The sequence below is a fragment of the Triticum urartu genome, chromosome 6 (assembly GCF_003073215.2).
Source record: "Triticum urartu cultivar G1812 chromosome 6, Tu2.1, whole genome shotgun sequence".
In the NCBI taxonomy this organism is placed as follows: domain Eukaryota; kingdom Viridiplantae; phylum Streptophyta; class Magnoliopsida; order Poales; family Poaceae; genus Triticum; species Triticum urartu.
In genome coordinates, this window is record NC_053027.1 from 246,848,425 (window position 1) to 246,992,603 (window position 144,179).

A 144,179-nucleotide genomic window follows, 5' to 3' on the forward strand; every position below is an offset into this window, starting at 1 on the left:
AGCCGGCGAGAGTGATGTTATTTCCCTTGGTTGGGATTTGTTACAATATTTCACTCTAAATTAAACGAATGGCAAGCCATTTGCCTTGTTTCATAGAAAATATGACAGTCACAGTCGAGTTGAAAAGGGCAAGAACATCTAACTCCAGCTTACAAACTATACAAAAGCACGAGGGTTAATTGTTCATTAGGTTTAGAAAAAACCCAGGTTGAAAAGGGCAACAACATCGAACTCCATCACTGTTTTCGGCAGTCACAGTCAAATGGATCGGTCAGGTCCATAAAATGAACATCCTGGGTCATAAAATTTAGTGGATTATGACCACAATATGTTGTAAATAGAAGCCCAGCACGTTCAGAAGCTCTTTTGCCCACCTGAAACTCCTTCTTTTGCTCTTCGACATACCCATCCGTCAACCATCCTGCTGATAAACTTAAGCCTGATGGACAATAGTAACCTCGCATTCAGCAGGAAGAATGTGACAAATCTAGTGTTTGCATGGTTGGCTACATATCGTTCTAGCGTTATTGTCTTCAATCGAATGTCATGAGAAGTGAGAAAATCCCGGTGCTTATGAACCCACCGATTGGTTATAAATTTCTTACCCCGTCCTGTTGCCTAAATTGACATGAAGATTGAAAATAGTTAAGGTCTAAAAAAAGAGTGTGGAAAGAGCAACCGCTAAACGGTTAATTCTAGTACACTATATGTGGCCTTCCAATGTGCGTGAAATTATCACCTTTATATACAACTTCTCTAGACATGGAAAGCATTGCAGCAAGCCAATAATCTTGTTTAGATCAAAATTATTCATTTGGATATATAAGATCTTGATAGAATCCAGCACCATTGATAGGCTATCCGTGGAGAAACTCTTCAATGAGCATAGAACATAACATTAGTACAAAATGTGTACTCCGAGATGATATATAACTTATGCGCGGAAATTTAAAATGCAGCTTGTGGTTACAATTGTAGATGACAATATGAAGTACCTGAAGAACTGTGGAGCCAAACACCATCTTGAAATGAGCACAAAGATCATGTATTACACCCAAGGTCTCCAGTTTAGGCGCAGAGAGGACAGTTATTTGCGATGGTGAATAACTAGAATCAAGGATCAACCTTTGAAGTGAAGGGGCATCTTGGATGATGAGCTGCCTTCCATCAAAAGAAATTCCAATTCTTACAAGGTTAGGCAACTTTATTTGGAGACAACCGGTTCTAATTGTGAAAACAAGCACCAAGCACTCCAGGGTAGGGCAACTAGAGTGGATGATGTGCAATGAGGCCTCTGATATACGAACCCGCACAAGTGAAAGTTTCTTGAGAAATGGGAGTCGAAGGTTTAGTACCAAATTGTCTGGTAGGTAGCACAGCACAAAGGTGGCCGCGTGGAGAGAGGAGGAAAACCGCGAGATGGACATTGGTGCTGAGGGCACAGGTAGATGGTGTTCGGTATCTGGTAGGTGATTTCCAGGGGAATAATAGAACTCAAGAAGTTGTAGTTCTATGAATTCAGGGGATTTCAGCCAGGCGTCCACCATGCAGGGGCATGGTATGCTTGCTCAGGTAGCATGACGGGATGCAGAGGCTTTAAACGGAGCCCTGGTGGTAGGATATGATGGCTCTGGGGATTTCAAAATCATTGAAGACAGATAGCTGACGACAGTCGAGATTAAGGGGCACGGAGCACCATAGAGGGCGGCACCGAATTGAGAGGACTTGGGTGCGACAGCAATCCTTGGTGGGGAGAAGCGAGATGATCTCCCCAAGGACGGTGTCCGGGAGATTGCTGATGCGGTCCACCCGAGATTCTACGGGTTCTTGGGATCAGGTGGGGGTGGGGTCGCTGCTTCTCCCTGCGTTGCCGGGTGCGGGATCTACAACAGGCGTCGCCGCTGGCGGGAGCCTCATCTTCTTGGCGCTGGGGTCAGCCGACTCCATTTTCCTCGAGGGCGTCGCGTCGCGCTCACGGATTTGAGAATATTAACGAATCACGAGCCTAGTTGTAGTGCGAGTGAAGAAGAAGGGGAGCTAGGCTTTTTTGTAGTAGTGAGGACGAAGTGGAGCTGGGTTTTTCTTTAGGAGTGAGGTGAGGAATTTGGGGGTACGAGTGGAGCGAGCTGACGTGAGGTGGGTGGGAGTGAGGAGGAAGAAGAGCACCCAGGTTTTTTTGGGGGGCGGTGTGCTGGGTGTGGGTAGCGCCTCTCATTAAGTAAATATATGGGCTTTTGAATTGATTTTATTATTTACTAGGGTGGATGGGCTGTTTTGTCCTGGGCCCAGAGAAACAATTACTACTAGTATAGTGGAGACACTCTATAGCTACCAGAAAAACAATTACTACTAGTATAGTGGAGACACTCTATAGCTACCAGAAAAACAATTACTACTAGTACAGTGGATACACTACCGCTTCTGGCTCCTCCTAGGTCATCGAAACTTCTCCCTCTACTGAATGTCGTTTTACTTTTGTTCACCGACATGCAGGCCATGCCACGCGCGGGCCAAATGCCATCCACAAAATTAGAAGGCAGTATGCAGGCAGAGAGTCACCCCGGTCGTAGTGCGGCATAACGAGCCGTCATATCACAAAACCCCACCTCCCCACAGTCTAAGTTTGACAGACGAAGCAACCATCATTTCACTCTTCGCTGAAACCTGTTCTCCCTCACCGTCTTTAAGAAAACCAACACTCGCATCTACCACTGTTCTTCTCTCCCAATGAAGGGAAGGTAAGTGGATCCGTGATGTTGGTATATTTTTGTTCAGAGAAAAAAAATAACTTTTGCAAAGCAGTAACCGATCCTCACTCTCTTTTTTTGTTTCATTGTCATTGCGATTGTGTTTTCCTTTCAGTGGTCTCCTAGTATTCGTCAGTTTCATGATGGACCAAGGAGAACCAGGCAAAGATCTGCCGATATTGGAGCCGATGCGGGAGGCTGATCCCCACGAGACAGAAAGCTCCAAGAAGATGGAGGCAGCCACCGAGTCGACCCCAGATACGCTCACGGCCACTACTGAGATGGTCAACGCCCTGTTTGAGATTACAGCCCTCGTGGCATTGTAGGAGAAGTTTTCCCCCTTCGAGGAGGTGCCCCCCCCCGCTGAGCTGCCCAAGGTGATTTTCTTCTTTGCCGATCTCGATTGTGGTTTTTCATCTAAGTATGTGGTGATGAATAATGCAAAATTTTATTAGCCTCGATGCCATGCTATACATAGAGGTTTAAATAACTTGTGTTTCTTATACTGGAAAGTAATTCAAAATTTGTTTCTGTTTCAATTAGAGCCCTGATGCAGACAAGGATTGTGTGGTTGTACATGTCACTTTCTATGAGGCAGATGACCTGAATATACGCACTGGGAAAAGGGAGTTCTTAGGCTGTTGGATCCTGGAAGTGATTTGCTCTTATACCGATGTCGAGTTGTATTACAACCTCACTGTTGTCAGGCGTGTTGTCCAGGGTGTACTGAAACACAAGAAGTTCAAAGCTACTCCTTCATTTGTGAGGCATACTGTTCTTGTCAAGCTTACACAGGAAGATGATGTGGCATACCTCCACAAACAAGTTTATGAGTGGTAAGGCCACAAGGTTATCTTCATGAAGGTTCACATGATTGAGCTACTACCGAACGTCCTCGATGATGTTCATGGCAAGGTCTGTCTTGTTCCAGCCCAAATTAGACCGAGGCATGAAATAGTTACCCTAGCTAATGTTTAATACTAGTTTGGATTGTGTCTACTTATCCGAACCTTGCCTATTATTGAGCCCTCTAGGGCTAGTACTCTGTTTGAATCCGTCTATGGGAACTGCTGGTACTTTTGTGTGCCCGTGAATCATGTGAGAACCATCGTAATTGTTGCCGAAACAGATGCATCCTCACTAGTTTTTTCATGAATATGGCATGGTAAGACATAAGTTGTCACGGTTTATCATACAAGCAGTGTGTGTTTGATGAAATAGAGTACTCATTCGAGAAATGTGTGCCGACGTATACATAAGTACTTGTAAACACTGTTGGTGCTACCCCACTTGTAAGTAGTTGTGCAAAACACGATACATTGGATCAGCTTGCTTCAACACTAGGCTATTGTCCAGCTAACAATCAATAATGTGCTGTCTGACATATAAGCAACTATGTATCTTCTTAAAGTGGTTCATGCAGTTAACTAAGGCCACAATGTAAATTCCAAACGTTCACACGCTAGTCTAGTGTTCATGTGGAACACTCACATTAAACTCGGCTTCATAAAAAACTTGAAAAGCATAAGTTAAGCAATTTCATACATCTCAATGATTCATAGAACATAACAAACATATATTAGTTCACAGCAAAAGACAAAATTGTGAGAAGGTTTACAAATCAGGAAAAATCAAGCAAGGCTTCTCTGAGCAAAGGGACTCCCTGGGAAGGCTTAAATTTCCTAGAGTTCACCCTGGTTTTTCCTGGAGTTCACTCTGAAATGTTGAACTGAACCCTGTAGTGTACTGACTAGCTGAAAGTCTTGTGCATTTCACAAATTTAAGCATTGCTATTTGCAGAAATAAGCATACAACTATGCCTCGTGTCCGGGCACCTGTCCCAAAAACCTCCGTGCAGCCGTGCCAGCTAGTCCTCAATCCATGGATGAACTGGTAGAAAGTGCATTCCGGACTAGGATGCAGTTGTTTTTGCTCGTCCCTGCACTGCAATCAGGAAGGAAAACGTACGAATCAACTTCTTTTAGATTGCGTTAGAGGACGACAGCTAGGAATAGCCATCTCATTTTGTACGAATCAGCTAGTTAGAACCAATGTAGGAATACCTGGAACACTGGTGGTTAGAGGACGACAGCTAGGAATAGCCATCTCATTTTTGTGTAGTTGTACTAAAACTGAGGTGTGTACTTCTGATTGCGCAGATAGAAACGATATGGAGACAGACATCCCTGTTAGCGCAAATACGAAATACGGTTATTTAAACAGTGATAGATATTTGAAGTGGCGTCTGATTAACAGCAGGATCTATTGTGTTATAATTGGCTGTAGACTGACAATATGAAAGTGCCCTTAAGTAAGTAGCATCACATCACATCAACACTACCACTAAATTAACATGCAGAACAATAGCATTAATATTACTGTCATGAGAGTAGCACATGGTCAGTAAATGTGCAATCAAATTTGTGCAGTTCCACTGGGATGAAGCAATGTTAGTGGTGTGAGATTTAAGTGTAACTGCAAAAACACAATTCATGGGAGATAAAACACGACGGAAGCACTTCATAAAATGGTGGTGGCATTGCTTCAATTTATCAAGGGCACTAGACCTTTACTTACAGTGACATTAGGTGGCACTGCTTAATGCTTCATGTGATTTTACATTAATGGTAGCGATATGGGTGCAGGGACAGCAGGGGCATAAAGTGGTGAGGCAGATGTGGTTCCCAAGAGCGGCAAATACTCAGGCAGCATGTCTGCATTTGTCCCATTTTTTATCTCCTCGGCGACTTTTTCCTATGTGAGCACAGGAAATCTACACCTGCTCATTCTCATTTGTGTTGTCCTCGAAGACCCCTCACTTTCTTTACTTTTTCAACCAAGAGACAGGTCCACTTCACCCCACCCTTCACCATCCATCATGCTTTCTTCGCCTTTTCAACCAATAGACTAGTTGGGTAGCCAGTATCTACTACTTTCCCCTGTTTCCTCTTAGAACCAAGTCCTAGATTCATGCTACAACTTTCCCACATCCTTCCCTGTTTGAACCAACTCTTAGATTTGAATGTATGAACTAGCTTTACCTCTAATAATCGTAAAAGTCTAGGTGTCTTTGGAACAGCCGACGGAAGTAGAAAAAGATCCACACGCAGCCACGTGGGGGGCTGGGGGCAGTAGAGCAAGGCAGGTTTCGAAGGAATATATACCTGAGGGTCGTCGGCATGTGGCAAAGACGGTGTCGGGAGGCCGCATCTTGGCCACAATACCGCAGGGAGGAAGAAGGGGTCGGAGGCCCTCCCGAGCTGGCGCTCTCTCGGAGAGAACGGCACGGCCGCAGATCAGGACGCGCGGGCAGCCGTTGGTCTCCTCCCTCGCCGCTGACGATAGCATGAACGATGCACCTACACCCCTACCTCGGTCGAGGTGGTCTGGCCGGATTTGTGACCAGTCGTGAGCAGAGAGAGTGTGGCCACCTATGTCTTGCTTAGAGCTGGAGAGCATGAGAGAGTGAAAGAGAGGAACCCTAGTAAAGCACGCGCTAAGGCTCCTGCTTATATATATAGTGGAGTGATTTTGTTGTACCAGCTTCAGAAAAATGCGCTCCTACGTGTACCCGTGAGTGGGTGTGAGAGAACTAGTGCGTGCGTGCACCGCTTCTCTTCATGAGAGTACAATATACTATGCCCAAAGAACATTCGCCACAAGAGTAATAGTATAAGTGTGTGACATGTGAGCTAAAATAAAAGGTGCGCGACGTCTTTTGTTTTTTAGAAGTTCTGTGGGTAGGGTGTGAAGAGCACATATGTGTGTGACGTCTACCTGCAGATAGACGGTGGGTGCGAGAGGACTCGGGAGAGTCGTAACTCGTGAGGGTGCGTGTGTGCGTGAGAGAGAGGGGCATGTATCAATGCAATGCATGTGTCCGTAAATCATTATCCGACAAACGTTCGCCGCAAGCCGTTTCCTGACGAACGTCGTAAGAACCATTAGATCGGCATCCGACAGTGTCAGTTTTGCCATGTCATTTAAGAGAGCAGCCACTCCTCCTACACACAATTCTTCCACATGAGTGTTAGCAACTGTTGTATGCTCCTCCCTCCGTTCCAAAATGCAGTGCATATAGCTTTATTGAAAATTCGAACCTCGCAAACTTTTACCAAGTTTTCGTGTACCAAAATGCACATATAGAATACCCAGTATATATCATTTCATTCATCTTCGAGAGGTAACTATAAAGATGGGGGAGGAATCTACAAAGAAAGACCGTCATATCACCTACAACAATTTCAACCATCTTTTGGTGTGGAGGATTATCATAGTAACTCTATATGATATGATTTTTATAGGATTTTTTTCCTTTAGAGCCACTTGGTTCAAAGGAATAGATTCATATACTCCACATTTCAAAGGAAATAAACATGATATCATTTTTATAGCTTTAGAGCCACTTGGTTCATATGAACGGATTCCTATACTCCCATAATTTCAAAGGAAAATAAACATTAGTGTATATTCAATAGAAAAGTTCCTATGATGTGAACCAAATGACATCTCTTTTCTAATCCCTCATAGGAATTGAGATACATGTCATCTCTAGATTCAATAGAAAAGTTCCTATGATGTGAACCAAATGACATCTCTTTTCCAATCCCTACTCATAGGAATTGAGATACATGTCATCTCTTTCCCCACAACTTCCATGTATACATCTTCTATTCCTAAATAGCTAGTACAACCCACTAGTAGATTTTTTCCTAGACATGCAACTATGGCACAAGAACACATCATGCATGCAAGTCATAAATCACATTGTTTTTTCTACTCTATGCATGCAAGCACCACATCATCAATTTGTGCATGTTACTCATAAGTTATTTCTTGCATGAAATTTTGCATTCACAATGTATGTGCTGGTCACGTGCACACATATGTAGTTCACATTCACATTTTTGTTAGAAGTGTCATTCTTTAACTGCAATTCTTTTTTTCTCTTTGTACTCCGTCAAGGTGTGTAAGTCATCTTCCAACAAGCAAATAATCCCAAAACACTTTGGCATGGTACATTAACTCCCTCCTCGTTTCTTGTTTCGTGACATATCAACCAATAAGAGATGTGGGCCATGCATGCTTTCCCAAAACACAAGCACTTCTCCTTTGTTCTAGAATCTTCTGTATCATAATTGCCCAAACTTTTTTTCTAAATGAATTGCTATTATTTGTTTTTTACTTTATGCTTTACAATGCACAATCCCATGAATCTTAACCTTTTTATAAAACTAATTGATTTTAAATGAGATTAACTATAAGAACTAAACAAACATCTACATCATGCATATATGACTCAAAGCTTTACATGCTATAGTGTGTATTTATTCATAATTTGGTTCCCAAATATCATGCGTTCAATGCATGTGTACCTTACTAGTTTTGAGTAGAGTAGCAAATTTCACGCGGTCGCGGGTATAACAAAATGCAGGGCACACGCATCATTGCCTTTCGGTCGAACCTACGTCCAGAATTTTTTGTACGTATATCTCCACTGGTCCCCTAACCCAAAATGCTGCCTCGTTCCCGTAAAACCAAGCGACCCACACATATTAAGGCGTCGACTCGAACTCAATCCCTCTCCCGTTCACTACGACGTGGCCCCGCATGCCGTAGTACTCCTACAAACCCTATCGCCGCACACATCATAGGTTTTCTTCAAGAGGACGAGGGAGAAGCAGATTTGTAGTGGAGGCGCTTTAAAAAATGGATTTGTAGTGGAGCCCCCTACCCTAGGGTGCCCTAGGTAGCTGTCGCACGCATCATTGGTTTTCTCTTTTCTTTATGCTCTTGCGCCCTAGAGTGAAATGATGGTTGCTTCGTCTGTCCAGCTTAATGCGAGAAAGGTGGGGCTTTGTGATTTGACCCCTCTACTACTACCTACATAGTGGAGCTTTATGTAGTAGTAAAACAGAAAAACTATTTTTATACAAGCCCTATAAACCGGAAAGGAGGGAGTGGTAAGTAGTATACTACCTCCATAGTGGGTACGTACTCTGTAAAATCAGATTTTCCCAAAACTAAGTCACTCAACCTTTATTGCTTGTTTCCCTTCCTGCCTCGTTGCCTCAAACAGATTATGCCAAACTCCCATGCCTGCCGCGCGGGAAAAGACCCACCCTCACCCTTTTATAGTTCGGGTTTGTATCGATGGATTGCGTGAAGCAGCAAAAACCAAGCCGTGTCTTTTACTCCTCCATCGATGCTCGCTTTCATGAATTATGTACTTCCTCTCGCCGACATGTGGGACATATAGCAACCGGGTTGATGTGTCATGCACCAAATAATAGTGCAGAACAGCAGGGGGGACGCACCCGAGTCGTACCGCCCCAGTAGTAGTAATGAGCAATGAGACGTCAGACCACAATGTCGCACCTTCCCACATGGACGAAGCAACCATTATTTCACACTTCGTTTCGCCATCTTCTCCTTCAAGAAAACCACATAGTATTGCTTCCGCCATTGTTCTGCCTCAAGAGGGACACGCGCATCGCCTTGGTAGATCATGACACGTGGGACCGCATGACAGGCCATGCTCCCCCACCCATCGCTCAGTAAAATCACCTCATTTTTACTACTTCCTCCTTATCGGTTTACAGGGCATGCATGTCGTTCTAGGTTGAGAATTTAACTAGCTATATATGTGATGAACAATATATGTTTAGAAACTACATCCGCTTAAGAATCGAATGATATACTTTCTGTGACATAGTAACTCATATTTAGTTAGTCAAATGGATGACCGAGAACTACATGCACGCCCTATAAACTGAGACGGAGAGGGTAGTACAATACATATCTTTTTAGATCAACATAGTTGGGATTCACCAAGGAGCAAAACCAAGTGGTAGGATGCTCCTGTCGTGTTGGCGTAGCAACTCAAGCAGGGTCAGTCTGCACAAGAAATGGTGTCACACTTAACAGGACCCCTTTGGCCAACATGTGGCTCGTCCACCGTCTTGTTCCACGTGCGATGCACCAAATTACAGTTCGGAGCAGTGATTGGACTTGGAGGCTCCCCGGTCGTAGCGCTGCAGTAGTCCTATGTTCCACTCTATTGGCTACGATACTAAAGGGAGAACTACTACGATTGTGCTTCCGGTTCACCTGTTAAGCACCTGAGTAGAGAAAGCCGAAAACTGGCTGTCATGATGCGGCGAGAGCTGGTCAACCACTCGATGACTTATCGGAATCTTTCACGATTCCCTCCGTGTCACATGAAGGACCTCTTTCCGGTCAAATATGTAAACACATCGTATGAATAAGCCCCATACATACCAGGTGCTTGCTCTAACTTCGTAGTGTGATATGTGGTTGCATGTTGCATATGGTGTCTAGCTTGTAATGCTTCTAATTAGGGTAAATTGCATCTGCTTAGTTTACACATTATACCTGTGAATATGACATGCCTTCCTATTTTTGGTACACACTACATCTATGTGTTAACCATGTTCTTACATGAAACTACCTCTCTTCTGTATCCTACATCAATCACTTACGATGAGACACCTTTATTCGTTGCATATTGCATATTATTTCTAGCCTGTTGCTATGTATTGCTTCTAATTTTGTCAAATACATTTGTTAGGCCACACTTTAATTTGGTAGAGTGATATTGGTTTCATCTTTCATATGGTTTCTATATTGCATTGCTTCTAACTAGTTCAAACACCTTGTGCTTAGTTTACACTTTATACATCATACATGTCAATATGTCATGCCGTCCTATTTTTCATACATAATCCATCCTCCTATCATGCGGCTGTCTTACATGAAAGTAGCGTTCGTAAGTATATGCATCAATGAGTTTTGAAGAGCAAATTTTATTCCTTTTTCTTTTGGGTTTGACCTGACAAGGCAAAATCAAAAAAGAGGAAGGAAAAGAATAAGGAAGGCGATGATGGTGGTCCTCTGCAGCAACGTAAATGGAGCATCTCTACAGATTCTCCTTGTACAGTTAGTGCATTACAAGTTCCAAGTCTCCGCTCCCCTACTCCACCATCCAAGGTGCTTGCTCTAACTTGGCAGTGTGATATCTGGTTGCATGTTGCATATGGTGTCTAGCTTGTATTGCTCCTAATTAGTGTAAACTGCATCTGCTTAGCTTACACATGATACGTGTGAATATGAAACACTTTCCTGTTTTTCGTACATACTATATCTGTCTATCACACCATGTTCTTGCATGAAACTACTCTTCTTGTGTATCCCGCGTCAGTCACATATGATGGGACACCTTTAAGTTGGCAGTGTGATATTGGTTTGCGTCTTGAATATGATTTCTAGCATGTAGTGCTTCTAGTTTGATGAACGCCACCTATGACGAGACAGTTTTAACTAGTGATATTGATTGCACCTTCCGTATGGTGTCTAGCTTGTGGTGCTTCTAATTTGTTGAGGTGCCTTCTACTTAGTTACTACATCATAGGTGTGAATATGTCAAGCCGTCCAGTTTTTGTACATATTCCATCCTCGTATCATGACTTTGCCTTTCATCAGAGTAGTGTTCGTCGGTATCATGCATGAATGAGTTCTGAAGAGTGAAATTTATTCCTTCTTCTTGTTGGTTTGACCTCACAATGCAAAATCAATAAAGCGTAAGGAAATTGGTAAGGCATTGGATGATGGTGGTCCTTCCGAGCAACTGAAATGGAGGGTCTCTACAGATTCTACTCCGCCATCCTCCCAACAATATTCGCAAGACAAAGCAAGGCTAGATAGTCAACGTAGTTGTGTAGATGATGAGCATATCTCTCCTACTCCACCATCACAGGTGCTTGCTCTAACTTGACACTTTATATGTGGTTGCATGTTTCATATGATGTCTAGCTTGTATTGCTTCTAACTTTGTTGAATTGCATCTGCCTACTTTACACATAATGTCTGTGAATATGACACATGTTCCTGTTTCTAGAACATATGTGTAGATGATGAGCACATCTCCCCTACTCCACCATCACAGGTGCTTGCTATAACTTGGAACTGTTATATGTGGTTGCGTGTTTTGTATGATGTCTAGTTTGTATTGCTTCTGATTTTGTTGAATCGCATCTGCGTAGCTTACAACTTATACATGCAACGATCACTTACCCATAAGACACGTTTAACTTGGGAGTGTGATGTAGGTTGCATCTTGCATTTTCTTCTAGCTTGTACTGCTTCTAATTTCTTGAAATGGCACTTACGACGAGACACTTTTTACTTGATAGAGTGATATTGGTTACATGTTCATATGGTGCCTAGCTTTCATTTCTTCTAATTTTGTTGAAATGCCTTCCGCTTACTATTTTTCATACATATTCCATCCTCCTATCATACATATGAATATGCAATGATGTATTTTTTTTATATATTCCATCCTCCTATCCTACGCTTGCCTTACATCAAAGTAGTGTTCGTCTGTATCATGCATCAACCAGTTATGCAGAGTTAATTTTATTCATCTTCTTTTGGTTTTGACTTCATAAGGCAATATCATAAAATAGGAAGGAAAAGAGTAAGTTAGGGGATGTTGGTGGTCCTCTGGACCGACGCAAACAGAGACTCTCTAGATTTGCCACTACTACTGCTAATGAAGTTGAAGTCTCAAGTCTACATGCTGAGTTCATCTCCCGTACTCCACCATCGCAGGTGCTTGCTCTAAGTTGACAGTGTGATAATTGGTTTCATGTTGCATTGTAGCGACCTGACACGAATGGATCAAGTCTCTGTGCTTAAGTGCCATCCCTGGATCGGTATGCTGACACACACAGTACTCGAGGATTTATAGCAGAGGTAAATCACATGTAAAAGTAACGTAAATACTATTACCTCAATCCATATAGCGGAAGCAACAAGGTTGTGGATTCCCATCAACACCAACGGCAAAGTTGAGTGTAGAAATCGTAACCCTAACGTATCACTTACTCGTCGTAAGAAACCTGCAACATGAGACGTTGCAGCCCGAAAACGGGTCAGTACATTGAATGTATTGGCAAATTCACACCATAGAGAATGATGAACAATGGCTATCACTATATGCATATATGGCTGGTGGAAAAGATCTATGGTTATAAGGTTTTTGTGAAAAGCCAATTTTTCCCTACTTCAAAGGAATACATTTTAATTAACTATCATGGTGGTTGTTGAACATTGAGAATGGTTGACAGCATTCTCAATCCCAATTAAGTAACATCATTAAACCCAAAAATATTCATTTAAAGTAACGTGATGAGATCAACAGGATAATCCAAGAACTAGATACTCAAGATGTCCATAACCGGGGACACGGCTAACCATGATTAGTTTATACACTCTGCAGAGGTTTGCGCACTTTTCCCCACAAGACTCGATCGCCTCCGTTTGGTTTCTCGCACTACAGGGTGTTTGAGAAACGGATGACCGAGACATAGTCTTTCAGAAGCGCTAGCACCTTATGATCGGGTAGACCGTACCACCTACATCCCCTACATCTGCTAGTCTACCACTGTAAGAGTTCGCACAGCTTAATCAACTATGCCAGAGCCCATAATGGCTTGTGGCTGCACACGGAAGTTTCTAGTATGAATAATCTCATGATCCCTTTGGGCCTGGGTGGCGGTCCAAAATAAAAACAGGCAAGTCCTGATAGACATCAGGTGCCTCAATCCACCCAGATGTGTGTTTAAGTTGCCACCTTAGGTAAACCATTAAACTATCAATCTCACATCTGTCATGGATATCACTCACCCAATCCACGTCTACTAGCATAGCATGGCATAATAAGCAAGCGTAGAAGCAACTCCCAAAGGTTTCATAATAATACAGGTAATAGGTACTACCTCATCTACTTCCCATCCCACAATTTAATTAGATCCTAATCATGCAATGTGTGAGGATTGATCTAATGCAATAAAACTAGGTTGTAGAAAAGGGTATGATCAAAGTGTGAACTTGCCTGCAATGTTGATGAAGATGATTCGCACTCAAAACTCTTGATAGTTCTACTCGTCACACTCCGGTCAATCTATCGTAAGCAAGCAATAGTAACCACACATAAGCAATCACTCAAAAGATCAGAAAGAACGAAGAAGACGTTTCGGAAAACATCAAAACCAAGCAAATAACTCTTGCAACATAAAACAGTTTCTAACAGTACCAAAATTATGTGAATTTGGCCTTATTAGAATGTTTAGGTCAAGAGCTTCGATTTGCAAAAAGAATCAACTCAAATGGAGTTACGAATAAAAAGATATGATCAAAAGAAGTTTGAATTCGAATCTGATCTAATTCAAATTTTAAAATTTTCAAAAACATGTTTAAGCTATTTATATGGATAGAAGAGATCGTAATGAAGACGTGGGCGTTGGTTTCGTTGGATTTGGATCAACGAGCAAAAAGTTATAGTGTTTTGAAGATCAGCGGCTATTCTGCAAATAATTTATTCACAAACGGGTCCCTGGCCGAAAACTGAAATAAAAGAAAAGACTAAATAGCGAACGTTCACTGCGGAAGCCTATAAGACGAAAACCGTTCGCTACTGAACCCTAAATAGCGAACTCCCGCTGGATAACCAGCTGATCGGTTTTTTTTAGGAACCGAAATTAAACCGTAGCCTAAATAAAACCGGACCGGGGCGGTTTTACCTGATCAGCGGTTCGGGTAGGAAAACCGAACGGCGACGGTCGACGGCAGCAGCGGCTTCGGCGACGGTTGGCGATGCCGTGGGGCGGCGGCGCTGGCGGCGGAGAAGCGTGGCGAGGCGACGAGGTCGCAGCGGCAGGCAACGGCGGCGCAGGCGGCGGATCCAGGCGCGGCGGAGGCGTGCAGTGCGGGCGACGGCGACGCGGCGCGGCAGGCGGCTGTGGCGGCGGTGGCGCGCGAGATGCGGCAGCGGCGCGGGCAGAGAGGCGGCGGGGCAGGTGCGGGAAGAGATAGAGGGGGTCCGGCCTATTTATTGGAGACGGAGCGCCTTGGGCAAGGGGCAGAGGTGCCCTGCCTCGGCACGGACGCCGAGGTCGATGGCGGCAGTCGTGGCGGCGGCGATCTCCCGCTCGGGTGGAGGGAGGCGGCTAGGCTGGGCCGTGGCCTGGCTGGCTAGCTGGACCGGCCCAGTTGGTGATGGGATTTTTTTTTTAACAATTTCCAAAAAAACATAATCATAAAAACAAAAATAAAAGAAAATTTTATATAGGCATATAATATATCAAAATTTTCAGAAAAAGATTTCCTACAACGTGAACATTTTTCTAGCATTAAATAAAATACACACAAAATCAGATAAATCAAAGAGTGCTACTGGTTTATTAAAATCCAACTAAAATCATTTTTAAAAATTCCAAAATGATTTCAAATTAATTTTCCTCCAATTTTCTAATGTAGGGAATCATGTTACCCTATTTTCCATATATTTTATTTTTGGAGAAAAATAATTTGAATAAAACTCAAATAACTCCAAATTGAAAATAAATACAAAAGAACTTTGAATTTAATTCTTTGAAAAACTCCCAACTCATATTTCATATAATTTGAAGAAGTCATTTTATCTTCTCTCATGAAAATCATTGAGTTGCATAAAGTTCCAGAATCGGAAATATTTTCAAATGAAATTCAAATATTTTCAACACCCCTTGTCATTTAAATAAATGGAAGAAGTCATGTCATCTTCTCTCCGGGGTTTTGTGTTTGAAAAGAATTTGAATTCATGGAGATCGGAAAGCAAATATGAAAGTTTGGGAAAGTCCTTTTATTCCCTCTCATTTAACTTTCAAAGAGTTTCGAATTCACTCACTTTCAGTCAATCAATCAAACAATCAATCAAATCTATCTATTTATTATAACATTCCAAAATTTAGAATTTTGGGATGTTACATGCATATGTTGTCTAGCCTGTATTTCTTCTATTTTTATTAAATTGCACCTGCTGAGTTTATACGTTATACATGTGCATATGACATGCCTTTCTGTGTCTAGAATACACTCCATCTATCAATCATACCATGTTATTACATAAAAGTAATGATGTTGTGTATCCCGCATCAGTCACTCATGTTTGGATGCTTTTAACATGGCAGTTTGATAGTGGTTGCACCTTGCATTGATTTCTATGTTGTACTGCTTCTAATTTTTCAAAATGCCACTTATGACAAGACACTTTTAACTAGGCAGAGTGATATTGGTTGCATCTTTCATATGGTGTCTAGCTTGCATTACTTCTATTTTCTTGAAAATCATTCTGCTTAGTTTACACATCGTAGTTGTGAATATGTCATCCCGTCCTGTTTTTCTTACATATTCCATCCTCATATGGTTGTCTTACATCAAAGTATTGCTTGTATGTATCATGAATCAATGAGTTCTGAAGAGCGATTTTATTCTTTTGTGTTGTGGGTACTGTCGGTGTCAAAACCGGCGGATCTCGGGTAGGGGGTCCCGAACTGTGCGTCTAAGGTCGATGGTAATAGGAGATAGGGGACACAATGTTTTACCCCGGTTTGGGCCCTCTATATGGAGGTAATACCTACGTCCTGCTTGGTTGATCTTGATGAATATGAGTAATACAAGAGCTGATCTACCACGAGATCGTAATGGCTAAATCCTAGAGGTCTAGCTTGTATGGTTATGATAATGTATATCTCCCTCCGGACTAAGTCCTTCGGTTTATATAGACACCGGGAGGATCTAGTGTTACACAAGGTCGGTTACAAAGAAAGGAATCTACATATTTGGTTGCCAAGCTTGCCTTCCACGCCAAGGAGAGTCCCATCCGGACATGGGTGCAGTCTTCGTATATTCACAGCCCACCAGTCCGGCCCATGGTTAATAGGAAGGACGTCCGAGGACCCCTCAGTCCAGGATTCCCTCAGTAGCCCCTGAACCTGGCTTCAATGACAATGTATCCGGCGCGTAGATCTGTCTTCAGCATTGCAAGGTGGGTTCCTTCCTCCGAACTCCAAGATAGTCTTCGGACGTATTTGAACGGTTCCGGACCTATAACACAACACCACACACAACCGTGGAGAGAATATAATATTCCACGAGTCCAATATGATGACAACTTTTATAACGTGACGTCACGCTCGGCCGGTTTTTCGAGCCGTTTCCTGTCTCGCCGTTCCATGTTTCGAGGCGCGGTTGCTATTGGCATGCTTTGTCGAAACAGAGATCGTGTCCCCTTGTTGCGGGATTCTCATTAACACGAGCGTGGGTTACCCAACCGTTCTGTTGGAAAGATCCCTCAGGAATAGGTAGGCTTTCAGGCTCAAGAGGAGGCGTTTAATTCTTGCTGCCTTTATAAAGGAACCCGGGGCCGTCCTTTTTGACGCCAAACTTCTCCTCAGCCTCTCCAACCTCGAGTTCTAGCACCCATGGTTTCAACTTCGTTGCTCCCAGCTTCCCCATTATGTCCAGACCCAGCCCTCAAGGCCGATGGGTGGCTTCCTCTATTACAGTGGAGGACATTGCGATGCTTCGAGCAGGCAGATACCTGACCGCAGAAATCCACCATAGGCTTCCTGCTCAAGGGTAGGTTATCCCGACCCCCAAATCTAGCGAGAGGGTCGTATTCATCTCACACTTCCTTCGAGGGCTAGTGCTCGCTCTTGATTCCTTCGTCTGGGGGCTAATGTTCTATTATGGACTAAATTTTCATGATCTAGCCCCAGAGTCTTTCCTCCATGTCTCAGCATTCATCATTATGTGTGAGGCCTTCCTCCGAATCCCCCCACACTTCGTCTTATGGCTCAAGACCTTCAGTGTGAAACCAAAGGTAGTTGACGGGGAACAAGTGGAGTGCGGCGGTGCTGTAGTTAGCTAGCTCACCAACACTCCTTGGCCAAAAAGGCTCTTTTACCGAAACTTCCAATCAATGGCAGCAAGAGTGGTTTTACGTTATGGAGCCCCGCAACACCAATTGGGTAGCTGCACCCACATTTCGCTCTGGCCCACCATTATAGCTTGCATCATGGGCCAACAAGGGGCTGGATTGGGGATCAGTTGATGAAGTGCGGACTATACAAAGCCGCATCTGAACCCTCCTCGAGAGGGATATTGATCTTGTCAGCGTGATTCAAGTAATGCTGATTCGCCGAATCCTACCATGCCAACGTAGGCCTCTCCGTATGTGGGAGTTCAATCCAGAAGGACCACGAACCCTCCAACACTTCTTCGGCATTACGCACAAAGGGATGTGGAAGTAGTTTTTCGGAAAACAAAAACATTGGCCGGACACTACTGAGGACACAGGCCTCGACTGTAACCGTCCGGATACCCCGGTAAGCACTTGACTTCTGAACACCCTTTTTTAAAGTATGTCGTAATACATTACTGAGCAAACTATCTCCTTCCAGGGCTGGATAAAGAAAGTAGAGCTGATTAGGTGTTCGGCCCCCCTTCCCGAAGGTTCAGTGGATCCTGTATTAACAAGGATGCTAGCCCCGGCACCGTACCAGATGCCTGTGAAGGAGGGCAAGGCAGAGAGGACCAAAGATGGCCCCCATCCCAAAGGTGTGCCAGACAAGATTCCATCGTCCGAAGACAAAAATGATGGGGAAGTCAACATCTCTTCCCCCCATGGGAAGAAAATGGTTGCCTCCGAAGATTGGGAGGAAAAGTCTCCTAAACGAGGCAAGATGCCTTCGTCGGGTGGCTCGGGCTTGGAGGACAACGTCATCGCGCAGTCCCATGACGAGGCTAAGCCTCAGGCCAAATCATAAGTGAACAAGGGTGTTTTAAACACGTCCCGCCCCTTTCTTGTAACATCTAGAATATATGTTTTTTTTGCAGTTCGGCACGCAGTCTTCTTCAACAATCCTCTTCCTCGGGGGATCTTCTCCCGAAGATGATGGAAAGCGAGATGCCTCCACCAATTTCCTCGCCCAACAGAGTGGACGACTTCGAGGTGTCGTCGCGGAGGGTCTCTCGCGATCAACAAGTGGTGCGAGGGATGATGAAGACACAACCCGAAGGTGATACTTCGGTGGCCCAAGGTCCGGGGATCAATAATAAAGGCCCCGAACATTTCGGTCTACAGCCGGATACGAATAAACGGATTCCTTCAAAGGGATGACATACTCCTTCAGCAGCCTCCAGAGACCCAGAGGCGCCAGGTATATTAATGAACATGATGTGACAGGCGTCCATCTCAGAGGAACATCGTACCTTGATGGGAACGGTGGTAGAAAAGGTCCTGACCGCGAAAAGCGGATTGAATGACGCCTTTGTGGGCCTACTAAGAGGCTTCGAGGTTTGTATCGTAATATGTTCGATTGTGTTTTATTCAAGAATACACTTGTGTATAGATAGTAGCCCCTGAGACTCTGACTGGCTTCCCGAGGGACGTGATCAGAGGATCAAAAGATATGCCCAGGAAGTAATATGATTAATTGGAACACAGGCTGTGACCTCCCCGGAAACTATCTGGACTATAGAGATTGTGGATTTGCAACAGAAGATTGATGAGGCAGATACTGATATCGTGTTTATCAACATGCATCTTGACGAGTCGCAAGGTACATGTTCGGAGAAATCCTTACATATACGTTTTTGTAATATAAGCGTGACGCTGAAAGTTGCATACTGGAATATGCTGGGGTTGCAGATGGTGCTGCCACCGTTGAGATTCTTCAAGCGGAGCTAACCCAGGCCAAGGAGCAGGCCCGGTTTAGTAATGCGGCTGCAGAAAAGGCATCGGCCGAGTTAAAGGCCGAACAAGCTGCTCGGCACCAAGACGAGGAGAAAATATCCTCGATGGCGCTCGAACTAAAAAATGCTAACAGCCGCTGTGAATTCCTAGAGCAGGAGAATAAAGCCAAAGCGGCTGAGCTTGACAAGGCCTTGCGAGAGGCGGAAGAAGCGCGGTCCGAATCTAGAGCGACCCATGAGGAGATCCAGCAAGCTGGGGAGATTGCGGCTGGTAAGCCATTTTTATTATAGACTAAGTTCGGTGATCCGAATTATGCTCAGTTTAACCAAGTGTGGAGTTCTCAAGACGTGTTTTTGGACCTGCCGAAGAGTTCATCCGATGAGGCATAGTTTTACCAAGCGTAAGAGGGATATGCAACGGAGAAGCTTTTCTGGTCACAGTTCGACGCATCAAAACACCCTCTGCTGCTGAATGAACAAATGTCCCAATGGGCCGAGCTTCACAGGATGTCCAGCGCTGCCATGAAGAATGTCATACTTCAGATGTGGCCGACTGAGCCGATTCCGAATAGCTATTTCGGCTTGGTGCGGCGGCTTGCTGATGCGGTGCCACGTATCGACGCCGTGAAGCGGTCGGCGTGCATTGAAGGTGCACAGATGGCCTTTGCCCGAGTCAAGACATACTGGGGACCATCACGCACCAGAGCATTACTTTGAGGACGTCTTAGAGGCTGCCGGCTTGATAGAGGGTCAATGTTCTAAAGGCATAATATTCGAGTAAACTCTTTACGAATTGTAAAAGACAATTGTTATAATCAGTCTATATTTTGATTTTTCCTAAAGGCTTTTGTTCCTCTTGTGCGGCCGTTTGTATATGAACTGAAAGTTTTCCAGTCGTCGGCTTCAGCCCCCTCGTAGGAAGTACGGGGGTGTAGGATCGAAAGTATGTCTAGAGGGGGGGTGATTAGACTACTTGACCAAATAAAAACTTAACCTTTTCCCAATTTTAGTTCTTGGCAGATTTTAGCTAATTTAGGACAAGTCAAGCAATCATCACATGATTCAAGCAAGCATGCAAAGAGTATATTGGCAGCGGAAAGTAAAGCATGCAACTTGCAAGAATGTAAAGGGAAGGGTTTGGAGAATTCAAACGCTATTGGAGACACGGATGTTTTTCCCGTGGTTCGGATAGGTGGTGCTATCCTACATCCACGTTGATGGAGACTTCAACCCACGAAGGGTAACAGTTGCATGAGTCCACACAGGGCTCCACCCAAGGGTAACGGTTGCGTGAGTCCACACAGGGCTCCACCCACGAAGGGTCCACGAAGAAGCAAACACCCACAAAGGGTCCACGAAGAAGCAACCTTGTCTATCCCACCATGGCCATCGCCCACACAGGACTTGCCTCACTAGCGGTAGATCTTCACGAAGTAGGCGATCTCCTTGCCCTTACAAACTCCTTGGTTCAACTCCACAATCTTGTCGGAGGCTCCCAAGTGACACCTAGCCAATCTAGGAGACACCACTCTCCAAGAAGTAACAAATGGTGTGTAGGTAATGAACTCCTTGCTCTTGTGCTTCAAATGATAGTCTCCCCAACACTCAACTCTCTCTCATAGGATTTGGATTTGGTTGAAAGAGGATTTGAGTGGAAAGCAACTTGGGAAGGCTAGAGATCAAGATTCATATGGTAGGAATGGAATGTCTTGGTCTCAACACATGAGTAGGTGGTTCTCAGAACATATGAGTTGGAATGGTGTGTGTGTTCTGATGGCTCTCTCATCGAATGAGAAGAAGGTGGAGGGGTATATATAGCCTCCACACAAAATCCAACCATTACACAGTTTTCCAATCTCGGTGGGACCGAATCAATAAGCTCGGTCGGACCGAAAAAGTAAACCTAGTGACCGTTAGTGATTTTCGGTGGGACTGACATGTAACTCTGTAGGACCGATATGGTTAGGGTTTGGGCATAACGTAATCTCGGTGAGACTGATTACACAAACTCGGTGAGACCGAATTTGGTAATTAGCTAACCAGAGAGTTGGTCAGGCAAACTCGGTGAGACCGAGTGGAACTCGGTGAGACCGAAAAGTTACAAAGGGGAAACACTGAGTTTACATTGCAATCTCGGTGGGACTGATTCGCTCTTTCGGTGGGACCGAAAAGTTACGAAAGGGAAACAGAGAGTTTGCAACCCCATCTCAGTGAGACCGAGATCCCTGTCGGTAGGACCGAATTGCTAGGGTTTGGCAGTGGCTAATGACAAGTGAAACTCGGTGGCGCCGGATAGGAAGAATCGGTAGGACCGAGTTTGGCTTAGGGTTTAGGTCATATGTGGATATGGGAAAGTAGTTGAGGGTTTTGGAGCATATCACTAAGCACATGAAGCAAGAGGCTCATTAAGCAACACCTCATCCCTCCTTGATAGTATTGGCTTTTCCTAAAGACTCAATGTGATCTTGGATCACTAAAATATAAAATGAAGAGTCTTGAGCTTTTGAGCTTGAGCCAATCCTTTGTCCTTAGCATTTTGAGGGTTCCACTTTCACATCCATGCCATGCCAATCATTGAGCTTTCCTGAAATAATCATCTTGGAATAGCATTAGCTCAATGAGCTATATGTTGTTATGAATTAGCAAAACCACCTAGGGATAGTTGCACTTTCAATCTCCCCCTTTTTGGTAATTGATGACAACATATAGATCAAAGCTTCGACAAATGATAATAAGCATGAAATATATCGTCGCTTTGAGAATCATGTGATAAGTAAGAGCTCCCCCTAAATTTGTGCATATTTAAACTTTGCTTTGGACTACAAATGCACAAAGAGTTAGAGTCATGGGTTACTCTTCCATGTCACATACATCTTGGTGGAGCGCTCAAAATGATAAGAATGAAATACATGCACTCATCACCAAGAAAAGTGAATGATCACATAAGATAGAGAGGATAATAGCATTAAGCAAACACTAAGTGTAGCTTATGATCAAACACATGATCATCAATGTCTCACAAATAATGACGTAGTATCTCAGGCACTCAAAAGCAAACAAGTTCGAAAAACCACCAAATAAAGCAAGAGAGAAAAGCAACACTCTCTCTCTCGAAGCCTATGATCTATACATCTTCTCCCCCTTTGGCAACAAGTTACCAAAAAGTTCCTAGAACATGCATAGTGCTAAATCGACGCTCAGGCTTGATCTTCAGGTGGTGGTGGAGTCCGGAGCACTCCAAGGACGAAGGCTTCGGTAGATGCTGAAGTAGTCGCTGGAGTTGGAGCTGAAGTAGATGCTGGAGCTAGTGGAACTGAGGCTGTGGCTGCTGCTGAGGTGGTGGCTCTTGTATCAGCAACTGGCACGGTAGACGACCTCGGACCTCTTGGCACTCTGGCAAAGGCATGAGTGGTAGTCCTGCCTCTCCTCTCCTGCATGTCCTCCTGGAGCTGCTCCACTGCAGACTGAACTTCCGTTACCTTGACATCCAAGTCACAGAACTTCTGTTCCATGATTCTCTCTAGGCTCTGCTGATTCTGAGTGAGGTTGGCCAGACTTTGCTCAATCCTCAGCGTGGATGCAATTAAGTAACCAAGCTGCTCTTGTTTAGTCTTCAAGAAATACTCAGATGCCTCCTCTTGAGTTGGCATCTTGGTAGCTTTCTCCTTCCTCGCCTTCTCCTTCTTTGCGTAAGCTTGTGCAGACGATGGCTCGTTCTCAGTCATCACAACTTCATTGTCCTCGAAATCTGGACGGATGGGCAGGTGTTCCTTGTCCAACAGATATATGACCATGCCCATCTTGGAGTTGATGAGCTCCTGAATTTGAGGGGCATATCCGCAGCTCCTCTTCTGATCTGCTGCAGTCCTCTTAATTGTTTCCACTATGAGGCTCATCACCTTGAACTTCTGAGGCACATCAAACACATGTAGCAAGTTGATAGCATGGCCTCTGATCATCTTGTGATCTCCAGACTTGGGTAGTAAGGTGTGCCTTAGTATCCAATTGATCGTAGGCAGTCCTGACAGAAGGTAATGCATAGACCCAAATTTAAAGGTGTCAAGAGCTTCATTGGGAATTTCCTTGTACATATTGGACATGGAGTTATGGTCCATCTTCTTCTTGGCATAGATATCCAAGTCATCATCTTGCTCCTCTGGGGCATTTATGATCTGTGCCCACTCAGCCACTGTAGATTGGTACCTTGTACCCTCAGACATCCATGTGATCCTCCCATCTGGATAAAAGTGTGCCGTGGAGTAGAATTGCATGATCAGTTCCTCGTTCCACTTTGTGACCTTCTGCCCAACAAAGTCAGCTACTCCACAAGCATTAAAGCTGTCATATACTCCTGCGTAGTGCTCCTCCTTCTCCTTGATGTAGGTCCAGTCAACCCATCTCATGTCACAAACAATTGGCTTCTTATCTAGCAAAACAGTCTCATAGAAATCCTGCTGCTCCTTGGTGTGAAACATGTAGTCCACGGCAGTCCTTCTTCTTGAAGCATATGGGTCTGCTTCTCTCCACTTCCTCAGCCCTGAATCTCTCCTGAGCTTCATATCCTCAGCCACAGGATGAGCATCGTTGTGGTCTGGGATCTTGGGCTTTAGCTTTCTCAGGACATTCTCTTCCTCTTCTTCAGCAACAGTCTCAGGCACTAGGCCCTTGTTCTTCTTAGCTGCAGGAATGCTCCTTGTATTTCTCTTAGGCTTTGGCTTGGAGGCAGCTTTGGGGTTAGATGTAGTAGCCCCTGACCTTATGGCATCACCCATCAGCTTGGGTGCCTTGGGTGCTGGTGCAGCTACCTCTTCTTCCTCTTCTTCTTCCATGATGGAAGCTTTGCCAAGCACTCTAGCCACAGTATTCTTCACCCTTTCCTTTCTTTTCTTGCCCTTTGCAGAAACTGGCTCTTGGGGAGTGGGCTTCTCAGTTGAGGCTCTTGCCTTTGACATGGGCTGCCTGCCTGCTGGCCTTTTGATTTTCAGACCTGGCTTAGTGCCTTGAGCTGGCTCAACTCTCTTGGAAGTGGCCTCTTCCTCTGCCACATAGTCCTCATCTTCGGAATCTGAAGTCCTCTTCTTCCTTTGTCTCATGGCAGCCTTTGGCAAATTGCTAGGAGTGCTCCTGCTGCCTTCATCAGATGAACTGGAGGGACTAGTGCCCTCACTCATCACCACTTGCTGCTCTGACATATTTTGGCTATCACTTTGATCAGACATGCTGCAAACTGACTGCTGACCCTGTGAATAGATTATAGATGAGGTAGAAAGGATGAGCATCACAAAATGCAGAGATTTTTGCAAAAGAATGATCCAAAAACTTAGTTTTAGTTTCCCACTGAAATCATCTCGGATCTACCGATTTTCAAACTCGGTGATACCGAAGCAGTTTTGGAACCTAAACTAGTGAACTCGGTAGGACCGAGTCACAGTTCGGTGGCACCGAGACTGCTAGGGTTTCACTAAGTTCAAAAATCGGTCACACCGATAAGTAATTCTCGGTCAGACCGAGTCTCACTTGTGCAATGGCAAGAGCCAAATCGGTGGGACCGAGTTTTTCAACTCGGTGGGTCCGAGATGGTTTCAGCGGAAACCTAAACCTAGAATTTTCGAATCAAACCTAATCTACGGGCGTTTTGACTGGATAGAAGTTTATCAATCGTGGCAAGAATCAATATGATCACAATGTGCTAGGAATCAGATTGAGGAATAGCACAAAGATCAAGTCCATACCCTAGTTCGGCGGGGACTTGCTATGGCGGCAACGGCGGGGCAAAATTTCCGTTGACGGCGACGGAGACCAGTGACTGGAGGCTGCTGGCGGCGAGAAGACGATCCGGAGACCACGAGGGCAGAGCAGGCTATCGCGCGGGCGAAGGGGTTCGGAGAAATTTCCAAAATTTTGCCCGTGACTATATATAGCCTGACCCTGTCGGTGTGACCGAGTGGAACAACTCGGTGGTACCGAGATTCATGACTGCAAGCAGTTACTGAAACTCGGTGTGACCGAAAGGTTCAAATCGGTTGCACCGAGATCAAAAACCTAGATCAACTTAATGATCTCGGTAAGACCGAAAGTGGAGTATCGGTCAGACCGAGAATCATAAAGAGGTTTTGGAAGTTTAAGTCTACGACGAATCGGGGACTCCGAGGGCTCCTCACACAGAGTGGTTCAAATCTGACTTGATCAAATTTTGTGATGCAGCATGAATAGAGTTTGAGACGAGAAAAGCATAGATAGCTAGAGGAGGTTCTTAGGCATTCTTGTCCATCCACTTGGCAAAAGAAGATAAAACCAAACAATCAAAACAACAAGTGGACGTCCTCGAATGAGTAAAATATGCAACCAGCATGCTCACACAATAAGATGGCAAATGAAATATGTGGCAAGGCATGCACAACCAATTCTAGCATCTATCAAGCAATTTGCGATGACTAGGTCACCTATATATGAGTATATTGACTTAGGAGTCAAGTGAGAGCACTTGATCATAGGTCATACTCATCGTTTAAGCTCAAGTGGGGTTACCACTTTTACATAAAGCATTGCTTTGTTCACATCTTTAGAGTTGCTTTCGCTCAAGTCTTAGAGTAAAGCTCCCCCTAGATGTGATATCCCCCCTAAGAGGGATGAACTAACCTTGGGTTTTGTCGATGATGACTTCATGTAGATATTGAAGATGTGGATGCTCAATGTTGATGTAGATCTCTTGGAGCTATCCATTTGAGTGAATTGCACTTTCAATACCTACATGGGTTAGTCCCACAAGGAACAAGCAAGGATATCCATAGACATAGAGTGATGCGCACAAAAGATGATGTCCATGAAAACTTCTTAGGTTACCTTGTCCCTTGTTTTACCAACAAGAGGGTTTGTGACTCCTTGAACTAGTGCAAGATGTGGAAGTTGATTGCACTTGTTCTTGCCAAAATGATAGGAGTGAAGTATGTTGGCGAAGTCACCCTCAAGAACTCTCTAGTTCTTCTTCTTTTGGATCCACATCATCTTGATGGGAATCCATGGAGTTGTAGTCATACTTGATGAAGTGGAACTTGAAGTAGTCTTGGGAATCCACTTGACTAAGGTCTTAGGAGCTTCTTCAAATGCATCAATTTCCTCTTGAAGCTTGTCCTTGCGTTTTTGTTCGTAGTCTTGTGGTGGAAGATCATCTTGAGCTTGTGTCCCCTTGAAAGAAGCATACTTATCTTGTTGAGGGACAAACTTTGTCTTGGGGTATTGATCTTCTTCCCACTCAACTCCATTGGCATTGAACTTTCGTTCAAAACAAACACCTTGATTCTTCCGGTGCATTCCTTGCTTGCGCACAATTTCCTCGAATTGCTTACTCCCGGCAAGGCTTTTGTACACTCCTTTCTCTATAATTCCCTTCAATAAGATATTTTCTTGCTCAAGTGTAACTTGGCTAAGAGAATCATTAGTGGAATCAAGAGAACTACTAGAAGCAACAATATTGGATTTAACATGATCATTGTTACTGCTAGAGGAAGAATCTTTCTTGTTACTAGACTTGACTTGAGGCATGTAAGTAGATAAGAGTAAATGCTTGGCAATGTAAGAAGAACTTTTCTTGCGGAGATCATCATTGATTGCTTTTAAGAACTCATGCTCTTGCTCAAGATTGAGCTTCTCAAAGCATAATTTCTCATGAGCTCTTAAAAGTTCTCGATGCTCTTCGAAGATGGTTTCATGAGCTAACTTAAGAGTTTTTAGTTCTTTAGTTAGGGCCTCAATCTTCTCCTTATCATTGTCATTCGTTTTATCTTGATTAGCATGTTTAATTGACATTTCATCATAGTATTCATCACTAGAGTTGTCACCAAGCAAATCATCACCTAACAAGTCATATTCATCACTATTGAAATCAACATACTCGGGGTGTGTTACCTTAGGACCTTTGGCCATGAAGCATCTTCCAATTCCTTCATTTGGTGAGTCAAATATGTCGTAGGAGTTGGTTGACACAAGTGCTAGACCGGCAACACCTTCATCTTGAGTATCTTCGTAGCCGGAGTAATAACTTCTCTCGGAGTGGCTGTCGGAGTCGGAGCCGGATACCCATTCACCAACATGAGCTTGATGTCTTCATCTTGTGTAGATCCTTGATGATTTTTCCTTCCTTTCCGAATCCTTGCTTCTCCGTGAGTATATTTGTTCATAACGATCATCTCTCCTCCTTCTCTCTCCTGGTGGTGATCCTTTGCTTCTTCTTTTTGGAGAATCTTCTCTTCTCTTGTAGGGAGCCGTACACTCATTGGAATAGTGTCCGGGTCTTCCACAATTGTAGCAGTTTCGCTCTCGACTAGAAGATCTTTTGTCATTGTAGGACCTTGACTTGGAGCTTCTATCTTTGCTTCTACTCTTGTAGAACTTGTTGAAGTTCTTCACCATTAAGCTCAATTCTTCATTGAAGTCTTGTTTCTCACTTGATGATGTAGGGGCTTCACATGAGGCTTTATAGGCACCACTTGATTTGTTGTGAAGTTCCTCTTTATCCTTAAGTGACATCTCATGAGCAACAATTCTTCCAATCACCTCCGTTGGCTTGAGATCTTTGTAATTGGGCATCATTTGGATCAATGTGCACACAATATCATATTTTCCATCCAAGGCTCTTAGAATCTTCTTGATGATGAATTTATCGGTCATCTCTTCACTTCCTAAGCCAGCAATCTCATTTGTGATGAGAGCAAGCCTAGAGTACATTTCAGCGACACCTTCACCATCCTTCATCTTGAACTTGTCAAGTTGGCTTTGAAGCACATCCAACTTGGATTCCTTGACGGAGTCGGTACCTTCGTGCATATCAATCAAAGTGTCCCAAATTTCCTTCGCATTCTCAAGGCGGCTGATTTTGTTGAATTCTTTGGGGCACAATCCGTTGAAGAGAATATCACAAGATTGAGCATTGTATTGCAACATCTTCAACTCATCCGCGGTAGCTTCACGGTTCGGTTCTCTCCCATCAAAGAAGTCACCTTGCAAACCAACACACACAATAGCCCAAATGGCTGGGTTATGTCCAAGAATATGCATTTTCATTTTATGCTTCCAACTAGCAAAATTAGTACCATCAAAGTAAGGACCTCTACGGTGATAATTTCCCTCGCTAGACGCCATACTCTCCTAGGTTGTGAAACCAAGGCTATGACCACCAAAAGCTATGGAGATCAAAGCAAATGGAGACCAAAGCTCTGATACCACTTGTAGGATCGAAAGTATGTCTAGAGGGGGGGTGATTAGACTACTTGACCAAATAAAAACTTAACCTTTTCCCAATTTTAGTTCTTGGCAGATTTTAGCTAATTTAGGACAAGTCAAGCAATCATCACATGATTCAAGCAAGCATGCAAAGAGTATATTGGCAGCGGAAAGTAAAGCATGCAACTTGCAAGAATGTAAAGGGAAGGGTTTGGAGAATTCAAACGCTATTGGAGACACGGATGTTTTTCCTGTGGTTCGGATAGGTGGTGCTATCCTACATCCAACGTTGATGGAGACTTACCCACGAAGGGTAACGGTTGCGAGTCCACACAGGGCTCCACCCAAGGGTAACGGTTGCGCGAGTCCACACAGGGCTCCACCCACGAAGGGTCCAGGAAGAAGCAACCACCCACAAAGGGTCCACGAAGAAGCAACCTTGTCTATCCCACCATGGCCATCGCCCAACAGGACTTGCCTCACTAGCGGTAGATCTTCACGAAGTAGGCGATCTCCTTGCCCTTACAAACTCCTTGGTTCAACTCCACAATCTTGTCGGAGGCTCCCAAGTGACACCTAGCCAATCTAGGAGACACCACTCTCCAAGAAGTAACAAATGGTGTGTAGGTATGAACTCCTTGCTCTTGTGCTTCAAATGATAGTCTCCCCAACACTCAACTCTCTCTCATAGGATTTGGATTTGGTGGAAAGAAGATTTGAGTGGAAAGCAACTTGGGAAGGCTAGAGATCAAGATTCATATGGTAGGAATGGAATGTCTTGGTCTCAACACATGAGTAGGTGGTTCTCTCTCAGAACATATGAGTTGGAATGGTGTGCTGTGTTCTGATGGCTCTCTCATCGAATGAGAAGGAGGTGGAGGGGTATATATAGCCTCCACACAAAATCCAACCGTTACACAGTTTTCCAATCTCGGTGGGACCGAATCAATAAACTCGGTCGGACCGAAAATGTAAACCTAGTGACCGTTAGAGATTTTCGGTGGGACTGACATGCAACTCGGTAGGACCGATATGGTTAGGGTTTGGGCATAACGTAATCTCGGTGAGACCGATTACACAAACTCGGTGAGACCGAATTTGGTAATTAGCTAACCAGAGAGTTGGTCAGGCAAACTCGGTGGGACCGAGTGCTCGGTGAGACCGAAAAGTTACAAAGGGGAAACACTGAATGTTTACATTGCAATCTGTGGGACTGATTCGCTCTTTCGGTGGGACCGAAAAGTTACGAAAGGGAAACAGAGAGTTTGCAATCCCATCTCGGTGAGACCGAGATCCCTATCGGTAGAACCGAATTGCTAGGGTTTGGCAGTTGCTTATGACAAGTGAAATTCGGTGGCGCCGGATAGGAAGAATCGGTAGGACCGAGTTTGGCTTAGGGTTTAGGTCAATATGTGGATTGGGAAAGTAGTTGAGGGTTTTGGAGCATATCACTAAGCACATGAAGCAAGAGGCTCATTAAGCAACACCTCATCCCTCCTTGATAGTATTGGCTTTTCCTAAAGACTCAATGTGATCTTGGATCACTAAAATATAAAATGAAGAGTCTTGAGCTTTTGAGCTTGAGCCAATCCTTTGTCCTTAGCATTTTGAGGGTTCCACTTTCACATCCATGCCATGCCAATAATTGAGCTTTCCTGAAATAATCATCTTGGAATAGCATTAGCTCAATGAGCTATATGTTGTTATGAATTACCAAAACCACCTAGGGATAGTTGCACTTTCAGGGGGTGTTCGAAAAAGCATCTGATCACTCTTGAGCCAACGTCTCGGTCCGTGAAGGAGGTGTCAATGCGGAGAGGTCTACGTTCAATATCTTCATTTAGGCTTGTTGTTTCTTGAGAATCATGTGGAGAGGATGAAACTGCACTCTTTATAAGAGTAGCACGTCTCATACTAACCCACGGGCATGACTGTCTCATCATAAGCGATAGATGCAGGATGCACAAGAACAGTAATTTGATGTACAAACATGGTGTGATTGGCAGATGTAGTATGTACCAAAAACAGGAAGGCGTGTCATATTCACATGTATAATGTGTAAGCTAAGGAGATGCAGTTTAACAAATTAGGAGCAATACAAGCTAGGCACCATATGCAACATGCAACTAGATATCACACTGCCATGTTAGAGCAAGCACCTGGGGTTGTGGAGTAGGGGAGATGAGATTTGGAACTTGCACTGCAGTAGGAGTAGCAGGAGAATCTGCAGAGAGCATCTGCTTCGATTGCTCCAGAGGACCACCATCATTCTGTGCCTTCGTCCTTTTAGATTTTGCCTTGTCAAGTAAACACACAAGAAAAAGGAATGAAATTCGCACTTCCAAATTCGTTGATGCATGATACTGACGAACACAACTTTTATGTATGGCAACCACATTGTAGGAGGATCGAATATGTACGAAAAACGCTAAGCAGAAGGCACTTCAACAAATTGGAGGCAATGCAATCTAGACACCATATGAAAGATCCAACCAAAATCACTCTACCAAGTTAGATGTGTCTCATTATAAGTGGCACTTCAACAAATTAGAGGCAATACATGTTAGAAATGGTATGCAAGATGCAACCAATATTACACTGTCAACTTGAAGGTGTCTTGTCAGAAGTGATTGATGAGGGATAGAGAAGAAAAGTAGTTTGATTAAGAATGTGGTTAATAGAAAGACGTAATGTGTACCAAAAACAGGAACGCGTGTCATATTCACAGGTATAATGTGTTAACTAAGCAGATGCAATTTAACCTAATTAGAAGCATTACAAGGTAGACAACATATGCAACATGCAACCACATATCACACTGCCAAGTAAGAGCAAGCACCTACCATGGTGGTGTGGGAGAATTGCGTTCATCAACTAGAGAGCTATGTTGACTATCTTCATTTAGCCTTGCTGTTTCTTGAGAATCATGTGGGGAGGATGACACTGCACTCTTTAAACGAGTAGTGCGTCTCACAGTAACCCACTGGGGTGACTGTCTCATCATAAGTGATTGATGATTGATACAAAAGAGCATTAGTTTGATCTACGAACATAGTTAATAGAGATATGTAGTATGTATCAAAAACAGGAAGGCATGCCATTATCAAAGGTATAATGTGTGAAGTAAGATGATGCAATTTAACCAAATTGGAAGCAATACAAGCTAGACACCATATGCAACATGCAACCACATTTGACAGCACAAAGTTAAAGGAAGCATCTGGGATGGTTGTGTGTGGCAATTGAGATCATCAACTGCAGAGTTATGTTTACTGTCTCCATCTGCTGGCACTGCACCCTTTAGAGCGCTGAGACGCTTAGTGCTTATCTTCGAATTGCACTGGAGCGACTTCTGTCTTTTCTTTTTTGTATTCATCGACACTGCATTAGAGTCTGAAATACCCATGCATAAAAAAACAATAGTGTGAGTCTTGGTGAAGTGTGTGCACAAGTATTACAGTGTAAAGGTAGCAGATAGCAGGTCGGTGAGAAATAAATGACGGGAGACATATGATAACCCTACAACATGCATGGCACATGAAATTACTAGATTCTAGGATTTTGAAATATGAGCACAGGGATGGCTGGGAAATGCAGATGCTCCTCCAGCACACCACAAGGTGTGGTCCTATGGAAATAAAAGTCGACTGAAAACAAATAGGTCAGTCCTTTTTTTTCTGCACCGTCCAATGTACAAAGAACGGGCAGATCGCCTTTATCTACCTCCAGCCAGTCAGTGTTACGATTTTCCTCAAAACGCCAGCGACCACCGACCCAGTCCCCTACCTCTGCCCTCCCCTCGACCTCACCGCACCGTCATGCTTGGCACCGCCCCCGGCCATCCCTTCAAGCCCCACCGACCTCCAGATCTGGCGTAAGCAGCTCCTGCACCCCACACCCCTATGATAGACACTGATGCGCCACTTCCCCGACGAATAGGCGGACTAGGTGCTCCGCACGCCTAAGAGGGTGTTCTTCTTTTAATTGTGATTCGACTGACCCTGAATTAAAATCCAGGCGGGCTACTGACCTCTAGCAAAGGTGAAATAGTAAATGGGAGGAAACCTTGTGCATTTAGTATCACGAAGAAGATGCAGTACGAAACGCTCAACTAGTTTCTTTTGTGGGATGAATACGGTGTGAGCAGAGACGTAAGATTTGGACGAATAAGTGAAGAGGAGTACCTCTTTCAGCTGGTAGTGTTGTGTCCTCCTTCTATTTTTCCAATGATCTTCTTGTGGTTCGCTGGAAACAAGAAGTTGTGGAGGACGGTGGAGCCTTGGACAAACCCATGGCCAAGTTGTTGAGTGTGGTGCGGTGGCCGTCCATCGGCGGCGGGGAACCAGATCCGAGGCAGCGAATGATGGCGTAGTGGGAACAGCTCCGGTGCAGTGGACGGTTGCGACAGTGGAGTGGTAGCGGTGAGGCGCAGGATGGCGTGGTCGAAGTGGTTCTGGTATGGCGCGGTACGGCGCACGTCACCGTCGGCATCGTGGAGGCAGCTCTGCCTCGGCTTCAGCTGCTAAGTCCTTGAGGGCATTGCGGTTGCGGTTGCGTTGGACGACAACGTCGGGGTACCGGCTCTAGCGTGATGGAGGAGGGCAGCGGTGGATTGGGCGCGATGTGGTGGAGGACGGAGGAGGCTGGGGTTTCGCTGCTGGTGGAGAGGGCGTTTTGGCGCCCATGGAGTATGAATGGGGAAACAGAGGGAGGGGGAACTAAAGGTGAACAATGTTTCGGTTTAGGACGCGCTTGTTTGAAATTTGGGGAAAGTTACAAACTTTGCCTCCATCTAAAGTTTCGGACATATTGCGGGTTCGGGGTAGGATAGTAATCTCAGGTGTCCCAAATGGTGGGCGGGATAGATTTCGACCGAGCGCATGGGTTTTTACGCACCCACGGCGTATGAATGCTTCTCGGAGGTGGTTGAGACTGGTGTCTTGGTGAAGTTATAGTCCTACCCCGGTTTAGACCTTTGGACATCGGGCCGATAGGCTACACGTGCCAGAGTCAGGACAGTAATTTCCTACGACCAAACATTAGTCTCATGTGGTTTCGGGTGACCAGAGGCTTATTTGGCGCTTCGATCAATATTTGGGAGTAGAAGCATTAACATTTTCGGTTCTCTTGAATTGAACTTTCAGGATTTGTCAAACTTCACAAATCTTTACTCTTGAAAATCCTAAAACTACGATAATTTTGGAATGGAGGGGGTACATTTGAATATACATTATACACGAGTATATATTAAAAAATATGCAGCTTACCTTAGTTCATGCATGGTTCCAGGTATAATCTCCTTGGTTGCAAAAAAATAGTTAGACATGCATATGAATATATAGCATGTTCAAATGCACAACAAAGATTGATGCCCCCTTTTACATCTGATTTACAAATGCCATTATCTTGGGTTCAAATAGATGAATGCACTTCCTATGGATTCGAATCTTCGAAACCCCCTTTATGTTGAATTCAACATGTATTCTATTTTGTAGCTAGCAATTTGGAATGTATCCATGTAAGTGACAAATGTATAAAGTGCTTCACACTAACAACATGGAGTGCACTAATTAATGTTTATATATGAATTGCAAAAGCAATGCATTGCTTGTATTTCAAACCACCCTCACTCTATGGATCGATAATATGAAATAAACACATGCACATGTTAGAATTCAATAGAGTATGGGTGTCTGATAAACCGATTTTCATTCATATGCAAATTGCAAAATTCATGATCTCATCCAAAAATAATAATGCTATTTATTTTTAATTTAATGCGTAAAACCACCTTTTACACGTAGATGCACTATGCCTCGGCCCGTTCTCACAAACGTGCTATATATCTCTCTAACGCATAAGTGCACACACTTTATATACATCGGCATTTCTCTTTCACACATGCTCACAATCTCTCCCTGGGTGTTGGGGTGTCTCACGCACACACTCTCTCTGTATCACTCTCTCTCTCTATCTATCTCTCTCTATCTCTGACTACTATGTACCACTCTTTTCACTAATCTCAGTTGGAAAACACTATTTCTCTCACATGCATATATACACACGCACGGTCTCTACTAGCCCTCTATACGCACATATATGTGCCTATGTGTCTCCCGCACGCACATTATTTTTAGGCCTCTCTCGCACACATTGCCCCCCCCCCCACAGACACACCTCTCTCTTAGTAGTTGGCAGATATGATTCCATCAGATCATTTGGTAGGATATCCCTGACTGTTAGGCTTTATGGTAATACGAGGCAAAGTTTTACCCAAGTTCGGACCCTTGCAATTGAGGAAAAAGCCTACTCCTGGTACTGTATATTAGTGATAGGGGTGTGTACAAAGTACACGTGAATACCAGGCATTATGCGTGTGTGTATACTATCAACGAACTAGCCCCCAGGCTTCTATAACATACTCGGGGCCTAGGGTTACAAATCATATATAGTCGTCTTATCACCAGTGGGTATAGAGTCCTCCACGACTCTGGTAGCTTCGTGTTGTACGCCGAGTCCTCCACATGGGTCTTCGTATAATGCGTCTCGGTCCAACCTATGTGGCGCAGGATGGAACCGACCCATGAGTCCTCATGTTGACCCACCACAACTAGAAATGACGTGCCCACCCCAACTAGAAATGATGTGCCCACCACACCACACACGCAATCGGCCACTAAGAAAATAAGCATATACAATAGTACAATGTTATACATGAAAGTTAATTGCATGGTGCATCCAAAAATATTTATTCTGCATTGTGAATTATATTTTCTCCTAAAATATTAGTCACGGGAAAGAGATGAAGGGCATATCTCTCCTTGTCTCCACCCGACACCCCCTCTTTCTACACCACTTTCACGTACGCACACAAACTATCTCTCGTCCCTCTAAAAGTATGTAAGCCCATGACACATTCACGCATGACGCTCACTGTATTTCAAGCGAAATTACTATACGGTCGGTGGACTTCAGAATATGCTCATTACGGTCACCGTATACATTCTCGTGGTGATCATACGGTATCTAGCTCATGATACATCTCCGTATTTTATTGATGACACTGACGAACATTGTATTTGATGCGTGCTCCATATTTTGTTGATGACACCTATGGTCATTGTATTTGAAGCAAAAGCACGATATGGTCACTGGACTTTAGAATAAGCTCATCACGGTCAGCACATACATTTTATGGTGCTAACCAACCTGTGGTTGGATGGTTAGGAGGATAGTGGTTTCTCGAGCCCACCAGGGTTAAAGTCCTGGTGCTCGCATTTATCCTGGGTTAATTTCAGTATTTTTCTGGTGTTGTGCGTTCAGTGGGAGGAGACGTTCCACTCGACTACGAGGCACCTATGGTGACTTCGTAAAATCTCAAGATCATATGCTGGCTCACTCTCTCCAAGGTGCTCATAGGGTTAGGGTCGGCGTGTGTGCGCTTATAGCGGTGAGTGCTTGCATGTATATATGAGCGCTTGTGTCTATACAGTGTTAAAAAAATACATGTCATGATTATGTGGTCACTGGCTCACCCGCACAACTCCGTATTTTGTTGATGACACAATCAATTAACCAGTCAAACGTTCCACGTGGTGCAACTAGTGTTGCACCATCGGGGCGCGTAACCATGGGGCCCACCTATCAGCGCATATATGAAAGAAAGAAATGGTAGTTTTAGTCTGTACTGTGTTAATAAAATACATTTTAGGGTGATCATATGGTCACTGGCTCACCATACAGCCCCGTAATTTGTTGATGACACGATCAATTGACCAGTCAAACAGTCCACATTGAGCAGCGCACATTACCATAGGGCCCACCTGTCAGCGCATATATGAAGGACAGGAATGGTAATGAATTAGTGTCGGTGGGGATTCGAAGTCGTGAGACCTCTGGTTGGCAGTCGCCGGTGGTGGGGGCGCGGTGATTGGCGGGTGGCGTGGGGATCACCGGAGAAAAAGCTGGGGCGGCGGCGGACCGGCAGTGGGGAGTGGTTTCGGGGCGGGTGGGGCGGCGTGGCCGCGGCCGGTGGTGGCTGGCGGCTCAGGGGGTGCAGTTTGAAGATAAACTGCACGCCCTTGATTTCATATCCAACGGCTGTAAAATCTACTGACTAGAGATGAAAAAGTCAGTCGACTGACGTGTAGCCTCACCCCGCACGTACACATGCACGCACGCAACACTCGCGCGAACACACGCACGCATGCAGGCGTGCAACATTGACATGAAGACATAACGAACAAATGCACGCATGCAGGCATGCAACACTGACACGTACACATGCACTCACGTACGCACACATGCATGCAAGACTGAAACGTGCACATGCACGCACGCAACACTCGCACGCTTACATGCACACCGCACACGACGCAAGACACATGCTCAACGTATACGTGCATGCACCCTTTGTTAAGGACATGGATTGTTACGGGTATTAATCAATCTTATCTTTTTTTGCAAGCTTTAATCAATCTTATCTGTGATAAGGAGAACATTGATGTTTGCAGTGTTCTTTATGAATCACACTGTATTGAATGGGCTATCAACGTATATATGAAAAATTTAAAATTCTCTTACATTATATAGTAGGCTTATCTAGATGAAATAGATGACGTCACACTCAATGAACAATCATCGTTTTATGAAATGCCCGCTTATGACCGCCCTGGCCCATGAAAAGTTCCTCTACTGTGTGCTGCTTGCGTTGGGTCACTCACATACCGGCCATGTACCCAAAGAGCCCACACGTCAGTGGAAGAACGGCACGGTGTCGTACGTCAGAGTCGAGGGCGCCACTCGGTGCACGCCCGGTTGAACGCGCCTCCTTGCCGCATTCAAACACCTCCATGAGACCCGTGTGGAAGCCGAGAAACCCACTCTGGACACACATCCATTCATGACTGGGCCGGCATTAAACGCAACGCCGGCCGAGCTCCTCCCGTACGCCATCTATTTAATCTCCTATTTAAACGCGGCCAAACTTCGGCCATGAATCGCACACCTCCGCCACTCCCCTATCTCCTCCTTCACCATTTTGTCTACTCTTACAATGGCTTATGAAGAGTAGTTATCCCGCATCCAAGCCGGTTGGGTGGCCCGCCGAGCCCGCCAGATATGAGCTATGCAGCTCGCTGATCCACCTCCCTCCCCTCGCCCGACAGAGCCAGTTTTTGCCTCAAGCCGGCGCGCGGTTCAGCAACTCGCCGCTCCAGGCTAGCTCGACGAGGAGCAGCGCACGGGCGTCATCGATGCCGTCCACGCCGCCGCCTCATACCGCGCCTCCCGTATCTGCGACTGCTTCTCCCGTTTCTGTGGCCGAGACTCCCATGCCGGCGGCCGCGCCATGCACGCAGAGACAGAAGCCGCATGCGCGGAGAGTGATGAGTCGGTGGACAACGCCTCCGCGTCCGCCGCCATCATTGAGGTGACATAGAACACGGGAGGCCGCCGCCGCTTGGGTCCCATGAAGGCCACTGCGGAGGCGATGTCGGCTTACACAGTAGGTGTCTTGCCGGATCCTTTTGTTGCGAGGACCTTCGTCGACCCCGCATGGGCTCCACAGAAGCGGAAAAGCCCCCGTCCACCATCATCTTGGGCATCAACCAACCATATCAGTTGGGCAGTGGGGAAGCGAGCTGTCCTTTGCGCTGAAGCATATACCTCCGGGGCTCCCGGCAGTCCGGTGATCGTGTTGCCGGACATGAGGAACACAAATGGATCGGCGGGCGACCATTTAGGCCAGGTATTATATACCTGTGCTGTCCAGAACTAGCACCGCTTAGTTGATTTGAATGTAATGAAATCCATCATGTTTGTTTGAAAATCCGGTATTTTATATGAATTCCGTCATTGTTTATGAGAAATATCGCCGTGTTCGCATGAATTTTGTCCTTTTGGTTGAGTTTCTATTAGAATGTGTGCGGCTATGGTTGGATGGTGTAATATGTGGGTCGCCGGTTTGTCTGCGGCCGGCTCGGGTGGCGTGGTGGGACCAAAAAAGCATAGCTCGTGCGAGCTCATCTCCAATGTGCGCGCTGGAGGATGCATGAGCATCCGAGCCATTCCTCGTTCATCGGTGGCAAAGGCACCGCTGGACAAAAGGGTCGCCAATATTTTGGCTACCCCGGGCAAATCCAAACAACCCCTCCCAGCAGATTCAAATCCCTTGTTCGCCGTGAAATTTTGCCATGTGTTGTTTTCATGGACTAGAAATATGCCCGTGCATTGCACGAAACATCAAGATGCATTTTTTTTACAAAACACCTGTTGTGATTGACCCATGCAGGAGTAATCCCATGTGTAAAAACTAATGATATCTCAAGAATTTTATCAGAAAAATGGTATCTCGATAATTTCAACAAAAAATGATATCTTGAGCAAGATGGGAGATTAGGTGAGGAGGAGTGGGGCGTGGTGGTGACTGGTGGTCGGACTAGGCGAAGGCATGGAGATGGACGGCGCATTATGTCTAGGTTTGTATTTCTCTCTCACACACACCCATGTAGGTGGGGGACGTGCATGAAGAGAAGAGGTGCACGCACGGCGCACGTACTCTTGTCTCTTTCCCAACCACACCCGCGCGGGTACATGGTGGAGCTCATTTCTGTATGAAAAGGCAGCCCACGTGGTAATTTAACACGTGTACCGATTGTCCACTTGATGGAGGATCGTCTACCACGGGTGAACAAACAAATTGCGACTTGACGCGTTATGTTAAGAAATAGGCAAATCATGTGGGGCCTACCTTAGAAGCAAGGTTCTATACACTCGAGGTGCTCTATACGTATTACTTTTGATGTGTCCCGTCAACTCGTAGAACGAGGAGAAGCTTGCTTACTACGCCGTCTCCGCCGCCCACGTGCGCGGTGGCTCGCAGGACGAAATTTGGCACGAACTACGAATGTCACTGAGGGAGTCCTGGATTAGGGGGTCTCCGGACAGCCGTACTATATCCTTTGGCCGGACTGTAGGACTATGAAGATAAAAGATTGAAGACTTCGTCTTGTGTCCGGATGGGACTCTACTTGGCATGGAAGGCAAGCTAGGCAATACGGATATGTATATCGACAACAACATACAATCATACCATAGGCTAGCTTCTAGGGTTTAGCCACTCTAATCTCGTGGTAGATCTACTCTTGTACTACCCATATCATCAATATTAATCAACCAGGACATAGGGTTTTACCTCCATCAAGAGGGCCCGAACCTGGGTAAAAACATCGTGTCCCCTGCCTCCTGTTACCATCCGCCTTAGACGCACAGTTCGGGACCCCCTACTTGAGATCCGCCGGTTTTGACACCGACATTGGTGCTTTCATTGAGAGTTGAACTCAAGACCTCCCTCTTACTAAACGGGATGTTGGTGCTTTCATTGAGAGTTCCTCTGTGCCGTCGCCAGAAGGAAGGATGTCTCGTCTCGTCTTTAAAGACGGTACTACTGTTGGGAGAGCTTTGGTTGTCGGCCAAACTCTCCGTCTAGGCGGTTTCATCCTAACCGCCTGTTCGGCCGCCGCGCCGACGATGACTTCTCAGGTCATCGAAAACAGCCTCCACGTCAAATCAGCACTCGCTGAACAGATGGATCCAATGGAGCTCGCCTCCTTAAACGAGCTCTTGGATCGCATCGCCGCCTTGGGAGTCGCTACGGACTATGATCTGATTGGGCTTAAACCCGATCAAAGGGAGATTAACTCTCCACCGGTCATCCATCATATTGCAGTGGTGGAGGAACAATGCAGCGACCTTTCCTCTATCTTGAGGACCAACTATGTCCAGATTCCCGAGCTCTCCGAGCCGGACGCCCGTTCGCGGGAGGACCACATCCAATCCCTGAACTTAGAGTCAGGCAGCGGGCCAGGATTATCGGGTAACACCCCGGAACCAGAACTTCCAAAATTGGAAACTCCTCGGCCCCTGGATCCCAGATCAGGTATGGGTTCGGATTCAATTCCACGCACCCACCCAAACATAAGCGATCTTTCCCACATCAGGCAAGAGCCCTAGGAAACAGTACATCACTATTGGGCCAGATTCCTCCTTGCGATGAACAAGGTTAAGGACTGTCGCGAGGAAGACGCAATCATATTTTTCTGCAATAATTGCACGGACAAGGGAATCCTTAACGCCATAAATCGCCGCGAGATAACATGCTTCGCTGACTTGGCGTCCATAGTACGAAAGTACTGTGTGATGGAAAGTGCCTGGAAAACTGAAACAAACTTTTGGGATAATCCGGCCCTGAATACAAACCTAGTCCAAAATAAAAGGGTGCACTATCACAACACAACCGGGTCAACTACCAAAAAGCAAAAACCCTCTACATGGCACGGAACCGTATTGGAGGGATGGCTCAACGGACCCTGCAAAATTCATAGTACAGCGGATACAATGCCAACGCACAGCCTTAGAGCATGTTGGATACTCCGGCAGGTGGCCAAAAGTGGTGAGGATCTTCTTATCCCAAATACCACAGAGCACCATCCCGTGGATAACAATACGGTGTTAACAGTCTTTGAGACCTTCGCGTCAAATAATAGGCGCAAGCGAACACTCCGCAGCATGGCCGAAATCTGCCACGTAGCAGCAATAAATCCATGGAGTGACACGGCTATTACCTTCAATGCCAGTGACGAACCTAAATTCCGAACAGCCCGAGCACCAGCCGCACTGGTCCTCAGTCCCATCGTGGACGGCTTTCGACTCACCAAAGTACTCATGGACGGCGGCACTGGATTAAACCTCATCTATGAGGAAACTCTTCAAAAGATGGAAATAGACTGGAACCGCATTGAGCAAAGTAGCACAACCTTTAGAGGAATCATCCCTAGTCGGGAAGCATGCTGTGCTGGGAAAATCACACTAGATGTGGTATTCGGCACGCCGAATAATTACAGGTCTGAAGAAATTACATTCCAAGTGCCCTGTTCAGCAGTGGTTATCACGCTCTTTTAGGACGGGATGCGTTCACAATCTTCCAAGCCGTACCCCATTACGGGTACATGAAGCTCAAAATGCCCAGGCCCAACGGAATCATCACCCTCGCCAGCGATCCGGACATAGCACTCCGCGCCGAAAACAAAACAGCCGCACTGGCCCTCGAGGCATTATCCGAAGCCCTCTCGGCCGAGGAATTAACCACGCTACGCTCCACAGTGGACAGGGATGACGTGATACTCGACAAGAGATCCAAGTCCACCTCTTTTAAACCAGCGGATGAAATAGTCAAATTCCAAGTCCACCCAACGGACCCTACAAAAACAGCCTCCATCGGGGCACAGTTAAACCCCGCTGTCGGTGTCAAAATCGGCGGATCTCGGGTAGGGGGTCCTCAACAGTGCGTCTAGGCCGGATGGTAACAGGAGGCAGGGGACACAATGGTTTACCCAGGTTCGGGCCCTCTTGATGGAGGTAAAACCCTACATCCTGCTTGATTAATATTGATGATATGGGTAGTACAAGAGTAGATCTACCACGAGATCAGAGAGGCTAAACCCTAGAAGCTAGCCTATGGTATGATTGTTATTCGTCCTATGGACTAAAACCCTCCGGTTTATATAGACACCGGAGAGGGCTAGGGTTACACAGAGTTGGTTACAATGGGAGGAGATCTACATATCCGTATCGCTAAGCTTGCCTTCCACGCCAAGGAAAGTCCCATCCGGACATGGGACGAAGTCTTCAATCTTGTATCTTCATAGTCCAAGAGTCCGGCCAAAGGTTATAGTCCGGCTATCCGGACACCCCCTAATCCAGGACTCCCTCAGTAGCCCCAGAACCAGGCTTCAATGACGACGAGTCCGGCGCGCAGATTATCTTCGGCATTGCAAGGCGGGTTCCTCCTCCGAATACTTCATAGAAGATTTTGAACACAAGGATAGTGTCCGGCTCTACAAAATAAGTTCCACATACCACCGTAGAGAGAATAATATTTTCGCAAATCTAATTTGCTGACTTGTTTTGGCAGCATGACGTTATGTCATGGCCCAGTGATTATTCGAACCATTTCCTTTAACTAGCCCCGCACATAACTCGAGGCAGTTTTTTGACACGTCTTGTCAAAGCAGAGATCGTGTCCCCTTATTACGGGATTCTCATCAATACGTGCGTGGGTAACCCAACCGCGCCATTGATTATGGCGCTCGGGGGATAAGCGAGTTTTACCAGGCTAGTGGGGACGCTTAGTTTTGTCCGCCCATATAAAGGGATAAGGATTCACCTTTCCATTCATGCCTTCTTCCTCCTTTGCTCATCTGTTTTCGCACACTCGAGCTCTAGCGCCCAAGTCCGCACTTCCCACCTCAACCTTCTCCAACCATGTCTGGAGCGGGAGGCAGGTGGATGGTCTCCTCCGTCACGGAGGGAGACATCAAGAAGCTGAGGAGAGCCGGATACCTGCCCGACGACATCCCGCACCGGCTCCCAGATGAGGGGCAGTTCATCCCCACCCCCGGGCCCCATGAGAGGGTAGTGTTCCTTACCCATTTCCTCTGCGGACTGGGATTCCCTCTCCACCCATTCGTCCGGGGGCTCATGTTCTACTACGGCTTGGATTTCCACGATCTGTCTCCGAATTTCATCCTCAATATCTTGGCGTTTATCGTCGTGTGGGAGGCCTTCCTCCGCATCAAGCCCCACTTCGGCTTATGGTTGAAGACCTTCAATGTCAAGCCGAAGGTTGTGGGCGGCCGCCAGGCGGAGTGCGGAGGCACCATTGTGGGAAAGATGCCCAACGTTACATGGCTCGAGGGCTCCTTTGTGGAAACCATAAAGGGGTGGCAATCGGGGTGGTTCTACATCACCGAGCCGCGTGACCCTGCATGGGCAGCGGCCCCCCGAGTTCCGATCTGGCATCCCCACGCGGCTCACCTCCTGGAAAGAGAAGGGCCTATCCTAGGGTAGTTCGGGAGAGCTGACTGGACTCCGAACATGTGTTCAAAACATGGTGAACAAGAAGCTCAAACTTGTCAACGTGATCCAGGTCATGCTCTACCGCCGGATCCTCCCGTGCCAACAACGGGACTTCAACTTGTGGGAGTTCGACCCGGTGCAGCACCGAACTCTGAACAGGCTCTTCGACACAACTCATGAAGATGCCTGGAGGGTGCTATTCAAAAGTGCCGAGGTCCCCCCTCCCATTACTGAGGATCGGGATTCAGCGCGAAGCGCCAAGCCAGTGCGGTAAGCTGTTTTACCTTTCACACAATACTTATTTTTTATGGATTGACTCCATGTGGGATCTAAAGTCCCGTACCTTTGACAGGACTGGCAGGAGATGGCCGGACAGATCGACTGTCCGGCTCCTTTGCCCGAAGGCCTAGCGGACGCTCTTCTAGCGAAGATGCTGACTCCGGCTCCTTATACGGTGCCGGAGAAGACCAAGAAGGCCAAGGGAACCCGAAAGAGTTCCCGACGCCAGGCGTCATTGGACTCACCGTCCGATGACTCTCCGGCGCACTCCTCTCCCGAAGACGAGGAAGAAGAAGAAGATGCTCCCCCTCCAGCTGGGGGAGATAAGAAAAGGAAGGCCGCCCCAACTGGGGGGGGGGGCGAAGGGTCCAAGAAGGGAAGGACTCTCCTTTCGGACAATTCCACCACCGCCGACGAAGGCGAAGACGAGTGGTTGCCCATGGCCAAGCCCCTGGGGAGATCGTAAGTATTCGGATACCAGAGTAACTCATAGCATTCCTTTGTCGCACTGCTTTTCCTAACATCGAACATAATTATGCAGGCCCCCACGAGCCAGTATCGATGTATCATCGGACGTCTCCCTGGGCTCGTCGGACATGGATAGCGATCCAGTTCCGACCGCCACCTCCCCTCATCCTGCTGATGACGCCGAGGTGCTGTCTCAAGAGGCACCAGGTCGAGGGGAGATAGTCCCGGAGACGCCTCAAGGCGACCGTCCGGACTCCGGGAGCCGAGGGGACGGGGTCCTTGAGAGCTCCGAGTTCGGTCCTCAGCCGAACACCGCGCCGGAACCTCTAGTGGTTCCGGGCTTGGGCAGGCGGCCTCCTTCTAAGAGGGGCAAGACGCCAGTGCCGGTGACCTCTGTCCATCCAGAGGCGCCGGACAATCTGCTGGAAGCGCTTCACAGCGCTTCCATCGACGAGGAGCACCGTACTATTATGAGTGTGGTGGTCCAGAAGGTTCAGTCCGCCAAGAGCGGATTGACTGAAGCATGTGCCAGCCTTCTAACAGGCTTTTAGGTAAGTGTTTTAGAATGTAGTAAAAATATTGCCGCATAGACAGTAGCCCCTGATGCTCTGTTTGGTGTTCACAAAGAAAAGCCGGACAGAGGATCAAATAATATTGCAAGAGTCTAATATAAGTATGTCAATATGCATATGCAGGCTTCGTTGCTAGCGTCTGCCGCACTGACTGCAGAGGTCGCCGAACTGAAGCAGGACCTCGAGGCGTCCAAGAAAGAGCTCGGCCTTCCCAAGAGGCAGCTCGAGGAGAACAAGGGTAAGTAATACCCTGTCTATAGATATGTATATATAAAATAAGACGTGATTGCAAAATGACAGGATCATCGTATATTTGCCAGGAGCCACGACCGAGGTGGCAACCCTCAAGCAAGCGCTAACCATGGCCGAAGATAAAGCGGCCAAGGAGCGCATCGAGTGGGGAAAACAAGAGGCTCGGGTGAGCGAGATGCAGCAAGAGCTCCAGGCTCTCGTGACGAAGAACGATGTGTTGGATCTTGACTCGAAGATGCGAGAGTCTGAGCTTCTCGCGGCCCTCGAGGGCGCAAAAAGTTCCAAGGCCGAAGCCCAAGAGGCCCTCCAGGAGATCGACTCAATGAAGAAGATAACGGCAGGTAAGGCATTCTATATGTAGAGCAAGCATGTAAAAGTAAATTACTGATTACTTACCTGGATTCGGAGCTCTCCAGGAGCATTCGCAGATTTGCCCCGCAGCATGTCGGATGCCGCACAATTTTACCAGGACGAGGAGGGAAGCTCAACGGAGAAGCTGTTCTGGTCTCAGTATAGTGTGACCGAACACCCGATGCCTCTGAGCGACCAGCTAAAGCAGCTGGTCGAGCTGCACAAGGCGGCCGAACATGCCATGAAGGGCCTTATAGTCCGGCCGTGGCCTGGCGACGCCCTTCTGAACAGCTACTTTGGCCTGGTGAGGCGGCTTGTAGATGCCTGCCCACGGCTGGAGGTCGTCAAGCGGTCCGTCTGCATCAAAGGTGCACATCGGGCTTTCGCCCGTGTGAAGGTGGAGTGGGCCAAGCTAGACGCCGTGAAGCTGATCAAGGAAGGGCCGCCGCAGGGCAAGGAGCATCGCACCCCCAAAATTTATTATGAGGGTGTCCTGAAGGGTGCCCGTCTTGTAGCGAACGAATGTTCCAAGGATGTAATATTTGAGTAAACTTGCTCGCGTAATCCTGTATGATCAAAACTTGTTTCATATGCGCTATGCAACGCTTGTGTGAATTTAAAATATTACCTTCTGTTTGGCTGTTTATCCAATCTGAGAGATGGCTAGTCCTCGGCTTCTGCCCCCATGCCACGAGTGCTGGGGTGTTCGGGATAAACCTGAGCACTCTTGTTCCCATGTTTGGGTCCTTCGAGGGAGGTGCTCAGCACAAAGAACAAGGCAACCGGACTAATAATGCTTTATCACTCTCACTTAGCCATAGAATTCTATAATTTTAAATTTCGGTGAAGCCCCGGGTATTCGGAAGGCCAAATTCGGGGCGCGATACACGCCTTTAAGCCGGACAGGGCCGACCCCTCGCCCTAAGCGCCATAAGTCTTTAGGGACTCGAAAACCTCGCCGAACAGCGACCAGTCTCTCGCCTTTTCATGACAGTCAGTTTTAGCTTTCTCTATTGAGGTGCTTAGCTCGGCAGAACCGGGGCATAATCGCAGTAGTTCTCCTAGCGCTACCATAGCCGATAGAGCGGAACGTAAGGTACCAAAACATAGGAGCCGGGCAAACCCAACATTTGACCAAAGACATGATTCGGAGCTGATGCATATAATGTTATAAGTTCGGGGTTCCGCACTTGTGAAAGTGTTTGGACTTTTCACACCATATTGTGGGGTATGTAAGCCCCTGGTGTATTGGCCATACCAAATTGTATGGTTGCAAGGCATCGTTAATGAACACATATATATAACAATAATGCAATAATAGTCGTGATGTTATGCATTGTTTATTCAAAAAGGTGCGATAAAGCAGAATGATACAAATAGTGGGATAAGCAAGAGATGGGACTATTTGACATGTCCCCCTCCAGGGGCGAGCTGCGAGACGGTATGTAAGACAGGTATTTTGCTCGTTATAGAGACCACCTGGGAATTCGACGTAGCTTTCTGCTACCTTGGTTTTTGCATCGTGTGTTCGGCGGTTGTACTGCCGGACAGGCCTTCCGAAGAGTGGAGTCCTGAAAGTAGGAAATAATGAAAAAATCGGGAGCCCCTAGTGCGGTTGAGCCGCATTTTTTGGCGTGCCGTGGTCGTGCCCCTCCCCCTGTGCCCATGGTATTTTCAGAGCGTAGTTATGTACGTGTAGTACTGATTTCGCAGTTTCGCGAGGGCTGGGGTTGGGGCCGTATTGCTACGCTTGCTCGGAACATGCCAGGCGGTCTTGTTGTAGGTTACTCCGGACGCGCTTGACGGTGTCCGGACGTTTAATAGCCGGACTGGAGAATTGCCTTGAGAGGCTGCTTTGTACTTCCGCTGCGAGGGCCGCCGTGTGCTCCTCCGTTCGGAGAGAGCATTCGGTGTTTCCATTAACCGTAATGACTCCTTGAGGGCCTGGCATCTTGAGCTTGAGATATGCATAGTGCGACACCGCATTGAACTTTTCAAATGCGGTTCGTCCGAGCAGTGTGTGATAGCCACTGCGGAACAGGACTATGTCGAAGATTAACTCCTCGCTTCGGAAATTATCCGGGGATCTGAAGACCACTTCAAGTGTAACTGAGCCTGTACAGTTGGCCTCTACATCTGGTATGATGCCTTTAAAGGTTGTTTTTGTGGGTTTAATCCTTCAGGGATCTATGCCCATTTTCCGCACTATATCCTGATAAAGCAGGTTCAGGCTGCTGCCGCCGTCCATAAGGACTCTAGTGAGGTGAAATCCGTCAATGATTGGGTCTAGAACCAATGCGGCGAATCCGCCATGGAGGATGCTAGTCGGGTGGTCCCTTCGATCAAAAGTGATTGGGCAGGAGGACCATGGGTTGAACTTTGGGGCGACTGGCTCCAACGCGTATACGTCCCTGAGTGTATGCTTCCGCTCCCTTTTGGGGATGTGGGTTGCGTATATCATGTTCACCGTCCGCACTTGTGGGGGGAAGCCCTTCTGTCCACTATTGTTCGGCGGCCGGAGCTCTTCGTCCTCGTCGCTGTGCAGCCCCTTGTCTCTGTGTTCGGCATTTAACTTGCCGGCCTGCTTGAACACCCAACAATCCCTGTTGGTGTGATTGGCTGGTTTTTCGGGGGTTCCATGTATCTGGCATGAGCGATCGAGTATACGGTCCAAACTGGACGGGCCCGGAGTGTTCCTCTTAAATGACTTTTTCCGCTGACCGGGCTTAGAGCCTCTGAATCCGGCATTAACTGCCATATCTTCAGCGTTGTCACTGTTAATGCGGCACTTGTGCTTGTTGCGATGCGACCTGCCATTGCTGTCCTTGGTATCCGAATTACCAGGGCTCTTGGTCATGTTATTGCTACAAGCCAGCCAGCTGTTAAGCGAATGCCGTGCTGCTCCCTTGAGCTTTAGTGGGAGGTATTTGATGGCGTGTAAGTCGTCGCCGCGGGCCATGTGGATGTGGAGGAGGAAATCCTCGATCCATACTGCGGGATCTATTGTGTCATTGTATGATTCAATATTTACAGGTTTGAAACCTTCTGGGATTTGATGATCCATTACTTCGTCTGTGAAGCATAAGGGGTGTGCGGCGCCTCTGTATTGGGCTATATCGCGACGCAGCTCGAATGGGTCTTGCCCGCTGTGTTTGGCCCGGCCGGATTTGCTCTTACTATATCCGGCGTGACGTTTATCGTCTCGCAGAGTGGCGTGCCCTCGTGATCCGTAGATCGATCTTGCATGATTTGCTTTGTCCTCCAATATGTCTCGCAGGTCTGGCGTATCTCCCCATGCCTTTTTATTTGAATGGTGTCGGGGTGGAGGCTGAGTTTTTGGCTAGAATGCCTCTCTATCACCGCCACGAGGTGGCCGATCAGCCGTATCATACGCTTCGTCCTCTAGTCGAGGTAGCAACCTGCACTTTGGGTAACTCTTGGAGGGGCGCTCGAGTTTATATTCCTCGGTCGCGAGGACTTCAGTCCATCTGTCAGCTAGCAGATCCTGATCAGCTTGAAGCTGCTGCTGTTTTTTGTTAAGGCTATTTGCCGTGGCTATAAGCCGGCATTTGAAGCGCACTTGTTCGACGGGATCCTCTAGCACACTGAATTCGTCGTCGCCGAGGCTTGCCTCGTCTTCAGAGGGGGTATGTAATTATCATCCTCCTCTTCTCCATCTGTCGCTCTCTCAGGAGGGCTAGCTCCTCCATTCTCCTGTTCTAAGTCTTGCTGGAGGGGATTGTTGTTGTCTTCGGCACTATCCGGAGTATTATTATCTCCTGTGCCGGTATCACCACTTTTGCTTTGGCGGGACTTAGAGCGGCGCCGCTGACGTCGGCGCTTGGGTTGCTTCTTGGAGGGCTCATCCTCCGCTATCTCGTCGCCATTGCCTTCTTTGGGTGTATCCACCATGTATATATCGTATGATGAGGTGGCTTTCCAGTGCCCTATAGGCGCTGGTTCATGTTCGTCTCCTACATCGTCGTCCATATCGTCGATGTCTTCGGAGTCGAAGTTGAGCATGTCGGTTAAATCATCGACAGTGGCTATGAAGTGGGTGGTGGGTGGGCGTCGAATTTCTTCATCATCCGCATTCCAATCCTCTTAGCCATAGTCCGGCCAGGGCTCTCCTGACAAAGAGAGAGACCTTAGTGAATTCAGAATGTCGCCGAAGGGCGAGTGCTGAAAGATATCAGCAGCGGTGAATTCCATGATCGGCGCCCAATCGGATTCGATTTGTAGGGGCGCGGAAGGTTCGGAGTCCGGAAAAGAGTCCGGCACCTTGGAGTCACGGGCTTCGCAGAGGATGAGGCTAGTGTTCGGCTCGATCTCCGTTGAGACTGCAGCCCCTGAGGTGGTGTCTAGCCACCCGTCCTTGATCGGCGCAGTTTGCTCCGAGCTAAGGGTTGCAGCTGATGCGGGCGCGGCCTCTAGGGTACTGTTTAGCGGCAGAGCTAGGTCATACCCATCGTGATAGTGCGGCGCGCCCGGCTATGGCTCGAATCCGTCGAAGATAAAGTCTCTGCGGATGTCAGCCGTGTAGTTCAAACTTCCAAATCTGACCTGATGGCCAGGGGCATAGCTTTCGATCTGCTCCAGATGGCCAAGCGAATTAGCCCGCAGTGCAAAGCCGCCGAATACGAAGATCTGTCTCAGGAGAAAGGTCTCACCCTGGACCGCATCGTTGTTGAAGATCGGAGGACCCATCAGGCCTAAAGGTGACGACACAGAGGAACTCTCAATGAAAGCACTAATGTCGGTGTCAAAACTGGTGGATCTCGAGTAGGGGGTCCCGGACTGTGCGTCTAGGACGGATGGTAACAGGAGGCAGGGGACACAATGTTTTACCCAGGTTTGGGTCCCTCTTGATGGAGGTAAAACCCTACGTCCTGCTTGATTAATATTGATGATATGGGTAGTACAAGAGTAGATCTACCACGAGATCAGAGAGGCTAAACTCTAGAATCTAGCCTATGGTATGATTGTTATTCGTCCTATGGACTAAAACCCTCCGGTTTATATAGACACCGGAGAGGGCTAGGGTTACACAGAGTCAGTTACAATAGGAGGAGATCTACATATCTGTATCGCTAAGCTTGCCTTCCACGCCAAGGAAAGTCCCATCAGGACATGGGACGAAGTCTTCAATCTTGTATCTTCATAGTCCAAGAGTCCGGCCAAAGGTTATAGTCCGGCTATCCGGACACCCCCTAATCCAGGACTCCCTCACCCGTTGTGGACGCCGCACTACGAGAGTTCCTGTGCGAGAACTGGGACATATTTGCCTGGCATCCCTCAGACATGCCAGGAATCCCACGCAGGTTGGCCGAGCATAGCCTCAATATCCTAAAGAGATTCAAGCTGGTCAAGCAAGCTCTTCGGTGTTTCTCCGAACCTAAGAGACAGGCCATGGGAGAGGAACTAGCCAAGTTATTGGAGGCCGGATTCATCAGAGAAATAAAACACCCGGACTGGCTAGCAAACCTGGTGATGGTACCAAAGAAGGACAAATCCTGGAGCCTTTGTGTCGATTTCAAAGACCTTAATAAAGCTTGCCCAAAGGATCCCTTCCCCCTCCCACGCATCAATCAAATCATTGATGCTACCGCAGGACACGAGTCATTGTGTTTCCTCGACGCATACTCCGGTTACCACCAAATCAAGATGGCGGAGTCCGACCAAGCCGTGACGGCATTCATCACACCATACGGTCCCTTCTGTTTTAACACAATGCCTTTTGGGCTCAAAAATGCCGGCGCAACATATTAGCGCATGATTCAGACATGTTTGGAGAAAAAAATCGGCAAAACAGTAGAGGCATACGTAGACGATGTGGTCGTCAAAACCAAACACGTCGACTCTTTGATAGACGACTTGAGGCTCACATTCCACAACCTCCGAACATACGACATCAAGCTCAATCCGGAAAAATGCGTTTTCGGCGTACCAACCGGAAAGCTCCTGGGTTTTATTGTCTCCAGTAGAGGTATTGAAGCTAATCCGGCCAAAATCTGAGCTTTGTTACAGTTGGCTACCCCAACAGACCTCAAAAAAATCCAGAAGTTAACTAGATGCGTGGCGGCTCTAAGCCGATTTATCTCCCACTTAGGAGAAAATGCTTTACCCCTTTATCGCCTCCTTCGGCGCACTGAACACTTCGAGTGGACGGACGCGGCCACAGCCGGATTGGAAGAAATAAAGGCCATCTTGGCAACCAACCCAATCCTGGCCGCGCCAAACATCGGCGAACCAATGCTGTTGTACATTGCGGCAACTCATCAAGTTGTAAGCATGGTGCTCGTTGTCAAAGGGGAAGCGGACGGACATAAATTCCCTCTTCAAAAGCCGGTATACTATGCATCCACTGTCTTCACTCCATGCAAATCATGGTACCCGCACTACCAAAAGATAGCATATGCGGTATTCATGGCATCGCAGAAGCTGCGACACTACTTTCAAGAGTGTTCGATTACAGTAACCTCGGAAGTGCCACTTAATGATATTATAAATAACCGCGACGCTACGGGCTGGATTGCCAAATGGGCCATTGAGCTCCTCCCGTTCGACATAACATACAATCCTCGACGAGCCATTAAGTCGCAGGTATTGGCCGACTTCGTTGCCGAATGGACGAAGGCCGAACTCCCTAAGGAGTACGGCGCATACTCCAATTGGATCATGCACTTCGACGGTTCTAAAATGTTGGCTAGTCTAGGGGCTAGCGTCATCCTGACATCCCCAACCGGAGATACCATTTAGTACGTATTGCAAATATTGTATCCAGACTCCAACAATGCAGCCGAATACGAAGCTCTGTTGCATGGTCTTCGGATGGCAGTCTCCATGGGCATTTAACACCTGGAGGTGCGTGGGGATTCAAACCTCGCAATATCCCAAATAAATGGAGACTTTGACGCCAAGGATCCGAAAATGGTGGCCTATCGAAACACCGTCCTAAAAATGTCAGCTCGGATCGAGGGGCTCGAATTTCACCATGTGGCTCGGGAAAACAATCAGGCGGCGGATATCCTCGCCCGCATCGGCGCAAAACGTGATGCGGTCCCCCCAACATATTTTTGGAAAGGCTGTTCAAGCCATCCGTGGTATGGGAAGGGGACACCGGTAACAACAGTCTGGACCCGGCCAAAATACCCGATACCGAACTCTCTGACACAATCGGAGGCTCCGCCACCGAAATAACACCTTCAGCCCACGAAATAATGGCCATTATTGCCCCGTGGACAGAACCATTCCTGGCCTACCTAACTAGATAGGAACTTCCGGAGGACCAAAATGAGGCACACTGCATAGTACGGTGATCCAAGGCCTACAGGGTCCATGAGGGAGAATTGTACAAAAAAAGCACTACCGGAGTCCTTCAAAGGTGCATCTCCGAAGAGGAAGGGCGGAATCTTTTGGCAGAAATTCACGCCGGACTCGGCGGTCATAACGCTGCAGCCCAGGCTCTTGTAAGCAAGGCCTTCTGTACAGGATTCTATTGGCCAACGGCCCGGGCAGATGCACAGGACTTGGTCCAACGCTGCGCCGGTTGCTAGCTCTTTGCAAATCAATGTCACATGCCACCTACCGCCCTCCAAACAATCGCCATTACATGGCCCTTTGCGGTCTGGGGGCTTGACATGGTTGGACCCCTTAAAGGGGGAACCCACAAGAAAAAATACTTATTGTTCATGGTGGATAAATTCACCAAATGGATAGAGGCCAAACCTGTTAAAATAGCCGAATCCGGACCGGTGATAGACTTCATATCCGGGGTTGTACACCGTTATGGCGTCCCCCACAGCATCATCACTGATAATGGCACGAACTTCATGGCCGACGAGGTAAAACTCTGGTGCAGCAAAATGGGCATCAAGCTCGATTATGCTTCAGTCTATCACCCACAAACCAACGGTCAAGCTGACCGAGCAAACGGTCTTATAATGAGCGGCATTAAACCCAGATTAGTGCGCTCCTTAACGGAGTCTAACACGCACTGGGTAGAGGAGCTCGACTCCGTACTCTGGGGGATGTGGACCACGCCGAATCATAGTACCGGATATACACCCTTCTTTATGGTGTACGGCGCAGAGGCAGTCTTACCCTGTGACATAATTCATGACTCACCTCGAGTGCGCATGTACAAAGAAAGAGAAGCCGTGCTCGATCGGCAGGACAGTTTGGACACCCTGGAGGAGGAGCGTAATGTAGCCAAAGCCCGTTCCGCATTTTATCAGCAACAGGCTCGCAGATACCAAAGCAGAGAAGTACGAGCCAAAACTTATAACGTTGGCGACCTAGTTCTACGCCTGCCGGATAAGAAAAAGAGCAAGCTCGAGCCCAAATGGGAAGGTCCCTTCATTATTGACCAAGTTCTGACCGGTGGAGCGTACCGACTGCGGGATGCATCGACTAGTCGACTCGAGCCGAACCCATGGAACGCGGCCAGGCTCCGAAGATTCTACGCCTAGCACCGGACTCTATGTTAGTCCCCTCCCTTTGTCCATTTTCTGTATATACATTATTTGTCTTGTTTCTCTTTCTTTCTTTCTTTTATTTCTCTAGGCCTTCAAGGGTCACCTTGTGCCTCGCTTGCACATTATAGATGCGCTAGCCGCACTCTTCATACCTGGGGGCTTCTTTCACAAAAGCTTAAATTATTTATCTGGGCCCCATGCCCCACACATGTGTTATACTTCCGCATGTACCTTTTTTCACCATTATATGCATCGATATGACTTAAGTTTTGGCCAAGCTGGGTTGCCTGGCTCCTGTATTTATGCCCTACGTTCCCGTTAATTCGGCTAGGGCATAAGGGGAGCACCTCTGCGATTGTTACTGCCGGGTCAGCCAGATGTGTACCTCAGACTAGGTGAAGCCAAAATCTAGCGTTCTTAAGGGAATATTCGGTTGGTGAACAAAAGATGATTTTTATTTATTGTCCATATCTACCCCCAGATGTTTTTCCTGCGTTTCCTATCGCAGTCCGGACATGCACTTTAGGGCATGCTTACCCAGGGAAAGGAACCCTTAACGGAACTATTCTCCCTGGAAGATGTTTCTTACTACCCATGTAATATAACATAACTAGTTGGGCACTTGTCTGATAAAGCACTAATGACCCCTACGCCCGGTCTCCACGCATACCCCGGTTCTTATATAACTGAGCGGGTATTCGGATACACTCCGAACTATTGGGCTCGGAGGTCGAAGTGAAAAGGTCCGCAACGACAAATGATCTACAATCCGGCTAGAAGGCATTATACATGTCACTTTAATTACATAGTCATGCAGACTGACTAAATTCCTCTTCTATACCATCCAACATGAGGTCTAGCTTACAATCCTGTTGCGAATACTTTGCGGCTAATTCTACTGGCCCATAAACTAAGCTAACGGGGATCTCTTTTCCGTTGGGCCCCACATGTCCGACCTCGGACATGTGATTTGGGTCTGCTTTGCTATACCGCGTCTTCACCATGGCCCAGTGTAACGCCCTCGATGCGGCTATATCTCCCACGTGTCGAAGCACGACTTAGAGGCATAACCGCATTGAAAGCAATGTCGCAAGTGAGGTAATCTTCACACAACCCATGTAATACATAAGGGAAAGAGATACATAGTTGGCTTACAATCGCCACTTCACACAATTACATGAATTAAAGCATTACATCAATCAGATACAATCAAGGTCCGACTACGGAACCAAAATAAAAGAAGAACCCCAAATGCGACAAAGGTCCCCGATCGACCCCAACTGGGTTCCACTACTGATCAACTAGAACGAAACAACACAAAGGGCAAGATATTCATCGAGCTCCTCCTTGAGCTTGGTTGTGTCACCTGCTCGGTAACATCGGCACCTGCAAACTAGTTTTGGAAGTATCTGTGAGCCACGGGGACTCAGCAATCTCTCACCCTCGCGATCAAGACTATTTAAGCTTATGGGAAAGGTAAAGGTATGAGGTGGAGCTGCAGCAAGCAACTAGCATATATGGTGGCTAAACATACGCAACTGAGAGCGAGAAGAGAAGGCAAAGCACGATCGATAAACTATGATCAAGAAGTGATCCTAGAACAACCTACGTCAATCATAACTCCAACACCGTGTTCACTTCCCGGACTCCGCCGGAAAGAGACCATCACGGTTACACACGCGGTTGATGTATTTTAATTAAGGTCAACTTCAGGTTTTCTACAACCGGACATTAACAAATTCCCATCTGCCCATAACCGCGGGCACAGCTTTCGAAAGTTCAAATCCCTGCAGGGGTGTCCCAACTTAGCCCATCACAAGCTCTCACGGTCAACAAAGGAATAGACCTTCTAGCGGAAAGACCCGATCAGACTCGGAATCCCGGTTACAAGACATTTCGACAATGGTAAAACAAGACCAGCAAAGCCACCCAGATGTGCCGACAAATCCTGATAGGAGCTGCACATATCTCGTTCTCAGGGCACACCGGATGAGCCAGACGTCGGGTGGGCCAACCCAGTGTTGCCCCTGGTAGCTCCGAACATCGCTCAGTTTGGACCAACACTCAGAGGAGCACTAGCCCGGGGGTTTAAAATAAAGATGACCCTTGAGTCTGCAGGACCCAAGGGAAAGAAAAGGCTAGGTGGCGAATGGTAAAACCAATGTTGGGCCATGCTGGAGGAGTTTTATTCAAGGCGAACTGTCAAGGGGTTCCCATTATATCCCAACCGCGTAAGGAACGCAAAATCCGGGAACATAACACCGATATGACGGAAACTAGGGCGGCAAGAGTGGAACTAAACACCAGGCATAAGGCTGAGCCTTCCACCCTTTACCAAGTATATAGATGCATTAATTAAATAAGAGATATTGTGATATCCCAACAAAATATCCATGTTCCAAACATGGAACAAGCTCCAATCTTCACCTGCAACTAACAACGCTATAAGAGGGGCTGAGCAAAGCGGTAACATAGCCAAACAACGGTTTGCTAGGACAAGGTGGGTTAGAGGCTTGGTTCAACAATATGGGAGGCAAGATAAGCAAGTGGTAGGTATCGCAGCATAGGCATAGCAAAAGAGCGAGCAACTAAGCAAGCAAAGATAGAAGTGATTTCGAGGGTATGGTCATCTTGCCTGAGATCCCGCAAGGAAGAAGAACAAGTCCATGAAGAAGACAAACGGACGTAGACGAACGGGTCCTAACAAACGCGACGTTACCGGAACCAACCCAAAGAAGCAACACCAGAAAGAAAGCAAACAATATAGTAAAACAACCATCACATAATCATGGCACGATGCGCAAACAAGTATGATGCATGTCCGGTTTAATGAAGCATGGCATGGCAAAGTGCACAAACAAAACTACAAATTAAGTGGAGCTCAATATGCAACGGAGTTGCATATTGAAGAAAACACCACATAACTTATTCAGTTCACTCCCGGTTAGGTACTCAACAATATTAAATGTTGGTTAACATGTCAAGAGGTGAAGCAAAGTAAAACTACCTATCTAGGCAAGTTTAAATGAGGCCGGAACAACAAAACAACAAGTCCGGAAGATCCTCATGAGCATTAGTAATTTAATGCAAACAACAATTTAAACATTTTAATTGTTGTTATCATGATGCGGATGACATGAACAAGTTTATGCAATTTTAAGAAAATGTTGACATGAAAAGATATGAGGCATTTGTCATCGTGGTAGAAAGAAAGGGTGCCACAACGACGATAACGGAAATGGTGCCACGCAACGTTCCGGTTCCGGCAACTCATTGAGAAGTTGGTGCAAAAGAAAGTGTGGCGGGAGCGTGCAAAAGATGGAAGGTGGGGTGCTCCCGGTAACCGGGTTCCCACATGACGATGACAAGGTAAAAGAGGGCAACGTGCACCGACAAATCGAGCATGGTGCAAGCACGAGCATCTCATACATCGCAAGCATTCATTCAAGGACGTCGCCTCGGGGTTACACCTTCGAAGAGTGCAAGCGGGACAGTTCTCGTTCGGTGCAAAGTAGAGGAAGTAGACGTTCTCGCGACGGAGGTAGTGGAAGTAGTCGTTCTCGCACACTCTAGGGTCGACGGTAGAGGTACTCGTGATCTTGGCGGCGGTAGTGGTACATGTCATCGGTAGTCGAACTTAGTGATCTGAAGGGGTACTTGGCGAACAATGGTCGTCAAAGTATTTGTTGGTCCATGAAGTCGATCTCAGAGGTCTTGTCGGATCCACAACGACGGTTGTTGTTCACTCGTCGGCCTTCGGCGACGGTAGTCGCACACGGTTCGTAGAGGTACTTGACGTCCACGGCGTCGACGGTAGGCGTTCTAGGCATCGGGCTTCCAGGTGCTTGCCGGGCTTGAAGAACCGAAGGGGTACTTGTGGTGTCGACCTTGGTGACGGAAGTGGTACGCATTGTGGTGTACTTGTCGAAAGGAATCCATAGAGGCGGTCTTGTGTCCCTGCATTCAATGGTCTTGGCAACGACAGAAGGGGCAGAGGGGCAGCATCATGTAGCATGCTTGGTGAGGGGCTACAAGTGAGAGGCCATGGCAGCGGCAAGGTTTGGCCGGGAAGATCTGAAGCAGGTGACAGCAGCAGGGCGATGCGCTGTCCGACCGAGAGGAGGGGAGGCACATGAGGTCGAGGCCGCCAGAGGTGTGCGGCATGGCTCCTCTGGTCCATGGCAGGAGGCCATGGCGAACAGGCGGCGTCCATGGTCGGCGGGCCAGCGACGGCGCAGCACGGCAGCGTGCAGGGCTCGTGGTCGCCAGCGGGGTTGCGACGTGGCGCTCGGCGTGGGAGGAGAAGCAGGGCGCGGAGGAGCTTGAGCGCGGGATGGCGGCCTGGTGGCGTGGGCGCTCCTGCGGGCGACTGAGGAGGAGAGGCGGGGTTGAGGACGACAGGTCCGGGCGGCGAGGGGATCGGGGCGAAGCCCTTCCTGGCGCTGGTAGTGTGCGTGTGTGAGGCGTCACTGGGAGAACGAGGGAGAGGGAGATGGGGAACGAGGCCCCTGGCGGCGCTACGGGAGGGAGAGAGAGACGAGTGAGGAAGAGATCGGGCTAGGGTTAGAAGTTGTGGGGGTTGGCTGGGCCTTGGAGGCCGGCCCAGTAGAGAGGGCGGCTGCGCCTAGATGCGGATGGGCCTGCCTGGCTGGGCTCTCTTCTCCCTCTTACTTATTTCTAAAACAAAAAAAACAAAGAAGAGAAGAAAAAGGAAGGAGAAGTTAGGGGAAGAAGTTGGGCATGGGGTTAATTTTCCTGGACTCACAAAAATGTGAGGAACTTAAATAAAATGGCAAGAGGGTTTTTGGAGAGCAATAGATTCGCACATGTTGAATTTAATTCAACATGTTTGAATTTTGAAACCTATTCGAAAGGACTTTAAATGGGCTGATATTTTTAGAGGGGTCTCGATAAAAGAGGTGAGATATATTGGCAGTGTTTGAAGGTCAAACTCGAAGAGGAATAGACATGGAAAATATTTTGCACATGTGTTATGGGTGATTCCGAAAATGAAATATTTAATATAGCTCCCTAATATTGGGAGGGTATGTTATAAAGAGAAGTCACCAGGTGAATTCCCTCGGTTTAAATGGATCAAAGATCCATGCCATTTATTTAGTTGAGTTGCAAAAGATTTATGAGAAGATGGCATGATGACATGATGCAATGATGAATGCAATGAACCAAACAAATCACACGACGAAACCCGGAAACCATGGAAGGCATCTGAATCTCTGGTCTTGGGGCATTACAACACTCCACCACTACGAGAGGATCTCGACTCGAGATCTAGAATGGCACCAGAGGGACAGCGGAAGAGAAAGAGAAGAGATAAAACTAAGTTGCTTCTTTGACAAACGAGTGAAACCAGAGAACCTTGAAAAGGTTAAGCCATTTCGAGAGAAAAAAACAACGGAGATGAATGAAGTTGAAAATACTCCGCTAGAGAAGAGGGACAAGGCAGAACAACTTCGAGCAGCACTCCGGTTGAGAAGTTATGCAAGACTTGATAAGGCGAAAAGAGCTTGAGGAAAAAGGACACAACACTCCGGTTAAATGGATAAACCAAGAAAAGAACACGATCCTGACAAAACGAAAAGATGGGTTGAAGAGAGCAACATCACAATGCCTCTGGAACGAAAAGAATAGAAGATAGGTAATTGAGAGAAAAGAATGGAGAAGAAAAAATGCCAAGTTCTGTCACAAAAGAGCTTGACAAGGCATCTTTTAGGAGAAGGGTCGAACAGAATTGTTGGAAAACCAACAACGAAAAGAGTAAGCTGGTAGTGGGCTTATGAAAAAAACTTCTCAAAACTATGAGGTGAAATTTTGCCACTAACGGAACAATAGATTGACTTGATATCAAGAAGGAGACGATAAACTTAATCACCGGAAGGATAAAAGAACTTGGGTTAATTATATACACCATAATAGCAACAATCCTTAGGGAAAGCTTTAGGTGAAATATAACCCAAGATAACTCCAACGAAGAGGTTGATGAATTTAACATATCTCACTCTTAACAACATGTGAATCATGAAGCATGAACTCAAATTATCAAGAATGACATAATACCACCTCTAATGATATGTAAGAAAGAAATGCACTCCGGATTGCAAGATGAAGCAAACATGAGGTCCTCTAAAAAGAATCTCGATGAACACTTCGAGAAGGAATTAAATCCTTGATGAACCATCATGTAGAGCCTCCATGGAGAACTCTGGTAATAAAAGGATGATAAAAGGAAGAGAAGTTGAAAACACAAGGTGAAACCTTGTAATGATTTAGATGGATCTTCGTGATGATATAATGCGGAAACCATGGAACTCCGGAAAAGAAAAGATAAGCATCTCGAACTGAGAATGTGATATGATGAGCCACTCCGGAAAAGAAATTGAATAAACTTGATGAAACAAGAATAAGAATTACATTATGCTTTATCCTTCACCAGTTAAATTGATGACAAAACAATGGATTTGGCACACCACTTATTCTCGTAGAAAAGATTTAAGATAGATATATCGCAAACTTGGAAAGGTATTGAACGAACCACCGGAAGGGTTTGGAAGAACGAATGACTTGATGTGATAACCAAGGAAAAGATCTTAAACGAACCACCGGATTAATTGGAAATGAACAAAGAAAAGATAGAGAAACACCGGAAAGAATTAGCAAATAAATGAAGATACTTGAGACAATCTAGATACATGAGAATGAAGGGAAGACGACTAATTAGAGATCACTTGAACGATGCACCGGTAAGATTTGGAGAGTGAGAGCTGAAAGCTGGAATGAATAATTCCTCTAAAATGATGGGCTCTGGATGATCAAACTGAAAAGAATTCTGACAATCGAAAACAATTATGAGAGGATGGCCTCGGACTAGAACCCCGAATCTTGAAGAGAATGGAGCAAGATTGAGAGAAAATTCTTCTTCGGTCTTCATAATCTGAGAATTACGACGAGAAACACCACCGTGAATTGTTGAGATACTCCGAAATGATAAATAGAAAGGTTGAACCAACGATGAAAAGAATTTAACCGATCTCGGAGAAAGACATATGACTGATGATAAATCCTTCTTACGTTAAATTTGGAAAAGAATTTGAGACTAGCTCCGGGAATATAAGAAGAGTCGGGTAAGATCCAGGGAAAAGACCTGTGGGTTAGGGCCCACTCAAAAGAAACGCCGTTGAAATGATTTAAAAGAGAGGTTGCACCGGTTGACTTAAATGGCCTGAATTAGATAACATCCTCAAAAGAGCTTGAACGAATGTAGAGTGGAAACACGAATCTTCTGAGATATATTTAGCACTCCGGAACAAAAAAATAGCGAGAGGTCTCTAAATGGGCTGATATTTTTAGAGGGGTCTCGATAAAAGAGATGAGATATATTGGCAGTGTTTGAAGGTCAAACTCGAAGAGGAATAGACATGGAAAATATTTTGCACATGTGTTATGGGTGATTCCAAAAATGAAATATTTAATATAGCTCCCTAATATTGGGAGGGTATGTTATAAAGAGAAGTCACCAGGTGAATTCCCTCGGTTTAAATGGATCAAAGATCCATGCCATTTATTTAGTTGAGTTGCAAAAGATTTATGAGAAGATGGCATGATGACATGATGCAATGATGAATGCAATGAACCAAACAAATCACACGACGAAACCCGGAAACCATGGAAGGCATCTGAATCTCTGGTCTTGGGGCGTTACACCCAGGCTTCTCTGGCACCCTGTCGGCAGGCTGATATCTTACATAATCGGAAGCGACGTCGTGCTCCCTTGAGCTTCTCCGCAAGCTCGTCAACGCCCTCTGGTAAGGAGACGGATGGCCACAAGGCCTGGGCAACACCCTGCATCACCTGCCGAACTTGTTCATGCAAATGTGACAGCTCGGACAGAAGATCACCCGCAGACCCGGGCATTTCCTCCGTGGGACGACCCGTCAGCATACCTACAGACATAACGCTGTTAGTCGGCTTCTTCACCGAACTCCTTTAAAAGGATTCGTTCAAGCACTTACTGAAAATGCCGCGCCGAAGCCGCTTATTCTCCTTCTCGGAATCTGCAAGCTGGACCCCAATGTCTGTTAGTTCCACGCTCAGCTTAATATTGGCATCTTGGAGATTGTTTTTCTCCCGCCTAACCTTAGTCAGCACGCGTTTGCCAGCCTCTAGCTGCCGCATAACATTCTGGTCCTCCAGATTTTCTCCGGATTCATCTGCAACATCTGTTGTTAGATCTGCAGTCATGCCGCACATTATGCGGTAGCCATCATTCTTTAAAGTAAATGTTACCAGCAAGTGACTTTTTCGGTTCCTGCAATGTGGCCACAGCAGCCCGCAGTTGGGTCTTGCATTCCTCTAGCTCCTGTGTTAGCCTAGTATTCTTCTCTTTAAGAACCTGCACAATAAAGATGATCCTTAAATCAGTTCTGCTAACTGCTTCAAGTCTCAGGGGCTACTGATACATATAAATCGTCAGATTTACTTACCCGTACATCCTTTACATACTGATCCGTGGCTCTGGCTAGACCATCTTGAGCAGCTCGGAGGTACGCATATCCAGAATTGAAGGCATCAAATGCCTCTGGTGAGAAACAGGCGTCATGGAGTACGGCCCGGCGGCGCCTATGATTCATGGCGCTTTCCACCCCTGAGTTTGTAGCGGATACTCTATCTGCATCCTCTGTAGGGGGATTATCCGCCGCCCGCCCCATATCGGCTTCCGCCTCTATGTCCGGCCCTGGCGCCCGACTGGTGGAAGCGTGATTAGTAACATCGTCGGACATATTCCGGCAAGCGTTTTTTCTGTTAAAGAAACACGGGCGTCATTATATTTCAAGAAAGACGACAACCACGGAGCGGGGTTTGTTATACCTTTGCACCGGCTTCTCCGTCCTGACCGCCTTCCTTTTTGGCCTACCCAGCCTCGGTGCCTCCTGTTCGCGTGTTGCCGTGGGTTCGGCAGGGCACCCCTGAATGCCTTCCCTGTAAAATGCCATGTGTATATGGTGGGTGAAGTGTCTAAAAGGGGATACTAGTTTTGGAGTTGGGATTTTTGGTTTTTCTTACGTGCGATGCAGGGAGCAGTCCGGGATAGTCGGCCGTAATGGCCACCATGGCTTCGTCGCAGCTTAACTGATAGAACTGCCGGTCTATCAGCTCCACGGATATAACTGAATCTTCTTCGAGTCCGGAGTCGAGGGCCCGGTCAGGATCCTCTGGTTGTGGAGAAGGGCTGCTGACCCCTTTATGGCTTTTCGCAGTTCCTGCCGCAACGTGGCAAGGTGAATACTTACGACAAAGAATGCGGGAAAAATGGGAGCAGGGAGATATAACTTACCCAGCTTGGAGGATTGTACATGGAGAATCCATCCCGTGGCTTGATGCGGGTGAACTCCTCTTCCTCGCCCTTGAACAATTTGGATATAATTTTTTCTAGAGCGGCAGCATTGTCCGGACCCTTACGCCCGCAGCAGGTGGCGTCATCCTCCCCGTTATAACACCACAAGGGGTGCCCATGATATTGAAGTGGCTGCACTCCCCGCATTATGCAAATCGACATAACTTCGATTATTGTCAATCCTGATTGAGCCAGTGCTTTGATCCGGTTCATCAGATAGAGGACTTCTCCGTTGTCTTCCGCCTGGGGGCTCCATGGGCGCCAACTTCAGCGCTTCTTCAGAGGAGCATTGTTGAACTCAGGAAGACCCCGCCGAACAGGGTCCGGAAGGGGAACGTCCTCCATATAAAACCATTCTGAAGGACAGTCTTCGGACGACTTCTTCGGGGTACCGGACAGGTATCCGATATCGGCGATGCGCCATATTTCGGCTCCGCCCACTTGATAAAGTGATCTTCTCCACATGGGAGGGACGAGGCAAAATAGCCTTTTCCACAGCTCGAAGTGAGCCTCGCAGCCTAGGAACAACTCGCAGAGAGCAACATAGCCTGTGATATGTAGAATGGAGGCAGGGGTGAGATTGCGTAATTGGAGGCCGTAGAACTCTAGGAGACCGCGGAGAAACAGATGAATTGGAAATCCGAGTCCCCTTAGTAAATAAGGAACTAGGCAAACCCGTTCCCCTATGGAGGGACAGGGAAAGCTCTCCGCTTGCTCCCCGCCATTGTAGGTGGCAAGCCCGGCTCGAACGGGCACCATATACGCCGGATGGAGAAATCCCTTAGTCTGCAGTTCGAGTAATCGACTGTGCGGGACTGAACACCTCTCCCGATCACCGGGCTTAGGGCTACGGGGGTGGGAGGAGGAGCTGCGGAGGTCGGCCATGCTGGAATGGATCTTTCCGGAACGCGCTCTGATGGACTCTCGCTCGGGGAGGATGGTATGGATCGGATCTAAGGATCCCCATCCCTTTAATAGACAATTTATTTATATGGCTAGGGGGCGAATGTAAAAACGCCCTGGTGCCTCGTATTCATTCGACGCGTGGGAGAAAGTATTTATTGGGCACAGAAGCCAAGAGGTTCAACATTGATGGAGCTGGACACTGCTTATGAACACTTGAAAATTGGAGAAGAGCCCGCCTTGCAATGTCAAAGACAATACTGCGTGCCGGACTCGTCGTCATTGAAGCCTGGTTCTGGGGCTACTGAGGGAGTCCTGGATTAGGGGGTCTTTGAACAGCCGGACTATATCCTTTGGCCGGATTGTTGGACTATGAAGATACAAGATTGAAGACTTCGTCTCGTGTCCGGATGGGACTCTACTTGGCGTGGAAGGCAAGCTAGGCAATGCAGATATGTATATCTCCTCCTTTGTAACTGACCATGTGTAACCCTAGCCCCCTCCGGTGTCTATATAAACTGGAGGGTTTTAGTCTGTAGGACAACAACATACAATCATACCATAGGCTAGCTTCTAGGGTTTAGCCTCTCTGATCTCGTGGTAGATCTACTCTTGTACTACCCATATCATCAATATTAATCAAGCAGGACATAGGGTTTTACCTCCATCAAGAGGGCCCGAACCTGGGTAAAAACATCGTGTCCCCTGCCTCCTGTTACCATCCTCCTTAGACGCACAGTTCGGGACCCCCTACCCGAGATCCGCCGGTTTTGACACCGAAAGTGACCTATAAACCAGGACGGAGGTAGTAGTACTATGCCTTACGCCCGCTCCCTCGCCCATGTATGCGGTGGCTCATAGGACGAGGAGAAAATTTTACTACTCCCTCTGTTTACTCCTCATCCCTACCTTGGTTAGAGAGATTATCATATTGTTTGTAATAAGCAAGCACAGGAGCCGGGCAACCCAACTATTGACCCAAGACATGATTCGGAGCTGATGCATATAAGGCCAAACTCGCGACGCCGAAGTATGCTATAGAGCTGTTCGGACTTTGTCGGCAACTCGTTTGTTCCCATACCGAGCCCCTGGCAAGTTATGCCAAGGTGTACGTTTGAGATAACCGTAGGGGCAAAACTCGGTCCTTTTAGAAAAGACTGGATTTATTTTTACTGGAATCTGAGTGATGTGCCAATCGTGTGTATAGATAACAAAGCCACAACCCTGGTTATTTGATATGCCAGGGGTCGAAGGCGGAGGAGAAAGGCACTTTACAGGCTCGAAATAGAGAGTGTCATCTACAAAAAGTTATTTTGGACCTCCTATCGCATGTCTGCGCCGCCTGTCCTCGGTGAAGGGACTCCTTGACAGAAATATCCCTTGGGTGAGTGTACGAACCCGAACTCCGATATAGTCCAAGGCCAGCCATTGAGCCACCTGTGGAGGGAAACAAGAAAAAGGAAGAAGGAAAAAAAATTTAGAAAAAAGAGAAGGTTATGGGAGTACTTTCAGGTCCATCCATATTGTGCTTTCGCCGGTGCCCAGGGTATTTGAAGTGTGTAGTTATATATGCGCGGTACAGATTGTCTGGGTACATGCGGCGGACGGTGGAAGCCAAACTGCTAGTCTTGTGTGGGATTTGAATAGTCATGTTGAATGGAGACCGGTGGCTTAATGGCCGACGAGGTATGCGGTGTAATGCCCCCATTGTGCAGTTCGGCTGAGATAGCCATAGTGTGATCCTCTGCACGGAGAGAGCGCTCCATGCGTTCCCTGTAGGGGACTGTGTCATGTGTACCATGTTCACTGTCTTTACTTCGGGGGAAACTGCTTCTGACCCTTGGTGTTCGGTTGGCGAGTTTCGTCGTCGTCGTTGTCGCCGGGCGGCTTCTTCCCCTTGTATTCAGTGTTTAACTTGCCGGCCTGTTTGAAGACCCAACAACTTCTGTTGGTGTGGTTAGCTGGTGTATTGGGGTGGCCATGAATCTGGCAGGGCCTATCCAATATATTATCCAAATTGGATAGTCCGTCTCTGTTTGCCTTGAATGGCTTCTTCTCTTGACCGAGTTTGGGGCCGCTGAATCCGGCGTTGACCGTTGTGTCGTGCGCTCCCCCATTACTATTGCCATGTTTGTGCTTATTGCGTCATGGTTTCCCATTGCCGTCTCGAACTTCGGAAGTGCCCGGGTCGCTGGCGCTGTTGCGTCTACGAGTGAGCCAATTGTATTCTCCCGCGCAAAAGCGGGTCATCAGAGTGGTAAGGGCTGACATGGATTTTGGTTTTTCCTGACCGACGTGGCGGGCGAGCCACTCATCCGGGACACTGTGTTTAAAGGCCGCTAGGGCTTCCGCATTCTGACAGTCTATGATTTGGTTCTTTTTAACTAAGAACCTAGTCCAGAGCTTCCTGGTTGACTCTCCGGGCTCCTGGACGATGTGACTTAAGTCATCGGCATCTAGTGGCCGGATGTATGTACCTTGGAAGTTATCGCTGAAGGCGTCTTCCAGATCTTCCCAGCTGCCGATAGAGTTTTCAGGCAGACTGTTTAACCAGTACCTTGCTGGTCCTTTGAGTTTTAGTGGGAGGTATTTGATGGCATGAAGGTCGTCTCCTCGAGCCATATGAATATGGAGAAGAAAATCCTCGATCCATACCGCGGGATCAGTTGTTCCATCATATGATTCGATATTCACGGGTTTAAACCCTGCTGGGAATTCATGCTCCATTACTTCGTCAGTGAAGCAAAGTGGGTGTGCGGCGCCTCTATATTGGGCCAGGTCGCGACATAGCTTAGATGGAGTCTGTCTACAGTTCTCGGCCCGGGTGTTACTATACTTGTCCCATCCGAATAGGTAGCCGACGTTGCGTGTCGAGGCATGTCCTCGCGATCCGTAGATCGATCTGGTATGTCCTGCACTACTGTCCAGGTCCTGCTGAGGGTCGTATGTATGACCCCGAGCTGTTTTATCTCTATTTTTTCTCTGGGGTGAGGCGGGCTGCTGTTCGGCTTGCGCTACCGCTTTATCCCGACTGCATGGTGGTCGGTTATCCGCATTGTCCCGACCATGTGGTACAGGCTCCGGCGCTTCCTTATCGAACTGAGATAGCAATCTGCGCTGCGGGTAACCCTTGGTTGTGCGCCTGGGGCCGTATTCTTCGGCCACTAGGATATATGTCCATCTATCGCTGAGCAGGTCTTGGCCAGCTTGAAGTTGTTGTTGTTTGTTTTTTAGGCTCCTTCCAGTGGCTAATAGCCGGAGTTTAAAGCGCTCCTGCTTGAGAGGTTCCTCAGGTACGATGAAATCCTCATCGCCGAGGCTCTCCTTGTCATCGGAGAGCGGAAGATAATTGCTGTCCTCCAAGTCTTTCTGTATGGCCTGTTCATGCGGGCTATCATGCATGTCTTCCAGCTCATCCTGTTCGGATGTTGCCCCAACAGGGGCTTCATTGTCTTCGGCATCATCCGGGGTATTGTTTTCTCCGGTGCCGGTATTACTGTCTTTTGCCCGACGTGACTTAGATCGGCGCCGCTGACGCCGGCGTTTGGGCTGTGTCTCAAGAGGTTCATCCTCAACTGGATCTTCTTTGTCATCGTCGTTAGTTTCTTTGGGTGAATCCACCGTGTATCCACCGTGTATACATCGTATAAAGAAGTGGTCGTCCCACGTCCGGTGAGTGGTGGGTTTCGGCCCTACTCTTCTTCGGCATCGTCGTCTATATCGTCGAAGTCTTCGGAGCCGTAATCGAGCATGTCGGTTAAGTCCTCGACAGTGGCGATGGAGTGGGTGGCGGGTGGGAAGCAAGATTCTCCATCATCAGCCCCTAGTTCGAACCGAACATAGTTCGACTATGAGTCCCCCGCCAAGGATAGGTTTTTCAATAAGTTTAGCATGTCGCCCAAAGGCGAGTGCTGGAAGATGTCTGTGGCGCTGAATTCGAAGATCGATAAACGATGAAGTTCGGCTTCTCCATGCTCACATGGTTTGGAACTTACGGCTGGAGACGAGTCTGGAGTTCCGGTGGCACAGGTATAGTGTGAGATCAAGTCTATGTGAGGCTCCAACGCCGGGGAATCTGTGGCCTCCGTGGCAGGGTCGAGCCTCCCGTCCTTGGATGGCGCAGTCTGCTCCGGGCCTAAGGCTGGAGCGGTTATGGCAGCTCTCTCTTGGATGCAGTCTGATGACAGATTTAGGTCATGTCCCTCGGGGTGGCCAGGAGTGGTAGCCGTGGTCTCGAATCCGGCGAAAATCAAGTCCCCACGGATGTCCGCAACGTAGTTCAAGCTCCCAAATCTGACCTGATGGCTAGGGGCGTAGCTTTCGATCTGCTCCAGATGGCCAAACGAATTGGCCCACAGTGCGAAGCCACCGAGCACAAAGATTTGTCCGGGGAGGAAAGTTTCTCCTTGGACAGCATCATTATTGACGATTGAAGGGGCCATCAAACCTTTTGGAGATAGAACAGTGGAACTCTCAATGAAAGCACCAATGTCAGTGTCAAAACCGACGGATCTCGGGTAGGGGTTCCCGAACTGTGCGTCTAAGGTCGATGGTAACAGGAGACAGGGGACACAATGTTTTACCCAGGTTTAGGCCCTCTCTATGGAGGTAATACCCTACGTGCTACTTGATTGATCTTTATGAATATGAGTATTACAAGAGTTGATCTACCACGAGCTAGTAATGGCTAAACCCTAGAGGTCTAGCTTGTATGGTTATGATAATGTATATCTCCCTCCGGACTAAGTCCTCCGGTTTATATAGACACCGGGAGGATGTAGGGTTACACAAGGTCGGTTACAAAGAAAGGAATCTACATATTTGGTTGGCAAACTTGCCTTCCACGCCAAGGAGAGTCCCATCCGAACACGGGTGTAGCCTTTGGTCTTCGTATATTCACAACCCATCAGTCCGGCCCATGGCTAATAGGTCGGACACCCGAGGACCACTTAGTCCAGGACTCCCTCAAGTACACCTTGACATGGCAAAGTCAAAAAAGATCAAGGAAAAGAATATTGTAGGGAATGGTGTTACTCATTGGGTGAAATGGAAAAGGATCCGTCCTCGAGATTCTGCTGGTACTTATAGTGCAGTAGAAGGTCCAAGTCCACCGGCTAAATCTACAAACACAGTATCACCTGCTCCACCAGTTGCAGGATCCGCTTCAACTGTACCAGCATCTCAACGAGTTACTCATTCGTTTGCTCCGGAACTAGACAGTTCCCAAGCTACATTCACACCTAACACTACTTTCGAAGCACTGCAGACACAACAGGACTTGGCAAGATCAGATGAACCTCATGAGCATCAACACCAAGACGGTACCTGACAGAGTCAAGTTGCAGTTGCATTATCCTTTATATATACTCTCACAGTTTGATGTGCACTAATACTTTCCATATTCGTTGTTGAACTAGCACCACGGCACAAGCGGAAACAGACATCAGGGATAATGCTTGATAGATTAACAAAATCTATAGGAGGAAGAATGGAGATCCATTTTGAGGAAGGTTTAAAAAGGCCACGTGATGCTACAGAGTCAGCCAAGTTAGTATCAGAGGCAGCCATTGTCGTTAGGTGTCATGCACGTATCATCCCAACGTGTATCCAGTATAGGAATGAGAAAGACAATACCCAAATTAACACCTTCCTTGACCATTTATCCGTAAGTAATGTTATTCATCGCAATTTGTAATATTGGATTGCCCTGTGCCATACTTTCTAGCTTCCTCCTAATAAGACTCACATTCTTTTTTCAACAGATGAGGTTGGATCTAAAAGATGATGCAACTAAACAAGCATGCACTCATGTTTTTCAGTCTGCTCTGCGACAGTATCGGTACCACCTTGGAAAATCTCACTTTGAAGGCAAGGCTAACAATGAAATCGCCCAAACATCTCCAGTGGAATATATTACAGATGAAGACTAGATAGCCTTGTTAAACACTTGTCTGGTCCAAAGTATCAGGTAGGGGATATGTATTTGATCAGACCACATATTGAACTTGTATTTGTGTATGTGCCTTACAAGTGTATCTTCTCATAGGCTAACTGTTTGAAGAACAAGACCAACCGTTCAAAAGTGAAATTCCAACAGACAATAGGATCTCATAGCTATATTGCACACTGCGAGGCTCTTGTAAATAGCTGCTAGTTCCTTCTTTTTTTGTGCCATATTATCATATCTATATTGACTTGTTCCAAATACAGAGGAAAACCCGTGTGGACCAAAAATAACTGAACTGAATGCAGTGCAAATCTTCAAGGATTGCAAAACCAGCAAGATGAAGGGCATGAGCACACCAGTTCAGGCCGCTGTTGTAAGTCCTTACTCCTCCTGCCTTTGAACTAATTGGTACTGTGATGTGTTCATTTAACTGCTTGGTTTGCAGCCGATGTCAATTACTCTATTCACTTTTATACACAGTTGTCTTAACGTATCATTTCACCTTACATGGTTTACAAGAGATGAAGGATATTCTTTTGGTCTTGATATGTAATATAGTTGTGATGTTCACGTGCACACACAATGATACAATAGCATGTTTGTTTTATATCTGTTTTCCCATGATATGAATGATGTCATACTATGCTCATCCTACTTTAAACCATGTCTCTTTATCCTTAGATGTCAACGAATGTGAGGAAATAGACAATACAGTAGGCATGATAAATGGACATATGTTTCGAAAGTGATTTTATTATCTAGTTGGCACTACAATACATGCTAATGTATTACAGTAGTTCACCAAAATAAATTATGTATAAACGTGAAAACTACTTTGTTTGTTTTTGTCTCATTAGTAACTTATCTACTACACTAATCTACAAGTTCAAACTTTCAGCAAGCTATGGAACAAATGATTGAACAGCCACAACCACCTGAAGGTGACGAGGCTACCACATGCACAATGTCACCTCTTGCTACAGTGCGTCAGTATCTCTCCACTAACAGTGCAAAAAGCACCTTCCTGCGTAATTCTGGGTTGGTTGTCAAGGTAACCTCGTCCAAATCGCCTACTGAACAAAATCTTCCGGCTAGACAGAGTGAAGTATCTGTGCTCCAGACACAAGTCCAATCCCTAATGGACGTTGTGTCGGAAACAAAAATAGTGGTTGAAAAATGTCGTGAAGATATGAATGATTTTGAAACCAAACTATCAGACATTTGCTTCGTTGTTCAAGAGCAATGGCGGAAAAAGGGGAAGATTGTGCTGCTCCATCAGATTCTACAGCCTGAACAAAAGCACTCAGGTCAAATGATTTGTGCTTCTATACATCTGATGGTGCTTTTATCTGCAAGGACTGTAAACTTTATGCCAACAGGCCTTTTGTTGTATGGTTGGAATTTAGTTTGTTGTGATACAACATCTATGATGCTGCCAAAGGCTGCGGTAATTACGACGCTATTTTTGTATAGTGTAGGTTTATCTTTGTAATGTATTCGGCCGAAAGCTTCGTAGGAGTCCAACATGCCAACATTCGTCGGGCCCATTCCAATTGGGCTAAAAACAATTTTGGGCCAAAATTTGCATGTAGCCCACTAAAAATATCTGGGCCTAAATCAGCATAAGCTTTCATATTTTTCTGGTAGGCATGTGCCCATAGTGGGCCTTTAACAGGCCTAAACATAATTTGGGCCCTCAGTAATAATAGGCCATTTACATGTGTAAATATCTCGAGCCCATAAAAAACATGGGCCATTAATAGGCCGAAAGTAAGATTGGGCCCTAATTGTGCCAAATAACCCACTGGTCTTAGCAGGCCGAAATGGTGGCTCATTTACAATGTGGATCGTCCACAGGCCGAAATTCAGACGGGCCGTAAATGCGCCGACCTACTACACGAGCCTTTAACAGGCTAGAAGTTCGGTCGGGCTTGATTAGTGTCATTTTTATATGGGCCGTTAGTAGGCCCGATGTGGCGTTGGGCCACATATGGCCCATGGATTTTGTCCGACGTTAACAGGTTGAAATTGGCCCAAATCTGTAGTGGGCCTCTAACAGGCCGAATGTCAGACATGGCCGAATATGACCCATATCCTTCACGGTTGTTATTGGGCCGAAAGATTCAATGGCCTATAAATGGGCCCAAATGAAGCAGGACCTTTAATAGGCCGGAAAGACACCGGGCCATAATTTTGCCCAAATTCTTAGCGGACTGTTAACGAGCCAGAAGTGACCATGGGTCGCGATGATGACAAGTTTACGACGGGCCATTGATGGGCCGATTTGACACTAGCCGTATGGGCCTTAACTGAGAAGGTTGGGCCTTTAGCTGGCCTGGCCCATTATGGTCTGCAAAATCTTGTGGGCCTTTAGCTGGGCCGGCCCATTATGGCCTGCTAAATCTTGTGGGCCTTTAGTTGGGCCGGCCCATTTAATCTTTATGGGCCACTTTTGGGCCGGTCCATTTGTCAACGTATCATAGGTGCATCTCGCCCATTGGATGAGTGACACCTGTGCCAACGCGGAGCTGACACGTGATTCCGTCAGCCAATGAGAATTTTACACGTGGAAAATCGGCATTGGTCGTGGCTGTTAGTGGGTTATCGGATCCAAAATCAGACCCGATAGCTTAACGGCATCCCGTTACGGTGGATGCCATGTGTCGGTCACCCTTGACGAAAGCACTTATATGACGCACGACTTATCGTCATGGAAGTGGACACTTCCTTGATGATAATTTTGGTAATGTCATGGAACACTTCTACGACAGCATAGGTATGACTATCTTGATTCTGTCATAAAATTGTCATGGATGTACATGCATGACAGAAAACGTGACCTACTGTGACAAACATGTATCATCACGGAAGTGTCTTTTTTGTAGTCGTGCTAGGCAAAGATATCCCAATTTTCACAAAGGAATGCTCGTAGGGCAGCATCTACCGTCAGATCCAGCTATGCTCCAATGGACACCGTTTTGTTAGGATCCGTCGGGTGCACTTGAAATTTAACTATTTCATCAGCTGGTTTGAAAGATGTGGATTTAGGTCACTTATCAAGAATCACATCATCCTTGTCCACCGTGGATCGCAGGGTGGTTAGTTCTTCGGCCGCAAGGGCTTCGGATAATGCCTCAAGGGCCAAGGATGTGGTTTTGTTTTTGGCGCGGAGTGCCTTATTCGGGTCACTTGTAACTATGATTATTCCATTGGGCCCGGCATTTTAAGCTCTATGTACCAGTAATGGGGTATGGCTTGGAAGTGTGAGAAGGCATCCCGCCCTAAAAGGGCATGATATCCACTCTTGAAGGGAGACACGTGGAAGAGAAACTCTTCGGACCTATAGTTCTCATACGTGTCGAATACTACAGCAAGTTTGATTTTCCCCGAAGATCGTGCTTCTCGACCGGGGATGATGCCTCGAAAGGTGGTACTGCTTTGCTCGATGCATGCTCTGTCAATATGCATTTTGTCGAGCGTGTCCTCGTAGATGAGGTTAAGTCCACTGCCGCCGTCCATAAGCACTTTGGTAGTCGGAAGTCATCCACAATTGGGTTTAAGACCAAGGTGGCGGGTGCTCGGACTATTCGGGCCCTTGGTTCATCGTCAGCGGTGAAAGTTATTGCCGTGTTGTTCCATGGGCTCATTGCGGTTACTTGGTTAATTTCGGCGAGGCTATAGAGTGCCCTTTTGCGTCGATTATTTGAAGAGAAGGTCTCAAAGACCGTAAAGACGTTAAGATCATCATCCTACAGAGAATGCTTCTCTGGAGTAGCGGTGGTGAGGATAACCTCACCGCTTTTAGCCACTTGCCGGAGTACCCAACATGCCCGAAGGCTATGAGTAGGTTCGGTGCTCAGCGTTGCATGTGTCTGACAGGGTTTGTCGAGAAGTTTGTCAAGAACTGACATGCGTCCCGTAAAGGGTTTTTTTCTTGCCGACGGGCTTACTATCGGATGCCTCACAAGGGTGAACTCGTTTTGCCCGGGGGCAGTGCCCTGCTTATAGGCAGCAAGTTCCAATTGGTTTTTTTGGGCCTTCCATGTGTTTTCCATTGCCAGTACTTCCGTACTACGTGCGATAATTCCGTGAAACTCTGTATGCGGCGGTGGTCGAGGGCATTTCGAATTCCCTCATCAGTGCAATTGTGATGAAAAACCGAGACCGTATCGTCGTCGCAGCAATCTTTGATCTTGTTTTTGACAAGTAGAAACCTGGCCCAGAAGTGATGTACCATTTCCTAAGGTTACTGTCGTACATACAACAGGTCATATATATTTGGAGGGACTGAATTGCTTGGAGAGTATTGATTGTGGTGGGCGGGTGGGCTAAAACTTGAACCCCGGCCCAAAATTGTGTTCGGAGCTTGTAAATCTCTGAGGTCGCCGATTCGGGTCTGAGAAGATCCAAGTGCTCCCCGGACCCTGAGGCCGACCCTGAGTTTGGGGGATGCAGGGTCTCCTCCGAAGGAAGAGTATCTGGTTCAATGTATTCAGAGATCCGAACATAGCTGGTTTTAACTTAGGGGAAAAGTGTTCTTGTCTCGTTCCTCGACGACCGCCACCAGGTGAGTGGTCGGCGGGAGATTGATTTCCCTCTGGTCGGGTTTAAGCCCGATCCGATCATAATCCGTTGAAAGCCCAGGGCAGCGGTGCGATCTAGCAGCTCGTTCAATGATGAGATGTCTACCGGATCCATCTTTTCAGAGTGTTCGAGACCGACGTGAAGGTGATATTTCGCGATCGTGGGGGGCGCCGTCGGCTTGATGGCCGTGTGGGTGCCCATGGTGAAACCGCCGAGCTAGACGACCTGTCCTGAAATTAGGATCCTTCCAGAAGTGATATCGTTGTTGATGATGAGGCAAGCCATCGATCCTTCTGCCGACAACACAATGGAGCTCTCAATGAAAGCACCAATGTTGGTGTCAAAATCGGTAGATCTCGGTAGGGGGTCCCGAACTATGCGTCTGAGGATCAATGGTAACAAGGGATGATGGGGACACAATGTTTACCCAGGTTTGGGCCCTCTTAAAGGAGGTAAAACGCTACATCCTGCTTGATTGTGTTCAATGAGTATAGGCCTTACAAGAGTTGATCTACCTCGAGATCATAATGGCTAAACCCTAGCTGCTAGCCTGTGAGAATTCTGATAGCCTCGATGGACTAAACCCTCCGATTTATATACACACCAGAGGGGCCTAGGGTTGTACAAAGCCGGTTTGTAGAGGAAGGGAACAATACACTCGGACACCAAAACTTGCCGTTCACGCATACAGGAGTCCTACCCGGACACGGGGGATAATCTTTGGCTCTATCTTCATGGCCCATCAGTCCGGCCCATATCGAATAGGCCAGACACCCAAGTACCCCCTTATCCAGGACTCCCTTAGTCGTCGCCTCGGTGGTGGCCTTCATGGGACCCAAGTGGTGGCGGCCTCCCGTGTTCTACTTCTCCTCGATGATGGCGGCGAACACAGAGAAGCTGGCCACCAACTCGTCGCTCTCCATGCACCCGGCTTCTGTCTTTGCCTGCATGGCGCTGCCGCAGGCATGGGAGGCGCGGTCACCGCAGACAATGGTGGCGCAGTATGACGTGGCAGCAATGACGCCCGTGTCACCGTGCTCGCTGCCGTGTCAGCATGGAGCAACTCGCCACTCCTCATCGAGCTGAACTGGAGCGGCGATTTGCGGAACCACGTGCCGGCCTGGGGCGGCAATTGGCTCCGTTGGGCCAAGCGAGGTTGGTGAAGCACCGAGCAGCCTTGCTCGTATCCGGACGGCTCGGCGGGCCACCCAGTCGGGTAGTATGCCGAAGAACGGCTCCTGAGAAGCCATCGGAAGAGTGGAGAAAATGGTGAAGGAGGAGATGGGGGAGTGGCGGAGGGGTGCGATTCTTGCCCGCTGTCTGTCTGGCCTCATTTAAATAGAGGGCAGACGGTAGGAGCTTGGCCGGCGTCTGGCCTTGTTTAAACTGAGGGCGGACGGGAGTAGCTCGGACGGCGTTGCGTTTAATTCCGGCCCACTCATGAACGGATGTGTGGCCGGAGTAGGTTTCTCGGTTTGCGTGCGGGTTTAATGGAGGCATTTAATGGAGGAGAGGAGGCGTGTTCAGCCGGGCGTCCAGCAGGCGGCGCAGTACTACTTGATTTGACAGCTACTAGTAAACCAGGACAGTTCCTGATACGGCTTTAATGCGGACGAGGGAGAGGGTAGTGGTTCCCGAAATGTTGAACGGCCAATGATGCATCCTTCTTCAATTAGCATCCTGAATGCATGAGGGGAGTAATGGGAGGACGGGGAAAGAGGCAGCACGATGTGAATGCAACGTAGCTTGTAGTCATATAAAGGCGCCCCTCCGTTCCAATGCATCTACCACATCGTACGCACCTAAGAACCTACACTAAGTGCTCACTCCAGACCCATGGCGGCGATGCGCGCGAGCGGCCAGCGGCGGTGCCAGATGGTCCACGACGTCGTCCTGCGGGATGGCACCAAGGATCATCTCCGTACGGTGTTGGCGACCGGCTGGTTCATGGCCATCGTCGACGCCAGCTACGACTCTTAGTTGGACCAAATGATCGTTGCCACCATCAACATGTTCACTCAACAAGCTCGTGGACGACATCACCATACTCCTCTAGCCCGCGTGCCCGGGCTCCTCATTGCCTTCCACCCTAGTCGGCCTCCATGGCGAGAACCTCTTTCAAGCACTAGTGGCCCTGCGACTGCCCGCTGATGCAACGAAGAATGTCCACCTAGAGGTCGCGCTAGTCGCGAGGCGCCTCGCCCTGCAAGAATTCGTCGACCTACACATCCACATGTATGAGGAAGTCGTGTACATAGGTATCTACAAGGCCGGTGAGGACGCTGCGACGTTGGCCTTCATCAACCGGCTAGAAGCATTGGACGCCTTTGTTGAGAAGCACCTTGACCTCACCATAAAAGCCACCGCTCCTAAGCCGACGGTCAGTGGCCTGGCACACTGAGTCGAGCAGGAGGAGGTCGTACGTTGATGGATGCATCTTTCTTCTTGCCTCCTGTAACCACCACTGCGATGGCATCATTGTGACCTTAATTCTTATTGTGCTATTGCACTCTTGTTCCAGTCAATACAGACATGTGTGATCCCTTTGCTCACATTTGAAGGCAATTATATGTGTAACTGTAATTAGTACTCCCTCCATTAGTTTATAAGAGTTGCTTACCTTTTCCATCAACTTCGTGCAATGCATGGGCATCTTGATAGAAACACTACAACATGTCGAACCGCATGTGACCAAACGGATGATGCGCCAAGCTAGCTACTACCCTGCTTATCTGACAGAAAAAGCCCCGCCCTAGCGTTTCCAGTCGTTGTTTCTGTCTATCGATCGTGCCAAGAAGCAGAACCAAATGTTACAATTTATAGATGTTTCTCTATCTCTACTCTTATAAAAAACAGAGTTGGTGATGATGGTGTGCCTGCCATCCTGCAATATATGCTATCCGATTTATAACTGACAGATGGGAAGGAAACTATGGCAATTTTGCAACACTCCTCTCCACATTTACAAATAAGGCCTTCCCTCATTCATCCTTTTCTCCCACAAGATAAACAACTCATACAAATGCATCTTGATGTTCCGTGCAACGCATGGGCATCTTGCTAGTCTCCTATAAAAGACTCAGTTGGTGATGGTGGTGTGTCTGCCATCCATCATTTCTGGCCATTAGATTTGCATCTAACGGCTATGAGGTAAGTTGTGGCATTTTTGCAAAATAGCCCACTTATCTTCTCCAATTTGCAAAGAAAAACTTATTATCTTGAAAGCAACCACATCCCTCCCTCACCTCATCAAAACGGCCTAAGAAATATATTTTGAGTGAAAAGTAATATATTTTCAGTGGTATATATGTATATCAAAACAAGAGTTTTTCAACAAGTACTATTCTACTTTGGATCCGTCGCAATGCACGGGCACATTGCTAGTAAAAGACAAAGGCCTGAGAAGCTTGCATCGCACCCCCACATGCCCGGGAATCGGGAGTACTCCACGGACCGTCTAACACGCCACATAGCTAGGAAAGGCATGTTGCCTAGCATTTTCACTTTCATGTGGGACCGCAGTTGAGCAAACCAACTATCGGGAAACCGCACCCCACCCGCCGTGTTGGAAAATAGAAACGAGGAGGGGAAGATCTAGCTGTAGCACGGAAGCCAAGAAATTTGGTGTCAGATGGGGCTCGTTGATTGTCGGTGCAACAAACCCTGGGTCTGTTTCCCAACTATGCACAGGCGCAAGATCAAGATTGAAGCACCAGCTTAAGTCAGAGATAGAAGAACCAAGAGATTTGAAGAACCAACATGCAGCTCAAAGGTACCAATGCCTAAGGAGTAGGATATCGGCAAGAGAAGGGCCTCCCTTGCCGGGTGGGCGAGCCCGGCATGGGCGAGGCCGCCACTAGAAGAAAGCAACCAAGGCTCCCCTGCAGATCTCGCCGGGGTTTGCAGGGGGCAGAACCATCCCACCAACCACTCAAGCACGACTCATGTCATCAATCAGTGCGATATCAAGCCGCAAGATGATTAAGTGGTAGTCGTTCGCTACATGGCAGCCATTTCCTATAGAAGAGGCCTACAAATGACACCTGTCCTACGACGTGTCAAGAGTGCAGGTGCGAAGCTGGCAAGATAGCCCGGTAGGCCTTGCCGGGCGACCGGTGATGTGACACTCAACGGCGCATTTAATGCACCCTCTCAACCCATAGAGTTAGGTATGATAGCACTCTTCGCTATCATATTAGTGGATAATGACCACTTTGCCACTGTGGTGACCCCTTAATCTATAAAAGGAGGCCCATGGCACTTGTAGAAGGGTTAGAAGGTTGGAAAGTTGACAAGCCCAAGCCACCACACGTGCGTAGTCGCTGTGCCCCCGAGGCAAACCTCACTGGGCAAGTGTACTATGCACCACCACATTCATTCCACCATCAATTCACTAAAGCAGGAGTAGGGTCTTACGCCTCGCGGCGGCCCCAACCTGGGTTAATCTCTGGTGTTCTCTCTGCCACGCTGCCGTACGTTGGTCTGCTCTTTGTGCAACACGATGTCCCCCTCCGAACCAACAAGGGGCCACCCGGTCCCATAGGTGGCCGCAGAAATCTCGCGACATCTTTGGTGCGCCAGGTAGGGGGAGCGCTAGTGCGAACCTGAAAGTGTATGATGTGCGTCATCTTCATCGCCATCTTCATCCTCGACAGCGCCATCGACTATGGTGCCCAAGAAGAAATATGGCAGCTCGGCCCACCCATCCACCTCGAAGGCTCCACTGCACGCGGCCTCTAATGCCACAGGGGACACAGGGGCGTGCGAGGGCGTGGACGCTGCTGGGGGCGTGGTTCCAGCAGGTGGCGCCATTACCACCTCCCCGCGACCTACACAGGGGCCAGAGCTACCGGAGGAGAACAGCATCAGCAGCGTGTCAACTGTCAAGCTCTGCAAGGTGCGGGCAAGGGGATCACTCCGGCCGCGCCCCCTCCTCTCGCCAATGAGCCCAGCCGTAGCAACGGCGCTCGGTCCAGGGCGAGCCATCGCCCTCCGGTCGCCCCACCATGGGAGCGGCCACGACACATGCACCTCCTCCCGGACGAGCCAACCGGGCCACTGCGCTCAACAGAGCCGCTGATCTTCGAGCACCACCACCGTGCGACCCCGCTGCCCTAGTGGTCATCCCACAGCAGCGTGGGCGCGACACCACCGCCGTCGCCGCCGCTGGCACCATCCGGAGCCAAGCGATGGTGCGGTCGACGTCATCGACATCCATGCCAAGCACGGCCACGGAAGCCATGGCACGAGCTTAGCTACTACTGAGGTTCCCGCCTGCAGCCTAGAAGATGGATGAGTGGTGTGCCACCATCCAAAGACTGCTCGGTTTCGCCAAAGCTGGGGGCTCGTGACGATCTTGCCCACTGCAACCTCCCCAGGCAACAGCCACCGCCCACGCCGCTAGCCATACGAAGGGGGCCGTCTCCACGGTTCAGTCCCCACTGCGGCAGCTGGCGAGGGCGCAGCAGAATCAAGACCCCGATGACGTCTTGATGGCCTCTTCTGATCCTCGATCACGTCCAGGCCAACTTCGAACCCCGGAAGACAGGAAGCAGGGAGACGCGCGTGTCGTCGCTGAGCGGCGCCGTAACGATCCCCGCCAGACCGATGGGTGCGACGGCCTTAACGTCGACGAGCCTGCGCTCGGTGTTAGTGGGTGCCTACCTTTCCAGGTTGGATGCCTTGCCTTTACACGTGAGCTGCGGCAAGTCCGTTGGCCGTCCATTCGCACGTTCAAGATAGATATACCTAAGAAGTACGATGGGAGGCTATACCCGGCAGAATTTTTGAGCATCTACACAATCGTTGTTCTGGTCGCCGGGGGAAGAGATGAGAAGGTGTTCGCCAACTACTTCCCTTTGGCCCTCAAGTCCAATGTGAGGTCTTGGCTGATGCACCTGCCGGAGAACTCCATTTCATCATGGGCAGACCTGTGCCACGAGTTCATCGGTGCCTTCACTAGTGGCCACCAAGAGCCCGGTAGGCCCAGCGACCTGCAGCTTCTCCAGCAGAAGGAAGGAGAAACCCTTCGTAAGTATTTGCAGAGATTCAGTAAAGTTCATAGAAATATTCCAAATATCCATCTAGCAGCTGTTATAGTAGCTTTCCAGTCCAATGTGCGCAACCACCGCATTCGTTCCAAAATGAATGTGCGGTTGCCCAAGAATGTGAAAGAACTATATCCGTTGGTCGACAAATGTGCCCGGATGGAAGAAGGAAGGTGTAACGCCCCAAGACCGATGTGCCAGGTGTCTTCCAGTTATTCGCTGTTGTTGCCTTGTCATTACTTGCGTGTCATGCATGTCATATCATGTCATCATGTGCATTTCATTTGCATACATGTTCGTCTCATGCATCCGAGCATTTTCCCCGTTGTCCGTTTTGCAATCCGGCGCTCCTATGTTATCCAGTGTCCCTTTCTACCTCTTTTCACGTGCGGGTGTTAAACGTTTTCGGATTGGACCGAGACTTGTCATGCGGCCTTGGTTTACTACCGGTAGACCACCTGTCAAGTTTCGTGCCATTTGGACTTCGTTTGATACTCCAACGTTAAACCGAGGGACCGAAAAGGCCTCATGTGTGTTGCAGCCCAACAACTCTCCAAAGTGGCCCAAAACCCACCTAAACCTCCTCCATCCTCTCGGTCATTCGATCACGATCGCGTGGCCAAAAACTGCACCTCATTTGGACTCTCCTAGCTCCTTCTACCTCTATAAATAGACCTCTCCCCGAAAATCCCGGGTCTTCTTCCCCGAAACTCTAAAAATTCCCTCGCGCCGCCGCTGGACATTGTCCGCCCTAGCCGGACAGACCCGCCGCCGCGGCCAACCACTCCGTGTCTGCCACGTCGCCTCCACCGCCGTCCCACCGCCACGGCCCGCTCGGCCCACGGCCGGCCCGCCCCGGGCCCGACCGCGCCCCGCGCTGCCACCCACGCCGCGCCGCCCGGCTCCTTTCTCCGCCGCCGCGTGCCTGGTCGCTTCGGCCGCCACCCTGCGCCGCCGACCTCACCGCTCCGTCGCGCGCCGCCTCCTCCGACCTCGCTCGGCGCCGCCCCTCGCCGGCCCGCTGCTCCTCCGGTCCCGCCGCGCCTGGATCCGGCGGGATCCGGCCGGATCCGCCTCCTCCGACCTACCCGGTGCCGCCCCACACCCTCCTCCGGCGAAGCTCCGGCGAGCGCCTCGGGATCCGCGCCAAGCAAACCCTAGATTTGTTCTTTAGGGTTGACTTTTTCCCTCTCTCCCCGTTAATTTTTTTGCATACTTCGCAGCATCATAACTCTGCATCCATAGCTCTGATTCGTGCGTGTAGCATATCAAAATGTTCGTCTCGACGAGTACATCATTTCATCTCATTGCATCATTTTCATTTGAGCTCATCTTGATGCCCGAAATGCTGTTGGAAGTGGGCTATGTGAGGTATATGTTAGATCTGTTTCAGCAAATGGCCTTTTGTCATTTTTGCCATGATTAATGTGTGCATGCTATGATCTTGAGCTCTACATGTGTTTTGTAGAATGCCATGCCATCTTTACAGGGGTGTATGCCATGTATTTTTGTGATCTTTGTGGTGACTAGCACAAGCATGCAAAGTAGTGTCGGCGTTCTGGGAATGGGGGTCCCCAGACTTGCCTGCCTGCGGCCTACGGCGTGGCTCAAGGGGGGACCCAGCACGGCCCATCTTCATCAACACAGACCCAAGACCCTCGCGAGGGGCCAAGCCTCACGGGGCGGACGACACAGAGCTTCCTCAGGCACGGCCTCATCAAGCTGGCTCGCGAGGAGGCGGAGAGATCAAGGCGGGGTACCTCACAAGGTGCCCGTGACGCAAGCCATGACGACCAAGGGCGCCAGGCGGGTGCCAGCCCGCGCAGTGTCCCCCTTTCCTCTTTGGTGCAAAGGGGGCAAGCGCAACCGCGGAGTACCAAGGCATCAGGCAAAGGTTGCCATTTTGGTGCAACAATACCAAGACCAGGAAGACTGCAAGACGGAGGTCATCGTGGAGCCCAAGACGGCGTCACCACCAGAGCTTTGTGCAGGCGAAGACTACTTTTGTCAGGGTATCTAGTACTAGATGTCCCCCTTCAAATTAGCCCGCCATTGTTGGCTACCTTCCCGCTCGATATTTGGGAAGAGGACCAGGGCCTCTATAAATAGGACCAGCCACCCACAGAAGAGAGGGGTCTTTGGGGGGAAGGATTAAGAAGAGGGGTTCGGAGGGGTTAAGAAGAGAGAGGGAGAGAGAAGGGTGGCTGAACTCCTCCTAGCAGTTCATCGCCCCAGCCAAGAACAGACCCTCGCGAGGCTGTTCTTCCTTGTATCATTCATCATCATCAGCCCAAGAGGCAATCCACCACACCACACACTGGAGTAGGGTATTACACCACAACGGTGGCCCGAACCAGTATAAACCATGTGTCCCTTGTGTTGTTCTTTCCATAGCTTAGATCTTAGCGAGGCGGAGGGGTGTAGGTAGGTAGGAAGCGAAATCTCCACGCGCACCCCAGTGTTCGAACCTCAAGGGTCTGGCGGAACCCGAAATCCGACATTTGGCGCGCCAGGTAGGGGTGCGCCGGAATTCGTCTTCCACCACCCTGTTCTCCTCCGACCATCGCACCCATGTCTGACGCTCGTCGGGCCCGCGCCGAGCGCCGGGCCACCCTCGCTTCCCGCGTTGCCCAGACGGCTCCTGTTGGCGGGCATCCTCACCGTTCCCCGTCACCTGCCGTCAACGCCACCACCGGCCCGGCGGGGGACGAGCAGCAAGCATCGTCTCAGCATCCATCCGTGCAGCAAGACCGCCGCACCGCAACTCCCTCGCTCCCCCCGGCTAGTTCTTCGTCCCGCGCGCTCCGCGCACCCATGGAGGCTCGAGCTGCACTCATCGCGGTGAACGAGCTCCTGCGCTACCGCCCCGTCGACGACGTCTACGAAGAATGGCTCGACCGCGTCACCAAGCTCGTCCGCGCCGCAGGGGGCTCTCCTGCGCCGTCCGTTCCGCTGCACCGCACCCCGCCCCGCGCGGGCGACGAAGCTCCGGCGGCGCCCCGGCCACCTCCCCTCAAGAAGGCGCCATGGCTCCAAGGCGCGTGGCCCCTGGGCGGAACCCGCTCCGTCAGGTGCCAGCCCAACAAGAGCAGAGCTGCCAGGAAGTCCCTCGCCCGCAAGAAGCTGCCCAGGCGCTCCCTGCTCCAGCACGTCGCGACCATGCTCCTGCTCCCGCACGACAAGACCCAGCCGCAGCGCGTGGGGACATGCAAGACCAACCTCTCCGTCACCCAAGACCTCCCGTGGCCTCAGCAGGCTGTCGTGCCTTCACCGCCGAGCTACGTAGTGTCGCATGGCCCGGCAAGTTCAAGCCAGACCTGCCTCCTCGCTACTACGGCACGGCTGAGCCTGCGGAGTTCCTCCAGCTCTACGAGCTGGGCATCGAAGCTGCCAACAGATACGAGAAGGTCATGGCGAACTGGTTTCCCATGGCGCTCAAGGACGGGGCCCGCACCTGGCTCCTGAACCTGGCTCGAGGCACGATCTCCTCCTGGGACGAGATGCGCACCCGCTTCATCGCCAACTTCCAAGGTACTCGCGACCGGCCACCCGTCGTGAGCGACATGCGCCGCATCAAGCAACAACCCGGGGAGACCCTGTAGAAGTACATCCGGCGCTTCAACAACGCATACCTCAAGATTCCAAGGGTGGCTGAAGAGGCCATCATCTCAGCTTTCTCCGATGGCGTGCGCGATGTCAAGATGAAGGAGGAGCTGGCGATGCATGAAGACCTGTGCACTTCTTTGGAGCTGTTCAACTTGGCAACCAAGTGTGCCAGGGCTGAGGAAGGGCGTCTCTCCCTCCTCGAGCTGCCTGCCGCGGACCTGGAAGAGAAGAAGCCCAAGGCCAAGGATGTGAAGCACAAGGGGGCTGCCGTGCTCGCGGCAGAACCAGACACCAAGCAGGGCAGAGATCAGCCCGAGCCTTCCAAGGGCAGCTGGTACTGCGTGTACCACGACCTCCACACCCACAACACCAACGAATGTCAAGAGCTCCGAGCCGTGCGAGAAGGAAGGATCGGCCGTCGCCCCGACCGCGGTGACCGGGGCTACGGTCGAGGAGGAGGAAGGAATGCAGGACGCTGGGAAGACAGTGGCCCGCGCCAAGGGTGGCGCGATCAACCTCACGAGGATCGCTGGCAAGACCCACCTCGCGAGGGAGACTGGAGGGGTCGGCCTCGCGAGGATCGCCCGCAAGGCAACGCAGGCCTCCCTCCGCTGCCGCCGCAACCAAGGAGAAACGAGGACTGCCACCAGGAAGAGGAGGCTGGGGGCTTCCAGGAGCCGCGCGCGATCACCTACATCATGGGCGGGGCTCAAGCCCCAGCCTCTCAACGCATCTTCAAGCAGTTCGCCCGCGAAGTGAATGCAGTCCTCCCCAGGCTTGAAGCCACACGCCCTCTCAGGTGGTCAGCGTGCGCCATCACGTTCAGCTCAGCAGATCAGCTCAAGTGTGCGGCTATAGCCGGAGTCCTCCCAATGCTCTGTTCCCCAATCATCGGCAACGTGGTAGTCACCAGGACCCTCATCGATGGCGGGGCGGGGCTCAACGTCCTATCCGTGGAAACATTCAACAATCTCCAAGTGCCTACAGCCAGCTTCAGCCAACCAAGCCTTTCTCCGGAGTCACCGACGGCTCCACGGTCCCGATCGGGCAGGTCCGCCTCCCAGTCACCTTCGGGGCACGCGACAACTACCGCACCGAGCTCATCGACTTCGACGTCACTCACATTTGCCTGCCGTACAACGCCATCCTCGGGTACCCAGCGCTGGCCAAGTTCATGGCCGTAACTCACCACGGCTACAACATCCTCAAGATGCCAGGAAGTGGCGGAGTCATCACGGTGCCCTGTGAAGAGAAGGATGCGGTGTGTTCCCTGGAACGAGCCTTTCAGGCCGCGTCACTGGAAGACCCGGATCGCGGAAGCAGGAGGCTTCCTGAGACCGCCCCCAAGAAGAAGAAGACATCGTCTGGCCCGGCTCCTCGGGAGGAAGGCCCCTCAGGGCCCGTGCCTGCCCAGGGGGAACCTCCTTCCATCGCATAGGAAAGCGCGCCCGATGCCCTCCTCAGGCAGGGCTCGGGGGCTCTCCCCTGGAGGGCCACCGACCTGGCTAGGGTCACGAGGGAGGCGCTTGGGCACCACATGGAGGCGTGTTTCGAAGCACGTTTCCCTCAAGAAGGAGTAAGGCAAGGAGAGCCAGACCCTCAAGAGTTCGTCAGCAAGGCCATTCAGGAGCTACAGGAGTCAAGAGTCATGAAAGGCGGCCGCCGCCTACCAGCAGTGGCTCCCCATCCAGGCGAGGATGGCGGGCTGCGCGTCTGCATCGACATACCAGGGCTCAACCGAGTCGCCTCCCTGGAGCGCCTCTGGCCCTCGCGCGCGGGGCGCTGCGGAGATCCACCCCACAGCTACGTTCACATGCCTTACGGCTTGCCGAACGCGGCTGTCATGTACCAGCGCCTCATGAGGGGCATCATGGAGGCACAAGAGGCCAGGCGTTCCGCAGCCCTGGCGGAGATGGAGATGGTCCGCGGGGAGCCGCCAGCACCTCCGGAGCCTCCCGAGGCCCCCGGGCCTGGGGACTCATGAGGATCGGCTTCCGCAGCCCATCGAGTCTGCTACACCAACACCCCTTCATCCTCAACATCATCAGGTGACATCTTTCAAGTTTCACTTCCAGCTGGGAGCGCCCCCCAGGGCTGCATTATTCCCAGGCCGCGTGGGTCCGTCCCTGCGGCATGTATCCCTTTTACTTCATGCTGTTAGCTTACCTTATTGGGGGCGCCCCTCGGGCTGCATGATCCCCAAGGCGCTCGGGCCTGACCCAGTGATGTCCGCCTTCCCAGCATCTATTTGAACGAATCCACTCCGTCGCGGCTAATGTGTTTTACCTAGTTGCCTGCTCAGCTGACACCAACTAACGGAGCTGCTCCCAAACGGCACGACGGTTGCACATGGGTCCGTCCCTGCAACACCGACAAACCTGAATGGCTGAGCTCTGGCCGCGACAGCCCCGCATAGCGTCACCTCAATAAGCCTTCAGTGCCTCATTACCCCTCGGAAGCAGCCAACGGCTGACTGTCAATTGTCATGGCAACCCCTCATTTTTTCTATGATGGGTCTACAGGATCTCCTAAAGGAGCTGCGTCAGGCGAGGCCCTTGCGGTGTCTCCTCCACTCTCGTCCGCGCGAACCGCTTGCATGTTAAAGGGGGCTGCCTGAGCATCGCGACTCAGGGCTCCTACTGGCTCTCCAGCCCTCACACTCTGGCCTTGTCCATGGCATCGCGACCTGGCATACCAGTGACGGCTAAGACTCGCCCGAGGGTCGAGACCCGAGGACGTAGAGCAGAAAGGGGAGCAAAGGCGAGAGGGGAGAGACACACGAGGTCCTTGCCGAGCAACCTCGCGCCTGCCGATGCACGGTCCTAGCAACACACCAGAGAGCGGCCCCTGATTCTCGAGATAAGTCATCACCCGGAAGCGCCAGCTACCGTGGCGCCATCCCCGCACCTAATGCTATCCCGTGTTAGTGACAGCCCTCTCCTTTCTCACCGAACGGCGGCTTCTTGAGCGCCAAAGGGGACCTCCTGAACATCGCGACTCAGGGGCTCTTACCAGACTCCGGGTTGCTCACCTCCTGGCCTTGACCACGGCATCGCGACGTGGCATACCAGCGACGGCTAAACCCGCCTTGGGACTGGCACCTGTCGGCGCAGAGCACCAAGCCCTCATGAGGTTCGAAAGGGAGGACTGAGCTAAGACGGAATGAGAAACTCGCACAATTCTACGACAAGGGTTATATTAACAAAACAGGATCACAGGCACCTTACAAGCCCGCACGGGATGCGTCTTTGATTCCTCGCAGGGAACAGATCCTAAAGGAACACTAGCTACGCGCGCCCCTGCAGAAGACGCCATCATCAATAGTGGGCCGTCAAGCACCGGCGCCAACCCCATCCAGATCAGAGCCGGCGGCGGCCTGACGAGCCCGCCCTGCTCCGGAGCGGAGCCGGCTCGGGGGCTCGTAGCTGTCGTCGCTCGTCTCCGGAGTCGCGAAGAGCTCCCCAGAGTCGCTGGAACCTCCGACGCCTCCGCCGCCTGGGGAGCCGCCAAGGGAGCGGTCGGCGGGCCCAGTCCTCGCCGCAGCAGGGCCTCGGCCACCTCTCCCGGGGCAGCACTCCAGCCGACGCCCGTTCGCGTCAAAGACCTTGAAGGACATCGCCGAAGCACCGTCGTAATCCAAGTGGATCGCGAAGACGCCCCTTGTCCTGCAAACCCGGGAGATCTCTCTGCAGCCCCAAGTCATGAAGACCTCGCCCGGGGCAACGACCGCGACCTCTGCCTCGATCGCGAGGGTGCTGCAGCCGGCATGCTGCAGCCAGAGCTCCAGGGGCTCCCCCTGAGGGATGATGGAGGCGAAGAAGGGAGGAAGGCGAATCCAAGACTGCAGAGGAATGGCGACGTGGAGCACGAACTCTCGGGAGGAGCCCTCGGTGTGGACCCCAGGGGGGACGACCAACACCTTCGTGACCCGTCGGCGCCGACGGCGGCACCGCCTATGGCGGTCAGCATCAGCTCCTTTAGGGCCCTCGACGTGGGCGTACAATTGAAGCGGGAACCCTGGCGGCGCCCGCTCGCACCAAGGCGTCGACACCACCTGAAGGGCCCCCTCGTCCGGGCCACGGGGGACGAGCCGTTTCTTCGGCGGGAGTGGGTCTGGTTCCTCTCGGGGAGCCTTTCCCTTCTCTGCCGTCGAGAACCGGCGGATCGGGGCCATCACAGCAAGACGGAGCAAGGATCGGGAAGAAGGAGAAGCAAGAAGGGATGGACTGGAAGGGCGCGCGCCATTCCGTACTTATAGCCGGCGAAGGCCAACCGCCGACCTCCACGATCGCAGGTAATCATGACCCACTTTGCATGCAGGGACTTGTCCAATCCGTGCAGTTGCCAAGGCGCCATGGGGAAGTGGAGACGCCCACGTCCAATCAACCGCCAAGCGGCGCCCAAGACCGCAGGCTGTTAGGGCCCGCGGCGCTTCGCCCTTGCCCTTCCGCCTCCCTGTACGGCCAAGTCCGGGCACGCCTTGGGCCCGGGGGCTACTGTCGGTGTTCTGGGGACAGGGGTCCCCAGACTTGCCTGCCTGCGGCCTGCGGCGTGGCTCAAGGGGGGGCCCAGCACAGCCCATCTTCATCAACATAGACCCAAGACCCTCGCGAGGGGCCAAGCCTCGCGGGGCGGACGACACGGAGCTTCCTCAGGCATGGCCTCATCAGGCTGGCTCACGAGGAGGTGGAGAGATCAAGGCGGGGTACCTCACGGGGTGCCCGTGATGCAAGCCATGACGACAAAGGGCGCCAGGCGGGTGCCAGCCCGTGCAGTGTCCCCCTTTCCTCTTTGGTGCAAAGGGGGCAAGCGCAGCCATGGAGTACCGAGGCATTAGGCAAAGGTTGCCATTTCGGTGAAACAAGACCAAGACCAGGAAGACTGCAAGACGGAGGTCATCGTGGAGCCCAAGACGGCGTCACCACCAGAGCTTTGTGCAGGCGAAGACTACTTTTGTTAGGGTATCTAGTACTAGCTGTCCCCCTTCAAATTAGCCCGCCATTGTTGGCTCCCTTCCCGCTCGATATTTGGGAAGAGGACCAGGGCCTCTATAAATAGGACCAGCCACCCACAGAAGAGAGGGGTCTTTGGGGGGAAGGATTAAGAAGAGGGGTTCGGAGGGGTTAAGAAGAGAGAGAGAGAGAGAGAGAGAGAGAGAGAGAGAGAGAAGGGTGGCTGAACTCCTCCCAGCAGTTCATCGCCCCAGCCAAGAACAGACCCTCGCGAGGCTGTTCTTCCTTGTATCATTCATCATCATCACCCCAAGAGGCAATCCACCACACCACACACTGGAGTAGGGTATTACACCACAACGGTGGCCCGAACCAGTATAAACCGTGTGTCCCTTGTATTGTTTTTTCCATAGCTTAGATCTTAGCGAGGCGGAGGGGTGCAGGTAGGTAGGAAGCGAAATCTCCGCGTGCACCCCAGTGTTCGAACCTCAAGGGTCTGCCAGAACCCGAAATCCGACAAGTAGCCTACTTGTTGATGCTGATTTCAGGGACTTAGAATTTCACAAAGTCCTTGTAATGAATTTGTTGTTATGCCATATGTTCATGTTGTTTCCTAGTGATTCGTGCCTCTTTTGAGGATGGTCAGTAAGGATGTTTTGTTAATACTGTGGTGCTCTATCCATCCATGTCTTTGTTTGCAATTATGGAGCACCCTAGCTTGAGTCAATCGAGCTCTACTTTTGCTATAAAATGTTCCTAGCTGATTGTTGACATGTTTAACGATTTTGCCGAGGATGTTGCTATTGATCCGTGCATGCTATGATGTTGTTCTTGCCATGTCTAGCTTCTATGCCATGTATTCTTGATGGGTGTATGCTTAGTTTGTCATGCCGTGCTCTGTAGTGAGTGCATCGAGCTCGTAAACATGCCTACTCGTTAACTGTTTTGCCATGCTCCAGTTTTTCACTAAGTCTGGATCTGTTTATGTTTTTGCTATGTTCACATGCTTGCAATTGTATTTTCTGATCCCTTTTGGCTCAAGGTCACTAAGGTACTTTTGTTAAGTGCTTAGAGTAGCTCATGCAATGCCTTGCTTTGCCATGTTAAGTTCCTGTAGCCTGTAGTTTTCATGCTCTAAATATTGCTTCCTGTTGATAAATTCCAGACTTGTGTTAATTTCACTAAGTCTGAAACCTGTTATCTTTTGCACTTTTGCCAAGCTTGTTTGAACCTGTTATTGGGTGAATTAGCCATAGCTAAGTGTTCATCTTTTGTCAAGCATCATGAGTGGATCCCTGCCATGTATTTTTTTGCCATGTTTGAGTGTTGTAGCATATTCATCTTGATGCGTTTAGTTGGTCACTTGCTGATTATCGCAGACCGGTGCCATATTTGTTTTGCTTGCCATTTCCAAACCGTGCATCCGATTCCGGTGATCTTTATATCGATTTCAACCGAAATCAACTCACCTTTCCAGTGGCACTCCTGGATTTCCAATTTGAGGCCAGGTTCAATCATTCCTTTCCAAATCATGCATATGCACCGCATATCGCATCCCGCATATCATACCATGTTCATGTGTTGGTTGTTTACTATGTTGTGTGCTTCTTTCCGGTGTTGCTTCTTCGGGTTGGTTCTGATAATGTCGCGTTTGTGAGGACCCGTTCGACTACGTCCGTTTGTCTTCTTCATGGACTCGTTCTTCTTCCTTGCGGGATTTCAGGCAAGATGACCATACCCTCGAAATCACTTCTATCTTTGCTTGCTAGTTGCTCGCTCTTTTGCTATGCCTATGTTGTGATACCTACCACTTTCTTATCATGCCTCCCATATTGTTAAACCAAGCCTCTAACCCACCTTGTCCTAGCAAACCGTTGTTTGGCTATGTTACCGCTTTGCTCAGCCCCTCTTATAGCGTTGTTAGTTGGAGGTGAAGATTGGAGTTTGTTCCTTGTTGGAACATGGAAATTTTGTTGGGATATCACAATATCTCTTATTTAATTAATGCATATATATACTTGGTAAAGGGTGGAAGGCTCGGCTTTATGCCTGGTGTTTTGTTCCACTCTTGCCGCCCTAGTTTCCGTCATATCGGTGTTATGTTCCCGGATTTTGCGTTCCTTACATGGTTGGGTTATAATGGGAAACCCTTAACAGTTCGCCTTGAATAAAACTCCTCCAGCAAGGCCCAACATTGGTTTTACCATTTGCCACCTAGCCTTTTCTTTCCCTTGGGTTCTACAGACTCAAGGGTCATCTTTATTTTAAACCCCCCCCGGTCCAGTGCTTCTCTAAGTGTTGGTCCAACCCAGAGCACCGTGCTGGGCTGTCCCTTGGCAACTTGGGTTACATTGGCTCCCGTACGCTTAGCTTATCCGGTGTGCCCTGAGAACGAGATATGTGCAGCTCCTATCGGGATTTGTCGGCACAGCGGGTGGTCTTGCTGGACTTGTTTTACCATTGTCGAGGATGTCTTGTAACCGGGATGCCGAGCCTGATTGGAATGTCTTGGGAGAAGGAATATCCTTCGTTGACCGTGAGATCGTGAGATGGGCTAAGTTGGGACACCCCTGCAGGGTTTGAACTTTTGAAAGCCGTGCCCGTGGTTATGGGCAGATGGGAATTTGTTAATGTCCGGTTGTAGAAAACCTAAAGTTGACCTTAATTAAAATGCATCAACCGCGTGTGTAGCCGTGATGGTCTCTTTCCGGCGGAGTCCGGGAAGTGAACACGGTGTTGGAGTTATGCTTGACGTAGGTTGTTCTAGGATCACTTCTTGATCATAGTTTTCTCGACCCGGCTTTGCCTTCTCTGCTCGCTCTCATTTGCTTATGTTAGCCACCATATATGCTAGTCGCTTGCTGCAGCTCCACCTCATACTTTTACCTTACCCATAAGCTTAAATATTCTTGATTGTGAGGGTGCGAGATTGCTGAGTCCCTGTGACTCACAGATACTTCCAAAACCAGCTTGCAGGTGCCGATGAGACCGTGCAGGTGACGCAACCAAGCTCAAGGAGGAGCTTGATGAAGATCTTGTCCTTTGTGTTGCTTCGGTCTAGTTGATCAGTAGTGGAGCCCAGTTGGGGTCGATCGGGGATCTGTGTAGCATTTAGGGAAGTCTTCTTTTATTTTGGGTTCCGTAGTCGGACCTTGAATGTATTTGGATGATGTAATGCTTTATTCATGTAATTGTGTGAAGTGGCGATTATAAGCCAACTATGTATCTCTTTCCCTTATGTATTACATGGGTTGTGTGAAGATTACCTCACTTGCGACATTTCTTTCAATGCGGTTATGCCTCTAAGTCGTGCTTCGACACGTAGGAGATATAGCTCCATCGAGGGCGTTACAAGTTGGTAATCAGAGCTTTCCCCAACTTTAGAAGCCCCCTGCTTGATCGAATCGCTGGCGTTGTTGAGTCTAGAAAAATGTTTTGAGTCATTTAGGATTATATATATATCGGAGAGTAGGAATTCTTTTTACTCCTCAGTCCCTTCGTCGCTCTGGTGAGCCATCCTCACGTAGAGTTTTGACTCTTCTCTTCTCAAATTTCACTAAAACAAATTTTAGGATCACGCGGGTATCTTGGAATCGTTCCGATGGTTTTGTGACGAGAAAATTTTTCTTGGTGCCTCCTGACATTTAGGGATTGTGGCAGTGTCCCGGGGAGTTGATCTCCGAGGTGTTGTCATCACAATTTTATCGTTGCAGTTCTGGAATACCTGAGTTCGCCGACATCGAAAATCTCTTTTTGTAGTTGTTGGTGAGATAACCTCGACGCCACCCAGTACTGGGGCGGGAGTTCGGGAGTATTGCCATAACTCGTATACCGGATGCTATTCGAAGGTTGAGGTAAACGATTTCCGAAGGTTTCTTGGTTATGTGTTGAAGGATGGATACAGCTGGATGTAGGTTTTGTGTAGTTTTGGGTGAGATATTATGCTTCCCCTGTATCCCCAACACCTGATTGCATAACCGGAAAGTTTCGGGAGTTTATAAGTGGGAATTCAAGTAGCTCTTAGGATATCTTTTCCGACAGATGTATGATATGAAATTGGGGTTCGACGTCTAGTGGTCCACCTATCCACGGTTGGTTTTACAGTGGTCTCGTTGTGTCTTAAAGAGTTCTTGGCTATGCCGACTCGGGGATGCTTCGTATGTCATGTGCACTACCTTGTACATGATGGTGTTGTACGATCGAGCCCGTGTAGGACCCACCACGAAAACTTCGGACGAAATCTCTATCATATGTTTGTTCCGGCTTATTTTGCAAGGCAATCCTTGGTTTTGTTTTGAGTGGTGGTATTCGAGTTGCTTCAATATCAAGTGTTGATCCAATACCTTCCCTAAACGGTGTTCTCATACTCCGATGTAAATACCAATCCTTCATGATAATCGAGATTGCCATGTCAATCCTTTTCAACCGGCGTGTTTCTCTTCAAGTGGATCCCATCTTTTTCAACATCCGCAAGATTCAATCTCAGCTTTCTCAATGGTGTTCGTTCCACCCATCCCAAGTTGTCTTTGTTTTCCCACCCTCCCTCCCTTGTTTTCTTCAAGGACTCAGATTTCTCAATCAAGTATCCACCTTATGGATGTGAGGACTCTTCATTTTTGTCTTTCAATGTTCTTACTCGGTGATTCTCATGAAGATACTAACTGAGCCTCTAGTTCATCATTCTTCATTCTTTTCTTCTCCGGTGGAACCAATTCAAGCTTTTGGTGTCGATCATATCTCTTTTTCCTCATTTAAAATACCTTATCATGCCAGTGCACCTCATATTCATTCATTTCTCGATATTCAATTGTTCTAGAGTGTTGAAGATATCTCAGAAGATTCAAGTTTCCATTCTCAGTTCGTTCAAGCTTTTGCAAGGATGTTACCTCATTCAAGCCATTTATTTCAACCGGCGCAAATCGCTCCTTTTAATCGTTCAACGGTGTATCTTTTCAGTGGCCCCTAACCCACAGGTCTTTTCCCAGGATCTTACCTGACTCTTCTAGTTCTTTCCGGAGTTGTTCTGAAATTCTCTCCAAAGTTTGACGTAAGAATGAACTGTCATCAGTCAAATGTTTTTCTCCAAGATCTTTCAAATTCTTTTCATCATTGGATTAACCTTTCTATTCTTCATTCCGGAGTGCCTCTACAATTATTGTTGGTGTTTCTCGTCGTCATTCTCGGGTTTTGAAGACCAAAGAAGAGTTTTACCTCCTTATCTTATCCGTTCTATCAGATATTCGTGGTTCTAGTTTGAGGCCATCCTCTCATAATTGTTTTGATTGTGAGAATTCTTTTCATCTATCCGGAGCAATTTATGAGTATTTTCAGTTTGATTATCCGAAGCCCATCATCTCAGAATTATTCATTCTCAGCTTTCAGCTCTCTTTCTCTAAATCTAACCGGTGCATCATTCAAATGTCCTCCAATCAGTTCATGATCTCTTCGTTCTCTTGTATCAAATTCCCTCAAGTATCTTCATTCGTTCTCTAATTGTTCCCGATGCTTCTTTATCTTTTCTTCAATCATTTTCAATTCTTACGGTGGTCATTCCAAGATTCTTCTTCCTTCATTTATCATATCAATTGATTCATTCTTTCAAATCCTAACGGTATCCCGTTGAAGACTTTCTAAGTTATGATATATATCTCTTAATCCTTTCCAACGAGAGTAAGTAGTATGCCAAATCCGTTGTTTTGTCATCAATCTAATTGGTGAAGGATAAGCATAATGTAATTCTTATTCTTGTTTCATCGAGTAAATTCAATTCCTTATTCCGGAGGTTCATAAAAATTCTTGATTTCAATTGTTCATCTTTCTTTTCCCGGAGTTCCTAGCTCTAGCAATTACATCACCACGGAGATTCATCTAAATCATTGTGAGGCTTCAACCTTATTCTTTTCATCCTCCATTTCGTTTGATCATTCTTTTATTACCGGAGTTCCTCATGGTGGTTCGTCAAGGATTCTTTTCATTCTTCAAATGTTTTTCAAGATATCTCTCGAAGCGATGATCCGCCAAGATATACTTCAAGTTTTCTTCTTCTCTCAATCCGGAGTGCATTCTTTCTTCCATATCATTGGAGGTTGTATTATGTTATTCTTGATAATTTGAGTTCATGTTTCATGATTCACATGTTGTTAAGAATGAGGTATTTTAAATCCATCAATCTCTTCTTTGGGGTTATCTTGGGTTATAGTTCACCTAAAGCCTTCCCTAAGGTTTGTTGCTATCTATGGTGCTCATAAATGACCCAAGTTCTTTTATCCTCCCGGTGAAATAGTTTCTCGCCTCCTTATTCATATATTTTCAAATCCATTGTTTTCGTTAGTGGCCGAATTTCACCTCATACTTTTGAGAAGTTTTCCATAAGCCCACTAAAAGCTTACTCTTTTCGTTGTTGGCTTTCCAACAACTCCGTTCGACCCTTCTTCCAAGGATGCCTTTTTCAAGCTCATTCAAGATAGAAGATATTGTTCTCTCCTCCGTTCATTCCATTCCATTCTCTCTTTTCTTCCAGAGGCATTGTGATGTTGCTCTCTTCAACCCTTCTTCTTATTTTTTTTGTCAGGACCTTATTCTTTTCATGCTTATCCATTTAACCGGAGTGTTGTGACCTTTTTTCTCTAGTTCTTTTCGCCTTATCAAGTCGTGCATCCCTTCTAAACCGGAGTGCTACCCGAATCGGTTCTCTCTTATTCCTCTTTCTTAACAGAGTGTTTTCAACTCTGTTCATCTTTGTTGTATTCTTTCTTTCAAATTTGTTCAACCTCTCCAGGCTCGTGGTTTCACTCGTTTGCCAAATAAGCAACTTAGCTTTACCTCTCCTCTTTCTCTTCCGTTGTTCCTCCGGTGCCATTCTAGATCTCGGGACGAGATCCTCTCGTAGTGGTGCAATGTTGTAACGCCCCGAGACCGATGTGCCAGGTGTCTTCCAGTTATTTGCTGCTGTTGCCTTGTCATTACTTGCGTGTCATGCATGTCATATCATGTCATCATGTGCATTTCATTTGCATACATGTTCGTCTCATGCATCCGAGCATTTTCCCCGTTGTCCGTTTTGCAATCCTGCGCTCCGATGTCATCTGGTGTCCCTTTCTACCTCTTTTTGCATGCGGGTGTTAAATGTTTTCGGATTGGACCGAGACTTGTCATGCGGCCTTGGTTTACTACCGGTAGACCGCCTGTCAAGTTTCGTGCCATTTGGACTTCGTTTGATACTCCAACGGTAAACCGAGGGACCGAAAAGGCCTCGTGTGTGTTGCAGCCCAACACCTCTCCAAAGTGTCCCAAAACCCACCTAAACCTCCTCCATCCTCTCGGTCATTCGATCACGATCGCGTGGCCGAAAACCGCACCTCATTTGGACTCTCCTAGCTCCTTCTACCTCTATAAATAGACCTCTCCCCGAAAATCCCGGGTCTTCTTCCCCGAAACTCTAAAAATCCCCTCGCGCCGCCGCCGGACAATGTCCGCCCTAGCCGGACAGACCCGCCGCCACGCCCAACCACTCCGCGTCTGCCACATCGCCTCCACCGCCGTCCCACCGCCGCGGCCGGCCCGCCCCGGGCCGCCTGGGACCGACCGCGCCCCGCGCTGCCACCCACGCCGCGCCGCCCGGCTCCTTTCTCCGTGGCCGCACGCCTGCGTCGCTCCGGCCGCCGCCCTGCGCCGCCGACCTCGCCGCTCCGTCGCGTGCCGCCTCCTCCGACCTCGTTCGACGCCGTCCCTCGCTGGCCCGCTGCTCCTCCGGTCCCGCCGCAACCGGATCCGGCCGGATCCGCCTCCTCCAACCTCCCCGGCGTCACCCCGCGCCCTCCTCCGGCGAAGCTCCAGCGAGTGCCTCGGGATCCGCACCAAGAAAACCCTAGATCTGTTCTTCATGGTTGACTTTTTCCATCTCTTCCCGTTAATTTTTTTGCATACTTCGCAGCATCATAACTCTGCATCCATAGCTCTGATTCGTGCGTGTAGCACATGAAAATGTTCATCTCAACGAGTACATCATTTCATCTCATTGCATCATTTTCATTCGAGCTCATCTTGATGCCCGAAATGCTGTTGGAAGAGGGCTATGTGAGGTATATGTCAGATCTGTTTCAGCAAATGGCCTTTTGTCATTTTTGCCATGATTAATGTGTGCATGCTATGATCTTGAGCTCTACATGTGTTTTGTAGAATGCCATGCCATCTTTACAGGGGTGTATGTCATGTATTTTTGTGATCTTTGTGGTGAGTAGCACAAGCATGCAAAGTAGCTTACTCGTTGATGTTGATTTCAGGGACTTAGAATTTCACCAACTCCTTGTCATGATTTTGTTGTTATGCCATATGTTCATGTTGTTTCCTAGTGATCTGTGCCTCTTTTGAGGATGGTCAGTAAGGATGTTTCGTTAATATTGTGGTGCTCTATCCATCCATGTCTTTTTTTGCAATTATGGAGCACCCTAGATTGAGTCAATCGAGCTCTACTTTTGCTATAAAATGTTCCTGGCAGATTGTTGACATGTTTAGCGATTTTGCCGAGGATGTTGCTATTGATCCGTGCATGATATGATGTTGTTCTTGCCATGTCTAGCTTCTATGCCATGTCTTCTTGATTGGTGTATGATTGGTTTGTCATGCCATGCTCTGTACTGAGTGCATCGAGCTCGTAAACATGCCTACTCGTTAACTGTTTTGCCATGCTCCAGTTTTTCACTAAGTCTGGATCTGTTTATGTTTTTGCTATGTTCACATGCTTGCAATTGTATTTTCTGATCTCTTTTGGCTCAAGGTCACTAAGGGACTTTTGTTAAGTGCTTGGAGTAGCTTCATGCCATGCCTTGTTTTGCCATGTTAAGTTCCTGTAGCCTGTAGTTTTCATGCTCTAAAGATTGCTTCCTGTTGATAAATTCCAGACTTGTGTTAATTTCACTAAGTCTGAAACCTGTTATCTTTTGCACTTTTGCCATGCTTGTTTGAACCTGTTATTCGGTGAATTAGCCGTAGCTCAGTGTTCATCTTTTGTCAAGCATCATGAGTGGATCCCTGCCATGTATTTTTTTGCCATGTTTGAGTGTTGTAGCATATTCATCTTGATGCATTTAGTTGGTCACTTGCTGATTATTGCAGACCGGTGCCATATTTGTTTTGCTTGCCATTTCCAAACTGTGCATCCAATTCCGGTGATCTTTATATCGATTTCAACCAAAATCAACTCACCTTTCCAGTGGCACTCTTGGATTTCCAAGTTGAGGCCAGGTTCAATCATTTCTTTCCAAATCATGCATATGCACCGCATACTGCATCCCGCATATCATACCATGTTCATGTGTTGGTTGTTTACTATGTTGTGTGCTTCTTTCCGGTGTTGCTTCTTCGGGTTGGTTCCGATAACGTCGCGTTTGTGAGGACCCGTTCGACTACGTCCGTTTGTCTTCTTCATGGACTCGTTCTTCTTCCTTGCGGGATTTCAGGCAAGATGACCATACCCTCGAAATCACTTCTATCTTTGCTTGCTAGTTGCTCGCTCTTTTGCTATGCCTATGCTGCGATACCTACCACTTGCTTATCATGCCTCCCATATTGTTAAACCAAGCCTCTAACCCACCTTGTCCTAGCAAACCGTTGTTTGGCTATGTTACCGCTTTGCTTAGCCCCTCTTATAGCGTTGTTAGTTGCAGGTGAAGATTGGAGTTTGCTCCTTGTTGGAACATGGATATTTTGTTGGGATATCACAATATCTCTTATTTAATTAATCCATCTATATACTTGGTAAAGGGTGGAAGGCTCGAACTTATGCATGGTGTTTTGTTCCACTCTTGCCGCCCTAGTTTCCGTCATATCGGTGTTATGTTCCCGGATTTTGCGTTCCTTACACGGTTGGGTTATAATGGGAACCCCTTGACAGTTCGCCTTGAATAAAACTCCTCCAGCAAGGCCCAACATTGGTTTTACCATTTGCCACCTAGCCTTTTCTTTCCCTTGGGTTCTGCAGACTCACGAGTCATCTTTATTTTAACCCCCCTCACCCCCGGGCCAGTGCTTCTGTAAGTGTTGGTCCAACCCAGAGCACCGTGCGGGGCCGTCCCTTGGCAACTTGGGTTACGTTGGCTCCCGTACGCTTAGCTTATCCGGTGTGCCCTGAGAACGAGATATGTGCAGCTCCTATCGGGATTTGTCGGCACAGGGGTGGTCTTGCTGGACTTGTTTTACCATTGTCGAGGATGTCTTGTAACCGGGATGCCGAGCCTGATCGAAATGTCTTGGGAGAAGGAATATCCTTCGTTGACCGTGAGAGCTTGTGATGGGCTAAGTTGGGACACCCCTGCAGGGTTTGAACTTTCGAAAGCCGTGCCCGCGGTTATGGGAAGAAGGGAATTTGTTAATGTCGACATCCCAGCCGTCGAAGAGTTGACGGATGGCGCTCCCACCCTCCACCTCGGCTCCACCACCCTCTCCGGCGATCTGCCTCATTCGCCACTAACTTCTGGATTCTCTCCGATCATCTGTTCCGGCGTTCTTTTGGGATCAAGGTAATACCCATCTAGTATGGGTTCACCTGGTGGATCTACCCTTGGCTTGGATTTCTCCAAGGGTAGGGTTTTTGTAGAAGAGGTCTTCAGATCTACTGGACATATGGTCCACCCTGCCGGACACAGGAGTTCATTCATCTTAGTGGTTTCATTCAGCCGCCATGCTTTTCGTCTCTCGGAGGATTCTGTGGCCGCGGTTTTGGAGGCAATAATTGGAGGTTCGGCAATTGATCTTCAGGTTCTTCACATCATGGATAAGGTTTACTCCTTTCATGTCTCTTGCAAGCAAGTTGGTTTTCTTATTATGGATCTCTGTTCCTATGCATGCGATCTGTTCAAATGCTATTTTCATCTGTGGGGAAATGGGGGGCCTAATTGGATTAGAGAGCTCCGGATCTGGAGGAAGGAATGTGACGCCGAATGGATTCTAGTTAGTCCTACTAAGCGTCGTTCATCTTTAGGTCTTTTGGCCATGAATAAGCCTCCAGTTAGATCAGCTCTTAAGACTGCTCCTTCTTCTCATAAAAAGCTTTCTTTTGCCACATTTGAGCGATACTCTGCTTGCAAGGGATATAGATATCCGGCTACGCAAGAGTGCATTGATTTCATGACAGATGCGGGGTATAATGTTCCTGCACATGAACGTGTAGTCATACATCCATCGCCACCCATGGACTTGTGTTGGACGGTGGCACGTCCACCTATCGTTTTTGGAACAGTTACTCCCTTGCCGGCGTCGAGCCGGCCGGAATCTGCTTCACCGGTAATTGATCCGGTTTTGGAGGACCCTTCCCTTGTGCATGCAGAATTCTCGCTCGACAGTTGCGTAGAGGCGGGATTGTCGCCAGTTCAAAACATTTTCCCGGATTCTGGCCCAGAGGCTTTGGAGGCCCGTCGGGATTCTACCTCACCTTCAATATTTTGCCCATCTGCCTCTGGGCCTTCGAGCCCATCTCCTTCTCACCGTCCGGATATCCCCTCATCTCAGGAGGCAGCCAGACAGTTTGATGCCATGGTCGATGACATGGTGGACCGTGTGATCACTTGTACTATTTGCTCTCAGAAGGGCCACATGTCAACGACTTGTGGAAGGCGGGTAGTCTGCACGGCTTGCTCCCGTACTGGTCACTCTAGCCAGGCCTGTAATGATTTCGCGCGCTCCAATGGATTGGTTTGGAGGCCAATTTTGGTTCAACAAAAAACGAGTTTATTGGAATCTGCTGCTACTCATGGGAACAGAGCCGGAGTTATTGGGATAGACTGTCCAGTCCCATCGCCGCCGCCTCCATTGCATCTTCCCTTACCCCAAACCAACGAAAACCCCCGACAAGCTCCGGGCTCTTCTATGGCAAACTATGAGCTCGACCCACAGCGCTTTGTGCCCCCTGGACATCTCATCATCGATGGCGGCGATCGTCGGCTTCCACGCACCTTCTTCACGCCCGCAACGCGTCCGCCCCGCCGGCATGAGGACTACATGGTTGCAGAGGTGATGCCGGCGCCGGAGGGGCCGTTCAGCCCGGTGCGGAACGAAGTCGTCCAGTTTCTGCAGAATAGAGGTATTATGGTTCGATCTGCTCAGCCGTGGTTTCATGGGATAGGTCTGTTTCAAGTCAGGGATCCGACTGTTAGATATACCCTGGTTCAGCATGCACCTTTTCCTTTGGGCAATGACCGTTTTGTCAGATTTATGAAGCATGATGAGGGAGATAATTTCAAAGGAACACACGGTTTTCGTAAGGGTTGGTTAATGTTCATTGGGATTCCCCTGGATTACCGCACCACTGAATACATCTCGCAGGCTGTAGGCACTTTTGGAAAGTTTATTTCTTGGGACAGTGAAGATCCTTATCTTGTCCGGACTTTGGATGAAGCTAGTTTCCCAGATACGCCTTTGGTTCCAAGGGATGTGGTTTTTGGTGATTATGCAGAGTATGGAGGTGCTCAAGTATCTTGGACGGCCGCTTGCTATGTTCTTGGCGCAGATTTTGCAGACCAGATGCCAAATGACGAAGACCCTATGCCTCTCGATGGAAACCCTCACCCTTTGCCTGGCAATCTGGTGCCTGATAATTTGATGTTTGCCTTACATCCATACCCAATGCTGGGTTGGAATGATGCACCTCTCCCTCCGCCGCCTCCACTGGTCAATAACGAAGCGCCTGCACCTGGTTGGGGCAATGCCCTGTGGGGAGATGAAGCTGATAATGGACAGGCACCGCCACCTGCTGCTCCCGAACAGGATCAAGTTTCAATAGTAATTGATCAGCCAGAAGGGTCTGTTTCTGTAGAGCAGCAAGAACAAGAAGGTGAAATCCAGCAACAACATGATTTGCCCCTTCACCCTGTACTTGAGGAGAATCAGTTAGCCATTGTGCCCTACCATCCCCCTATGATTCAGCAGCATCAGATTTTTATTGGCATGGCACGTATTGTGGCAGGACCTCCTCTTCCCCCGGAGATGATTTGGCAAAGGTCTTTCCAAAACCTTATGTTTGATTTCTCTGTCAAGGAAGTGCCAAGATCTATCTTCCCCAAGCTGATGGGCACAATCATCTACTCCAAGAGGTCGTGGTCCATTGCCTTTGATGAATCAAGGATGATTAGTTGTTTGACTGCTTCACTGCCTCTTGTTCCTGCTGTCAGAAAACCTGTCATGCAGAAGCGCCCTGTGGCCAGAGCTTTATTTGAGGCGGTGCCTGCTGTTTCGGAGTCTGTTTCTGAAGAAATTGAGTCTGCTAGTTCTGCTCTTCCAGTATCAGTTCAATCAACACCTTTGTTCTCTGTGGAGCAATCCTCTGCTCGTAAGCGGCCAGACAAGAAGAAGACTCCTGTTGTTGATACGTCACTAAGGCGTTGCACTCGAAGCGCGACAAAGTTAGATGGGTACAAAAACGTGGTCTTTGAGCAACTTTCTCTGCAGCCATCTAAAAAGCGCCCCCGTGCAAAGCCCATGGAGGACAAGGCCCAGCCCACTCCTGCGGATGATACTGAAGACGCTCGGCCCACTGCACCACCTCACACCCCGCTTCATGTTCTCCAAGCTGTGGGGGCGCAGTTGGAGGTTGATCCTGCGCTCCTAACGGTGGACAAGCTTATGGCTAATCCTCAGGAGAACTCATCTGCATCTTCCAATTAGTTTTTATGTTACTTTATATGCCAAGTCTTATGGTGCTGGATGTGTCTGTTTTTATTACTGTTGAACTAAGTCCAGGCTAGGAGGTGGCACTCTGGGGTACTGAATTTATCTTTATTTTGGAGGGTGTGGCATTATGTGCCACACTTTTATTACTTCTATACGCAATGGTTATCCATGAATCGTGTCACAACGCATAGTTGGAAAGTTTTATGCTGGAATGTTCGTGGTCTGAATTCAGATGCTAGGCAGCGCTCTGTCAGGGAGAAAGTGATAGAGAGTCAGTGCTCAATGCTTTGTTTGCAGGAAACTAAGTTATCCTCTTGCTCGCGCTCTATCATGAAAAGCATTTGTCCTCAAGGGTTTGATCAATTTGTTGAGTCTCCCTCTAGCGGAGCATCTGGGGGCCTCTTAACAGCGTGGCGATCTGATATGTTCCGTGGCACCCTTCTCATAGTTAAACCATACGCTATTGTTATGCATTTTACCTCGGTCCATAATAATGAACAATGGTTTCTGGTTAATGTGTATGGTCCATGCCAGGGTGAGTTGCGAGATGAGTTTGTCTCCTGGATTTACAATTTGGACATTGATCCGAATGAAATGTGGATGTTAATGGGGGACTTCAACTTCATCCGTTCCATTGATAATAGAAATCTCCCCGTGGGTGATATTAATGATATGTTTATTTTCAATGAAATAATTGGCCATTTGGGATTGTTAGAACTTCCTCTAAAAGGACGTAAATTCACATGGTCTAACATGCAAGACAGGCCACTCCTGGAACAGTTGGACTGGGTTTTTACTTCTGCAAGTTGGATTAACATATATCCCATGACCCAACTGACCCCTTTGGCAAAGACTGCGTCTGATCATGTTCCTTGTCTGGTGGCCATCAGTACAGCAATTCCCAAAGCACATATCTTCAGGTTTGAAAACCTTTGGATTCATCAGGCAGGCTTTATGGAATGTGTGCAGGAGGTGTGGGCTCGCCCCAGTCGTAAGAGCCATATTTCGGCAATAATTGTGGACAAACTGAAAGCTTTGAGGTTTGCTCTCAAGAAATGGCAGAAAGGTTTATCACACATCAAAAGGTTGATTGAGAAGTGTAACTGGGTAATTCTTTGGTTGGACAATCTTGAAGATAAGAGATCTTTATCCAGGCCTGAGTTTAATTTCAGGAAAATAACTAAAATGCATCATGAACACCTACTTCACATGCAATACTTGTACTGGAGGAAAAGATGTACAATTAGGTATATCAAAGTGGGAGAGGAAAACTCCAAATTCTTTCAGGCCATGGCAACTGAAAGACTTAGAAAAAACTCTGTGGCAAGCTTGTTGCTGTCAGATGGAACAGTAACATCTAACCATGAGGAAATGGCCAGAGAATTCCTGACAACCATCAAAAGCAGAATGGGGACAGTTAAGTCAATTTCTTTGGATGCAACCATATTGTCCCTAATACCCAGGGTCCAGGGTTTGGAGGTGCTCACAAAACCTTTTGAATTAAAAGAAATTGAGCAGGTCATCAAGGACTTGCCAATTGATAAGGCCCCTGGACCTGATGGCTTTAACGGGCTCTTTTTAAAAAAGTGTTGGCATATAATTTCTGCTGATTTTATACAGCTGGTTACGGAGTTTCATGCTGGAACAGTGCAATTAGAAAATTTGAATGATGCATTCATTACCCTGGTCCCAAAGAAGCAGACACCTGAGGGTGTGGGAGATTTTCGACCAATCTCTCTAACCTCTGTTGGCCTAAAGTTTCTTACAAAGCTTGCTGCTAACAGATTCCAACTGGAGATCACCAAATGTGTGCATAAAAACCAATATGGTTTCATCAAATCAAGAACAATCCAGGATTGTCTTGCTTGGACATTTGAGTATATCCATCAGTGCAATCAGTCTAAAAGGCCCATCCTTTTGCTTAAGTTGGACTTTGAAAAGGCTTTCGACTCTATCCAGCATGAGGCAATCATAAAGATCTTAATTGCAAAAGGTTTTGACGAAAGGTGGATTGTTTGGATTAAGCAGTTGCTGTCTTCTGGCACTTCTTCTGTACTACTGAATGGAGTCCCTGGTAAACATTTCAAATGCAAATGTGGATTCAAGCAAGGGGACCCAATTTCTCCCTTACTATTTGTTATTGCGGCTGATCTTTTACAGACTTTAGTGAACAATCTTCTCCGACAAGGTTTAATAAGCAGGCCCCTACTTACCCATGATCCAGATTTCCCAGTGGTCCAATATGCAGATGACACACTGCTATTCCTAAATGCTGATCTAAGTCAATTGAGGGCTCTGAAATCAGTTTTGCATTCCTTCTCACAGGCAACTGGACTGCAGATCAATTTCCATAAATCCTCCATGTATCCTATCAATGTAGATGAGCAGGATGCTTCTGACCTGGCTGCCTTTTTTGATTGCAAATTAGGCACTATGCCTTTTACATATCTGGGGCTGCCAGTGGGGACCACCGGGCCTAAAATAGTTGACCTCCTTCCTCTTGTGGATTGTATGGAGAGAAGATTGACAGCAAGTTCATGGTTCTTGCCACAAGGGAGCAGACTGCAATTAGTCAATTCTGTGATCTCTTCCTTGCCTATCTTTTTCCTTTGTAGCCTGTCCATTCCTTAGGGTATTTTAAAACAATTGGAAAGAATCCAAAGGCAGTGTTTATGGAGGAAATATGGTCAGGAAAAGGGTCACTCACTGGCGGCTTGGCAACTTGTTTGTAGACCTAAGTCAAAGGGGGGCTTGGGATTTTAAACCTTGGACTGCAGAATGATGCTCTCTTATTGAAACACCTCAGCAAATTTTATAATAAGATGGATGTGCCCTGGGTGCAATTAGTTTGGGATTCTCACTACTTTGAAAGGATTCCACATGATACTGTTCTCTGTGGCTCCTTTTGGTGGAAAGATGTATGCAAGTTGATGGATAATTTCAGAGCCGTTACGTCGGTTGATGTTCATAGTGGAGATACAGTGCAGTTCTGGTCAGACTTCTGGGAAATTGGAAATAGTTCGGTTCCTCTGCAAGAGCGATTTCCTAGGCTTTTTTCTTTTTGTCTCCACAAAAACCTCTCAGTCAAGGAAATTTTTCAGGCTAGTTCTTTTCAGGAGCTTTTCTACTTGCCTATGACAGAACAAGCCTTCCAAGAAATGCAACAGCTCTCCTCATTAATGGGGTCTTTCCATTTGGATAATCAATATAATGACCACTGGGGATGGAGGCATGGCAAGAAATCAGAGTATACAGCAAAAAAGTTTTATGATTTTGTCTATCAGCCAATGGTCTCAAACCCCATCTTGGGATGGATATGGAAAAGTTGCTGCACTATGTCGATCAAGATGTTTGCTTGGCTTGTCATCATGGACAGGATTAACACCAAGGACATGATTCACAGGAGACATTGGAGAATCAATGAAGGGCCTGAATGTGTTCTTTGTCTGACTGGAGCTCTGGAGGACAGAAATCACCTATTCTTCCAGTGCAATTTTAGTGCTCGAGTCTGGAACTACCTACAAATTGAATGGAAAAATGGTGACGATATGGTGGAAATTGCTCATCATGCAAGGAAGGATTTCAACAAACCTTTTTTGGGGAGGTGGTTTTCTTGGCCTGGTGGAATATTTGGAAGATCGGGAATGATAGAACTTTCAGGAACATTCAACCCTCTTTCATGGCATGGAGGAATAGCTTCATTCATGATACCACTCTGCTCTCTCACCGAATAAAACGGAAATTTAGAGACGCCCTTCTTAAGTGGATTGATTTTCTTCCTCCTTGAGGAGAGTTCCTGTTTGGCTCCTTTGTTTATTTTGTAATTTATAGGTATAGTGCTCCCCTACCCTGTATAGTTTTTCTTCCTCTTTCTTTTCTTTTTTCTTTGTTATCTTTTTCTTTCCTCACCTTGAGGAAACCCTGTATGTGTTTGTTTTTTTAATAAAATGCTGTGGGGTGTAAGCCCTGCAGTCTTCATGGTCAAAAAAAATTTGTTAATGTCCGGTTGTAGAAAACCTGAAGTTGACCTTAATTAAAATGCATCAACCGCGTGTGTAGCCATGATGGTCTCTTTCCGGCGGAGTCCGGGAAGTGAACACGGTGTTGGAGTTATGCTTGACGTAGGTTGTTCTAGGATCACTGCTTGATCATAGTTTTCTCGACCGTGCTTTGCCTTCTCTTCTCGCTCTCATTTGCGTATGTTAGCCACCATATATGCTAGTCGCTTGCTGCAGCTCCACCTCATACTTTTACCTTACCCACAAGCTTAAATAGTCTTGATCGCGAGGGTGCGAGATTGCTGAGTCCCCGTGACTCACAGATACTTCCAAAACCAGCTTGCAGGTGCCGATGAGACCGTGCAGGTGACGCAACCAAGCTCAAGGAGGAGCTTGATGAAGATATTGTCCTTTGTGTTGCTTCGGTCTAGTTGATCAGTAGTGGAGCCCAGTTGGGGTCGATCGGGGATCTGTGTAGCATTTGGGGTAGTCTTCTTTTATTTTGGGTTCCGTAGTCGGACCTTGAATGTATTTGGATGATGTAATGCTTTATTCATGTAATTGTGTGAAGTGGCAATTATAAGCCAACTATGTATCTCTTTCTCTTATGTATTACATGGGTTGTGTGAAGATTACCTCACTTGCGACATTGCTTTCAATGCGGTTATGCCTCTAAGCCGTGCTTCGACACATAGGAGATATAGCCGCATCGAGGGCGTTACAGAAGGAAGTTGCCTGGAGAGGAGGATTGCATTAATGTTGATTCAGAGGATGAAGATGAATCAACCGGTCTGAGGAAGGGCAAGAAGCGCAGTAAGAAGCCAAGAGATAAGGTAGTGATGACTATAGAAGGTTCGGGCACACCTAGTACCGGCAAGAAGGCCAAGGCTGTGGCCTCCGGCAAGGAAGCTTCCGCGTGCACTGTCTGTCGGGAAGCCGCTGTTGTGGAAAAAAGTTGGGAAAGGTGATGGGTCGTACTGCAAGGTCCACCGGACCAAAGGCCACGACCTTCAGGAGTTTTATCAGGTTGAGAAGCTTGTCAAGAAACAAAGGGTAGAGTATGATAAGCGTGATAAAGAAAAAGGTCAGAATGCTGTTGGCGGTAAGGGCCGAGGCGGTGAAGCAAATTGCCCCAGCAAACCCTTTAGGAACCAAGGAAACCCCACCAGGGGCCAAGAAATGGAAACCTATGATGATGCCAGTGATGGAGGAGATGAGGAGGAAACTAGTGAGCAGGAATTTCAGAAGGCCACTGACGCCCTATGCATTGATGGGGGTGCATCTTTGCACTCCTCTCATCGCCAACTCAAGCGATGGGCACAAGAGGTCAATGATGTGGAACCAGCGCCAGAGGCCCGGAAACTGCTCAAATGGTCCCTCACACCCATCATTTTTATGAAGAGGATCACCTTGATCTCACCACTGCGGTGGGGTGTTTGCCGTTGTTGTCCCCCCCCCCCCAACAATTCGCAACCTCAAGGTCACAAAGATGCTAGTGGACGGCGGGGCCAGGTTGAATCTGATTTCCCCAGCAGTTATCGGCAAGCTTCAGATATGAGAAGAGGAGCTAGAGGCCACCTGCATGTTTTAAGGAGTTAATCCCAGCATGAGTCATCCTAAGGGGAAGATTACGTTGCCGGTGATGGTTGGGGGAGAGCTGAACTATTGGACTGAGAAGATTATGTTTATGTGGTTGATGTCCCCCTGTCATACAATGGGATTCTTGGACGACCAGCCCTGGCCAAGTTCATGGCAGCATCCCACTATGCTTACAACACCCTGAAAATGCCTGAGCATTGGGATTCCTCACTATCAAATCAAATGAGAAGGATTCAATTATCTGTGTGGACAAGACGTATCGGGATGCAGTCGCAGCAGAGGCTACGGCAGCAGAAGTTCCTGCCAAGAAAAACAAAGGAAACAAGAGTGATTGTAGGACCTCCGGCAAGGAGTCCAGGAAGCGTGCCCCCTCCGAGTGCATGGCACTCGTTGACGACGTGCTAGAGTGTTCCAACAGCAAGAGATCCAAGGTTACTGCACCCCAACTGAAGAAGGTCCCGGCAGGGCTGGCTGGCGTTGATGGTACTTTCACTGTCAGCGCCACCTCGATGACAAATAGGAAAGCGCGCTCGTTGCCTTCATGTGGGTGAATATCGATGTGTTTGCTTGGCAACCATCTAATATCCCCGGTGTTCCCAGGGAGGTAATTGAGCACCACCTTGCTGTCCGCCCACATGCTCGACCCGTCAAAAAGAAAGTACGAAAGCAGACCTTGGAGAGGCAGTAGTTCATTGCCGAAGAGATCAAGAAGTTAGAGGCAGCTGGTTTGGTCAGAGGAGTACTGCATCCTACATGGTTAGCAAACCCAGTAATGGTCCGGAAGGCTAATGGGAAGTGGAGGCTTTGCATTGATTTCACAGACCTCAACAAGGCTTGCTCGAAGGACCCATTTCCCTTGCCGCACATCGACTAGATCATGGATTCTACTTTGGGATGTGATTTGCTCTCTTTTCTGGATGCATACTCAGGATATCATCAGATCTTCATGTCCAAGGAAGATGAAGAGAAGACATCATTCATCACTCCATGTGGTACGTGATACGTCTCCAACGTATCTATAATTTATGAAGTACTCATGCTGTTATTTTATCATTCTTGGGTGTTTTACCATCATTTTATAGCAACTTTATATCATTTTTTGGGACTAACCTATTGACCCAGTGCCCAGTGCCAGTTGCTGTTTTTTGCTTGTTTTTTACATCGCAGAAAATCAATATTAAATAGTGTCCAAACACCGCGAAACTTTTTGTGGATTTTTTATGGACTGGAAGAAACCCAATGGGCCAGAGCTGCACCTGGGGGTGCCCCGAGGGGGGCACAACCCACCAGGGCACGCCAGGGCCCCCTGGCGTGCCCAGGTGGGTTGTGCCCACCTCGGTGGCCTCCCGTACCCCTTCTTTGCACTATAAATTCCCAAATATTCCGAAACCCCTCGGCGTTAACCTAGATCAGAAGTTCCGCCGCCGCGGGGCTCCGTAGCCACCGAAAACCAATCTAGACCCGTTTCGGCACCCTGCCGGACAGGGGGAATCATCTATGGTATCCATCTTCATCATCCCGGTGGCCACCACGATGAGGAGGGAGTAGTCCACCTTCGGGGCTAAGGGTTTGTACCAGTAGCTATGTGTTTAATCTCTCTGTTTCTCATGATCTATATCATGGGCTTTGTTAATATAGATGGATCATATGATGTTTCTCCCCTCTATACTCTTGTTGTGATGAATTGAATCTTTGCTCTTTGAAGTTTTGTCATGTCGGATTGAATGTTCAGATTTGAGAACACATGATGTATGTCTTGCGCTATGAATACTTGAGGTGACAATGGGGTATCTTATTGATTCACTTGATATACGTTATGGCACTCAACTTGCGGATTCCCGCGGTGATATTGGGGCAAGCTATGCATAGGGGTTGATGCACATTTTTATTATCTTTTCTCCGATAGAAACCTTGGGGTCTCCTTGTAGTTCTTTGTGTGGATTGAGTATTATGAATATGAATTTGCTTTGGTGATATTCTAGTACGAACTCTAGGATAGATCGAAGGAAACAATATCTTTGTGTTATTTTAGTACGAACTCTTGAATAAATCGAACAGAAAGAATAGCTTTGAGATGGTCTCGTACCCTACAAACAATTTCTATCTTTTGTTCTCCGCTAATAGGAACTCGAGAGTGATTCTTTTTTGCACTTTGAGGGATGGTTATATGATCCAACTATGTTAGCACTGTTGAGAGATTACACTAGCGAAAGTACGGACCCTAGGCCTTGTTTTTAAGCATTGAAATACCGTTTTTGTGCCCGTTTACTATTTGCTACCTTGCTGTTTTTATTTACTCAAATTATAAAAAATATATTTCTACCATATGTATTACACTTTTATCACCATCTCTTCGCCGAACTAGTGCACCTATACAATTTGCCATTGTATTGGGTGTGTTGGGAACACAAGAGATTTCTTGTATTTGATTGCAGGGTCATTTGAGAGAGACCATCTTCATCCTACACCTCTCATGGATTGATAAGCCTTAGGTCATCCACTTGAGGGAAAATTGCTACTGCCCTACAAAACTCTGCGCTTGGAGGCCCAACACGTGTCTACAAGAATAAAGTTGCATAGTAGACATCAAGCTCTTTTCTGGCGCCGTTGCCGGGTAGGTGAGTGCTTGAAGGTATATCTTTAGATCTTGCAATTGAAGTTTTTAGTTTCTTGTTTTATCGCTAGTTTGGTTCAGAAAAGAAAACTACAAAAAATGGAATTTAGGTTGCATCCTATTATTGATCATCTCTATAACATATTTCTTGAAAATGATGGTTCGGAAAATTGTGCTCAATTTTTAGAAGAAGTCAATAAAATGCTTGGCACAAAATATTTGAATGATGAGCATGGTTGCAATGTTGTTAGTGTGAATTCTTTGAATATCCAAAATGCTAATGATGATTGCACAAGTCATGACAAAAATGTTTCTTGTAAGCATGTCACTTTTTGCGGAGTGAATTGGGAGTACAATTGCACACCAAAAAGGGAAGATAGATTTTGTAAGAAGCATAAATATGTGGAAACAAAAAGGTTGCAAGAGAGGCTAGACAATTGTGGTGAAAGATTTAAATTTTTTCCCCATCCTTGTGACCTTTGAAATGAACATGGTCACTTAAATCTACAATGCAAATTCTTGCATGATCAAAAATTGTGATAACTTGATTACCCTTGAGCATCATAAAGAGCTTAGTCTTCTTTTGTGGTATGAATAAATGAAACGTATAACTAAGAGTATTCCAAAAATTTAATCTTAAGAGATTTCTTGATTTTGATCTAGAAGAAATTTATATGTTTTATGTGTTAAATCGCATTGAGAATCCTTATATTGCCAACTACTTAAAGACAAGAAAACATATGGAGTATGAATAGAGTACTAATGAAAGAGAAAATGATTCCCAATACCCTCCTAGTATTTATTTTGATGAATTAGATAACAAGGAGGAGTTTCCTATCCAATCAATATCTTCAACAAGAAGCGTGAAAAAATTAATTAAACCCACACATGGTGTGGTGAAGAAGAAGAAAAGTAGAAAGAATAGAGGTAAAAAAGGTATCTCTCCCAAATAATGTTGCTCCCATCACCATCGTGCCTCATGAAAGTGAATCGAATATGTTGATGGAGGATGATGATATTGATGATGATTTTGTTATTCCTATTGCTTGTTCTGATGATTATGATTGGGAGTACATCGATATCAATTATGATCTTGAAAATCTTTTTAGCAGTTGCTTGGAAGAATATGGTAATAATGTTTGCTCTACTATTGGTGCCATTCATGCTATTGATAAGAATGATTGTGATGATATGCAAAACCACAAGCTTGGGGATGCTATGTTTGGTGAGTATGATATGTTTGAAGATTTATTTGCTGGATATAATGTTTGTCCTAAGCTTGGGGATGCTTTGCTTAATGAATATGATCATTTGATTCCTTCTACTTTCGATAAGAAAATTTATTATGATGATAGCATGCCTCCTATTTATGATGATTACATTGAAGAAAGTGGGTTTGGAAGAGTGTCAACTTTAGGTAGTAGTGATCCCACTATTTTGGAGGGTGTTGAATCTTTTTAAAATATTGATGAAAGTGGATTTGGAGAGGCCATGACTTTATTTAGTGATACATCCACTATTTTGGAAGAGGTTTCAATTGACTATGACAATGAAGTTGCTATCTATGATGATTATTATGATGACATGTATGCCATAAAGAGTAATAAATCTTCCATGCTTGTGCATCATGAAAAGAGTGTTGTATGTGATAGCTATATTGTTGAATCCATTCATGAAGTTTCTGAAAATTATTATGAGGAAGGAACTTATACTCTTACATATCTCAATAATATCAAGTTTCTCCTCTATGTGTTGATTGTTTTGAAGTTACACTTGTTTTGCCTTCCTATGCTAGTTGATTCTTGTTCCCATAAGTTGTTTGCTCACAAAATCCCTATGCATAGTAAGTGGGTTAGACCTAAATGTGCTAGTATTATGCTTCATGTTTCAATTCTTATCTTTTATGCGAGCATCATCGAAATCATCATGCCTAGCTTAAAAGGCATAAAAGAAAAGCGCTTGTTGGGAGACAAACCAACACTTTTACCTACTGTTTTTGTGTTTTCACATGCTTATTCTACTGTAGTAATCATGCTTTATTGCTTTGGTTTCAATAGAGTGCCAAGTAAAGCCTTTGGGATGGTTTACAGTAATAGTTGATTTGATCTTGCTGAAAAACAGAAACTTTTGCGCTCAGGAAAACAATTCTAATTTTTAACAGAAGCATAATAAAATTCTGATTATTTTTGCATAAGATTAATAGACAAATTTCTCAGGTTTTCCTAATTTTTCAGAATTTGTGGAGTAGCAGAAGTATGGTTTGAGTACAGATTACTACAGACTATTCTGTTTTTGACAGATTCTGTTTTCAATGCATAGTTTGCTTGTTTTCTAGTTTCTGTGGCTTATATTGCTCAATATAAATTGTAGAAATGATATGATATAGTAGGAATTGTGTGATAACACTTATTAATATCATCTTTGGAAGTACCAAAAGTGGAATGGTTTGCTCTTTATCATACTAACCTATCTCACAAAGTCCCGTTAAGTTTTGGGTGATTGAAGTTTTCAAGTTTTGGGTGAGATATCGATATGAGGAGAATAAGGAGTGATAAGAACCTAAGCTTGGGGATTCCCAAGGCACTCCCAAATAAATATTCAAGGAATATCCAAGAAACTAAACTTGGGGATGCCCCAGAAGGCATCCCCTCTTTCGTCTCCAACATTATCGGTAACCTCACTTGGAGCTATGTTTTCATTCGTCACATGATATGTGTTTTGCTTGGAGCGTCATTTTATTTTGTTAGGATTTGCTTGAAGTTATTTATAATAATGTTTTGCATCTTTTATTTCAATAAAAGTGGCAATGATAGCCTTTGCCATGCTTATTTTGCAAGTACACATGTTGCTGTTTGAAAACAGAAAGTTTACCGTTGTTGCAAAAATTCTCTAGAAAAGTTAGAATGTGATAAAATGTTGAAACTTTTTGAAAAATGAGCTCTGATAAATTTTCTACAGTGTGGTAAATTTTCATAACTTTTGGAGTTAGGAAAGTATTGATACCCTTGCATTCTTTACAGACTGTACTGTTTTGGCAGATTGCTGTTATGGTTGCATTGTTTGCATATGTTTGCTTGTTTAATGATTCTATTTGCGGATAGGAGTATTAAATATGCAGAGGCATTTAGTATGCAATGTTGAATAATAATTTTAGTGGTTTGCTGCAGTAGAGAACGATAACATTTTTGCATTGGTTTATACTAACTTATCTCACGAGTCCTTGTTGAGTTTTGTGTGGATGAAGCTTTTGAGATTTAGGGAAACTGTGATATGAGTAGAATTAAGGAGACACAAAAGCTCAAACTTGGGGATGCCCAAGGCACCCCAAGATAATATGTCAAGAAGTCTCAAGCATCTAAGCTTGGGGATGCCCCGGTAGGCATCCCACCTTTCTTCTTCAACAACTATCGGTTAGTACCGGTTGAGCCTAAGTTTTTGCTTCTTCACATGATGTGTGCTATCCTTGGATTGTCATTTTATTTTGTTTTGCTTGATGTTTTAATAAAGTACTTATATCTGAATTTTTTTTAAATAAAATAGAGTCCTCAAATAGTTGCCAGGGAGGCTAAGTAAGTGGCATCGCAACCCCAAACTTTAAGAAACGACAACTTGGGTTTCTTGCCAAACCATAGTTCATAAGGTGTCGTCTCAACGGATTTAGATGGTGCCCTATTTAACATGAATGCAGCTGTCTCTAAAGCGTAACCCCAAAACGATGGCGTTAAATCAGTGAGAGACATCATAGATCACACCATATCTAGTAAAGTACGATTATGACGTTCGGACACACCATTATGTTGTGGTGTTCCAGGTGGCGTGAGTTGCGAAACTATTCCGCATTGTTTCAAATGAAGTCCAAACTCATAACTCAAATATTCGCCTCCACGATCAGATCGTAGAAACTTGATTTTTCTTGTTACGATGATTTTCCACTTCACTCTGAAATTCTTTGAACTTTTCAAATGTTTCAGACTTATGTTTCATTAAGTAGATATACCCATATCTGCTCAAATCATCTGTGAAGGTGGGAAAATAACGATATCCGCTGCGAGCTTCAATGTTCATTGGACCACACACATCAGTATGTATGATTTCCAATAACTCTGTTGCTCGCTCCATTGTTCTGGAGAACGGTGTTTTAGTCATCTTGCCCATGAGGCATGGTTCGCAAGTACCAAGTGATTCATAATCAAGTGATTCCAGAAGTCCATCGGAATGGAGTTTCTTCGTGCGCTTTACACCAATATGACCTAAACGGCAGTGCCACAAATAAGTTGCACTATCATTATCAACTCTACATCTTTTGGCTTCAATACTATGAACATGTGTATCACTACTATCAAGATTTAGTAAAAATAGACCACTCATCAGGGGTGCATGACCATAAAAGATATTACTCATATAAATATAACAACCATTATTCTCTAATTTAAATGAATAACCGTCTCGCATCAAACAAGATACAGATATAATGTTCATGCTCAACGCTGGCACCAAATAACAATTATTTAGCTCTAATACTAATCTCGAAGGTAGATGTAGAGGTAGCATGCTGACGGCGATCACATCGACTTTGGAACCATTTCCCACGCGCATCGTCACCTCGTCCTTAGCCAATCTTTGCTTAATCCGTAGCCCCTGTTTCGAGTTGCAAATGTTAGCAACTAAACTAGTATTAAATACCCATGCACTACTGCGAGCATTAGTAAGGTACACATCAATAACATGTATATCAAATATACCTTTCACTTTGCCATCCTTCTTCTCCGCCAAATACTTGGGGCAGTTCTACTTCCAGTGACCAGTTCCTTTGTAGTAGAAACACTCAGTCTCAGGCTTAGGTCCAGATTTGGGTTTCTTCACTTGAGCAACAACTGGTTTGTTGTTCTTCTTGAAGTTCCCCTTCTTCCCTTTACCCTTTTTCTTGAAACTGGTGGCCTTGTTGACCATCAACACTTGATGTTCCTTTCTTGATTTCTACCTCCGCAGCCTTTAGCATTGCGAAGAGCTCGGGAATCGTCTTATCCATCCCTTGCATATTATAGTTCATCATGAAGCTCTTGTAGCTTGGTGGCAGTAATTGAAGAACTCTGTCAATGACACTATCATCGGGAAGATTAACTCCCAGTTGAGTCAAGTGGTTGTGGTACCCAGACATTCTGAGTATATGTTCACTGACAGAACTATTCTCCTCCATCTTGCAGCTGTAGAACTTATTGGAGACTTCATATCCCTCAATCCGGGCATTTGCTTGAAATTTTAACTTCAACTCCTGGAACATATCATATGCTCCATGACGTTCGAAACGTCGTTGAAGTCCCGGTTCTAAGCCGTAAAGCATGGCACACTGAACTATCGAGTAGTCATCAGCTTTGCTCTGCCATGTGTTCATAACATCTGGCGTTGCTCCTGCAGCGGGTTTCTCACCTAGCGGTGCTTTCAAGACGTAATTCTTCTGTGCAGCAATGAGGATAATCCTCAAGTTACGGACCCAGTCTGTGTAGTTCCTATCATCATATTTCAACTTAGCTTTCTCTAGGAACGCATTAAAATTCAATGGAACAACAGCACGGGACATCTATCTAAAACAACATAGACATGCAAAATACTATCAGGTACTAAGTTCATGATAAATTAAAGTTCAATTAATCAAATTACTTAAGAACTCCCACTTAGATAGACATCTCTCTAATCATCTAAGTGATCACGTGATCCATATCAACTAAACCATGTCCGATCATCACATGAGATGGAGTAGTTTTCAATGGTGAACATCACTATGTTGATCATATCTACTATATGATTCACGCTCGACCTTTCGGTCTCCAGTGTTCCGAGGCCATATCTGCATATAATAGGCTCGTCAAGTTTAACCCGAATATTCTGCGTGTGCAAAACTGGCTTGCACCCGTTGTATGTGAACGTAGAGCTTATCACACCCGATCATCACGTGGTGTCTCAGCACGACGAACTTTAGCAACGGTGCATACTCAGGAAGAACACTTATACCTTGAAATTTAGTGAGGGATCATCTTATAATGCTACCGCTGAACTAAGCAAAATAAGATGTATAAAGGATAAACATCACATGCAATCAATATAAGTGATATGATATGGCCATCATCATCTTGTGCCTTTGATCTCCATCTCCGAAGCACCGTCATAATCACCATTGTCACCAGCTTGACACCTTGATCTCCATCGAAGCGTCATTGTCATCTCACCAACTATTGCTGCTACGACTATCGCTACCGCTTAGTGATAAAGTAAAGCAATTACATGGCGATTGCATTTCATACAATAAAGCGACAACCATATGGCTCCTGCCAGTTGCCGATAACTGTGTTACAAAACATGATCATCTCATACAATAAAATTTAGTATCATGTCTTGACCATATCACATCACAACATGCCCTGCAAAAACAAGTTAGACGTCCTCTACTTTGTTGTTGCAAGTTTTACATGGCTGCTATGGGATGAGCAAGAACCGTTCTTACCTATGCATCAAAAACCACAACGCGGTATAGTGATTGCTTTTTGATCTTCAAAAAGAACCCTGTTCATTGAATCCGATTCAACTAAAGCTGGAGAAAGAGACACCCACTAGCAACCTATGTGCGAAGCACATCAGTAGATCCAGTCTCGCGTAAGCGTACGCGTAATGTCGGTCTGGGCCGCTTCATCCAACAATGCCGCTGAATCAAGAATCAACTAGTGACAGCAAGCAATATGTATATACCCACGCCCACAACTCCTTTGTGTTCTACTCGTGCATATAACATCTACACATAGACCTGGCTCGGATGCCACTGTTTGGGGAACGTAGTAATTTCAAAAAAAATCGCTATGCACATGCAAGATCATGGTGATGCATAGCAACGAGAGGGGGGAGTATCGTCTACGTACCCTCGTAGACCGTAAGCGGAAGCATTATGACAACGGGTTGATGTAGTCGTACGTCTTCACGATCGACCGATCTGGCACCGTAGGTACAACACATCCGCGATCTGCACACGTTCAGCTCGATGACGTCCCGTGAACTCACGATCCAATAGAGCTTCGAGGGAGAGTTTCGTCAGCACGACGGCGTGATGACGGTGATGATGATGCTACTAGAACAGGGCTTTGCCTAAGCACCGCTACGATATAATCGAGGTGGATTATATTGGAGAGGGGCACCGCACACGGCTAAAAGATCAATGATCAACGTGTGTGTCCATGGGGTGCCCCCCTCCCCCGTATATAAAGGAGTGGAGGAGGGGAAGGGTCGGCCCTCTCTATGGCGCGCCCTAGGGGAGTCCTACTCCCTCCGGGAGTAGGATTCCCCCCCCCCCCCAAGTAGGAGTAGGAGAGGAAGGAAGGAGGAGAGAGGGAGGGAGGAAAGGGGGGCCGGCCCCCCTCCCAATTTGGATTGGGCTTGGGGGGCGCGCCTCCCTCTTTTCCCTTCCCTCTCCTCTATTCCACTAAGGCCCAATAAGGCCCATATACTCCCCGGGGGGTTCCGATAACCTCCCGGTACTCTGGAAAAATGCCCGAACCACTCGGAACCATTCCGATGTCCAAATATAGGCTTCCAATATATCGATCTTTATGTCTCGACCATTTCGAGACTCCTCGGCATGTCCATGATCAAATATGGGACTCCGAACTACCTTCGGTACATCAAAACACATAAACTCATAATACTGATCGTCACCGAACGTTAAGCGTGCGGACCCTACGGGTTCGAGAACTATGTAGACATGACCGTGAAATGTCTCCAGTCAATAACCAATAGCGGAACCTGGATGCTCATATTGGATCCTACATATTCTACGAAGATCTTTATCGGTCAAACCGCATAACGGTATACGTTGTTCCCATTGTCATCGGTATGTTACTTGCCCGAGATTCGGTCGTCGGTATCTCAATACCTAGTTCAATCTCGTTACCGTCAAGTCTCTTTACTCATTCTGTAATGCTACATCCCGTAACTAACTCATTAGCTACATTGCTTGCAAGGCTTATTGTGACGTACATTACCGAGAGGGCCCAAAGATACCTCTGCGACAATCGGAGTGACAAATCCTAATCTTGATCCATGCCAACTCAACAAACATCATCGGAGACACATGTAGAGCACATTTATGATCACCTAGTTACGTTGTGACGTTTGGTAGCACACAAAGTGTTCCTCCGGTATTCGGGAGTTGCATGATCTCATAGTCATAGGAACATGTATAGTTATGGAGAAAGCAATAGCAACAAACTAAACGATCATCGTGCTAAGCTAACAGATGGGTCAAGTCAATCACATCATTCTCTAATGATGTGATACCATTAATCAAATGACAAGTCATGTCTATGGTTAGGAAACATAACCATCATTGATTCAATGAGCTAGTCAAGTAGAGGAAAACTAGTGACACTCTGTTTGTCTATATATTCACACATTTACTAAGTTTCCGGTTAATACAATTCTAGCATGAATAATAAACATTTATCATGATATAAGGAAGTATAAATAACAACTTTATTATTGCCTCTAGGGCATATTTCCTTCACTATATAAACCCCCCAGGGCACCCATGCAAAGGGTTCAGACTTTAGTCATCACACACACACCCATAGAGAGAGGAAGCTAGGGCTAGCCTTGTTCTTCTTCCCCCTCTAGAGAAACAGCTCAAGGAGCAAGCTTTGTAGCCCCCATTGTTGCTTGTGTGATCATGCGGAGACCCCACAGAGTAGGACTAGGGGTGTTATCTCCTAGGAGAGCCCCAAACCTGGGTAAAGTTCGTTGGCGTATGTGTCTACGCCTCATCCCGTTTCCTGGCACCGGCGATGTCTTACTTCCCCCCACCATGATAAGCCATCCTTTGGCATATGTTGCACGACACCCCCGACATTTGGCGCCCACCGTGGGGCCTGGTGCACCGTCATCCAGAGATCTGTTCTGGACAGGATCCTTGTTCCTCCCTAGCGAGCACAACTAGCCTGGAACGCCCGATGGCGCTTGCGCCGACGCGCTACATGGCACGGAAGTCGCCTGCGCGGCAGCCTACCTCGTCCATCTTGTTGGCGAGATCCGCCTCTCCGACGAGCCTGTGCCCCTCGCAGGCGCACTCAGCTCCGGGAGCTGCTTCATCGACCTCCTTGACAAGCTCCACATCGCCAACGAGCCCACTACTCAACCGGAGTCAGTTGGCTCGACTGACCAGATGCTTGTCGACAATGATACAGCCTCCTTCGACTCCTTCCCTGCCAACGTGGTGGTCATCGACGACCCGCTCCCTCGCGCAGAGAGCGGCGGCAGCACCGTCACGGAGGTGCTTGTCGTCAGCCACGATGGGGCCTCCAGAGGAGCCGGCCAGGACCCATTGCAGGCAGCAATGCGGGACCTGTCCACGCCCATTGCGGTAGACACTGATGTCGAGGCGCTGGAAGCCTGCTGCGTCTCGCTCGTTGAAAACGCCAAGAAGCTGGCATCCATGAGACGCCTCTCCGAGGCCTTCCAACGCAAGGTCGACCGTGCCGTTGGCGGCATGCCGACTGCTGGCGGGACCAGCCGTGTGGGCACGATCCGACAGCGAGGCGGCGCCGTTGCCAGCATGTTTGGAGTAGACCGCCCTGTCTACGCCACGCCCATGGAGAACATACGTGCTGCCCACGCGGCAGTAGACGAGATGGACCACCTGGAGGGCAACGAGCGTCGCTACATGACGGAGCGTGTTCAGCAGCTTATCGATGCGGCGGCCGCCCTGCAAGAGGCCGGCTACCGTGCAGAAGAGCCTGGCCAACGGGTGGAGAACCCGCCCCTTCGCCAGGAGCATGGCGCAACTTCCCGGACACCGATAGGTGGTGTCCGCGACAGACGAGACAAGGAGATGGCTGCTAGCCGCAGCCGGACACGCATCACCATCGAGCGCGACCAAGACGGCTGCCCACGAGCAGTAGAACAACGGGGCGACTATCCACAACCTCCACCTCCTCGAAGGGAGAGGCATGTCTCCCCGCCGCTTGTTGACCACCTGACACTCGGCGACCGGCTAGGCCGCTGAGAGGGAGTCAGAGAGAATGACGCCCGCCACCGGGTTGACCGCCTGGTGTGATCCCTGGCGCTGGAATAAGAAGACGCGATGGGCCCATCTTGCTTCGGCCCTCGCATTCGCGATGAGCCCTTCCCCAAAGGGTTCTCGCTCCCAAGAGACATGCCCAAGTACAACAGCTCCGTGAAGCCTGAGGATTGGCTGGTGGACTACTCCACAGTCGTAAGCATAGCAAACGGCAACAAGCGTGTTGCCGTGAAATACGTCCCGCTCATGCTCCAGGGCACGGCCCGGACGTGGCTTAATGGTCTCAAGCTCTATAGCGTCAATAGCTGGGTGGATTTCACCGAAGTATTCATCCGCAACTTCACCAGCACCTACAAACGGCCGCCCAAGCCCCGCCAGCTCTCACTGTGCATTCAGGGCCCAGACGAGTCCACTCGCGTCTACCTGACGTGGTGGGCTAAACTGCACAACTCCTGCGAAGGGGTGCACGAGGTCTAGGTGATCGAATACTTCACCATCGGGTGCCGAGAGGGCACCCTGCTCAAGCACCGACTCCTCTACGACGAGCCTGCTACACTCAACGAACTGCTGATCATAGCAGACAAGTACGCCACTGTTAACTCCTCCATGAAGTCGGAGCTCCGAGTGGACACTTCCGGAAAGGTGCTCCCTCCGGCCCCCAGAACGCCGGCTGCCGAAAATAGTCGATGGCAGCAGCCAAACGACAACAAGCGTAAGGCCCCGCTGCCGGCTCCCACTAGCCAGCAGGTGGCGATAGTCTAAGATCAGCAGCCTGAGGGACAACTCGGCCCCAAGTGCCAGAAGGGAGGCAAGCCTGATTGGCTAGCCGCCTTCTCCTATGAGCATACCCTTGATGCTCCCTGCAAGTTCCACAATGGCGCGAAGCCGTTCAATCACACCACCCGGAAGTGCCACTGGCTCACCCAAATCTCCAATGGTGAAGGACTGCTGCCCCCTTCGGCTGCTGCCCCCTCCCCAGTAGCCGGCGGCCCGACCAGTAGTCGGCGACATTCAAGATGATTACCCCAAAGAACATGGAGCCTACGCCGTCTTCACCAGTGTGGCTGACGATCGGCGTACTCGGCATCACCAGCACCGAGAGGTGAACGCCATTGCTTCAAGTGCTCCAAAATTCATGCATTGGTCTGAGAAGCCCATCAGTTGGAGCCGTGCTAACCACCCGGAGGTGATGCCCTCTCTGGGTTCTTATACTCTGGTGCTAGATGCCACCCTTGCAACGGAGAGGCAAGCTGCTCGTTTCTCCCGAATTCTGATAGATGGCGGCAACAGCATCAACATCCTATATCGCGATACCATGGAAAAGTTATGCATTAAAGAGAGCCAGCTCCAGCCCAGTCAGATTGTTTTCCATGGTATTGTGTCCGGCCTGTCCTGCTCACCAATCGGAAAGGTCAAGATAGATGTCATTTTCAAAGACAAAGATCACTTCCGCCGTGAGGCAATTTGGTTTGAAGTGGTGGACCTCGAGACCCCTTATCATGTACTCCTAGGCCGGCCGGCTCTGGATAAGTTCATGGCAGTGCCACACTATGCCTACCTCAAGATGAAGATGCCAGGGACCAAAGGCATTATCACGGTATCCGGAGACCATGAGAAATTGGCCGATTGTGCTGCAGCTAGCAGCCGGCTGGCCGAGTCCCTTATGATTGCTGCTGAAAAGACGCTCCTGGTCCGGGTGGTGGCCATGACCAGCAAGTAGCCGGACATGTCACCAGAGACCCAGGGCTCCTTCCAGCCGGCCAAAGAGACAAAGAAGATTCCCTTGGACCCAGAGCACCCGGAAAGGCACGCTGTCATAGGGGCCAACCTTGACAGCAAATAGGAAAGCGAGCTCATTGATTTCCTTCGCATGGTCTCCCAAGGACATGTCAGGTGTTCCGACGGATTTCGCTGAGCACAAGCTACATGTCAGATCAGATGCAACCCGGTCAAATAACCCCTCCGCCGACTGTCGAATGAGAAAAGAAGAATTGTTGGTGAAGAAATAGCCCGGCTTCTGGCAGCCGGCTTCATCATGGAAGTATTTTTTCAGAGTGGCTCGCCAACCCAGTCCTTGTACTGAAGAAGAACAACAAGTGGCGCATGTGCATTGATTACACCAGCCTCAATAAAGCTTGTCCCAAGGATCTGTTTGCTTTGCCTCGGATTGACCAAGTGATAGACTCCACAGTCGGATGCGAGTTGTTGTGTTTTTTGGATGCTTATTCAGGATACCACCAGATCAAGTAGAACCCGGTAGACCGCCTAAAGACCACTTTCATCAACCATTCGGAGCCTTCTACTACCTGACCATGACATTCGGCTTGAGAAATGCCAGTGCCACCTTTCAGCGTTGCATGCAGAAGTGCCTCCTCAAGCAACCTGGCAGAAATGCCCACGTTTATGTAGACGATATTGTGGTGAAGACGGAGAAGCGCGGTACCCTCTTGGAAGATCTCAAGGAAACTTTTGAAAATCTGTGCCAGTTTCAGATCAAGCTCAACCCGGAGAAATGCGTCTTTGAGGTACCATCCGGCCAACTCCTTGGCTTCTTGGTCTCAGAAAGCGGCATTGAGTGCAACCCTGTGAAGATCAAAGCCATTGAGAGGATGGCGAAGCCCACCCGATTGCGAGATTTCTAGAAGTTCACCGGTTGTTTGGCATCCATCAGCCGCTTCATCAGTTGGCTAGGTGAGAAGGCTCTTCCCCTATACCAGCTCATGAAGAAAACCAATCACTTCGAGTGGAACGATAAGGCAGACGAGGCCTTTCTCCAGTTGACGAAGATGCTGACTACCCCGCCTGTCCTGGCGGCCTCGACTGCCAAAGAGCCCATGTACCTCTACATCGCCACCACCAACCGGGTGGTCAGCACTGTCATAGTACTAGAGCACCCAGAGGACGGCAGGGCACAGCCGGTCCAAAGGCCTGTGTATTACTAGAGTGAGGTGTTGTCCACCTCAAAGCAGAACTACCCCCACTACCAGAAGATGTTCTACGGCGTGCACTTTGCCGCCAGGAAGCTGAAGCCTTTTTTTCAAGAGCACCCCATCATGGTTGTCTGCACTGCTCCACTTGCCGAGATCATAGGTAACAGAGATGCGTCTGGTCGAGTGGCCAAATGGGCCATCGAGCTGGCCCCCTACACCATCTTCTACTAGCCGCGCACCACCATCAAGTCCCAAGCACTGGCCGACTTCCTCGTCGACTGGGCCGAGACCCAGTACCTACCGCCTGCTCTGGACTCCACCCATTGGCGGATGCACTTAGATGGCTCGAAAATGCGCACCGGCTTGGGGGTCGGCATTGTCCTCACCTCTCCCAAGGCGACAAGCTTAGATACACATTGCAAATTCACTTCGCCACCTCCAACAACATGGCCGAGTATGAGGCGCTAGTACACGGCCTCCGGCTGGCCAAAGAGATCGGCATCTGCCGGATCCTGTGCTACCGCGACTCCGACCTGGTGGTCCAACAGTCGTCTGGGGACTGGGACGCCAAGGATGAAAATATGGCAAGTTACCGCTTCCTCGTTCAGCAGCTCAGTGGATATTTTGAGCGGTGCGAGATCCTTCACGTGCCACGGAGCAAAACGAGCCAGCTGATACCCTGGCACGGATCGGCTCCACCCGTCAAGCAATACCAGCCGGCATCTCCCTTCAATGCCTCCGCAAGCCATCGATCAAGCCTTCTCCAGAATCCGAGTCTATCTTCGTACCGGCTCCTCCCGAGGCAGTCGGATCCGACTCAAGAGCTTCAGCAGCCGGCCCGGGGACTTTGGCAGGCGGCGCGGGAATTATGGCAGTCGCACCCGGCCCGAGGACTTCATAGCCCATCCGGGGGGCTGCCGCAATTGGCTCGGGGACTTCACCAAACGGCTCGGAAAACGCAGCAGCTGCACCCGGCCCGGAGACTTCATGGCTCGGCCCGGGGGCTGCAGCAGTCGGCCCAGAGACTTCATCAACACAGCAAGCGGTGGCAGGCTCCAACCCACCACCTCCCAACCCAACCACACCAGTACAAGTGGTTGTAGTGGCAGTAGAAGAAATTCAAGCACCATCATGGGCACAACCCATCCTCAGGTTCCGGGTAACCAGAGAACTGCCGGCTGACGAGATCTAGGCCTGGCAAGTGCAGCGCCAAGCAGGAGCCTACACAATAGTCAACCGAGAGCTCATCAGGCGCAGCGTGACCGGAGTCTTCCAACACTACGTAGAAGCGGAGAAGGGTCAAGCAATCCTCAATCCATCAAGGCGAGTGCGGCCATCACGCAGCCTCCATATCCCTTGTCGCCAAAGCTTTTCACCATGGTTTCTTCTGGCCGACTGCTTTGGAAGACACCAAGGAGTTGGTCAAGCATTGCAAAGGGTGCCAAAAATTCAGCTCCAAGCCTTTCACCGGCTTCTGCACTCAAGACCACCCCCCTTACCTAGCCTTTCATCGTGTGGGGGCTGGACATGGTGGGACCATTCAAGACAGCACGCGGTGGCATGACCCACCTGCTTGCCGCCGTGGACAAATTCACCAAGTGGATCGAAGCAAAACCAATCAAGAAACAGAATGGTCCGGCTGCTGTGACCTTCATTGCCAACATCACCATACGATACGGCCTACCGCACAGCATCATCACCGACAATGGCACAAACTTTGCCAAGGGAGCCCTGGTCCGTTTCTGCGCGACGCAAGGCATCCGACTGGACTTAGCATCCGTTGCCCATCCGCAGTCAAATGGCCAGGTCGAGGGAGCAGATGGCCTCATCCTCTCCGGCATCAAGCCCCGACTGGTCGAGCCTCCGGAGCAATCGGCCGACTGCTAGATCGATGAGCTACTAGCCATCCTTTGGAGCCTCCACACCACTCTGAACAAGTCAACCGGCTTCACTCCATTCTTCCTCGTTACGGGGCCGAGGCAGCAATCCCAACCCACGTCACCATGTACACGGAGGCGGAGGCGAAAGAAGCAAGAGAAGACGGCGTTGATCTGCTGAAAGAGGGCCGGCTGTTAGCACTCAGCCGGTCCTCCATCTACCAGTAGAGTCTGCACCGCTACCACAGTCGGAAGGTCAAGCCAAGATCATTCCAAGAAGGAGACCTTATGCTCCGGCTGATCCAGCGAACAGCCGGCCAGCACAAGCTCTCGGCCCCTTGGGAGGGCCCATTCATCATCAGGAAAGCTTTGGGCAATGACTCCTACTACCTCATCAATGCACAGAAGCCCAAAGCACGCAAGAGGGACGACTCCAGCAAGGAATCGGAGTGCCCATGGAATGCAAATCTCATCCGAAGATTTTACAGTTGAAAGTTGTATGTACCACGCCATCTTTTGTATTAAACGCTAAGACATAAGGACCCTCGAGGAGCACTCGGGGGCTACCCTCTTTATCTATATGACAAGTTCTATGTCTATAAATGTGTTATTTGTTATTATGCCTGGCACCGGGTTCGACCAGTCGGCCCGGGGGCTTGCCGCCTTGTGCTATGCCCATGCTACCTGCAGTTGGACAAGTAGTGTGCCGGCACCTAAGCCCTCTCTTTCCATCAGCCGCAACTCGCAAAGCAACTGTCCAGCTGGCAAGAGTTAAAGGCAAGAAAGGGTGCCCACATGAAAAATGGCTAAGGACCAAAGCATTCACATAGGCCAAGTCGGCTCCCCGCCTTGCCGGCCGGCTGTTGAGCAGCTGGCCCGCCGGTTTGTACAACTTAACTTGCTACGCTCTACAAAGGCTAAGTACTTGCCTTCCCAAAAATTGGCCAAGTACTTGACCCAGCCATAGACTGCAAAGCGGCTCCCTGGTTTGGCAAGACGACAGTTAAGGGAAGGCGGCAAAGGAAAAAGTCAAAAAGAGGAGAAGAGCAAGGCAAGTTGGAAATTGTCAAAGATAATTTACTTAACAAAAGGTCCTTGGTCAGCATTCAATAGAGTTTGAATACACCCCCGGCGGGTGGAACTGCGCAAATCTAACAAGTCTGTTCCAAAGAAATTACAAAATAGGAAGAAAAGATAACTTGGTCGCCTAGGCCAGAGGAGCAGAAGCCGGATCGGAGGGGTCGGCAGAGGTCGAGGCTCCGAGTGGCGGAGCGGCCGCCTGGTCGATCTCGGCCTGGTCGACACCGGCAACAGTCGGCTCGTCGGCATGCTGCCCGTTGGTCGAGACTTGGTCAGGATGAGGCTGGCTATCGCCTCCATGATCCGGTGCATCGTCTTCGCCGTCCTCGTCCTCGTCCTCCTCCTCTTCACCTTCATCGCTGGAGGCGATCTCCTCCACCAAGTCCTCGCCGCCTTCAAGGTTCAGCCTGAACCAGTTGGGCGGCGCCTCTGCGCCCTCCTCATTCAACTCGGGGAGGAAGATGCTGGTGTCCGTGTACTCCGCTATCGTCGTGGCGCGATGGTAGAGTTCGGGCGCCACCACCGCCAACTCCTCGCTGGCTTCAGCTCGGAGGGTGGCCAACTGAGCTAGGCTCAGCCCAGGTGTAGGATCGAAAGTATGTCTAGAGGGGGTGATTAGACTACTTGACCAAATAAAAATCTATCCTTTTCCCAATTTTAGTCTTTGGCAGATTTTAGCTATCTTAGCACAAGTCAAGCAATCTTAACACAATTCAAGCAAGCATGCAAAGAGTCTATGAGCAGCGGAAAGTAAAGCATGCAACTTGCAAGAATGTAAAGGGAAGGGTTTGGAGAATTCAAACGCAATTGGAGACACGGATGTTTTTGTCGTGGTTCCGATAGGTGGTGCTATCGTACATCCACGTTGATGGAGACTTCAACCCACGGAGGGTAACGGTTACGCGAGTCCACGGAGGGCTCCACCCACGAAGGGTCCACGAAGAAGCAACCTTGTCTATCCCATCATGGACATTGCCCATGAAGGACTTGCCTCACTTGCGGTAGATCTTCACGAAGTAGGCGATCTCCTTGCCCTTACAAACTCCTTGGTTCAACTTCACAATCTTTATCGGAGGCTCCCAAGTGACACCTAGCCAATCTAGGAGACACCACTCTCCAAGAAGTAACAAATGGTGTGTTGATGATGAACTCCTTGCTCTTGTGCTTCAAATGATAGTCTCCCCAACACTCAACTCTCTCTCACAGGATATGAATTTGGTGGAAAGAAGATTTGAGTGGAAAGCAACTTGGGAAGGCTAGAGATCAAGATTCATATGGTAGGAATGGAATATCTTGGCCTCAACACATGAGTAGGTGGTTCTCTCTCAGAAAATGTGTATTGGAAGTGTAGGTATGTTCTGATGGCTCTCTCCACGAAAGAAGAGTGGGTGGAGGGGTATATATAGCCTCCACACAAAAACTAACCGTTACACACAATTTACCAATCTCGGTGAGACCGAATTGAGAAACTCTGTCAGACCGATTCAGCAAACCTAGTGACCGTTAGGATTTTCGGCGGGACTGAGATGCAACTTGGTAGTACCGATATGGTTAGGGTTAGGGCATAACGTAATCTCGGTGTGACCGATTACACAAACTCAGTGAGACCGATTTTGGTAATAAGCTAACCAGAGAGTTGGTCAGGTAAACTCGGTGGGACCGATTGCTCATTTTGATGGGACCGAAATGTTACAAAAGAGAAATAGAGAGTTTACATTGCAATCTCGGTGGGACCGATCGCTCATCTCGGTAGGACCGAAACGTTACAAAGGGAAACAGGGAGATTACATCCCCATCTCGGTGTGACCGAAATCCCTATCGGTGAGACCGATTTGCCTAGGGTTTGTGGCAGTGGCTATGACATTTGACTCGGTGGCGCCGGATAGAAAGAATCGGTGGGGCCGAGTTTGACTTTGGGTTTAGGTCATATGTGGATGTGGGAAGGTAGTTGAGGGTTTTGGAGCATATCACTAAGCACTATGAAGCAAGAACCTCATTAAACAACACCTCATCCCTCCTTGATAGTATTGGCTTTTCCTATAGACTCAATGTGATCTTGGATCACTAAAATATAAAATGTAGAGTCTTGATCTTTGAGCTTGAGCCAATATTTTTGTCCTCAGTATTTTGAGGGGTCCACATTCCTCATCCATGCCATGCCATTCATTGAGCTTTTCCTGAAATATTAATCTTGGAATAGCATTAGCTCAATGAGCTATATGTTGTTAGGAATTACCAAAACTATCTAGGGATAGTTGCACTTTCAATCTCCCCCTTTTTGGTAATTGATGACAACATATAGATCAAAGCTTCGACAAATGATAATAAGAGTGAAAAGCATTGTCGCTTTGAGAAGTATGTGAAAAGCAAGAGCTCCCCCTAAATTTGTGCATAGTTTATGATTTGCTTTGGACTACAAATGCACAAAGAGTTAGGCTCATGGGTTACTCTTCCATGTCACATACATCTTGGTGGAGCGCGCAAAATGATAATAAGTAAATGCATGCACTCATCACCAAGCAAAGTGAATGATCATATAGGGATAAAATGATAATGTCATCCAACAAGCATTAAAGTAGCATATGATCAAACACATGATCATCCAAGTATCACACAGACAGAAAGTATCTCAAACAAGCAAAGCAAATAAAGTTCAACCACCAAAGCAAGAGAGAATAAAAAGCAACGCTCTCTCTCGAAGCCTATGATCTATACATTTTTCTCCCCCTTTGGCAACAAGTTACCAAAAAGTTCCTAGAAAATGCATAGCACTAAATCGTCTCTTAGGCTTGGTCTTCAGGTGGTGGTGTCCGGATAACTCCAAGAACGAAGGCTTCGGTCGATGTAGATGGAGCCGATGGAGTAGTTGCTGGAGCTGGTGGCACTGAAGCTGTAGCTAGTGCAGATGAAGTGGCTCTAGTGTCTGGAACTGGCACTGCAGCAGATCTCTGAGCTCTAGGCACTCTGGCAAATGCATCAGTGGTTGTCTTGCCCTTCCTCTCCTGCATATCATCCTGAAGTTGCTCCACAACAGACTGAATCTCAGTTACCTTCACATCCAAGTCATAGAACTTTTGCTCCATGATCCTCTCCAAGCTCTCCTGGTTTTGAGTCAGGGTGGCCAGTCCCTTCTCAATCCTTAGAGTGGAGGCAATCAAGTAGCCAAGCTGATCTTGCTTGCTCTTCAGAAGATACTGAGATGCTTCTTCAGTAGTTGGCATCCTTGCAGCCTTTTCATCCTTTGCCTTCTCCTTCTTGGCTTGTACGTGCACAGAAGATGGTTCATTTTCATCCATCACCTCAGTGTTGTCCTCAAATTCTGGGTAGATAGGCACGTGCTCCTTGTCCAGCATATATGTACCAGTGCCCATCTTGGAGTTAATCAGCTCCTGGATCTGTGGGGCATACCCACAACTCCTCTTCTGATCTGCAGCTATCCTCTTGATAGTTTCAACTATTAGGCTAATGACTTTGAACTTATGTGGGACATCAAAGATGTGAAGCAAGTTAATTGCATGGCATTTGATCATCTTGTGATCTCCTGACTTTGGCAAGAGAGTGTGCCTGAGGATCCAGTTGATAGTAGGCAGTCCTGACAGCAGGTAATGTACAGATCCAAACTTGTGTGTCTCAAGAGCAGCATCTGGGATCTCCTTGTACATGTGTGCCATGGAGTTGTGATCCTTCTTCTTCTTGGCGTAGACATCCAAGTCATCTTCACTCTCTTTTTGGGCATTGATCAACTTCGCCCATTCAGCAACCGTGGACTGGTACCTCGTACCTCCAGACATCCAGACAATCCTTCCATCTGGGTAGAAGTGAGCTATGGAGTAGAACTGCATGATGAGCTCATCATTCCATTTTGTGAGCTTCTGAGCCACAAACTCATCAACTTCACAAGCCTTGAAACTGTCATATACACCTGGATAGTGATCCTCGTTTTCCTTGATCTAGTCCCAGTCGACCCATCTCATGTCACACACTATGGGCTTATTGTCAAGCAAGACTGTCTCATAGAAGTCATGTTGTTCCTTTGTATGGAACATGTGGTCCACAGCAGTCCTTCTCCTGGTGGCATATGAATCAGACTCTCTCCATAGCCTCAATCCTGAGTCCTTCCTGATCTTCATGTTCTCAGCTACTGGATGAGCATCATTGTGATCTAGAATTTTTGGCTTCAACTTCCTCAAGACATGTGACTCATCATCTTCTTCTTCCATTTTAGCTTCAGGCACTGGGGCCTTGTTCTTCTCCTCAGCAGGGATGTTCCTGGTGCTCCTCTTTGGTTTTGGCTTTGGAGCTGGAGCAGCGGCCTTTGGAGCAGTCTTAGGCTTAGATGGAACAGCCCCTGCCCTGATGGCATCACCCATAAGCTTCTGAGCTTTGGGTGCTGGTGTAGCATCTTCTTCCTCTTCCTCTTCAGAATCTCTCGTGATTTAGGATCTCCCAAGCACTCTAGCAGTGGTCTTCTTGACCCTCTCTTTCCTCTTCTTCTCTGCCACAACCTGCTCTTTGGGTGCAGATCCCAAAGTCTCTTGAGTAGACGCTCTGGCCTTAGACATTGGAATTCTCTTGGCATGAACCTTTTGCTTCATGTCTGGCTTGGTGGCAGCAACTGTGCCATATTCCTTCTTCAGGACTTTTATCTTTGAGGTGGTTTCTTCTTCCTCAGCCACATAGTCCTCATCCTCTGACTCTGAAGTTCTTTTCTTGCTGGCCCTGGTGGCAGCCTTTGGCAGATTGCTTGGTGTGCTCCTGCTGCCATCATCTGAGTTGCTAGAGGGACTAGTGCCCTCACTCAAGTGAACCTACTCCTCTGACTTGTTTTCGCTGTCACTCTGATCAGACATATTGCAAACACTGACAGCAGACCCTGTGAATAGATATAGATGAGATAGAGTGGATGAGCATCACAAAATGCAGAGGTTTTTGCAAAAGAATGAGTCAAAAATTTAGTTTTAGTTTTCCACAGAAAGCATTTTGGATCAACCGATTTGTAAACTTGGTGATACCGAAGCAGCTGTTGGAACCTAAACTAGTGAACTCGGTCAGACCGAGTCACAGTTTGGTGGCACCGAGACTGCTAGGGTTTCACAAAGTCCTGAACTCGGTCACACCAATTTGCAATTCTCGGTCAGACCTAGAATCACATGTGCAATGGCCTGAGCCGAATCGGTGGTACCAAGTTCCACAACTCGGTGGGTCCGAGATGATTTCGGCGGAAACCTAACCCTAAATTCTCAAATCATCTCTAATCTACAGAGTGTTTTGACTGGATAGAATGATCTCAATCGTGGCAAGATACATGGCGAACACAATGTGCTAGGAATCAGATAAGGATAGCACAATGATCGAGTTCATACCCTAGTTCGGCAATGAACTCGCTACGGCGGCAACGGCGGGGATGATTCCCGTTGACGGCGGCGGAGACTAGCGGCAGGAGGCGGCTGGCGACGAGGAGGATGATCCGGAGACCCTAGAGGCAGAGCGGGCTAAGGGCGGGTCGAGGAGGTTTGGAAAGTTTTCCAAAATTTGACCCGTGGATATATATAGCCCAACCCCTTTCAGTGTTTTTGAGTGGAACAACTCGGTGGCACCGAGATGCATAACTGCAAGAAGTTACTGCAACTCGGTGTGACCGAAAATTTCAAATCAGTTGCACCGAGATTGAAAACCTAGATCGACTTAGTGATCTCGGTATGACCGAAATGGATGAATCGGTCAGACCGTAATACACCAAGAAGTTTTGGAAGTTTAAGTCTATGACGAATCGGGGACTCCGAGTGCTCCTCACACAGAGTGGTTCGAATCTGACTTGATCAAATTTTATGATGCAGCATGAATAGAGTTTGAGACGAGAAAAGCATAGATAGCTAGAGAAGGTTCTTAGGCATTCTTGTCCATCCACTTGGCCAAAATAAAAGGAAACCAATCAATCAAAATAACAAGTGGGTGTCCTCGAATGAGTAAATTATGCAACCAACATGCTCACACAATAAAATGGCAATTGAAATATGTGGCAAAGCATGCACAAACAATTCTAGCATCTATCAAGCAATTGGCGATGACTAGGTCATCTATATATGAGTATATTGACTTAGGAGTCAAATGAGAACATTTGATCATAGGTCATACTCATTGTTTAAGCACAAGTGGGGTTACCACTTTTACATAAAGTGTTGTTGTGTTCACACCATTAGAGTTGCTTTAACTCAATTGTTAGAGTAAAGCTCCCCCGAGATGTGAGATCCCCCCTAAGAGGGATGAACTAACATTGGGTTTTGTCGATGATGACTTCATGTAGGTGTTGAAGATGTGGATGCTCTATGTTGATGTAGATCATTTGGAGCTATCCTTTGGAGTGAGTTGCACTTTCAATACCTACATGGGTTAGTCCCACAAGGAACAAACAAGGATATCCATAGACATAGAGTGATGCACACACAAGATGATGTCTATGAAAGCTTTAGGTTACCTTTTCCTTTGTCTTACCAGCAAGAGGGTTTGTGACTCCTTGAACTAGTGCAAGATGTGCAAGTTGATTGCACTTGTTCTTGCCAAAATGATAAGAGTGAAGTATGTTGGCGGAGTCACCCTCAAGAACTCTCTAGTTCTTCTTCTTCGGGATCCACACCATCTTGATGGGAACCCTCGGAGTTGTAGTTGTACTTGATGAAGTGGAACTTGATGTAGTCTTGGGAACCCACTTGACCAAGGCCTTAGGATCTTTTTCAAATGCATCAATTTCCTCTTGAAGCTTGTCCTTGCCTTTTTGCTTGTGGTCTTGTGGTGGAAGATCATCTTGAGCTTGTGTCCCTATGAAAGAAGTAGGATCATACTTCTCTTGTTGAGGAACAAACTTCATCTTGGGGTATTGATCTTCTTCCCACTCAACTCCATTGGCATTGAACTTTCGTTCAAAACCAACACCTTGATTCTTCCGGTGCCTTCCTTGCTTGCGTACAATTTCCTCGAATTGCTTACTCCTGGCAAGGATCTTGTAAACACCTTTCTCTATAATTCCCTTCAATAAGCTATTTTCTTGCTCAAGTGTAACTTGGCTAAGAGAATCATTAGTGGAATCAAGAGAACTACTATAAGCAACAACATTGGATTTAGCATGATTATTGTTACTACTAGAGGAAGAATCCTTCTTGTTCTTGTTACTAGACTTGACTTGAGTCATGTAAGTGGATAAGAGTAAATGCTTGGCAATGTAAGAAGAACTTTTCTTGCGAAGATCATCATTGATTTCCTTTAAGAACTCATGCTCTTGCTCAAGATTGAGCTTCTCAAAACGTAATTTCTCATGAGTCCTTAAAAGTTCTCGATGATCTCCTAAGATAGTTTCATGAGCTAACTTAAGAGTGTTTAGTTCTTTAGTTAGAGACACAATCCTCTCCTTATCATTGTCATTCATTTCATCATAGTATTCATCACTATAGTTGTCAACAAGTAACTCATCATCACCTAACAAGTCATCTTCATCACTATTGAAATCAACATACTCGGGGTGTGATACCTTTGGACCTTTGGCCATCAAGCATCTTCCAATTCCTTCATTTGGTGAATCAAATATGTCATAGGAGTTGGTTGACACAAGTGCCAGTCCGGCAACACCTTCATCTTGAGTATATTCAGAGTCGGAGTGATAGCTTCTCTCAGAGTCATTGTTGGAGTCGGAGCCAGATACCATTCACCAACATGAGCTTGATGTCTTTGTTTTGTGTAGCTCCTTGATGAATTGTCCTTCCTTTCCGAATCCTTGCTTCTCCGTGAGGTTCTTCGTTCATATCGATCATCCCTACTCCTTCTCTCCCTTGATGGTGATTCTTCTCTTCTACTTCTTCTTTTGGGAGAATCTTCTCTTCTCTTGTGGGGAGCCGTACACTCATTGGAATAGTGTCCGGGTATTCCACAATTGTAGCAGTTTCGCTCTCGACTAGAAGATCTTTTGTCATTGTAGGACCTTGACTTGGAACCTCTCTCTTTGCTTCTATTCTTGTAGAACTTGTTGAAGTTCTTCACCATTAAGCTCAATTCTTCATTGAAAGTTTGTTTCTCACTTGATGATGTGGGGGCTTCACATGAGGCTTTGTAAGCACCACTTGACTTGTTATGGAGCTCCTCCTTATCCTTGAGTGACATCTGATAAGCAACAATTCTTCCAATGACTTCTGTAGGCTTGAGATCTTTGTAATTTGGTATCATTTGGATCAATGTGCATACGTGTTAACGTATGTAGATCTTGTATAGATGGAAACATCTTGTACCTACCATATCTTGTTGATACGTGTAGATTGTTTCTTGGCTTCCAAGCCTTTGTAACCGTGTCATATATATATGAGCCGATCGCCCCTGTTGTGAGGCGTCTTCCCTCAAACTACTTCTCACGATACACGTTCATATGGTATCATCCCTTTCGATCTAATCACGCTTCCGCCGCCACCATGACGAGTCCAGCCCAGACCTCCTCCACCATGAGCGCCCTCACCTCCGGCGCCCTCTCCACCACCGTGGTTCCTCCTGCGTCGCCGGCCTCTCTTGCCGTCAACGTCGCCAGCGTCAAGACGCATGTTCCCATCGTCCTTGACCTCCAGGCCTCCAACTACTCGAAGTGGCGCATGCTGATGGGTGTTCTCCTTGGCAAGTACGAGCTCACTGGCCACATCTCCATCGACACGCCGGTCGGCGAGCGCACCGCCGAGTGGTCTCGCCTTGACTACGTCGTCCGCTCGTGGCTCTACGGCTCCATCAGCGACGACATCCTCGACATCATCATGGCTCAGGATCAGACCGCGTATGAGGCCTACACGCTCATCCGCAACCTCTTCTTGGACAACCAGCTCACCCGTGCCGTCTACCTTGAGGCGGAATTCCGCGCCATCGTCCAGGGCGATCTCACCATCACCGCCTACTGCCACCGGCTGAAGTCTCTCTCTGACGCTCTTCGCGACGTCGGACAGCCGGTGTCTGACCAGACCCTGGTTCTCACCTGCCTTCGCGGACTGAATCCCCGCTTCGCGGACATCATCACCTTGGTCACCATGCAAGTCCCAGCCCCGACGTTCTTGCAGACACGATCCCTTCTGCTCCTTCGCGAGAACCAGCTTGCCCACCCCGCCCCGGGCACACCGTCTCCATCCTCGTCCCAGATCGTCCTCTACGGGAACACCGCCGGGTCCGGTTCCTCTTCCGGTGGCAACTCCGGTGGTGGCGCTAGAGGCAGTGGCGCTGGAGGCGGCGGCGGTGGTCGCTGCCAGAAGAAGAAGAAGAACGGTGCTCCTGCTGCGTTCGATCCGCGCGGCAACAACTCCTCCACCTCGCCAGGCCCGTGGATCTGCTTCAACCCTTACACATGCCAGGCGCAGCAGATGCAGTCCACTTGGCGGCCAAGTGGCGGCCCACCTCTCCCTCCTGGCGGACCAGGACTCCTTGGGCCACGACCTACCGGACCACAGCACCGCCCGTCAACATGGGTCCCTCCTGGCCAGCAGGCTTACACGACGCAGCTCGCGCCTCTTCATGGCAACGCATTCAGCAGCAACTCTCCACCTCCTGCGACGCCATACGTACAGCCTGGACCTGGCGCTCACGGCAACGGCGCACCAACATGGGACTCCTCCGCCCTCGTCGCGGCCCTGAACAGCACCTTCGGCGCTCCCATGGCCGGCTCCTCCACCACGGGCACATGGGTGATGGACTCCGGTGCTACATCTCACATGGTTTCGGACCCCAGTATACTCACTTCTCCGTCTCAATTTTCCACTCCATCTTATGTCACTGTCGGCAATGGTGTTTCTTTACCCATCTCCACATCTAGTCATACTACTCTCTCCACACCTCACCGCAAGTTTTTGCTAAATAATGTTCTAGTAGTTCCTGACATCATTAAAAATTTGCTTTCTACTCGTCAACTCACTACTGATAATTCTTGTTCTGTGGAATATGACCCCTTTCGTTTTTCCATTAAGGATCTTCACACACGGCGCGAGATCATACGCTGCAGTAGCGCCGGTCCTCTATATGAGTTCTCCACAAGCACCAGCTCTCCATCGCCTTTCGGACTCGTCGCCTCCACCAACTCCACCGAGCTATGGCATCGTCGCTTAGGACATCCAGGTCGTGACGCTATGTCACATTTATCTAAACAATTTGCTATTCCATGTAATAAAGTCACTATGGTGTGTCATGCATGTCAACTTGGCAAGCATGTACGTCTACCTTTTTCTAGGTCCCAAACACTTTGCAGTGTTCCGTTTCAGTTAATTCATTGTGATTTATGGACCTCTTCTATTGCAAGCAATTCTGGTTTAAAATATTATCTTGTCATAGTCAACGATTTCTCGCACTTTATTTGGACCTTTCCTCTACGGAGAAAATCTGACACTTGCGACGTCCTTATTAATTTCGTTGCTTATGCTCGCACCCAGTTCAACCTCCCTGTCGTTTCCCTACAAACCGACAACGGCACTGAGTTCGTTAACTCCACCCTAGTCGAGTTTTTAGCTCGCCATGGAATCCATCTTCGCATGTCTTGTGCTTACACTTCATCTCAAAACGGAAAAGCCGAGCGCGCTTTGCGCACTCTCAATGACATCACCCGCACCCTCCTTATTCAAGCACACATGCCACCCTCATATTGGGCCGAGGCCCTCGCTGCCGCCACCTACCTCGTTAACCGTCGCCCATGCCAAGCCATAGAGTTTCGCATCCCCTACACCTTACTCTACCAACAACCAGCTTCCTACTCCTATCTACGTGTTTTTGGTTGCTTGTGTTATCCAAATCAGTCTGCCACGGCCCCGCATAAGCTCGCAGCTCGGTCCACTGCCTGCGTGTTTCTCGGATACCCATCCTCCCACCGTGGCTACCGATGCCTAGACCTCACTTCTCGGCGTGTAATCACGTCTCGTCACGTAATATTTGATGAAAATATCTTTCCGTTCGCCACCACACAATCAGCGCAACCTGCTGATTCTCTTGATTTTTTGCTGGACTTGGCCGCTACCCAACCAATCCCGGCCCAGCCCAACATGCATGTACCCACGTTCCAGCTGCATGGCCCCTCGATCGATCAGACCGATCGCGCATCTGCACGCGCGTCTCCGCCTAGCTCGCCTTCGCCCAGCTCGCCTGCACCTTCCGTCTCTCCTTCCGTGGCTACGGCACCAAACCCAACCCCACCGCCACCACCACCTCCTCCGCCTAGTACTCGCTCTCGTGCCACTTCCGTTCCGGCCGTCAACACGCACCATATGCTCACTCGTGCTAAACATGGCATCATTCAGCTGATTGACAAGCTCAATCTCTCGGCTATCCACACCTCGATTTCTCCTATTCCAAAAACATATCGGGGTGCTCTCCAGGATCCGCGCTGGCGTGCTGCTATGACTGATGAGTATGATTCTCTCATTCACAACCGCACGTGGTCTCTTGTGCCTCGTCCGGCTGGTGCTAATGTTGTTTCAGGAAAGTGGATCTTCAAGCACAAATTCTCCTCCGACGGTGGACTTGCTCGCTACAAGGCACGATGGGTTGTTCGTGGGTTCTCTCAGCAGCCGGGCGTTGATTTTGATGAGACATTCAGCCCCGTCGTCAAGCCCACCACGATCCGCATCGTCCTCAGCCTCGCCGTCTCCCGTTCTTGGCCGATTCACCAGCTCGATGTCAAGAACGCCTTCCTTCATGGCAATCTTGACGAGGTGGTCTTCTGTGAGCAACCACCTGGCTTCATCGACTCTGCTCGTCCTCTACATGTTTGTCGGCTCCACAAGTCTATCTACGGCCTCAAGCAGGCCCCTCGAGATTAGTACCAGCGCTCCGCCCACTATGCCCATCGTCTTGGTTTCATGGCATCTCAGTGTGATGTCTCTCTGTTTGTTCTCCAACAGGGCGGCGAGCTGGCCTACCTTCTTCTATACGTGGACGACATCATCCTCACTGCCTCCAGCGCCAGTCTTCTTTAGCACGTCACCGACCTTCTGCATCGTGAGTTCTCTATGACCGATCTTGGGGATCTTTCATATTTCCTTGGTATATCAGTCACTCGCTCCTCGTCCGGGATGTTGTTGTCACAGCGCCAGTATGCCATTGATCTTCTCCAGCGCGCCGGCATGCAAGATTGCAACCCGTGTCCTACTCCCATAGACAATCGTTGCAAGCTTTCTACCGACGATGGTCCGCTCGTCGCCGATCCTACTGAGTACCGCAGTTTTGCAGGCGCCCTTCAGTATCTGACACTGACACGTTTGGATATTGCTCATGCAGTGCAGCAAGCCTGCCTCTACATGCATGCTCCTTGGGAACCTCATCTCAACTTGGTTAATCGGATTCTTCGGTATCTCCAAGGTACACTGGATTTGGGTCTTTGGTTGCACTCCACACCTGCTACGTCTCTCACTGCATACTCGGACGCCGACTGGGCAGGCTGTCCCGACACTCGCCGGTCTACCTCAGGCTATTATGTCTATCTCGGCGACAACCTTGTGTCCTGGTCCTCCAAACGCCAGGCCACGGTTTCTCGCTCCAGTGCTGAGGCCGAGTATCGTGCTATGGCTCACGTTGTGGCCGAATGTTGTTGGCTCCGTCAGCTTCTTCATGAGCTTCACCGTCCAGTCCATACCGCGACAGTTGTTTTTTGTGATAATGTTAGCGCTGTCTACATGGCTTGTAACCCGGTCCAGCATCGTCGTACAAAGCATATCGAGATTGATACCATATTTTCCATCCAAGGCTCTTAGGATCTTCTTGATGATGAATCTGTCGGTCATCTCTTCACTTCCTAAGCCGGCAATCTCATTTGTGATAAGACAAAGCCTAGAGTACATCTCAGCGACACCTTCACCATCCTTCATTTTGAACTTGTCAAGATGACTTTGAAGCACATCCAAGTTGGATTCCTTGACGGAGTCGGTACCTTCGTGCATATCAATCAAAGTATCCCAAATTTTCTTTGCATTCTCAAGACGACTGATTTTGTTGAATTCTTCCGGGCACAATCCATTGAAGAGGATATCACAAGCTTGAGCATTTTATTGTAGCATCTTCAACTCATCCGTGGTAGCTTCACAATTTGGTTCTCTCCCATCAAAGAATTCACCTTGCAAGCCAACACACACAATAGCCCAAACGGCGGGGTTATGTCCAAGAATATGCATTTTCATCTTATGCTTCCAACTAGCAAAATTAGTACCATCAAAGTAAGGACCTCTACGGTGATAATTTCCCACGCTAGACACCATACTCTCCTAGGTTGTGAAACCAAGGCTATGACCACCAAAAGCTATGGAAATCAAAGCAAATGGAGACCAAAGCTCTGATACCACATGTAGGATCGAAAGTATGTCTAGAGGGGGGTGATTAGACTACTTGACCAAATAAAAATCTATCCTTTTCCCAATTTTAGTCTTTGGCAGATTTTAGCTATCTTAGCACAAGTCAAGCAATCTTAACACAATTCAAGCAAGCATGCAAAGAGTCTATGAGCAGCGGAAAGTAAAGCATGCAACTTGCAAGAATGTAAAGGGAAGGGTTTGGAGAATTCAAACGCAATTGGAGACATGGATGTTTTTGTTGTGGTTACGATAGGTGGTGCTATCGTACATCCACGTTGATGGAGACTTCAACCCACGGAGGGTAACGATTGCGCGAGTCCACGGAGGGCTCCACCCACGAAGGGTCCACGAAGAAGCAACCTTGTCTATCCCATCATGGCCATCGCCCACGAAGGACTTGCCTCACTAGCGTTAGATCTTCACAAAGTAGGCGATCTCCTTGCCCTTACAAACTCCTTGGTTCAACTCCACAATATTTGTCGGAGGCTCCCAAGTGACACCTAGCCAATCTAGGAGACACCACTCTCCAAGAAGTACCAAATGGTGTGTTGATGATGAACTCCTTGCTCTTGTGCTTCAAATGATAGTCTCCCCAACACTCAACTCTCTCTCACAGGATATGAATTTGGTGGAAAGAAGATTTGAGTGGAAAGCAACTTGGGAAGGCTAGAGATCAAGATTCATATGGTAGGAATGGAATATCTTGGCCTCAACACATGAGTAGGTGGTTCTCTCTCAAAAAATGTGTATTGGAAGTGTAGGTATGTTCTGATGGCTCTCTCCACGAATGAAGAGTGGGTGGAGGGGTATATATAGCCTCCACACAAAAACTAACCGTTACACAAAATTTACCAATCTCGGTGAGACCGAATTGAGAAACTTAGTCAGACCGATTCAGCAATCCTAGTGACCGTTAGGATTTTCGGTGGGAGTGAGATGCAACTCGGTAGGACTAATATGGTTAGGGTTAGGGCATAACGTAATATCGGTGTGACCAATTACACAAACTCGGTGGGACCGATTTTGGTAATAAGCTAACTAGAGAGTTGGTCAGGTAAACTCGGTGGGACAGATTGCTCATTTCAGTGGGACCAAAATGTTACAAAAGAGAAACAGATAGTTTACATTGCAATCTCTGTGGGACCGATCGCTCATCTCGGTAGGACCGAAACGTTACGAAGGGAAACAGAGAGATTACAACCCCATCTCGGTGTGACCGAAATCCCTATCGGTGAGACCGATTTGCCTAGGGTTTGTGGCAGTGGCTATGACATTTGAACTCGGTGTCGCCGGATAGAAAGAATCGATGGGGCCGAGTTTGACTTTGGGTTTAGGTCATATGTGGATGTCGGAAGGTAGTTGAGGGTTTTGGAGCATATCACTAAGCACTATGAAGCAAGAACCTCAGTAAACAACACCTCATCCCTCCTTGATAGTATTGGATTTTCCTATAGACTCAATGTGATCTTGGATCACTAAAATATAAAATGTAGAGTCTTGAGCTTTGAGCTTGAGCCAATCTTTTTGTCCTTAGTATTTTGAGGGGTCCACATTCCTCATCCATGACATGCCATTCATTGAGCTTTTCCTGAAATGTTAATCTTGGAATAGCATTAGCTCAATGAGCTATATATTGTTAGGAATTACCAAAACCACCTAGGGATAGTTGCACTTTCACCAGGGTACCGCCACTTGACGAATTCCAGGGCCCGTCGTGCGCCTGCCCGGGCTGCAGAGCCCTTCCACGCCTCGAAGCAGCCAATGGCCACCTCTAACCAGTCAGAGGTCCGACTGGGGGTGCACAGAATTGGAGTACCTGGCCAGATGGCGGAAACCACCTGAGCTCCGGCGTGCTGCAGACAGCGGAGCGCTCGGTGGGCCAGCTGGAGGCAAGCTTGGATGTTAAGCAGCTGCTCGGCAAGGATCCGAGGGGCGTTGGGTGCAATTTCTGCACCAGGCAGCCTTCGCTCGTCACGGCGGGCCTGGATGGCTCGGCTGGCAGCGACGGCGTGACCAGGAAAATACTCTACACAAGAAGAAAAAAGAAGCATGAAGTCGGAGGTCCGGCTTGAACGAGAAGTCGGCAGATGGAAGAAACGGAAGAACGGCTCACCATCGAGCATGTCCTCAATCTCGCCATAGCCGTCGGTCAGAGCCTTCTCCTTGTCGGACCAGCTCAAGCGCTTGGTCTCAAACTCAGCCTCGAGCACCTTCTCCACGTCTTAGAGCTTCTGCAGCTCCACCTGGTGCTGGTCCGCCTGGTCAGCCAATTTCTTGGCAAGGCGGCCGCGCTCCTGCTCCATCCGGCTGCGCTCCTCCTCCTTGGCGCGCAGCGCGGTTTGCGCTTTGCCCAGCCGTTGCTGCAAGTCAGCATTAGCTCGTGCAGAAGACAAAAACGAAAAGACAGTCAACAAGATAGCAAAATAGAAAAGAGTAGTCGCTGGAAGATCCGGCCCGACTGCTCAGCAGTCGGCCCGAATCTCGGGGGCTACACACCGCGGGTGCGCTGGCGTGCCCCCGCGTGAATAAGGAAGAAGCACTTATGCCGGCTGTCGGTCAGTTCAGCAGTCCGCTTAGCCAGCTCACGGACGTGAGAGTTGAAGGCGGCTGCACGGATGTTGTGATAATCCTGCAACCAAGACAAGATAAGAAAGAAGAAGAGGTTAGCACTCGGAACTTACCTTAAGTTTTTAGCCGCTTGCTCAGCAGCCGGCCCAGAACTCGGGAGCTACACCCAGTGGGTGCGCTAGCGCGCCCCCACGGAAGATTTCAAGAAAAATACAAGGATTGGGAGACATACCCGGATGGCGGCCCGTGTTGCCGGGAACTCCTTGGTGTATTGTTGGAGGGCGGAGCTTTGGGCCTGGAGAAGGGCCTGGATGTCGATGGGGCACAGTTCAGCACATTTGTCCCGCCTCCGGGAGTCCATTCCGGAGGAGCGGTGCTACTGGCTTCGGCGTCGGGGGAAGAGGAGCTCGTGGCCCCAACTTCCAGCGGCCTTGGCGCCGAGGCCGCCTTCTCCGGGCGACGACGCCCCAGAGTGCGGACCACCGGGGCCGAGCCCACCACCAACTCATTGTAAGCTGGTGGCGCCGGCGGCTCCTCTAGCCGGCTGCTTGGTGCGTCTACAGTCGGCGCTTGCAGGGGCTCCTCTGCCCCCAAGATGACGGCGTCGCCTCCTCCGCCTTCCGCGGCCGGCTGGTCATCGCCAGCTCCTCCAGTCGGCACCTCGGCCCTTGGCGCTGGCGGGGTGGCGCGCAGGGGGATGATTAGTTGCGGTGCCTGGACAGACATGGCCTTCTCCACCCGCGCCTTGGCGATCGCATCCGCTTGTTCCTTCACCGCGGCGTCGGCCAGGGCCTTGGTGGCCGTGTCGGCCTCTTCCTGCGCCGCCTTTGCTGCCTCCACCTTCTGCCGTTCGGCCTCTTCCCGCTCTTCACGCGCCTCCAGATACGTCTCCAACGTAACTACATTTCCAAACACTTTTGCCCTTGTTTTGGACTCTAACTTGTATGATTTGAATGGAACTAACCCGGACTGACGTTGTTTTCAGCAGAATTACCATGGTGTTATTTATGTGCAGAAACAAACGTTCTCGGAATGACCTGAAACTTCACAGAGAAAATTTTTGGAAAATATAAAAAATACCTGCAAAGGATGAAGGCCAGGGGGGCCACCACCTCTCCACGAGGGTGGG